Source organism: Bubalus bubalis, chromosome 4 (assembly GCF_019923935.1).
Source record: "Bubalus bubalis isolate 160015118507 breed Murrah chromosome 4, NDDB_SH_1, whole genome shotgun sequence".
NCBI classification, from domain to species: domain Eukaryota; kingdom Metazoa; phylum Chordata; class Mammalia; order Artiodactyla; family Bovidae; genus Bubalus; species Bubalus bubalis.
Window position 1 is genome coordinate 45,626,039 of NC_059160.1, and position 142,452 is coordinate 45,768,490.

General features: G+C 48.5%; 3 protein-coding genes, 1 long non-coding RNA gene and 2 pseudogenes across 21 annotated transcripts; 1 reads left to right on the forward strand and 5 right to left on the reverse strand.

Annotated features, from left to right (window-relative positions):
* The first annotated feature begins 8,350 nt into the window (after positions 1 to 8,350).
* LOC123332127 lies at positions 8,351 to 13,689 on the forward strand (annotated as a pseudogene).
* A 26,886-nt stretch (positions 13,690 to 40,575) lies between these two features.
* Positions 40,576 to 46,294, reverse strand: LOC123332142 (apolipoprotein L2). Its single transcript, XM_044937663.2, is given in 3 exon segments — positions 40,576 to 41,883; positions 44,608 to 44,713; positions 46,024 to 46,294. Coding segments are annotated over 3 exon segments (864 nt in total). The 5' UTR covers positions 46,049 to 46,294; the 3' UTR covers positions 40,576 to 41,150.
* Positions 46,295 to 67,735: 21,441 nt separating this feature from the next.
* On the reverse strand, positions 67,736 to 109,015 carry LOC123332143 (apolipoprotein L3). Of its 16 annotated transcripts, XM_044937667.2 has the most exons (9): positions 90,252 to 90,267; positions 89,887 to 89,990; positions 88,648 to 88,807; positions 88,265 to 88,383; positions 84,273 to 86,128; positions 80,317 to 80,423; positions 79,855 to 80,079; positions 78,426 to 78,546; positions 71,837 to 73,464 (listed from the first exon to the last, which is right to left on the reverse strand). In XM_044937667.2, the coding sequence occupies exons 6-9, from the start codon at positions 80,345 to 80,347 to the stop codon at positions 72,606 to 72,608; spliced, it is 1,236 nt and encodes a 411-aa protein (XP_044793602.2). In that variant the 5' UTR covers positions 80,348 to 80,423; positions 84,273 to 86,128; positions 88,265 to 88,383; positions 88,648 to 88,807; positions 89,887 to 89,990; positions 90,252 to 90,267; the 3' UTR covers positions 71,837 to 72,605. The 16 variants fall into 16 exon arrangements, 15 of the variants coding, with proteins under 15 accessions (XP_045021282.1, XP_044793602.2, XP_044793601.2 ...); XM_045165347.1 differs by lacking the exons at positions 89,887 to 89,990; positions 90,252 to 90,267 and adding an exon at positions 67,736 to 68,197 and having other exon boundaries at positions 73,011 to 73,464; positions 88,648 to 89,879; XR_006640929.1 differs by lacking the exons at positions 89,887 to 89,990; positions 90,252 to 90,267 and adding an exon at positions 67,736 to 68,197 and having other exon boundaries at positions 72,552 to 73,464; positions 88,648 to 89,876.
* LOC123332137 (apolipoprotein L3) lies at positions 94,835 to 108,125 on the reverse strand. Of its 3 annotated transcripts, none has more exons than XM_045165353.1 (5): positions 108,009 to 108,125; positions 100,986 to 101,026; positions 100,683 to 100,791; positions 99,353 to 99,464; positions 94,835 to 97,084 (listed from the first exon to the last, which is right to left on the reverse strand). In XM_045165353.1, the coding sequence occupies exons 3-5, from the start codon at positions 100,711 to 100,713 to the stop codon at positions 96,148 to 96,150; spliced, it is 1,080 nt and encodes a 359-aa protein (XP_045021288.1). In that variant the 5' UTR covers positions 100,714 to 100,791; positions 100,986 to 101,026; positions 108,009 to 108,125; the 3' UTR covers positions 94,835 to 96,147. The 3 variants fall into 3 exon arrangements, with proteins under 3 accessions (XP_045021288.1, XP_045021289.1, XP_045021290.1); XM_045165354.1 differs by lacking the exon at positions 108,009 to 108,125 and adding an exon at positions 107,902 to 107,984; XM_045165355.1 differs by lacking the exons at positions 100,683 to 100,791; positions 100,986 to 101,026; positions 108,009 to 108,125 and adding an exon at positions 97,798 to 97,914.
* A 17,004-nt stretch (positions 109,016 to 126,019) lies between the features above and the next one.
* LOC123332128 lies at positions 126,020 to 128,537 on the reverse strand (annotated as a pseudogene).
* Positions 128,538 to 129,437: 900 nt separating this feature from the next.
* Positions 129,438 to 140,648, reverse strand: LOC123332138. The gene is made up of 3 exons (XR_006548915.2): positions 140,557 to 140,648; positions 135,474 to 135,572; positions 129,438 to 130,885 (listed from the first exon to the last, which is right to left on the reverse strand). It is a non-coding gene; the product is annotated as an uncharacterized LOC123332138 (long non-coding RNA).
* Positions 140,649 to 142,452: the final 1,804 nt, after the last annotated feature.

The following is a 142,452-nucleotide window of genomic DNA, read 5'->3' on the forward strand; positions in this document are numbered from 1 at the left end:
GGCACCAGGAATCCCAGTGTCAAATTCTCAGAAAGCAGAATAGCCTGGGTCCAGGTACTATGTTTCTGGACCAGTAGGTCAGGCTGAAGGATGAGGAAGATGAATGGGTAACAGGGACCCTGAACCCTGGGGATAAAGTCTTAGGTCAACAGGCTCCAGATAGAGTGCTTCCTAGATGCACGTGTGCCCTCTTCTCAGACCAACAGAAAGGACTCTCCTCACCCTGTTCTGGGTCCAAGCACCCCTCACACGACAGTAAGTGCACCGCTCACTTCCCCAGCTGGAGACAAACACGAATCCCCTCCACCTGGTGCAACTCACAGGGATGTCAGTGGTGAAGGGCCCCAGCGCGATGCCAGTGCTTCTCCTGCTTTGTTCAGCCCCTTTCTCAGTACTCTGCATGTGTGTTATATATGTGCAGGCAACAGGGAAGTTCAGTAGGGACCCGACCTCCAGGAATATTGCTCCCCTGATACCAGTCTTCACTGGGATCCCACTCCCTGTTCCTCTTCCCTGCGGGGAAATTCACTCCTGTGGAGCCTGGGCTGGGCCATCGCTGTGACGGCACTGTCACCTGGATCCTCATCGGATCCTCACTGCACCTCTGAGAGCAGGTGGTATCAGCCCCACCGAGAACAGGAGGAAGCTGGGCCCAGGGTCCAGGAACATGGCCACGTCCCCTGCCTGGGCAGGACTGTCCGGGGAGGGGCCTCTGTGTGCTTCCAGCCTCTTTCCTGCATCCAGGTTGAGCTGATTGGTCGGGAGGACACAAGGTGTCCTGTCCCGGGAGGAAGTGAAGCAAGCACGTGGTGTTTCTGTAGCACAGCTGTCCTGGGTCCGGGCCAGTGTACCTGCCTTCCTGGAGCCCAGGTCATGCGGCTCTCTGTCGCCACCTGCTGTCCTGTCCCACGTTGGGAGAGACGGGCAGGGGTCTGTGCCGCACGCACGTGCCCACCACCCAGGACCTGAGTCCCTCCCAGCAGGGCCTCTGGTGTGGTTTCTAGTTTCTCTGCAGGCCCTGGCACTGGGTGGTTTTAAGCTGCTGCTCCCATGTCTCAAAGGTACCTTGCAATTCACAGAGCCGCCTTCACACCAGCTGCACACAACCTCCTGTTGGCTTGTTCCTGGGGCTTAATCCTAGCTAAGCAGTGTTGTGCTAAGTTGCAGGGGTCAGTATTTACACTAAAGCTGCTTCTTTTCAGCAAGTTGTGTTGCTTGCACAGAATATCTACCAAGTGTTTACACTCAGATGAGTGATGAGCTGGGCTGGGCCCCATCTCCCTGTCAGTGACAATCGGTGATAAGAGACTTGTTCTGTCACAGCCCTGCTTCCAAACCACGTGTAGTCCCAGCCGGCCCTCCTGCCTGTGGCTGCACCATGCTCAGCCTCTGCTGCTTAGCTCCTCTGTCTCCTAAGGCTGCTAAACCCACTCTTGACTTACATTACCTGTTAAACATAAAAAATTAGAAAAGCTTTTCTCTATTTACCTAAGGTAAAGCTGTCTGAACTGATGTCCACTGTGACCTTTGATAGAAGTGCACATGGGCAGAGACACCAGATGTAAGATTCTTTCAGGGCTGAGGTTCTGAGTTTGTCTGCAAGTCTAACTCATTACTTCTCCTTTGCTGACTGCAACTTGTTCCCTTCCCAACCCCTTCTCCACTATACCCCCAGGTCCTGCTTTCCCTGTATCTGGAAAAGCCTGCTGATAGTGAAGCAGGACTGACCCTAACTCCAGGCTCCTTGCCCAGCCTTGGCCTTGCTCCAGAGCTCAGTGGTGGGTACTGGTGTGGGGAGTGGTGTGAGGTATGGGGTAAGCATCCAGCCCTCCTCTTCTAGATCAAAGACCTGGACAGCAACCTTTACCCCACTGGCCACAGCAACATCAGCAAGTCAGGCAGGTATCACATGGGAAAGGGGGAGAGAGGGAGGGGCTGGGAAGAAGCCCACGGGGTGGGAGAGTGATTTGCCAAGGGCCTCACACTGTTGGTGGCAGGTCTTCCTTCACAGATCCAGGGTAGGATGTGCTGAGCCAAGAGGGACCTGGCTTGTCAGAGCTGAGCTTGTTTTTTTAAGGGGTCAACAGGGAGGTGGCAATAGCCCAGGGTGGGGCCCTGTAGGTGGGCAGGGCCTGAGTGACTCAGACATGAGGGCTTTCACTTTCCCTTTTGCTTCCTGGTGTATATCTGGGCCCAGAGGGTGTGTGCGGTTTATTGAAGAGATGCACAGCTGGTGGCTGCATCTGCAGAGCTGAGAACAACTGGATCTTGTTCACACTCAGGCAGAGGAAGACTCCTGGGTAAGCAGGGGGTTAAGACTCCGCCTAACTCCCCATCCTCAGGATGAATGTCTGAGAAAAGGATGATTGCCACTAATTGACAGAAGAAGGGAAATGGAAGCTCAGAGAGGTGAGGTCAGGGTCTGAGGCAGCAGGTTAAGCAGGGGCAGAGCCTGGATGTGGAGGCAGGTGAGTCTGAGGGCTTCCTCCCGTCCCCCAGGGCCCCTAAACAGAGCAGAGGGAGGGTGACACCTGCTCAGGTGGGCTCAGCTCAGGATGTGGGCTCCTGAGATGTGACTGGATAACCGAGAAGGAAGGGCATTTGGGGGGTGCTCTAGTCCTTTGGCCTAGAACACACAGAAGAACTATACAAAAAAGTTCTTAATGACCCAGATGTCCATAATGGTGTGGTCACTCACCTAGAGCCAGACATCTTGGAATGTGAAGTCAAGTGGGCCTTAGGAAGCATCACTAGAAACAAAGCTAGTGGAGGTGATGGAATTCCAGCTGAGCTATTTCAAATCCTAAAAGATGATGCTGTCAAAGTGCTGCACTCAGTATGCCAGCAAATTTGGAAAGTTCAGCAGTGGCTACAGGATTGGAAAAGGTCAGTTTTCATTCCAATCAGAAAGAAAGGCAATGTCAAAGACTGTTCAAACTACCACACAATTACACTCATCTCACACACTAGCAAGGTAATGCTCAAAATTCTCCAAGCTAGGCCTCAACAGTATGTGAACAGAGAAAATTCGGATGTCCAAGCTGGATTTAGAAAAGGCAGAGGAACCAGAGATCAAACTGACAACATTCATTGGATCATAGAAAAAGCAAGAGAATTCCAGAAAACATCTACTTCTGCTTCATTGACTACACTAAAGCCTTTGACTGTGTGGATCACAACAAACTGGAAAATTCTTCAAGAGATGGGAATACCAAACCACCTGACCTGCCTCCTGAGAAATCTGTATGCAAGTCAGGAAGCAACAGCTAGATCTGGACATGGAACAACAGACTGGTTCCAAACTGGGAAAGGAGTACATCAAGGCTGTATATTGTCACCCTGCTTATTTAACTTATATGGAGAGTACATCATGAGAAATGCCAGGCTGGATGAAGTACAAGATGGAATCAAGATTACCGGGAGAAATATCAATAACCTTAAATATGCAGATAACACCACCCTTATGGCTGAAAGCAAAGAAGAACTAAAGAACCTCTTGATGAGAGTCAAAGAGGAGAGTGAAAAAGCTGGCTTAAAACTCAATGTTCAAAAAACTAAGATCGTGGCATCCGGCCTCATCACTTCATGGCAAATAGATGGGGAAACAATGGAAACGGTGACAGACTTTAATTTCCTGGGCTCCAAAATCACTGCAGATGGTGACTGCACCCATGAAATTAAAAGACGTTTGCTTCTTGGAAGAAAAGCTATGACCAACATAGACAGCATATTGAAAGGCAGAGACATTACTTTGCCAACAAAGGTCCGTTGAGTCAAAGCTATGGTTTTTCCAGTAGTCATGTATGGCTGTGAGCATTGGACAATAAAGAAGGCTGAGTGCTGAAGAATTGATTCTTTCAAGCGATGGTGCTGGAGAAGACTCTTGAGAGTCCCTTGGACTGCAAGGAGTTCACATCAGTCAATCCTAAAGGAAATCAGTCCTGAATATTTATTGGAAGAACTTATGCTGAAGCTGAAGCTCTAATACTTTGACTACCTGATGCAAAGAACTGACTCATTGGAAAAGACCCTGATGCTAGGAAAGATTGAAGGAGGGAGGAGAAGGGGACAACAGAGGATGAGATGGTTGGATGGTATCACCGACTCGATGGACATGAGTTTGAGCAAGCTCTGGAAGTTAGTGATGAACATGGAAGCCTGGAATGCTGCAGTCCATGGGGTTGCAAAGAGTCAGACAGGACTGAAGGACTGAACTGAACTGAGGAGAGGCCAGGTATGGCATCTTGAGCCCATAGAGTGAATCGGAACCCAGTCTACCATGAACAAGATTTCTGACCTTGGGCAAAACACATAACATCTATGCTTCAGTTTCCTTATCTTCAAACAGGGATACAATAGTACACACCTCAGGGTTATTGGAATAATATACATTATAATTTATAAAATCTTAGAGCAACTGAAGTGTAGAGCAAAATCAGAAACACTTGAGGCTCTCATCAATAGCTGTTGCTATATCAATAAGGATCTTTACTATCATTTCAGTCAGGTCTCAGGAGGGGTAGTTGATAAATGCTCTTTTGCCTTCTAAAAAGGGATTAAACATAATCAACATTTGCTTTCTTTCTTTACCTCCCAGCACATGATATTTACAACCAGAAGCAAAAGAAAACCTCTCAATATAAAGATCTGCTTAAAAAAAAAAAAAAAAGACAACTGAGAACTGACAAGATTGAAGGGATGGCACTCTCCTATATCATGAGTCTAAATATAAATTGGTAGTTTCTTTGCATAACAGCTATTTGTAAGGCCTCCTCAGACAGCCATTTTGCTTTTTTGCATTTCTTTTCTATGGGAATGGTCTTGATCCCTGTCTCCTGTACAATGTCACGAACCTCATTCCATAGTTCATCAGGCACTCTATCTATCAGATCTAGGCCCTTAAATCTATTTCTGACTTCCACTATATAATCATAAGGGATTTGATTTAGGTCATACCTGAATGGTCTAGTGGTTTTCCCTACTTTCTTCAATTTCAGTCTGAATTTGGCAATAAGGAGTTCATGGTCTAAGCCACAGTCAGCCCCTGGTCTTGTTTTTGCTGACTGTATAGAGCTTCTCCATCTTTGGCTGCAAAGAATATAATCAATCTGATTTCAGTGTTGACCATCTGGTGATTTCCATGTATAGAGTCTTCTCTTGTGTTGTTGGAAGAGGGTGTTTGTTATGACCAGTGCATTCTCTTGGCAAAACTCTATTAGTCTTTGCCCTGCTTCATTCTGTATTCCAAGGCCAAATTTGCCTGTTACTTCAGGTGTTTCTTGACTTCCTACTTTTGCATTCCAGTCCCCTATAATGAAAAGGACATCTTTTTTGGGTGTTAGTTCTAAAAGGTCTTGTAGGTCTTCATAGAACCATTCAACTTCAGCTTCTTCAGCGTTACTGGTTGGGGCATAGACTTGGATTACTGTGATATTGAATGGTTTGCCTTGGAAACGAACAGAGATCATTCTGTCATTTTTGAGATTGCATCCAAGTACTGCATTTCAGACTCTTTTGTTGACCATGATGGCCACTCCATTTCTTCTGAGGGATTCCTGCCCGCAGTAGTAGATATAATGGTCATCTGAGTTAAATTCACCCATTCCAGTCCATTTCAGTTCGCTGATTCCTAGAATGTCGACGTTCACTCTTGCCATCTCTTGTTTGACCACTTCCAATTTGCCTTGATTCATGGACCTGACATTCCAGGTTCCTATGCAATATTGCTCTTTACAGCATGGGACCTTGCTTCTATCACCAGTCACATCCACAGCTGGGTATTGTTTTTGCTTTGGCTCCATCCCTTCATTCTTTCTGGAGTTATTTCTCCACTAATCTCCAGTAGCATATTTGGCACCTACTGACCTGGGGAGTTTCTCTTTCAGCATCCTATCATTTTGCCTTTTCATACTGTTCATGGGGTTCTCAAGGCAAGAATACTGAAGTGGTTTGCCATTCCCTTCTCCAGTGGACCACATTCTGTCAGATCTCTCCACCATGACCCGCCCATCTTGGGTTGCCCCACAGGCATGGCTTAGTTTCATTGAGTTAGACAAGGCTGTGGTCCTAGTGTGATTAGATTGACTAGTTTTCTGTGAGTATGGTTTCAGTGTGTTTGCCCTCTGATGCCCTCTTGCAATACCTACCATCTTACTTGGGTTTCTCTTACCTTGGACATGGGGTATCTCTTCACGGCTGCTCCAGCACAGCACAGCCATTGCTCCTTACCTTGGACGAGGGTTTTCTCCTCACTGCTGCCCTTCCTGACCTTCAGTGTGGGATAGTCCTCTAGGCCCTCCTGCACCCGCGCAGCCACGGCTCCTTGGACATGGGGTTGGTCCTCCCGGCCACCGCCCCTGGCCTCAGTCGTGCGGTTGCTCCTCCCCATCGCCGCTCTTGGCCTCGGGCTTAGGGGCATGGGGTAGCTCCTCCCGCCCGTCGCCCCTGGCCTCGGGCTTGGGGTAACTCCTCTCGTCGTCGCCCCTGCCCTCTGTCGTGGGTTGCTCCTCCCGGCCGCCCCCACTGACCTCAGACGTGGGGTAGCTCCTCTGGGCAGTTCCTGCACCGTCCCAGTCTGGTACTCTCGGCCACTGCCCCTGACCTCGGACATGGGGTAACTCCTCTTGGCCACCGCCCTTCGGGCATGGGGTCCTCCCGGCTTCTGCCCCTGACCTCGGACTTGGGGTGGCTCCTCTCGGCCGCACTATGGCGTGCCCGTCGCAGCTGCCTGCACTATGGCGTGCAGTATATGGACTGCAAGGAGATCCAACCAGTCCATTCTGAAGGAGATCAGCCCTGGGATTTCTTTGGAAGGAATGATGCTAAAGCTGAAACTCCAGTACTTTGGCCACCTCATGCGAAGAGTTGACTCATTGGAAAAGACTCTGATGCTGGGAGGGATTGGGGGCAGGAGGAGAAGGGGATGACAGAGGATGAGATGGCTGGATGGCATCACTGACTCGATGGACGTGAGTCTCAGTGAACTCCGGGAGTTGGTGATGGACAGGGAGGCCTGGCGTGCTGCGATTCATGGGGTGGCAAAGTCGGACACGACTGAGCGACTGATCTGATCTGATCTTGCATAACAGTGTGGCTCTAGGTATGAAAATTTTTTACGTGTTGATACCCTCAGACTCAGTCATTCTACTTCCAGAAATAGCTTAAAGAAATATTATCAAATGAAGGCAAACTTTTCTGCAAGAAAGGTGTTCTTTGCACTATTATTTACATAAATAATTAGAAACAGCCTAAAAGTTCAACAGTCAGGGGATGACAGCAGAGAGGACTGGGCACCATCAGGGGTCCTCAGCCACCCAGGGCAGAACTTCAGGGATTGGGTGGGGTCGGAGGGACTTCAGGCCCTTGTGGGATAAAGGCTGTTGCAGAAGCTAGGAGGGCTTGGGCTGTGGGAGCTGCAGCATCAGGAAATTTATCAAAGCAGAGACTGGAGCACAGGGAGCAAGACATCATTTTAGAATGAAAACACTCATTTGTTAATAAACATACCTACGAATAAATATTTTTATATTAAAAAAGGCATAGGGCATAGTCATCACAAATGTGGGATGTAGATCGGAAAGACCAGGCTCTGGCACCAGCACGAAAACTTGGGCTGACCTAATTTTAGGTGAGTCTCAGGAGCCTGCATGTCATAGGCAATGAATCAATATTAGTTATTACCAATTAGTACACACAAGTGTTCCCTCACGTAATTTCCAGAGTATCCCCTCCTATCTGTTCTTCTGTGTCTGGTTTTATTGCCCCTATAACTTCGCAGATGGCTGTCTCCTGTCTGATTACCTTCTCCTTATGCCCCAACAGGAGAGCAGGACTCTAACTCAGGGTGGAGAGAGCAGTGAGAGGATGAGAACTTTCCTTAACTAGTGGCCAGCAGAGCCCAGGGGACAGAGAAGCACGCTGGGCTAAGTCCATGGTGGCACTGGTGGCCGTCCTAGTGGAAGCCGCTGGAGACCAAACCCCTCGCTGCTCCCTGCAGTCACTGCTCTCTCATGACAGAGCCTGCAGTCTGTTTTTCCTTCCCAAGGGTGAAGCCACACCTCCTTCCAGCCTGACGCAGACAAGGAGCTGAAAGGAGATCTCTGAGATCCTGCTACTGCCACGAACCCAGAAGACCTCCGGGACTGCTCAGGTAGTCAGCTGTCGCTTGTTTGGATGGTTCCTACTTACGACCCAGAACTGAGATGCTGCCAACTATCTGAATTAACCTAGAGAAGAATCAAGAATCAGAAGGGAATAGATAAGCATCCTCGCGTCCCATGGAGGCCAAGGGGACTTCCCCAACCCTGGGGTCTGTCCCTAGCGTCCTTTCTGGCCCTCTTCTCTGGGAGCCATGGCCAAGGTGCTCGGTTTCTCCCTCCCAGTCCCCCAGATGCCAGCTCATGACTCAGAAGTGAGGCCAGAACAGCCCACGGCCAGAGGGGACAGCAGAGGAGAGGGAGTCCCCAAGACCAGACAGGGCAGGGAGTGGAGGTCCCACAGCATCCCTGAAGCTTCTCCGGCCCTCTCTCTTGGTCCGAGCCTCCTCATGCTCCCAAACCCTGGGGCATCACCACAGAGGCTGTTTCCTCCAACTCTCGCTCTGCCGCCTGCCTAGCTGCTCTGCAAGGATCAGTGGACCCTGAACTGAACCCCAGTCTGGCCTTTGTCACCTCCCCCTTGTGTGACCTGCAGCACAGTTATCTGACCTCACCTGTAAAATGAGAAGAATATTTCCCTATATTGTTATGAGGATGAAATGTAATGTGCTCTGTGGCCTGGGCCACACAGTAGGTTCTGCCGAGTGTGGAACTGTCCCCTCTACCTAGACTGTGTTAGATGCAGGTGGAAAACTCCCCCTCCCCCAGAATCACCTCTCCCTCCATGCTGTGTCACCACACCCGCCCTGGGATGTCATATATAAGCATGTGCTTACCAGGTCTGTGAAGAAAGCTGAGCGCTGAAGAATTGGTGCTTTTGAAGTATGGAATTGGAGAAGACTCTGGAGAGTCCCTTGGACTGCAAGGAGGTCCAACTAGTCCATCCTAAAGGAGATCAGTCCTGGGTGTTCATTGGAAGGACTGATGTTAAAGCTGAAACTCCATTACTTTGGCCACCTCATACGAAGAGTTGACTCATTGTAAAAGACCCTGATGCTGGGAAGGATTGGGGGCAAGAGGAAAAGGGGATGACAGAGGATGAGATGGCTGGATGGCATCACCGACACGATGGACATGAGTTTGAGTGAACTCCGGGAGTTGGTTTTGGACAGGGAGGCCTGGCGGGCTGTGATTCACGGGATCGCAAAGTGTCAGACATGCCTGAGGAACTGACCTGAACTGAACTGAACTGAACCAGGTATGATACCTCAGGCAGGTACTGGCTCTACTGATCTCAAACACCTCTGCAGATAACTAAGTTCTCTGTCATTTCCCGCACCCACCCACACCCCAGTCAACAAATACACAGATTTAGTGCTCTGGGTTCCCTCCATATGAGACCTGGGTTCTTTTCACTCTTACTAAAACAGGAAAAAGGAAAAAAAAAAAAAATAACAACGCTTCATGCTGCAGGATAGACAGAGAGAGTGAGCTGGTATCTCTTCCTCTTCAAATAAGGACATAAATCTTCTTGGATTTGGGCCCCACACTTATTACCTCATTTCACTGTAATTTCCACCTTAAAGGCCCTATCTTCAAATAGACTCATTGAGGTGGGGGTGAGGCTATGGCTTCAACATATGATTGGGGCGGTTGGACACAGTCCACCCATAACCCCAGGTGAATCCATCAAGAGTACCCCCAGGTGACTGCTGCTCAGGAAGATTAACTTTAACCATTTTATGCTCAGTACCATTTACATTACACCATAATTTCTTCTCATCTTAGTCTTTTATCCAGCTAGGGTAAAAGCTTTTTTGAGGATATCATTGAGTATATCCAGAAGAGAGTAAGCAACGAAAAGCTGCAAGACCTGCTCACTAAGGCAAAACACAGGAGAATTTTGTGACTGAGGCTCGTTTGTCCAGGTAACCTACACGGGTGCATCAGAAATGTTTCCCACATCCCCCCACCTCAGGCTAGCTTCCTCCTGGCAGGCCTCCTCCAGGGGTTAGAGTGGAGCAGAGGGTCCAGGCTGGAGGACTAGTAGGCAGGCTTGGGCAGCAGGACCGGGACTAGAGTGAGGAGAGTGGGCTCCGTGGACACAGAACTGAAGGGGCTGTGACCCTGGCAGAGGTCCCCTGAGTGGGAGGGGGACATTTCTTCCCTCCCTGACGGGATCCCCTCAAGCTGGGCTAGAGGGCCCTGGGTGACTGTGTCTGCACACCCTGCCTGGGACCTGGCTTCTCTCTCCATCTGGGACCCTCTTCTAGTCTACGAGGAGCCGCCCTGACAGTGGAAGGCCGTGTGGCTCAGGGAGCCCTCCAGGGTCACAGTGAGTGGCTGCAATTGTGTGTCATTTGAGGGATTCTGAGGAGCCTCACGCATCCCCACCAAAGAGGAAAACACTTCCTCCACCAGCTGTGCAAGTGCCGGTCTCTTCAGGCTCAGCCGTTCAGATGGGTGTTTCCTCAAGTCTCTTGAGTCTTTAGAGTTTCCACAAAGTTGCACACGGCCTTAGGGTGCAGGTATGTGACGCTGTCGCCAGGTCAGGTGTGAGTTAGGCTGGTGACCCCCGAGAGGTCAGGATGCTGGGCACTGAAGGATGTCAGGATTCCAGTTACGGTTTATTGCAGAGCGGAATTCAGGTGCCATCAGCTCCCAGACAGCGTCTGGGTGGGTTTCACATATGAAGCTTCCATTGTCCTCAGGACGAGTAACTGCCCTGGATTCAGTGTGCGGCAGGGCACACAGAGCACTGCCCCCAGGGGTGCTCACCCTGCTCAAAAACAAATTGTGACGTTTTAAAATGTTCATTTTGCCTGAAATATAACATCAAGTAAGTTGGGGAGCTGTCATAGGATGTGATTTCTAGAAAGCTCTGGGTATGTGTACTCTGTATTTTGCTTATCCGTGCAAGGTCTGCAGTGCTTAATTTGTGCCTCTCTTCATATTGTCATAGTCTTTCTTTTCTGTTAGTTGCCAGTAAGTTAATTCGGAGTTAAAGAATTTAAATGCATGACAACAAAAACCCTTTTGTGATGTTGAATTAAATAGGTCCAGGCCTCTGTCTTTTATTTATTATCGTGATGCTTTATTTGTCTGTTACTGTGATTTCCAAGCTAAAGAATTAAAAACAAACTACTAATACCCTGGCCTGTTGTCTCTGAGTACTCCCAGAGGTCAGACTAATGCCCTAGTGTCCAGCTCCTCTGGAGGGCAGTGCAGATATTACAAGACCCGAAGCCACCATCGTATGTCACTTTGTCAGACTGTCCAGTGGCCAAAGGCCCAGGCAGACAAGCGCACTCCTATCAGCCAGAATATTCCAGGAGCTTAGGGGCCACTTCCCAGCTGCCAACAGCAAAGAGCAGGTTGACTGCTTGTTGAAGGTTTTCTCCCCCAATCCCACTTGTGTTAGTTTCTCTGTGGACTTTCCACCCACAAGTCCTTTGGAAGTGACGCTGTTGACCTGCCTCTGAGGCATCTTTATCAAATACCTCTCAAGACTATCTTAAAATGGCTTTTGCTTGTTTATTTCATGATTGAGTAATGGAGTATCCATGAGGTACAAACATGTGTTTAATGTTGAAAATAATTTACATTTGTAAAATTCTTCCCTTGTGATTTATAATAAAATCTCTGTGGTTTATGCAGAATAGATCCATTGAGCTTATTTTACAGACAAGCAAAGTGTCTTTCTTAATCCCTTGATGTTCCTTGTTACAGGGAAGAAGTGGATGCATTGCATCAATTTCTGAATGAGTTGAAGACAGACTTGGCTATGGAAGACCAAGAGAGATTCCAACAGGACCTGCTAGACAGGGAGAGGTTTTTAAAGGAGTTTCCTCGGTGAAAAAGGAACTGGAAGAGAGCATAAGAAAGCTCTACGCACCTGCAGACAGGGTTGACAAGTCGCACAGGGACTGTACCATCTTCAAGGTAGTAGCCAGCTCTACCGGCACTGTGTCTGGTGCTCTGAACACCCTTGGCCTGGCTCTGGCACCCCTGACAGCAGGGGCCAGGTGGCGCTCTCAAACGCTGGCTTAGGGCTGGGAGCAGCAGCTGCTGTGACTACTGTGTCCACCAGCATCGTGGAACACTTTAGCAGGTCATCAGCAGAAATGGAAGCCAGTGGGCTGTTGTCAACTAGCATCAAAGAAAAGGTGTCTGTGGGAGCTTGATGTCTGTGTGCACTAGGGATCGCTTTTTCTATGGCAAAAGTCTACAAATCCATGAAAGGGGTTAGGAAAAATGTCCATGCTGCAAAGCTGGTGAAAGACAACTCTCAGCAGCCCATGCTAAAAGCTTCACGAGCACTGGGCAAGTCTCTGTCCAAACCAGCAAGGAGGTGAGCGAAGCTTTCAAAGGCATGGCTCTGGCAATGACCAAAAAGGTCCGGATCATTGCTGGAGGCTTTGCAGGAACCTCCCTTCTAGTGGATGTGGGCTTCCTGGTAACAGAGTCAGTGCACTTGCATGAGGGGGTAAAGACAGAGCTGGCTGAGAAGCTGAGGCAGCCGGCCAGGGAGCTGGAGAAGAAGCTGAAGAGGGTCATACAGACGTATGAGAGGCTGAAGTAAGGCCCGACTCCCCCACCCCCAGAGCAGTGCAGGAACCAGGGACACACGTGAGACCAAGGTTGAGAGCACCTTGTTAGAGGGGAAAGGAGGGGAGACAACACTGATGGAGCTGGGTGTTAGGAATCTGGCATTTCTGCAGCTGAGCACAGCAGGGGAGGAATGCATACAGGTGGAAGAGGGGAGAGAGAAGGAAGGAGCCTGGGGCCTAGACTAAGGGAGGAGGGGGACTAGTGAGTGATTGGAGGGGAGAACCACTTATTTTGGACTAAAGAACACATTGGGGACAGAGTTCCCTCGTTGCACAGCAACTAACGATGAGAGGCCTGGAATATGAAAGGCTTTAAAATGGGAGAAAGTCAAAGAGGAACCATAGCCGGGATTCAGGAGAAGCATCTGAGGCTCCTCTATCACCCTCCCCAGGGTTTGCTGTCCCAGCAAGAAGAGTCTCCCCCTGGTGGTGGTCTCTAGCCCTCCTTCTCCAGCATCAATGCACCTTTGATCCCAGCAGGAGTATCTTAGTTAGGCAGTGACTTCTTGATGAAGATGGTGGTGGTGGTGGTGGTGGCAGCGATGACTACTCAGTGGGTGGAACATTTGTCGAGATGCAGGTGATATTTGGGACCAGGATACACTGAGTGACTAATGAAGTTCCTATGAAATTCCAAATGCTTGTGAAACAGAGGTTGATTAAAAAAAAAAAAATTACAAAAGAAAGAAACAATGACACCAGAAGGCAACAACAGAACGCTGTGGTGTGTCAAGGTGATCAACCAGCCTGGGGTGGAGAGAGGCAGCCTCTCAGACCCTCGGTTTCTTCTTCAGCTGTGGGTGGGGCTGGGCAAGACATTTCAGGTTCCTTTGACTCTCCCCACTTTTGTTCTCCAGACTCTGGTTCAGTAAATAGGAGCTGATTCACTGAGGCTTTCTTGCATTGACTGAGGGGCTCAGCTGGGCTCCAGATGCCTGACCTCCTTCCCCAGGAGCCTGTCTCCCAGGATCTCAGGGCGCACATCCTCCATGGCTCCTCCTGCCTGCCCGCTGGGCTCCCATCCAGTCGTTTCCCTCAGACCCTGGAGCCCCCAGGCCCCATGAGATGGATGCCCAGGGGAGCCCATGTCATCTGACTTGGGCTGAGTATGGGGATACTCCTCCTCCAGCCCCGGGGACCAGGATGGACATGGGGCACCCAAGGATGATTGAGAGCAGAGGGCTTGTGTGCAGGTGTAAGAGAGGGTCACCCATAAACAGAGGGGCAGAGAGAAAGCACACGCCTCACCCAAGCTGCCTTCACGTTTCACCAGTATTCCTGCAGGAGCTTCCCCTCTCCTCTTGGCCAGAGCCTGGATCTCAGAGGGTGAAGGTTGAGCTTTGGGACCTTGCTCTTTCTTATCATAAAAGAGAATAATTTGTTTTGCTGGAGGTTCACAGGAATATCATGACCTGACATCAAGAAAAAAGGCTCTGACACCAAGAAGGTTGCAACAACTAACCAGGCCCCTCACTTACCTTTCTCATAAAAGGCCTTTGCTGAGAGCTTCAGGGAGTTTGGGATTTTTAAGGCATGAGCCACCCGTCTCTTTGCATGGCCCTGCAATGAACCTTCTTCGGTTCCAAACTCCAACATTTTGGTATTGTTTGGCCTCACTGTGTGTTGGGAATATGGACTTGCATTCAATAAAACAGGCAGCCCAAAGTATTCTGTTGGAGCTTCAGGTCCCTTGAAGGCAGAGGTGGACGCCAGGCTCACTCCATCCCCAGAGGCAGGACTGAGGGGCTAGGGAGAGTGGGCAGGAAGGAGGGAAGGCCCATACAAGGCCATGCTCTGAGCTGGTCACCCATCTGGGCTTGCACCTGCCACGACCTTCTGAGGAGCCTTCATGGAATGGCCTCAGGCTCCTCCAGGACAGGGAGGAAAGGGGAACATCTGGGTGTTGCTCTCACCTCCATGGGCCTGCTCCATGGGGCACCAACTCTCTGTCTCCATGTGGAGCATGTGAGCACCTAACAGGCTCCCATCCCATGGTGACCCCTGTCTCAGGCATCACCTGTGGTTCTGAGCAACAGAAACTGTGTCTGGCTAAGTGAGCACAGAAGAGGGCCCACTGGAGGGAACCGGGGCAGGTCAGAGAAAGGAAAGAAGCCCCCAAATCTGCACAGTTCAGGAAGGACAGGAAGCAGGTCTGGGCCCCCTCCAGGAGCTCACGGTCTGTCCCCTGAGGCCCCTGCCAGCAGCGGGGCTTAGGTCCTGGCACCTAGAATCTCAGAGTCAAAATCCCAGGACACAGGAGAGCTTGGCTTGGGAGACTGTATTCTTGGACCAATAGGTCAGGCTGAAGGATGAGAAGGATGAATGGGTAATAAGGACCTGGACCCTGAGGGAAAGTCTCAGGTCAAGAGGCTCCAGATTGAGTGCTTCGTGGATGCACACGTGCCCTCTTCCACGACCAACAAAATGACTCTCCTCACCCTGTTCTGGGTCCAAGCACCCCACACAGGACAGTAAGTGCACCACCTTTTCATACGGTTCGGACTGTTCATGTTCGTGGGGTTCTTGCGGGATGAATGTTTTGGCCACCTGATGTGAAGAGGCGAGTCACTGGAAAAGAGCCTGATGCTGGGGAAGGCTGAGGATTGCTGGCAATTCTGGACTCTGTCCTTGGGGTTTTTCAAGCCAGAAGGGAAGCAGACTTATCAGAATTTCAGTCACAGCTGCCTTCAAGGGAAATCCACAAAAAATGACTATCTCATCCTTTGCCCATCATTCAGTCTGTGTTTGACTCTCCTCAAAGTCTTCCTGTTCTGCTTCTCCTGAGCCCTCACATGGCGGTGCTGCACTCTGTACTTTTGTGTTTTGTACTTTGTACCAGGTCTAGAGTGTGTGATTGTTGCCTGCAGGAGAGTCTGCTTGTCAGGAGCTTGTCTGAAATGATTTTTGAGCCTTACTTCTTTCGCTGACTTGTTGTGTGATCTGGAAGAAGTCGCATCCCTGCCTTTGCCTGTTTCCCTATCTACATAATAAAATAATAACTCTGCCCCTCTTCAGAAGAATCACATGATAAAAAAGTAAATGAATTGCAAATGGCCAAGTGCTCTTCTGATAGAATCATACCCTTCACTCCTCCTGTCCTTCCACAGGCTCTCCCAGGTCCAGGGTGCCCCATGACCTCTATCCTAGGGAAGCAGGCCCTTACAGGAAGGGAGAACTTGGACCTTGGTGTTTCAGCCCCCCTCCCACCCCCTTCCCCTTGGACATAAATCAGGATGGTGAAGATCCCAACTTTAGAGTCAGACCTGGGCTTCTACTTTTCTTTATATCTCTGAGATCTCGGATAAGCTGTTTCCCTTTCCTTGATAAGCAAGGCTGCCCTTTGCCTCCCCATTGATGGGGAGACCCTTCTGCTGACACAGTGCTGTTCACAAGCCTTGTGTGGCTCTCTCCCTCTACTTCCACATCTGGCCTGGCAACGCTTGTGCTTCTGCACTTGCTCCTCTGGCTCCTAAGTATGTTAGGTCTCTCCTGACTTTGAACCGCCTTAAAAAAAAAAAACAAAACAAAACTGTTTTTCTAGTTACCTAAAGGAATGTTACCTGAGCCCCCATGTCCACTGCCATCTTTGTGAGAAATGCACGTGGGCAGAGACGTCCACAGGTGAGGTCCTATCTTAGGTGAACTCCCCAGGTCGGTAGGTGCCCAATATGCTACTGGAGATCAGTGGAGAAATAACTCCAGAAAGAATGAAGAAATGGAGCCAAAGAAAAAACAGTACCCAGTTGTAGATGTAACTGGTGATGGAAGTAAAGTCCAACGCTGTAAAGAGCAATATTGCATAGGAGCCTAGAATGTTAGGTCCATGAATCAAGGCAAATTGAAAGTGGCCAAACAAGAGGTGGAAAGAGTGAAAATAGACATTTTAGGAATCAGCGAACTAAAATGGACAGGAATGGGTGAATTTAACTCAGATGACCATTTTATCTACTACTGTGGGCAGGAATCCCTTAGAAGAAATGGAGTAGCCATCATAGTCAGCAAAAGAGTCTGAAATGCAGTACTTGGATGCAGTCTCAAAAACGACAGAGTGATCTCTGTTCGTTTCCAAGGCAAACCATTCAATATCACGGTAATCCAAGGCTATGCCCCGACCAGTAATGCTGAAGAAGCTGAAGTTGAATGGTTCTATGAAGACCGACAAGACCTTATAGAATTAACCCCCCAAAAAGATATCCTTTTCATTATAGGGGACTGGAATGCAAAAGCAGGAAGTCAAGAGATACCTGGAATAACAGGAAAATTTGGCCTTGGAGTACAGAATGAAGCAGGGCAAAGGCTAATAGAATTTTGCCAAGAGAACACACTGGTCATAGCAAACACCCTCTTCCAACAACACAAGAGAAGACTCTACTCATGGACAGCACTAGATAGTTAATACCGAAATAAGATTGATTATATTCTTCGTAGCCAAAGATGGAGAAGCTCTATATAGTCAGCAAAAGCAAGACTGGGAGCTGACTGTGGCTCAGAACATGAACTCCTTATTGCCAAATTCAGACTTAAATTGAAGAAAGTAGGGAAAACCACTAGACCATCTGGTATGACCTAAATCAAATCCCTTACAATTATACAGTGGAAGTGACAAATAGATTCAAGAGATTAGATCTAATAGAGTGCCTGATGAACTATGGACGAAGGTTCATGACACTGTACAGGAGGCAGGGATCATATCATTCCCAAGAAAAAGAAGTGCAAAAAGGCAAAAAGGCTGTCTCAGGAGTCCTTACAAATATCTGTGAATAGAAAAGAAGCGAAAGGCAAAGGAGAAAAGGAAAGATATACCCATTTGAATGCAGAGTTGCAAAGAATAGCAAGGAGAGATAAGAAAGTTTTCCTCAGTGATCAATGCAAAGGAATATAGGGAAAAAATAGAATGGGAAAGACTAGAGATCTCTTCAAGAAAATTAGAGATATCAACGGAACATTTCATGCAAAGAATGGCTCAATAAAGGACAGAAATGGTATGGACCTAACAGAAGCAGAAGATGCTAAGAAGAGGTGGCAAGAATACACAGAAAAACTATACCAAAAAGATCTTCACAACCCAGATAATTACGATGGTGTGATCGCTCACCTAGAGCCAGACATCCTGGAATGTGAAGTCAAGTGGGCCTTAGGAAATATCACTATGAGCAAAGCTAGTAGAGGTGATGGAATTCCAGCTGGGCTATTTCAAATCCTAGAAAATGATGCTGTGAAAGTGCTGCACTCAGTATGCCAGCAAATTGGGAAAACTCAGCAGTGGCCACAGGATTGGAAAAGGTCGGTTTTCATTCCAATCCCTAAGAAAGGCAATGTCAAAGAATGCTCAAACTACCACACAATTGCACTCATCTCACATGCTAGCAAAGTAATGCTTAAAATTCTCCAAGCCACACTTCAACAGTACATGAACTGTGAACTTCCAGATGTTCAAGCTGGATTTAGAAAAGGCAGAGGAACCAGAGATCAAATTGCCAACATCCGTTGGATCATCGAAAAAGCAAGAGAGTTCCAAAAATCATCTACTTCTGCTGTATTGACTATGCCAAGTCTTTGACTGTGTGGATCACAGCAAACTGGAATATTTTTCAAGAGATAGGAATACCAGACCACCTGACCTGCCTCCTGAGAAATCTGTATGTATGTCAAGAAGCAACAGTTAGAACTGGACATGGAGAAACAGACTGGTTCCAAATCGGGAAAGGAGTGCATTGAGTGTCACCGTGCTTATTTAACTTATATGCAGAGGACATCATGAGAAACGCTGGGCTGGATGAAGCACAAGCTGGAATCAAGATTGCCGGGAGAAATATCAATAACCTCAGATATGCAGATGACACCACCCTTATGGCAGAAAGCGAAGAAAAACTAAAGATCCTCTTGATGAAAGTGAAAGTGGAGAGTGAAAAAGTTGGCTTAAAGCTCAACATTCAGAAACTAAGATCATGACATCTGGTCCCATCAGTTCAGTTCAGTCGCTCAGTCGTGTCCAACTTCTTGCGACCCCATGAATCACAGCACTCCAGGCCTCCCTATCCATCACCAACTCCCAGAGTCTACCCAAACCCATGTCCATCGAATCGGTGATGCCATCCAGCCATCTCATCCTCTGTCGTCCGTTTCTCCTCCTGCCCCGAATCCTTCCCAGCATTAGAGTCTTTTCCAATGAGTTAACTCTTTGCATGAGGTGGCCAAAGTATTGGAGTTTCAGCTTCAATATCAGTCCTTCCAATGAACACCCAGGACTGATCTCCTTTAGGATGGACTGGTTGGGTCTTCTTGCAGTCCAAGGGACACTCAAGAGTCTTCTCCAACACCACAGTTCAAAAGCATCAATATCACTTCGTGGCAAATAGATAGGGAAACAATGTAAACAGTGAGATACTTTTTTGAGGGGGCTCCAAAATCACTGCAGATGGTGACTGCAGCCATGAAATTAAAAGACGCTTGCTCCTTGGAAGAAAAGTTATGACCAACTTTGACAGCATATTAAAAAGCAGAGACATTACTTTGCCAGCAAAAGTCTGTCTTGTCAAAGCTATGGTTTTTCCAGTAGTCATGTATGGATGTGAGATTTGGACTATAAAGAAAGGCAAGCGCTGAAGAATTGATGCTTTGAACTGTGGTGCTGGAAAAGACTCTTTAGAGTCCCTTGAACAGCAAGGAGATCCAACCAGTCCATCCTAAAGGAAGTCAGTCCTGTATATTCATTGGAAGTTCTGATGCTGAAGCTGAAGCTCCAATACTTTGGCCACCTGATGCTAAGAGCTGACTCATTGGAAAAGACCCTGATGCTGGGAAAGATTGAAGGTGGGAGGAGAAGGAGATGAGGATTAGGTGGTTGGATGGCATCACCGACTCAATGGACATGAGTTTCAGTAAACTCCGGGAGTTGGTGATGGACAGAGAGGCCTGGTGTGCTGCAGTCCATGGGGTCGGAAAGAGTCAGACATGACTGAGCAACTGAGCTGAGCTGAACTGAGGTTCCTCACAGCTACCAGGGGGCAGCAGTGAAATACAAGGATCAGGCAGTACAAGGTCAAACTGTGGTTTTAATGAGCATTTCTCATTTTTTAATGATCTCTGTTGGTCATTGTGTCTGAATGCCTCTTTGTGCCTTTTGTCTGTCTTTCCCTTAGTTTATCTTTTCCTAATGATTTGAGGAATGCCTTTTATATTTTAGAGATTAATCTTATGTCACTCAGGTGTTAAAAATATCTCCATCTAGTTTGAAATTTGTTTTTTCCTCCTCTCTTTATGGTGGGAAATTCATCTTCTGATTTATTTGTATGTGCTCAAAGGTATTGATCTTGAATAATTTGTGCTTTTCGTGTCTTCAGAAATCCTTGCCCTGCCCCAAGAGCATAGAAATATTATTCTGTATTTTTCTTCTAAAAGTCTTAAAGTTTTGCCTTTCACATTACACCTGTAACTGATTTTTTTTTTTTATGGTGTGAGGTGGGGGTCTGTTTTCATTTTTTTCTTTGGATACTCACCACATGTGTGCTGACCTGCTGGGAAACAGTCTCATGTTGGAGAAACCTAGCCAGGGCAGGCTGGGACACAGGGCTCCAGCAGTGAGCTATGGGAGGAGAGGTATATGTCATCCAAAGTGGTCCTGATGTAATGGTTGTGGAAGCATCTTCCCACCACACACAAAAGCAGGAGGTTTGACCAAGCCAGAGGTGGTCCTTAGGTTAGGCTGCAGGGAGACAGGAGGAGCTGAGTGAAGAGTGGAAGATCCATACAAGAGGAAATATGGTTTCAGTCACCATGGTGACCCCCACAGTGGCCTCTCAGGCACTCAAGATAGTCGGTGAACTGAGCTGCTTTCCAAAGGCAGACAGGAGTCATGCTGGACAATGCCTGGCTTCTGAGCAGAGACCCCAGTCCACTCCTGCCTGCCCCTTCCCCAGTTTAGCACTGGCTGGACTAATAGGCTCTTCATCTTAATAAGGTTCCCACCTTGCCCTGGGCCTGAGCTCACCCATGCAGCTCGGAGCCCCCTGGACCTGGGGCAGGTCAGCTGGGAGAGAAGGATCTAATCACTGAGAAGGGGCTGTTAGAGAAGGCAGGTGTGGGGGAGGGCTCATCACTTCGTACAGAAGGAAGCCTGACCTCCCAGAACTTGAAGGCACAGAACACGGGCTCTGGCCCAGACGCCTCGGCCCTGCGGAACTAACTTCATCTCCGGAAAGTAACAGTGAAAAACGCGCAGTCGTGTCTGACTCTTAGCGACCCCATGGACTGCAGCCCACCAGGCTCCTCGGTCCATGGGATTTTCCAGGCAAGAGTACTGGAGTGGGGTGCCATTGCCTTCTCTGAGTAGAGTAGGTAGGCACTCGCTATTCTTCTTACTCTTTCTGTGCAATTGACACCCCTGCCAGAAACAACAAACAGCCTCTGATGAATTGCTTCATTATCTGTAATTCTTATTGTCCTTCCACCCCTTCCTGCCCACAGCCCAGTGGGAGGCACAGGTGAGGGAAGAATGGGGCTTTGGAAGTCCGGTGACCCCCATTCTCCCCTCAGCTCCACACAAGGTCATCTCAGGATGACCTTGGCCGGGCCCCATCTCCTCCCTGCCCCCAGCCTCCATCTGGAGAGCTAGGACGATGCCGGAGCCGATGACCTCCATAGGTCCGCCTGCTTAAGGATTCTCTGGCTTTCTCTGGTCTATTTTTGCCTGACACCTCTCCTAGGGGCCTGTGGGTCTGAGCTAATTTCCCTGGCTGGCCCTGATCCATGCAGCTCAGGTGGATAGTGCCAAGCTAATGAGGTCAAGGTCATGGGCCAGTTAGCGGCTCTTGGAGGAACCCGTGGCCAGACTGCAGCTGGACTGCAGCTCTCCCGCCAGTCTCTGGGCTCAGGCACAGGGGGAAGTGATGAGAGCTGCTCTGGGGCCCAGTCCAGTTACCTTTTGTGATTGCAGCGCAGTGTCCCCCAGTCATATGACAAAGAAGGGGGTATGTAGGGTAGGTGTGGGGAGAGGACCAGATGGTTTAAAAAAGTGCATTCCCCTGCCTGCAAGCAGGCCACACCTGGTCAAGCCAGGAGGATGAGAACCAGTTTTATTTCTTTAAAGCCAAAGTAAGAGGGTATGCCCACATTCTCTTGGGTCCACCCACAGTGTATCTTTTCTCCCTCTTTCTGAGTCACATCCTTCCCTCCTAACCCAGGGTGAGGTAAAGGAGGGCTTCCTCTTTTATTACCTGTCATAAGGACAAGGGTTGTCTATTTTATTCAGTGCTGCATTTCTAGCACCTAGATGAATGCCTGGCATGCACAGTAGGAGCACAATAAATATTGCTCAAGTGCAGCAACTCACCTGTGTTCAGAGAGGCTGTGGACTGCATTCAAAAGGACCTGGCATTGCCAATGGGTTCTACTTGATAGTTTTCAAATATTTCTATTTCAAAGAGTCTGTGGAAGCTTGATGTTTAGAGAAAAACCCTATGAAGCCTCTAGGAAAAAAAGAATAATTCCTTTTACAGTAGGCCACCTAACTTGAATATTTGGCAAGTTTGAATTTTCTTCTTCCAGGTTTTTCAACTTAGTTCAGTGACTGTTTATTACTAGTTATTATACTATATTATTAATTTTTGAGTTCACCCCATCAGCCAGGCTTTGGGCTAAGCACAAAACAAGTATTGATTTATTTAATTTTCATAACAACTGTGTAAGATGGGTACTGCAGTCATTCCCATTTTACAGATGAGAAAACTGACGAAAACAGAGGTCAAGGAATTTGGTCAAGCTCATGCATATGGTGAATCAAAACTCCAGAACCCATGCTCCTGATCACAACTAGTGCTGGGACTTATTTTGCATGCAAGTATCCATCTACGAGGTACTGGTGATTTAACAATGAATGAGGCCTTTGATAAGTGAGAGGTTAAACAGACAGTGATACATCTACACCGTGGAATATGACTCAGCAACGTAAGGGAAGGGATGGTTGGTACACGCAGCAATCTATGTGACTCTGCAGAGAATTATGCTGAGTGTGAAAAGGCAACCCCCCAACGTTTCATACTGCATGATTCCGTTTATATAACATTCTCAAAAAGACAAAATTATGGACATAAAGAGGAGACTGGGTAATGCCAAAGACTAGGGAGAGGTGGAGTTGACAAAGAAGTAGGCTATGAAAGGGCAACATGAGGGATCCTTGAGGGGATGAAAAGACTGTATCTTGATTCCATCAATATTGATATCCTGGCTGTGATATCGAACAGGAGGCAAAAGAAGCAGTATTTGGTACGATAAAAGATAGCAGCCTTTAGTCCCAAAGTAAAGAACTGGCCGGATGTGTGCTAAATCTTTGTGAGTGTGTGTGTTTGCATATATAGCATTTAAATGTTTATCTGCCAACATTTAAACATTTTGCAAGATGTTACCATTGAGGGAAACTGGGTAAAAGGTACATGGGATCTTCCTCTATTACGTTCTACAGATGCGAAATAGAGTTTCATTTTAAAAAAGAATGAGTGCATTTCTGCCTGCAAGGAGCGCTCCTGTGCAGGAAGTGAGACCTCATACCACATGCCCAGGTAACTTCTGTACATCACAGTGGGGTGACGTGGCGGGCCCGAAAGGGCTTCCAATGCAACGATGGTGGAGCTGAGTTCTCAAGCATCAGCAGTTCAGAGGGGAGAGGAAGGGCGTCCGAGGCAGGCAGGAGAGCATGAACGAGCAGGGCACCTGGGTCTTCTTTTCCCAAAGTTCCCTCTGGGGGCCACATGATCTCAGACCATCCGATTGCAAAAACACATACGGTGGGCTATTTCCCACCTTGTACATACAAATGTGAAGTGATGGACAGAATTATCACCTTAAATTTTTCATTCAGCCTCTGGTGCCTGCTGCCTATTATCCAGTAGAACTCAATCACAGGAGAAAATGAATCCCTTGTCAAACATCACACCAGAGAGCAAGCATCTTTGTTCAGCCTGTCAAGATCAGTTTTCACGTTCAATTTAGTAAAAAGACAGATGTTAATGTTCTTTCTATTAAGAGATAATTTCTTTGTTAAATGCGTGGGTTTCTTTTTTCCTTGATAGGTCTAATTCTACTTTACATGTAATAGCAGCTGAGTGGTGGAAAGAGTGAGGGCTTTGGGGTCAGAGGATCCTGCATTTGAATCTCAATTCTACCACTTACTAGCTATGGTCTTGACCTTCATTCTCCCTGAACCTTTGTCCCTTGATCTCTGCAGTGGACTAATTATACTAAACAGCCCTGCAGTACTGAATCCATAGTGAGGATTAATGAGGAAACATTTGCCAAAGAGCCTAGTATAAGCCCTGACACATAGTAAGCACCCTATAAATGACACTCATTGCTACTAATAATTCTACTTTATGTAGAAATTTAAAAATAGGTACCTTATTTCATGCCAGTCAGAATGGCTGCTATCCAAAAGTCTACAAGCAATAAATGCTGGAGAGGGTGTGGAGAAAAGGGAACCCTCTTACACTGTTGGTGGGAATGCAAACTAGTACAGCCACTATGGAGAACAGTGTGGAGATTCCTTAAAAAACTGGAAATAGAACTGCCATACGACCCAGAAATCCCACTGCTGGGCATACACACCGAGGAAACCAGAAGGAAAAGAGACACGTGTACCCCAATGTTCATCGCAGCACTGTTTATAATAGCCAGGACATGGAAGCAACCTAGATGTCCATCAGCAGACAAATGGATAAGAAAGCTGTGGTACATATACACGATGAAGTACTACTCAGCCATTAAAAAGAATACATTTGAATCAGTTCTAGTGAGGTGGATGAAACTGGAGCCTATTATACAGAGTGAAGTAATCCAGAAAGAAAAACACCAATACAGTATACTAACACACATATATGGAATTTAGAAAGATGGTAACGATAACTCTGTATGCGAGACAGCAAAAGAGACACAGATGTATAGAACAGTCTCTTGGACTCTGTGGGAGAGGGCAAGGGTGGGATGATTTGGGAGAATGGCATTGAAACATGTATAATATCATATGTGAAACAAATTGCCAGACCAGGTTCCATGCATGATACAGGATGTTCCGGGCTGGTGCACTGGGATGACCCAGAGGGATGGTATGGGGAGGGAGGTGGGAGGGGGGTTCAGGATGGGGAACACGAGTACACCGTGGCAGATTCATGTCAATGTATGGCAAAACCAATATAATACTGTAAAGTAATTAGCCTCCAATTAAAATAAATAAATTTATATTAAAAATAATAATAAAATAAAATTCTGAATCAGTAACTATTAAGGATATAAAATAAAAGATGCTTAAATGAGTAAATAAAAATAAAAATAGGTACCTTTTACAGTGCTCTGCAAATAGTACTATATCTCCAGGGTTTTGCTTGTATCAGTCAGGATAGTCAAGGTTATGCTGTAGTAACAAACAACCCATGAATCTCAGTGGTTTACAACAACAACATTTATTTCTTGCTCACACTACATATCCACCGTGGGTCAGGTGCAATTCTGCTCCTGTAGTCTTCTTTCCTGGACCCAGGATAAGGGAGCAGCCAGTTGCTGGCACATCACTGGTGGTCATAGTAGAGGAAAAGGGTCTTCTAACCAAGATTAAATGCTATGTGGCTTAGAAATGACACATACCATTTGCATTCAAAACTCATAGGTCAGGGACTTCCCTGGCAGTTCAGTGGTTAAGACTTTACCTTCCAATGCAGGGGGTGTGGGTTTCATCCCTGATTCAGGGAACTAAGATGGCATATGCCTGGGGGCCCAAAAAACCAAAACATAAAGCAGAAGCAATACTGTAACAAATTCAATAAGACTTTAAAATATGGCCCACATTAAAAAAAAAAATCTCAAAAAAAAACTCATTGGTTAGAACTGGTGATACATTCTCACCGCATCGTAAGTAAGACAGAAAGTAGAATCCTGTCTTGTATCTGAAAGGCAGGGGAGTAATCACAAGAATGTAGCCAACAGCTCTGCTGACAACCACAAAGATTTTGAGAACCACCACCCTGCCCAGAGGGACAGCTGGACATTGGGAAGGAGGCAGGAACCCCGGGGAGAAGGTGGAAATACACAGAGGGGTCCTACTCAGCAGGGGGTGGGGGTGGGGCTGGCGACCTCAAGTCAGTGGGCAGATCTGAGGCCAGAGGAGCTCTGGGTGCCTTTCTCATCTGGACCCGACCCAAACGGAACGTGGCCTGTTGTCATCTCTGGGCAAACCAGCCCACCCTGCTGGGAGGTACGAGTCCCACATGCCCAACATGGATGGTAAATCTGCATGTAACCTACTTCTCTGGCCCTCCAGGACTTCCCTGTGGCTCAGATAGTAGAATCTGCCTGCAACGCAGGAAGCCAGAATTTGATCCCTGGATCGGGAAGATCCCCTGGAGGAGGGCATGGCAACCCCCTCCTGGGAAATCCCATGGACAGAGGAGCCTGGTGGGCTACAGTCCATGGGGTCACAAAGAGTCAGACACGACTGCGCAACTAACACTTCACACCTCACTTTCAGTTGTGGGCAGGACAGTCACAAAGCAGTATTTCTCTGGCTCCACTTCTCCTGTTTTGCTGGGTCCCAGGACCTATCAGATTCTTCTAAGAGTTTAGGGGAGCCCCCAGACAGGGTCTCTTGTGTGCCCGCATCCTGCCCCTGGGGCTCCTTCCCGGTGCCACCCTGGGTCCCTCCCTGCCCTACCTCTCCTGTAACAGCTAATGTCAGAAGCAGCCACTCAGCAGGCTTTGTCCTCCTGGTCCCCTGGGGCTGCAGACAAGCGGCTCCAACAGCAACGATGTTTGTGCCGACAGTGCCACCTCCCGTCCCTTCAGAGGCTGCTGGCAAAGTCTGGTGCTCACAAGGCAGCCCCTGCAGAGGATTCAGCACGAGTCCTGGTGTAGGGAAGCTGGGGTGGCCTGTGGCAGTCCCATCCATTCCCTTTCCAGCCCCCACGAACTGTCTCCCAGATTCCTGATCTCGGGGCTGCTGATCTTAACAGGTGCCAGGCCTCTGCCTTGAAACCTCTAACCACCACTTTCTTCTTCAACCTCCTCCACCCTCGCTCAGTCTTCAAATGTGAGCCCAAATGCCATTTCTTCAGGGAAGACTTCCTTGATTTCTCAAACTAAATGGAGTCCCCCAACATGAGATCTTTCCCCTACATGTTGGATTGGCAGGTAATAATGGAGGAACCAAAAGAAAAGACACCCAGCCACCCAAAAGTATTTCCAGACAGCAAATTCTCCATATTGCTTGTGAGACTTGACACCTTGCTGGTGACAGGCTGCTCACACATCCTTTGCAATCTTCAGGGGAGAGGTGTAGACCTGTCAGACGCATTGGCCTTGGTGAGAAGCCTCTGTGGGTTTCTAGTTTGCCCCCATACCCTAATGCAGTTACATGCACCTGTTGACCTGACCAGCTAGGAAAGGAATCTTCTGTGTTCTCTGTTTACCATGGATGACTCACAGCTTCCCTGGATCAGGGACAGCATCTATTTTCTTGCCAATGGGGAATCTGGTAGAGGCCAGGAAAGGCAAACCCAGTGCTCTGGGGCATGGCAATTTCCCAAGAGGCCCATGGTCTCCCAAAGCTGATTGTCATCCCAGCATTGTTCCTACTATATTTTTAAAAATTTAGGAAACTCAGTAACAATACACACATTCAGGCAACAGTTCAGTTCAGTTCAGTCGTTCAGTCCTGTCCAACTCTTTGCGACCCCATGAATCGCAGCACGTCAGGCCTCCCTGTCCATCACCAACTCCCGGAGTTCACTCAAACTCATGTCCATCAAGTTGGTGATGCCATCCAGCCATCTCATACTCTGTCGTCCCCTTCTCCTCCTGCCCCCAATCCCTCCCAGCATCAGGGTCTTTTCCAATGAGTCAACTCTTCGCATGAGGTGGCCAAAGTACTAGAGTTTCAGCTTTAGCATCATTCCTTCCAAAGAACACCCAGGGCTGATCTCCTTTAGTATAGACTGGTTGGATCTCCTTGCAGTCCAAGGGACTCTCAAGAGTCTTCTCCAACACCACAGCTCAAAAGCATCAATTCTTCGGTGCTCAGCTTTCTTCACAGTCCAACTCTCACATCCATACATGACCACTGGAAAAACCATAGCCTTGACTAGACGCACCTTTGTTGGCAAAGTAATGTCTCTGCTTTTGAATATGCTATCAAGGTTGGCCATAACTTTCCTTCCAAGGAGTAAGCGTCTTTCAATTTCATGTCTGTAATCACCATCTGCAGTGATTTTGGAGCCCCCAAAAATAGTTTGACACTGTTTCCCCATCTATTTGCCATGAAGTGATGGGACCGGATGCCATGATCTTCGTATTCTGAATGTTGAGCTTTAAGCCAACTTTTTCACTCTCCTCTTTCACTTTCATCAAGAAGCTTTTTAGTTCCTCTTCACTTTCTGCCGTAAGGGTGGTATCATCTGCATATCTGAGGTTATTGATATTTCTCCCAGCAATCTTGATTCCAGCTTGTGCTTCTTTCAGCCCAGCGTTTCTCATGATGTACTCTGCATAGAAGTTAAATAAGCAGAGTGACAAATATACAGCCTTGACGTACTCCTTTTCGCATTTGGAACCACTCTGTAGTTCCATGTCCAGGCATAGGTAGGTAAATTAGGTGTGGGCTTCCCTGGTGGCTCAGCGGTAAAGAATCCCCTTGCCAATGCAAGAGATGCAAGTTCGACCCCTGGGTTGGGAAGGTTCCCTGAAGAAGGAAATGGCAACCCACTCCAGTATTCTTGCCTGGGAAATCCCATGGACAGAGGAGCCTGGCGGGCTACAGTCTATGGGGTCACAAAGAGTCAGACACTACTGAGTGACTAAACAGCAACAGGTAAATTAGGGTTCATCCTTACTAGGGAATACTGGTGCCTGGAGGAGAGCATGCATCCCATGGTTGCTGTCTCCTGGGGTCACCTGTCCATGCCCTAGGTGGTCTGGGAACCCATGAGGAGCCTGGGCATCTCTTAGTCACCTCCACCCCTTTACTCTTCAGAGGAATGTTCTTGTGCTTAGTGGCTCAGTCATGTCTGACTCTGCAACCCCATGGACTATAGCCCACCAGGCTCCTCCATCCCTGGGATTTTTTCAGGCAAGTATACTGGAGTGGGTTTTCATGCCCTCCTCCAGGGATCTTCCAGACCCAGAGATCAAACCCATGTTCCCTGTGTCTCCTACATTGCAGGTGGATTCTTTTACCTGCTGAGCCATCGGGGACATGGAAAGAGTAGTTCTGAACCCAGGCTCAGCTATCTTGGATCTGTTACCCAATCTTTCTGTGCCTGTTTCTCCATTTGTCAAATGGGGACAATAATCCTGCTTTCACAGGCCATGTTCCTCCTCCCCCTGTCCCCATGTCCCCAGGATCACTGATCAGTGAGGCCTGGCTGTTATCACCTCTGTAGATCCCAGTCCTCAGTCTGAGATCGTGGGTCACTGAGTTATAACCCCACTCTCTCTCCAGTATCCAAGATACGCCCGAAAGGAAAACTGAGCTCACACAGAGTAAGTCCCTGGGCACCAGGCTCAATGTCAGCCCACCCCTAGGCTGGCCAACACAGAGGACAGTCCAGGTTTAGAACCACTGTTCAGACCCAGTTTCAGTGGGTTCAGATCAGCTGGGGTTGCACAGGCCCTGGCACTTCGTGACTGTGTGACCTTAGTTACTTGTCCACTCTGGGCTCGTTTCCTGCTGCCCCTTTTCCAACCCCAAACCCACTTCATCCCTGGCTCTTGGCTTGCAGCCTGGGATGTAAGAAGTCCTCAGTGACACCATACATGATCTTTGTTGTTTGGGCTTTTTGTTTATTTTTTGCGGTTTTATACTCAAGTAACTCTAGTAGAATGATGTTGGTATAAAGTGGGTTTCCCAGTGCTCAGTGACAACCTAGAGAGGTGGGATTGTATTTAGGTTGGGGTGGGAGGAAGGTTCATGAGGGAGAGGACATGCGTATACCTATGGCTGATTCATGTTGATGTATGGCAGAAACCAACAAAACATTGTAAAGCTATCTTCTAATTAAACATACTTTTTTTTTTTTTAAGAAAAAGGAATAAAGCTTATTTTATACCCAGGGAAAACAATAAAGTGGGTTTACCCAGAACATTCAAGTTTTGAAAGCAATCTGGGGCAAGTTTTCACACGATCAAACAGAAAGACTTGGCAAAAGCTAACGATATGCGGGACATGCCAGACCATCTTTTCCTGTCAACCTGCAGACCTGAGTCGTTCCTGGCTGCTCTCTTCTGTACAAGTTGTGGCTGGTCGAGTAGCTGCAGACACTCTGAGGTTTCTACGACTTAAACTCTTCGGTGAAGCTGTGAGTACAGATTCAGAGGCTGAGTAGTCATTTCCCACTGCATTAAAATGATGGGTTAATCCAGAAGGCTACACCCAGAATCTGATTTTTTTAATTTAAATTTATTTATTTTAATTAGAGGCTAATTACATTACAATATTGTATTGGTTTTGCCATACATCAACATGAATCCGCCACAGGTGTACATGTGTTCCCAATTCTGAACCCCCGCTCCCACCTCCCTCCCCATACCATCCCTCTGATCTGATTTTTATTTTGGAAGAAATAGTCTCCATGAGAAGCAAAACTCACCAGTACTTACATCCAGAAGAAAATAATCAGGAGCCCCAGGACTTAAGGCTGCAAAGCGTTGCTGGGCGGTGATACTAGATACATGTTTTGGTGGAGGTTTAACCAGGGAGGAATATTTATCAGGATTGTTATGATTCTGGTTAGTGTGTGTCTTGCTGTTTCTCACGGTTCCCTTGACCCAGGGTAGGCAAGGCGCGAGCAGGGAAGCTGGAGGAAGACAGGAGCGGTAGGAATGGCAGACATATTTGTTTGAAGCAGCAAGGTAGCTATGCTTTGCTCTAACGGCTGAGAGTAGCAATGACAATGACGACAACTCCACAGAACTCAAGGCGCCTCGACCCGCCTCTCCTCAACTACAAGAGCGTTTCAGGGGGTGCTTACAAGGACCACACCGTGATGTGTGTGCGCAGTGCCACAAGTGATCCCAGCTGCAGGACAAGAGTGGAGTGGGGCGAGAGAGCCTGACTGCCGCCGCCTGGCCAATTGCTCTCTCCCTACAGTGTGCTGCCATGAAATTTCATAGGTTTGGAGGCATCCTTCCCAACCCCTCTTTTGGGAGTTGGTGATGGACAGGGAGGCCTGGCGTGCTGCGATTCATGGGGTCGCAAAGAGTCGGACACGACTGAGCGACTGATCTGATCTGATCTGATTAGCTATGGTGTAGGAATACATGTGGGTGTCAGACCAGAAACAGCTGAACTGATGGTTGTGTCGGATACTGTTTACTGACTGAGTGCATCCAGGTGTTTTCTCATGCCATTTCCTCCACTGGAAACACGTCTGTAACCTGGAAAGATCTAGGTCCTCCTCCAAAGCCCAAAGCAGACAAAGCCTACTTAAAGAAACCTTCCAGAGTCCTCCCCAGAGGGTTCTTCCTGGCCTGTATCCTTCTACCAGATTCTGATGACTAGACTCTGGCTTTCCCAAGTACATCCACGTATCCTCAGTGTCCTGAGCGAGACCTAGGCTTGAGTGGGCAGAGGTGAATTGCGTTCTGAATGAAAGTAGAAATTAAAAAGCAGGGGTTGTCTTTTGGACTCTGTGCAAGAGGGAAAGGGTGGGATGATTTGGGAGAATGGCACTGAAACATGTATAATATCATATGTGAAACGAAACGCCAGTCCAGGTTCAATGCATGATACAGGATGCTCGGGGCTGGTGCACTGGGATGACCCAGAGGGATGGTATGGGGAGGGAGGTGGGAGGGGGGTTCAGGATGGGGAACATGAGTATACCCGTGGCAGATGCATGTTGATGTATGGCAAAACCAATACAATATTGTAAAGTAATTAGCCTCCAATTAAAATAAATAAATTTTAAAAAATAAATAAAGGCAGGATTTGAAAAAAAAAAAAAAGCAGGGGTTGGTGGAGAACGGTGCTCAAATGCACACCGAGGCTCCTGGGAGCCTGTTTATAGGAAACCTGGATTTTTCTGCAGTGGCTTATCCCTGCTTGACCACACATCCTTTTCTCAACAAACAGAGGAAGCTGAGGGAATGGCAAGGATTCAACTCAGAAGGGACCGGAGGAAGGAAAGCAAATCCTGTTTCCTGGCTGGTGATTGTGGAGAGCAGTGATTCACTGTGGAGAGCTTGTGATGCTAAGGTTTTGTTTTTGTTTTTTTTTGGTCACTCTTTGTAGCGTGTAGGATCTTAGTTCCCCGACCGATGATCGAACCCATGCTCCTTGTGCTGGAAGTGCAGACACTTAACCACTGGGTCACCAGAGAAGTTCACTGAGGTCTTTATAAACAGTTACAAATTTAAATTTAAATTTAATTTTACATCCACTCCAGGAGGGAGGTACCCATTTTAGAAATGAAGACATCAAGGCTAAGGGACTTCACTGGACGAGCCACAGGTGGTCCAGTGGCTAAGACTCTGCGCTCGCAGTGCTGGGGGGTCAGGGTTCAATCTTTGGTCAGGGAGCTAGAACCCACACACTGCAACTAAGAGTTCACAGGCCATGGCTAAAAATCCCCCATGCCATAGCAACTAAGACCTAGAGCAGCCAAGTAAATATATAAAAAAAGAAAGAAATCAAGGCTCAGAAGAGAAACAACTTATCTAAGATCTCAGAGATATAAAGAAAAATAGAAGCCCAGGTCTGACTCTAAAGTCCTTTCTTCATCATTCTGATACATGTCCAAGGGGAAGGGGGTGGGAGGGGGGCTGGGACACCAAGGTCCAAGTTCTCCCTCCCTGTAAGGGCCTGCTTCCCTAGGATAGAGGTCATGGGGTACCCTGGACCCTGGAGAGCCTGTGGAAGGACAGGAGGAGCGAAGGGTATGATTCTATCAGAAGAGAACTTGGCCATTTGCAATTCATTTACTTTTTTATCATGTGATTCTTCTGAAGAGGGGCAGAGTTATTATTTTATTATGTAGATAGGGAAACAGGCAAAGGCAGGGATGCGACTTCTTCCAGATCACACAACAAGTCAGCGAAAGAAGTAAGGCTCAAAAATCATTTCAGACAAGCTCCTGACAAGCAGACTCTCCTGCAGGCAACAGCCACACACTCTAGACCTGGTACAAAGTACAAAACACAAAAGTGCAGAGTGCAGAACTGCCACGTGAGGGCTCAGGAGAAGCAGAACAGAAAGACTTTGAGGGGAGTCAATAACCCTGAATATTCATTGGAGGAACTGGTACTGAAGCTGAAGCTCCAATACTTGGTTACCTGTTGCGAAGAACGGACTCACTGGAAAAGACTCTGATGCTGGGAAAGAGTGAAGGCAAGAGGAGAAGGGGGCAACAGAGGATGAGCTGGTTGGATGGCATCATTGACTCAATGGGCTTGAGTTTGAGCAAACTCTGGGAGATACTGAAGGACAGGGAAACCTGGTGTGCTGCAGTTCACGGGGTCGCAAATAGTTGAACACGACTTAGAGATTGAACAATGAACAACAACAAAACATGGATTGAACTATGGGCAGAGGACAAGTTTGTCATTTTTTTTGTGGCTTTCCCTTGAAGGAAGCTGCAGTTCTGGGACAGATAAAAGGGACTGAAACTATGATAGAAAGCCTGCTATTTTTCTGGCCCAAAAGCAACCCCAGAGGACAGAACCCAGAGCAACCAGGACTGTGGGAGGAGAAATGGTGAAAGGAGAGAAAGAAAGGCAAGGCCAAATTCTGTGCACAATTTCTACACCAGTGTCTGATGGATCCTTACCACATAGCATTATACGGACTAAAAGAAGTCTGAGCTAAGATGGTAGTTGCCTCTCATCGCAGACAAGACAGACTTGCAATTTCAGTCTAACCAAGTGAATTGCCTGCTAAAGGGGGAAAATTATTATTGGAGGAATATAATTGGGTTGGCCAAAAAGTTTGTTCAGGTTTTTCCATACCATCCAGGGGAAAAACCCAAGCTAACATTTTAGCCAACCCAATAAAAAAATAGGGCTACCCAGGTGATTCAGTGGTAAAGAATCTTCCTGCCAATATGGGAGTCGCAGGAGACACAGATTCCATCCCTGGGTCGGGAAGATCCCCTGGAGAAGGAAATGGCAACCCACTCCAGTATTCTTGCCTGAGGAATCCCATGGACAAGAGGAGCTGGTGGGCTACAGTCCATGGGGTTTCCAAGAGTAAGACACGACTAAGCAACTGAGCACACACATGCACACACACACTAAAAGAATCCATAGCCTCTTCAAGATAATATTCATAACGTCCAGGATATTTTTAAAAATCACTTGACCCAAAGGAAGGAAAATGTAATCCATTCTCAAAAGAAAAGACTATCAACAGAGGTCAACACTGAATGATCCAGATGTGGGAATTAATAAACAAAAATTTAAAGGCAGTTATTATAACTATGCTTGATGAGATAAAGGAAACTACATGTGTATGAAAAGATAGAAATCTCAACAGAGGAATTGAAAATACCAAAGGACAAAAAAGGAGCAAGAGAAAATTTTAGAACTGAAGTATATGGTATCTGAAATTCTAAAATGAAATGTTTGCACTTAATAACAGAATGGAGATGGCAGAGAAAGAGTGAGTTTAAACATAGATTTTAAAAGAAATTATCCAATCTGAGGAAACAAAAGAAAAAAGTTTAAAAAAAAAAGCCTCATGGACTTGTAGGAAAACACTGAAAGATATAAAGTTAATAGGTAATTGAGGAATTGGGTTCCCAGCTGGAGAGAAGAATGAAAGGAGTGGGGAAAAATATTTGAAGAAATAATGGCTGAAAACGTTTCAAGTTTAGTGAAAGAGCTAAATTTACACATTCAAGAATGGACTTGTGGACACAACTGAGAAAGGAGAGGGTGGGATGGATGAAGAAAGTAGCAGCGACATATTTACACTCTCGTGTGTAAAACTGAAGGAGGAAATGTCAACTCACTCCAGTATTCTTACCTGGAGAATCCCACGGACAGAGGAGCCTGATGGACTACAGGCCATGGGGTTGCACAGAGTCAGACATGACTGAGTGTGCACACACGTGTGTAAAATGTATAACGGGCGGGAAGTTGCTGTATAGCACAGGGAGCCCTGCCTGGGCCTCTGTGAGGACCCTAGAGGAATGCGATAGGAGCAGGGAAATTTGCTCACAAGGGACGGGATATATATATACAGTTAGTGCTGATTCTGGCTGTTGTAAGGCAGAAACCAACAGAACATTGTAAAGCAATTATCCTCCAACTAAAAAAAAAAAATAAATGGAACCATTGGAGATACATTTTACAGAAAAAAACAGAAGAATTTCTGTGAGGGACTTCCCTGGTGGACCGTGGTTAGGGCTGTCTGCTTTTACTGCTGAGGGTGCAGGGTCAATCCCTCATCGGGAACTAAGATCCCAAAAGCGGTGTGGTATGGCTAAAAAAACAGTTGTGTGAACCCCAAAGAATATAAGACAGTCTATATTCCCCAGACAGCCTAACACTTTCAAAATGGGCTCTGTAACAAAGCGGCTGGCAGGCAGACGACGTCTAACCATACATCATGGACTGCCCTTCATCAAAGTTGACTTGGAGCCTAATGAATTTAGCCCTCAGAAGCAATGGCCTGAGATATCACTGAACTGTCCTGAAGGGGACTCAGTGCCATGTCTCCTGGAGAAATATCTTGAACGCTTGAGTTGTGGTCTCATGGAATGTGTCATGCTCTGAATCCACACCCAGTATTTAGTGCATTTGCTCCCATACCCATGTTTTATGGATCTAGGAATTAAGAAGCTAAGACAAGGCAGTACATTTCATGACTACCCATTATAAGCCCATCTCAAAGTTTTTGTTTTCAATGCCCATGACTCTGGAACGTTCTGGACTAGAGGTTTTAGTACTAAAGAGGGTACTACCTCTGTGAAGGCAGAACAGAAAGTTTCGTTGAAATGCCATATCTGATTCCTCATGCTCCTTGATTTGTGGATAACAATGAGGTTATGGGTTGGATGTGGTAATGACCTTGGTTATCAAGAGAGATTTATACGGTTGCTACACAGGAGAGCAGTAGAAACATGAGTAGAACTTCACGGATTCCTTCTACTCATGGGCCTCTTCTAGGAATCCTTCTTGGAAGACCGTGACAGATGATACAGGTTAACAGAAAACTCCACAGTCTTACTGAACTGGAACCAACAAAGGGCTCAGGCTCCATAGGAGTGAATTTTCCTACAGGAAAGAGGAACACTGAGTGGAATCACCCTTAAGAACTGGTATCAAGGGAGCAGCGCTCCTGGAGGCTGGTGTCTACTGCACCTCCCTGTTGCCTGCGCATACATAATATACATGCAGAGTACTGAGAAAGGAGCCCAACGGAGCAGGAGATGCACTGGCATTGCCCTTCACCCCTGACATCCCTGCAAGATGCAGCAGGGGGAGGTGATTCATGTTTATCTCCAGCTGGGGAAGTGAGCGGTGCACTTACTGTTGTGTGTGGGGTGCTTGGACCCAGAACAGGGTGAGGAAAGTCATGTCTGTTGATCCAAGAGGGCACGTGTACATCCAGGAAGCACTACATCTGGAACCTCTTGACCTGAGACTTTCTCTCAAGGGTTCAGGTCCCTATTACACATTCTTCTTCCTCATCCTTCAGCCTGACCTATTGGTCCAAGAATACAGTCCTCTGACCCAAGTTATTCTGTGTCGTGGGAACTTGACACTGGGATTCCAGGTGCTTGGACCTAAGATCCTGCTGGCAGGGGCCTCTGGGGACAGACTGTGAGCTCGTGCAGGGGGACCTGTCCTGCTCCCTCTCCTTCATGAACTGTGTGTGTTTGGGGGCTTCTTTCCATTCTCTGACCTGGCCTACTTCCCTCCAGTGCACCCTCTTCTGTGCTCACTTAGCCAGACTCAGTTTCTCTTGCTCAGACACAGGGATCTAACCTGACACGGGGGTCACTGTGGAATTGCATCAACCACACAATGAGCTCAATGGGATCCAGCTCTAAGGATTCAGAGGATGTGGGGGTGGACACTGAATGGTTGTATCACTCAGTGCCTGAAACCCTGCCCAGGAGAAGTCTGTGCAGGATGGGAATTCTCCAGGAACTGATGAAGAACTGACAAGGAATGAACTCATATTTCTGAAGGTCAGACAGATGCTGGCCATGACTGCTGACATCTTCAGGAAGGAATGGAAGGGCCGATTGAAGCCTCAGGGAAACACGGGCTGAGAGGGAGTCAGAGTCAGAGGCACTGAGGACAGTCTTCCGAGGGAGGTTTGGACAAAAGGGTGGAGAAGGCTCTGCAGCACATAGGGAGGGACTTAGGAGACACCCCGGGATCATTTCCAGGTCCCGGGTCTCTGGTTTCCTTCCCTGGGCTCCAGGCATGGGAGCCTGTTAGGCGCTCACGTGCTCCACATGTGGAAACCCAGAGAGTCGGTGCCCTGTGGAGCAGGCCCGTGGGGTGAGAGCCACACCCAGATGCTCCCCTCTCCTCCCTGGAGAGGAGGAGCCTGAGGCATCCCATGAAGGCTCCTCAGAAGGTCCAGGCAGGTGCAATCCCAGATGGGTGGCCAGGTCAGAGCATGCCTTGGATGGACTTTCCCTCCTCCCCTGACCACTTGCCCCAGCCCTCAGTCCTGTTCTGGGGGTGGAGTGAGCCTGGCCTCCAGCTCTGCCTTCAGGGGACCCCAGGCCCCAGCAGAATAGTTTGGGCTGCATGTTTTATTGAAAGTATGTCCATTTGCCTGACACACAGTGCAGTCAAGCAATACAAGAATGTCAGAGTTTGGAGCAGAAGAGTTTTATTGCAGGGCCATGCAAGCAGACAGGCGGCGCATGTGTTAAAAACCCCAAACTCCCCAAAAGCTCTCAACAAAGCCCTTTTATACAAAAGTGAGGGGGGAGGGCCAGGTTAGTGGCAAACTTCCCAGTGTCAGATTATTGCTGTTGATAGTAGGTCATGATGTTCCTACAAACCTCCAGCAAAGCAAATTCTCTGTTCTGACAAGAAAGGGCAAGGTCCCAAGGCTCAACTTTCACCCTGAGGTTCAGGTCCTAGCTAAGAGGAGGGTTTCCCTGTGAGGGCTGGTTACCCTGCCAGGGACCCTTCCTCTAGCACTTAGTCTAAGCCCTCTCACCAGTACCCAAGCCCTGCTGAAAAGGCAGATCTCAGCCGCTGGTGCCCTTTAGTCCCCAAGCCTGCTCAGCTGTTAACACTGAGGGAGCCAGGCACCCAGCACCGAGCCAGCACTCAGGCTTCTCATTTAACCTGGAGAGATCATTGTATAGGAGCCATAGGAACACGTGTTGCAGCAAATGCCCTTCAGGTTAATCCCTAGCTCCCAACTGTTGCCCTTTAGAGAACAGCCCCCACCATAGAATGGACTTGAAGCCATGCTGTGCAATGTCCTTGCCACTTAACCCTGACCTCTGGCACCTGCTTGGGGTCGACAACTGACCTCAGCTGGCCCAGTTCTTGGAACTTGAATGGAGTGACTGAAGCTGGTTAAAGCTGTCACCTTAATGACAGTGTCCAGTTACTCCAGTTGCTGAGGCCTCTGTGGACTGGGACCCATGGAGACCTCCACCACCTCAGGTCTCAGAGGTGGGGATGGATGAGAGGTTCACTGTCTTCCCAAGGATGGGCCCGGCCAGTGGGCGGCCAAGCGAGGGCTCTGGAGCCCTGCCGGTCACCATCCCCAACCTGTCCCCCACCCTTCAGCTCACCTTCAGGCCTGAGGCTGGAAGGCCTGGAGGGCTGGGGAGAAGGCGGCCATCCCCCTCTTATAACACTCTACTCTGTGAGGACACCGCTGCCAGGCTGACTGTGGGAGGGAGGGCTCTGCGACCACCCACTCCTGGTCTCCTGCCGACAGTCTCCTCCTAACTGTCTCAAGCTAAAGGCTGTGCATCCCCCGGCCCTTTTATGTGGAGGCTTTGGGCGTCTGTGCTCAGAGTCATGGCTGCCAGGGAAGAGCTGGAGGCGGGTGCTGCTAAGGTCGATATTCTTAAGGGTCATTTTAGTCCCCTGTGGGAAATAGATGGGTGGAGGTAGGGCAGTGCCCCAAGGTAAACACAGGAAGATGGTTCTGGAAGTTCCTGCAGGAGTCCTGGTGAAACGTGAAGGCAGCCTGGGTGAGGCGTGTGCTGTCTCTTTCTCCCTTCTGTTTACAGCTGACCCTCTCTCACACCTGCACACAAGCCCTCTGTCCTCAATCACCCTTGGGTGCCCTGTGTCCATCCTTGTCCCCGGGGCTGGAGGAGGAGTATCCCCATGCTCAGCCCAAGTCAGACGACACGGGCTCCCCCCGGTGTCCCATGGGGCTTGGTGGCTCCAGGGTCTGAAGGAAACGACTGGCTGGCAGGCAGGAGGAGCCATGGAGGACGTGCTCCCTGAGACCCTGGGAGACAGGCTCACGGGGAAGGAGCTCAGGCATCCGGAGCCCAGCTGAGCCCGTCGGTCAACACAAGGAAGCCTCAGTGAATCAGCTCATATTTATTGAGCCAGAGTCTAGAGAACACTAGGTGGGGAGAGTCAGACAGACCTGGAATATCTCATCAAGCACCAACCCCATCTGAGGAAGAAATGGATGCTCCAAGAGGCTGTGTCCGTTGGCCCCAGGCTGGTTGACTTCCTTGACTCACTGCAAAGTTCGTGACCTGTTGCTGTCTACTGCTTTCATTTTTCTTCCTTTTTTTCTAATCAACCTCGGTTCCCACGCAACATTTGGAATTTTGTGGGAACTTCACTGGTCTGTTGCTTCTCCCTGGACCCAAAGAGCCCCTGGCAACTTGTCAAATGTCTTATCTACTGTGTTGCCATCATCATCATAGCTGCTGCTTCCATCATTACCACCATCATTATTTAGGAGTCACTGCCTGAAGACCTACATAGATGTTTCTTCAAAGAAGACATACAGGTGACCAACAGGCACATGAACAGATGCTCAACCTCATTAGATATTAGGGAAGTGCAAATCAAAACTACAATAAGGTATCAGCTCACACCAATCAGAGGGAGCATTATCTAAATGTCTACAAATAACCAATGCTGGACAAGATGTATAGACACTGTTGGTGGGAATGTAAATTGGTACAGTCACTATAGAGGACAGTATGGAGGTTTCTTGAAAAACTAAAAATAGAGTTATCATATAATCCAGCAATCCCACTTCAGGGTAAATATCTGGAAAGAGGAAAGCTCAAATTTGAAAAGATATATGCACCCCAATGTCCATAGGACACTATTGACAATAGCCTAGACATGATAGTAACCTAAGTGTCCATCAGCAGAAGAATGGGTAAAGGCAGTGTGGTACCTATGTGCAATAGAATAGTACTCAGCCATAAAAAAGAAGGAAATAATGCCCTTTGTAGCAACACGTATGGATTCAGAGCTGATGATACTAAGGGAAGTAAGTCAGACAAAGACAAATACATGAAATCACTTAATAGTGGAAAGTTAAAAATACTAAGGGAATTCCCTGGCGGTCTTTTGGTTAGGATTCGGTGTTTTCACAACGGTAGCCCAGGTTTATCCCTGGTTGGGAAAACTGAGAGCTCACCAATGGCTTAGCATGGCCAAAAGGAAAAAAAAAAAAAAGAGTTCAAGTGAACTTACTTACAAAACAGAAATACTTACAGAAAACAACCTTATTGTTACCAAAGTGGGGAGGGATAAATTAGTATGGGATTAACTGATGCATACTACTATACATAAAATAAACAACAAGGACCTACTATATACTACAGGGGATAGAATTCAAAATTTTTAACCTATGATGGAAAAAAATTAAAAAGAATATAGATTTTTTAAAAAATACATGTATAACTGAATCACTTTGCTGTATACCTGAAACTAACAGAATATTGCAAATCAACTTTGCTTTAATAAAAAACCAAAAAAGAGTAGTCACTGCCTAATTAAGATAAACCTGCTGGGATCAAAGGTGAGTTGATGCTGGAGAAGGAGGGCTAGAGACCATCACCAGGAAGAAACTCTTCCTGTTGGGGCATCAGACCCTGGGGAGGGCAATAGAGGAGCCCTTACTACTTCTTCTGGACCCCAGCAGTCCTAACTCTTGGGCTTTTTCCATTTTCAACCCTTCTCTATTCCTGGTCTCTCATTGCTTGTTCCCATGCCTCTCCCGTTATTCTGCCCCCAGTGGCTTCTTTAGTCCAAAATAAGTGGTTTCTCCCCACGCCCACACCCCCCAGTTCAGGCTCCTTCCTACTCTCTCTCTATCTATCACCTGTATGCACCCCTCCCCTGCTGTGCTCAGCTACAGAAACACTGAATTCCTAATACTCGGCTCCATCAATTTTATTTTGCAATCTTACCCTCTAGCAAGTTGCCTCTGGGGCTTGGCCACTCACGTGTCCCTGGTCCCTGCAGTGCTCTGGGGTGCCCGAATTGGGGCCTACTTCAGATGCTCATAGATCTGGGTGAGCACCTCCAGATTCATCTCCAGCTTCTGGGCCCGTTTCCTCAGTCTCTCAGCAGACTCTGTCTTTGCCCCACCCTGCAAGTCCTGTGAATATTTCACCAGGGACCATATGTGGAACAGGAGGAACAAACCTGCAGAGACTCCACCATACGTGTGGGCTCCTCTGGTCATTGCAAGAGCCGTGGCTCCAAAAGCTGCCCTCACCAGCTGGGTGCTTTGGCCAGGGACTCACCCAGCTGCTAACTGAGGGTTGCTTTTGGCCATCCTGATGGCATGGATATGCTTCCTAAAATCTTTCACTTCGTAGAGACTTTTTCCACTGGAAATCTTCTGGGCTATGCTGCGGAAATCACGTTGGGCTTCTACTGATGACGTGTTTACGAGTTCCACGATGCTGGTGGACACGCCTGTCACAGCAGCTGCTGCTCCCAGCCCTAATCCAGTGGCTGAGAGTCCCAGACTGATGCCCATTGTAAAGAGTGCCAGAACCAGGCCAAGGATGGTCAGGAAGCCAGATGCAATGCTGGTGGAACTGGCTACCACATTGGAGATGGTGCAGTCCCTGTGTACCTTGTCAACATTGTCTGTGCATTCACGCAACTTTTTTATGCTCTTCTCCAGCTCCCGTTTAATCTGAGGAAACTCTTCTAGACACCTCTTCCTGTCCGGTTGGTCCAGATATTCACGTAGTACAACTGCCTCTTCCCTGTAACAATGAACATCAAAGGATGAAGAAAGACAATTTGCTTGTCTGTAAAATAGGCTCAACAAGATCTACCTTGCATAAAACACAGAGATTATGAATTAAGTGGAAAATTTATTGTATAAATTAAATGGAAATAATTTTGCAAATTAAAAATTTTTTTCAACATTGAACCCATGTTTGGACATTGTTGATGCTCCGTGTACTTATTCAGTCATGGGAAAAATAAGTGAAGGATCTTAGGATACTCTTGACTTCAGAGCGGCATTCGACAAAGACATCTCAGAGGCAGGTCAACACCAACACTTACAAAGAGTTGGTAGAGTAGGAACTCCACAGATAAATTAAGAGAAGCAGGATTAGAGCAGAAAACCTTCATTCAAGGGCCTCAGCATGTGGTGAGGAGTCAACCTATTCTTTGCCTTGGCTACTGGGAAGTGGTTCCTAAGCCCCTAGAATAGTCTGGCTGATATGAGTGTCCTCATCTGCCTGGGCCTTTGGCCACTGGACAGTCTGACAAAGTGACGTAATGGGGCCTTGTGTCACGTGGTATCAGTTCGGACCTGTGGAGGAGCTGGACTCTAGGGCACTTGTCTGACCTCGGGGAGGGGCTGGAGATGACAGGTCACAGTAATTTGTTTTTAAACAAGGTGAGTATCCCTGGTGGGCAGTGCTCTGTGCATCCTGCCACACACTGAATTCAGGACAGTAACTCATCCTGAGGACAATGGAAGCTTCATGTGTGAAACCTGCCCAGACTGCCCTATGGCTGATGGGAACCCGAATCCTGTCCTGTTATAAACTGGAATCATGAAGCTTTCAGTGATCTCTGAGCATCCTTCTAGGGAAAACTCAAACCTGAGGGTGGTTTTTTGGACCCCAGAAATTGACCGTTGGTGTCAAACGTAAGGACAGTCTGGGGAACTGTGCCCTCTAATTTTGCAGACTGGCTACTTCAGTGTATGTAGAATTTTTTTTTTTAAATCAAAACTTAGAGCTAGAAGGACCCTTAATGATTATTTTGCCTGGCATCTGCTCTCCCCCAAGCCTGACAACCTTGGCTTTCACAGAAGGTCACTGGGTCCACCCACTGCCCCAATTGACAGGGAAGCCGGAGATGTGCTCTGAGTCCTGGTTCCCCATGGCTCTCCAGCCCATCTCACTGACTCCTGATCCATCACCCAGCTCCCTGACCTCTCAGGGGTCACCAGCCTGCCACCTTAGCTGTACCTCATCCTGAGAACAATGGAAGTGTGAAACCCGTCCAGACTGTCCTGTGGCTGATGGGAACCTGAATCCCACTGTGCACTAACTGGAACTGGAATTCTGACAACTTGCAGTGCTCAGCACCCCTGGCCTTGCACGTGTCACCAGCCTAACTCACACTTTGCCTGTGACAGCTTCACCTGACTGCACCCCAAGGCATGTGCAACTTTGTGGAACCTCTAAAGAGTCAAGAGACTTTAGGGAACACCCATTTGAATGGCTCAGCCTGAAGAGACCAGCACTTGCACAGCTGGTGGAGGAAGTGTTTTCCTCTTGATGGGGATGTGTGAGGCTCCCCAGAATCCCTCAAATGATACACAATCACAGCCACTCACTGTGACCCTGGAGGGCTCCCTGAGCCACACGGCCTTCCACTGTCAGGGAGGCTCCACATAGACTAGAAGAGGGTCCCTGATGGAGGGAGAAGCCAGGTCCTAGGCAGGATGTGGAGGACACGACCACCACAGGACCCTCCACCCAGGGCCCTCCAGCCCAGCATGAGGGGATCCCATCAGGGAAGAAAGAAATGTCCCCCCTCCCACTCAGGGGACCTCTGCTAGGGACACAGCCCCTTCAGTTTGTGTCCTCGGGGCCCACTCTCCTCACTCTAGTCCTGGCCCTGCTGCCCAAGCCTGCCTACTAGTCCTCCAGCCTGGACTCTCTGCTCCACCTTGACCCTGGGTCTGACCGTGGTCCAGGCCTCCCTGGTCCTTATGATTGTACTTGGTTCTCCACGTCTGACCCTGCAGTTCACCCTGAGGCCATCACCATAGTCCATCAGATTGAACTGCTATTCCCACTGAACACAGGACAGATCTGAGACTCCAAGATAAGCCCAGAGTCCCAGAGCCGGATAGTAGAGCCAGGACCGCACCAGCTCCATCCAGTTCCTCTCCAGCCTGTCTATCTTATCAGCCAGCAGGATCCTGCAGGGTTGATACAATCAACCTAATCAAAGGGCTCAAGTCAAAATCCCTGGGGATGCAAAATGATGTTGATGTCAGGATTTCCTGACTTTTCACAAAGGAAGTTCTACTTGGTTCTCGTCTCCTGGAAGGAGGCCATTGGGCCCTGATTCTTCCCAACAAGGTTATTTTAAAAGTTAATACTAATTTAGCACATACTCTGTGTCAGCCATCATGCAAAGCACTTTGCATGCATGATCTCAGTGTCCTCTCAATAAAACTGAACAGATGAAGAAAGTAATGGCAAGGAGATCAGTAACTTGTCCAAGGCCACGTAACCTGCTCCCTCCTTACAGGTTTCATCTCTTCTTAGTCTGAGGCCATTCACTGGCAGTGAATGACATGGAGGAAACATTCTTCTTGGATTCTTGAGAAGGAACATCCTCAACCCCACCACACCATAGCGTCCTGCCAGGAGGAGGTGTGCCTGCCAGGAGGAAACCAGCCTGGGGCCTGAGGATCTGGGTGACCTTCCTGGTGCACCTGTGCTCTTTACCTGGACAAATTGACCTCAGCCACAAAATTCTCCCAGGCTTTGTCTTGAGCAAGCAGTTGTTGTTGCAGTTTTTCCCTCGCTCTGTTGAGCAAAAATATTCTGAGCGCTAGACAGAAAAAAAGAAAATTGGAGAAATTATGGTGGAAGGTAAATGGTACTGAGGATCAAGTGATTAAAGTTCATCTTTCTGAGCAGCGATGACCTGGGGTACTCTTGGTGGAATCACCTGGGGTTACAGATGGAACTGTTTCCCCGACCCCACCCCTCAATTCATATGTTGAAGCTTTAACCCCCTGGTGACTGTATTTGAAGATAGGGCCTTTAAAGTGGTAATTATGGTAAAATGAGGTCATAAGTATGGGGCCCTAATCCAATAAGACTGGTGTCCTTATTAGAAGAGACACCAGATCTCTCTCTCTCTCCTTCTCTCTTTCCAGCAACATGAAACATTCTTAGTTTTCCTCTTTTTCCTGGGTCTCTGAGGGAGAAAGGAACCTAGGGCTCACATGGAGGGAAGCCAGAACACTAAATCTGTGTATTGATTGGTTGGAGAGGGGGTGGGCAGGGTAATAACTGAGCACCTGGGGATCTGCAGGGATATTTGCGATCAAAAGGACCCGCATGAGGCAATCACTTGGTGAGCAGGTGCTTATCTACGGCAGCGCTGTACAGATGCCCTCACACAGCTGGGGAAGGGGTGATTCTGGGGGAGGGGAGAAATTTCCAGCTGGAACTAACACATTCCAGGTAGAGGGGACAGTACCACACCTAAGCAGACCTACTGTGTGGCAGGCACTGGCCCAAGCCATGAACATACATTATATTTCATCCTCATAACAATAAAGGGATATATTATTCCCATTTTATAGGTGAGATCAGATAACTGTGCTCCAGGTCACACAGGTGGGAGGCAGAAAAGACCAGATGGGGGCTCAGGATCTGCTGACCCTCACAGAGCAGCTGGGTGGGTGGCAGGGAAAGAGCTGGAGGAAAGGTCTCTGCGTTGATGCCCCAGGGTCTGGGAGCAGGAGGAGGCTCAGACCAAGGGAGAGGGCAGGAGAAGCTCCAGGGACCCTGGGGGACCTCCTCTCCCTTCCCCGTCTGGCCTTCGGGACTTCCTCTGCTGTCCCCCTCCCCATGGGCTGTCCTGGCCTCACTTCTGAGTCACTTGCTATAGGGCAGTGGGTGAGGAAGTGAGCACCTTGAAAGTGGCTCCCCAAGGAGAGGACTGGGAAAGAGGATCTGTGGACACACCCCCACTGGGGGAACTTCACGCAGCCCCTCTGGGGGGCTCCAGGATGCATATCCATCCCCTTCTTGGTTCTTGATTCCTCTGTATGTTAACTCTGCCTGGAGCCACCACCCTCAATTCTAGGTCATAAGTAGGAACCATCCAGAGAAGAGGCAGCCGATTACCTGGGGGGTAGATGTTAAAGCTCATGGTGGCAGCAGCAGGGTTTCAGAGATGTCCCTTCAGCTCTTTGTCTGAATCAGGCTTGAAGGAGGTGTGGCTTCACCCTTGGGTATGAGAAAATGGATGGTGGGCTCCATCACCAGTGAGCAGTGGCTGCAGAGAGCAGTGAGGGGCAATGTCTCTGGTGGGTTCCCCTGGGACGGCCACAGCCACCAGTGCCACCAGGGACTTAATCCAGCATGGTTCGCTGTCTCCTGGGCTCTGCTGGCCACTAGTTAAGGAAAGGCAATGGCACCCCACTCCAGTACTCTTGCCTGGAAAATCCACGGACAGAGGAGCCTGGTAGGCTGCAGTCCATGGGGTCACTAAGAGTCGGACACGACTGAGTGAATTCACTTTCACTTTTCACTTTCATGCATTGGAGAAGGAAACGGCAACCCACTCCACTGTTCTTGCCTGGAGAATCCCAGGGACGGCGGAGCCTGGTGGGCTGCCATCTATGGGGTCACACAGAGTCGGACACGACTGAAGCGACTTAGCATAGCATAGCATAGCGCTCATCTCCCACCAGCTCTCTCCAAGTCAGAGTCCTGTTGGGGCACAAGGAAAAGCTAATCAGAGAGGATACAGCCATCTCTGAAGTCACAGGAGCAATAAAATCAAAGACAAGAACAGATAGGAAGGAATACTCTGGAAATTCCATAAGGTTGGGAACATTTTCTTTATTCTTCAGTAATAACTAATACTGATCCAGAGTCTATGACATGCAGGCTCCTGAAATTCACCTGAACTTCAGTTATTCCAAGTTTTCATGCTGGTGCCAGAGCCTGGACTTGAACTAAAGTCTTTCTCATCCAAATCCCAGGTTTGTGATGACTATGCTCTACTCCCTTTAATGTGGGCTTCCCAGGTGACCCAGTGGCAAACAATCTGCCTCCCAGTGCTGAAGACGCAAGAGACTCAGATTGGATACCTGAGTTGAGAACTTAGATCCCCTGGAGGAGGAACTGGAACCCACTCCAGTATTCTTGCCGGGACAGAGGAGCCTGGTGGGCTACAGTCCACAGTTCACAAAAAGGGACGGAGCTCGCACTCCCTTTAATATAGAATTTTGTTTGTGCATAGCTGTTATTTGGCAAGTGACTGTTTTTATTCCCAAATCATATCTTCCTTCCCTGAAGGCTTGAGCCTCTGCCTTGATAAAGTTCCTGCTTTATCAGGAACACAGCTCCCACAGCCCACACCCTCCTTGTTTCTGCAAGAGCCTTTATGCCACAAGGGCCTGGAGTCCACCCAGCCCTGCCCTGGATGCTCTGAACCTGGATGGGGCCAAGTCCTCTCTACTGTCCTCTACTGACTGTTGAACTTTAGCTTGTTTCTAATTCTTCATGTAAATAATAGTGCAAGCAACACTCTTCTTATATAAAACTTTGCTTGCATTTTTCTTTTCTATGTCAGATCTTATTATTCCCAAATTAAATGAAAGGGAATATACTTCCTCAAGGGCAATGAGGTCCTTGTTTCATCTACTCTGATCTCTAATTTTCTTCAGGCTCCTTTCTAGAAAGTTCTGTGTGTGTTTCACTGGGAATGGGACTTAATCTTCACCACTCTCTTAAAGGTTTGTACCTTCATCTTGCTTGATGGAAGGAAAACCCAACTGGCTCACAGGCCCCAGAGAGGGAAAGGAGGCTCTCAAGGAAAAATGACCAAGATGGAGATGGGAGAAACAACAGGGGAGCTAAACCAACAAGAAACAGGAGTCAAGAAAAAAAATTAACGACAAAATGTATTTAAAGACAGACTTCTCCAGTTAGCATTTAGAATGAAATAGCTACCAGTTAACTCCAATCCTTTGTACTGTGTCTATGCTCCTGGAGTTCTCTTTAAGCTGTAATTCTGGAAACTCTGGCTGCAGCACAAGAGATAAATCTCCTAAGAGAGAGATATTATTAAATCCTTTGGTGGTCATTTTTTTCTCAACACAAATGGACAAATTCTTAAGCCCTGTTACCCATTTTGGTTTCCCTGGGGCTCAGTCAGAAAAGAATCCACCTGCAATGAGGGAGACGTGGGTTTGATCCCTGGGTTGGGAAGATCCCCTGGAGGAGGGCATGGTAACCCACTCCAGTATTCTTGCTTGGCAAACCCCCACGGACAGAGGAGCCTGGGGGGGGTGAGGTCCGTGGGGTCTCAAAGAATGGGACCCTGTCTCTTCTCTGCTACTCCTCCTGTCCAGGACCAGCAGGGCACCCTCTGCCCTCCTGGATACAGCCGGGCTAAAATATGAGGCGTCCAGTTCAGTTCAGTTGCTCAGTCGTGTCCGACTCTTTGCAACCCCATAAACTGCAACACGCCAGGCCTCCTTGTCCATCACCAACTCCCGGAGTTCACTCAGACTCATGCCCATAGAGTCGGTGATGCCATCCAGCCATCTCATCCTCTGCCGTCCCCTTCTCCTCCTGCCCCCAATCCCTCCCAGCATCAGGGTCTTTTCCAATGAGTCAACTCTTAGCATGAGGTGGCCAAAGTACTGGAGTTTCAGCTTTAGCATTATTCCTTCCAAAGAACACCCAGGACTTATCTCCTTTAGTATAGACTGGTTGGATCTCCTTGCAGTCCAAGGGACTCTCAAGAGTCTTCTCCAACACCACACTTCAAAAGCATCAATTCTTCAGCACTCAGCTTTCTTCACAGTCCAACTCTCACATCCATACATGACCACTGGAAAAAACATAGCCTTGACTAGACGGACCTTTGTTGGCAAAGTAATGTCTCTGCTTTTCAATATGCTATCTAGGTTGGTCATAAATCTCCTTCCAAGGAGTAAGCACCTTTTAATTTCATGGTTGCAATCACCATCTGCAGTGGTCTTGGAGCCCCAAAAGATAAAGTCTGCCAGTTTCCCCATCTATTTCCCATGGAGTGATGGGACCAGATGCCATGATCTTCGTTTTCTGAATGTTGAGCTTTAAGCCAACTTTTTCACTCTCCACTTTCACTTTCATCAAGAGGCTTTTTAGTTCCTCTTCACTTTCTGCCATAAGGGTGGTGTCATCTGCATATCTGAGGTTATTGATATTTCTCCTGGCAATCTTGATTCCAGCTTGTGTTTCTTCCAGCCCAGCATTTCCATGATGTACTCTGCATATAAGTTAAATAAGCAGGGTGACAATATACAGCCTTGACGTACTCCTTTTCCTATTTGGAACCAGTCTGTTGTTCCATGTCCAGTTCTAACTGTTGCTTCCTGACCTGCATATAGGTTTCTCAAGAGGCAGGTCAGGTGGTCTGGTATTCCCATCTCTTTCAGAATTTTCCACAGTTTATTGTGATCCACACAGTCAAAGGCTTTGGCATAGTCAATAAAGCAGAAATAGATGTTTTTCTGGAACTCTCTTGCTTTTTCCATGATTCAGCGGATGTTGGCAATTTGATCTCTGGTTCCTCTGCCTTTTCTAAAACCAACTTGAACATCAGGAAGTTCACGGTTCACATATTGCTGAGCCTGGCTTGGAGAATTTTGAGCATTACTTTCCTAGCATGCGAGATGAGTGCAATTGTGCAGTAGTTTGAGCATTCTTTGGCATTGTCTTTCTTTGGGATTGGAATGAAAACTGACCTTTTCCAGTCCTGTGGCCACTGCTGAGTTTTCCAAATGTGCTGGCATTTTGAGTGCAGCACTTTCACAGCATCATCTTTCAGGATTTGAAATAGCTCAACTGGAATTCTATCACCTCAATTAGCTTTGTTCGTAGTGATGCTTTCTAAGGCCCACTTGACTTCACATTCCAAGATGTCTGGCTGTAGGTGAGTGATCACACCATCGTGATTATCTGGGTCATGAAGATATTTTTTGTGAAGATCTTTTTTGTACAGTTTTTCTGTGTATTCCTGCCACCTCTTCTTAATATCTTCTGCTTCTGTTAGGTCCATACCATTTGTGTCCTTTATCGAGCCCATCTTTGCATGAAATGTTCCCTTGGTATCTCTAATTTCCTGAAGAGATCTCTAGTCTTTCCCATTCTGTTGTTTTCCTCTATTTCTTTGCATTGATTGCTGAGGAAGGGTTTCTTATCTCTCCTTGCTATTCTTTGGAACTCTGCATTCAAATGCTTATATCTTTCCTTTTCTCCCTTGCTTTTCGCTTCTCTTCTTTTCACAGCTGTTTGTAAGGTCTCCCCAGACAGCTATTTTGCTTTTTTGCATTTCTTTTCCAGGGGGATGGTCTTGATCCCTGTCTCTTGTACAATGTCATGAACCTCTGTCCATAGTTCATCAGGCACTCTATCTATCAGATCTAGTCCCTTAAATCTATTTCTCACTTCCACTGTATAGTCATAAGGGATTTGATTTAGATCATACCTGAATGGTCTAGTGGTTTTCCCTACTTTCTTCAATTTCAGTGTGAATTTGGCAATAAGGAGTTGATGATCTGAGCCACAGTCAGCTCCCGGTCTTGTTTTTGCTGAGCCTTTCCATCTTTGGCTACAAAGAATAAAATCAATCTGATTTTGGTGTTGACCATCTGGTGATGTCCATGAGTAGAGTCTTCTCTTGTGTTGTTGGAAGAGGGTGTTTGCTATGACCAGTGAGTTCTCTTGGCAAAACTCTATTTGTCTTTGCCCTGCTTCATTCCGTACTCCAAGGCCAATTTGCCTGTTACCCCAGGTGTTTCTTGACTTCCTACTTTTGCATTCCAGTCCCCTATAATGAAAAGGACATCTTTTTGGGGTCTTAGTTCTAAAAGGTCTTGTAGGTCTTCATAGAATGGTTCAACTTCAGCTTCTTCAGCATTATTGATTGGGGCATAGCCTTGGATTACTGTGATATTGAGTAGTTTGCCTTGGAAACAAACAGAGATCATCCAAGTACTGCATTTCGGACTCTTTTGTTGACCATGATGGCTACTCCATTTCTTCTATGGGATTCCTGCCCACAGTAGTAGATATAATGGTCATCTGAGTTAAATTCACCCATTCCAGTCCATTTTAGTTCGCAGATTCCTAGAATGTCGATGTTCACTCTTGCCATCTCCTGTTTGACCACTTTCAATTTGCCCTGATCATGGACCTGACATTCCAGGTTCCTATGCAGTATTGCTCTTTACATCATCTGACCTTGCTTCTATTACCAGTCACATCCACAACTGGGTGTTGTTTTTGCTTTGGCTCCATCCCTTCATTCTTTCTGGAGTTATTTCTCCACTGATCACCAACCTAGGGAGTTCCTCTTCAGTATCCTATCATACTGCACCATGGTGGCTGCGCAGGAGCAGGAGGGCCGAGAGGAGCTACTCCAAGTTCAAGGTCAGGAGGAGCTGCCGTGAGGAGATACCCCTCGTCCAAGATAAGGAGCAGCAGTGGTGCCTTGCTGGAGCAGCCATGAAGAGATACCCCACATCCAAGGTAAGAGAAACCCAAGAAAGACAGTAGGTGTTGCAAGAGGGCATCAGAGGGCAGACACACTGAAACCATAATCACAGAAAATTAGTCAGTCTAATCACATGGACCACAGCCTTGTCTAACTCAATGAAACTAAGCCATGCTGTGTGCGGCCACCCAAGACGGGAGGGTCATGGTGGAGAGGTCTGATAGAATGTGGTCCACTGGAGAAGGGAATGGCAAACCACTTCAGTTTTCTTGCCTTGAGAATCCCATGAACAGTATGAAAATATGAGGTGTAGGGACCCCTTACAGGGTCATAAAACAACCAGCTTCTCAAAAACACAGCACAATCCCTGTTTTACCTGCAGTGCAGTAATTCCATATGTTTTCCTTGTCTGTCTGGATGAAAAGCTCTTTCTGACAGACAGTATTATCAGATTTCTGAGTGTATTCCCTTTATAGGCATCCCCTGCTTTCCAAACGATTAGCCTCTGCCAATAAACTATGACGTGAGACCTAGATTGTCTATGCTCTATGCCATTTTGATTTGCGAAATTTTCATAGGAAAATTTCGGTGGCATTTCAGTGTACATTCAGATGGCAGGAAACACCTGTATTTCCTCATGTCTCCTTACTCCAGCTATGATATTATTACATGAGGAGACAAAGAGAGAATTGTGGAAAAACACGGGACTTATCTAAAATCTGATACATGCCTGACCCTTGATTCAGATATTCCAAAGCCTGGGACAGGCTTCTCCAAAGTCCTCCTGTTTCCCAGAAACACCCTTTCCAGGAAGTGGCCTATCAGAGACTAACAGAGAACGCCCCATATTGTAATCCAGGGTCAAGCATGGCTGTGGGGCCCAGCTCCCTCCAGCCTCTTGCTCTCTGTTCCCTTACTGCTGCTGGGGACTTTGAGGGAAGAGAGTGGAGTCATACCCTGACTGCCATGAAGGCTGGTTTGAAGACAAAAGAAAGGGTGTGCTCCTTTTTGACTGAACACTGGAGTGGGTTGCCTTGTCCTTCATCCAGGGATCTTCCTGACCCAGGGATTGAACCCACGTCTCTCATGTCTTCTGCATTCACAGGCGAGTTCTTTACCAAGAGCGCCACCTGGGAAGACCTTGACTGAGAAAAGTAACCATTAAATATGTCCTGCTTGAAAGAGAAGGAGAAAAGGAGAAAGGGGAAGAGGAAGAAAGAAAAAGCTTCTAATCAATCACCAAGTTCCAAAGAGATCTAAATGTAAACCAGAAAGAAAACACTACAAAGGCCCTAGAAAAAAAAAAATGTTAAAAATAAGATTGACTAAGGAAACCTTTCTAGTCAAGACACAAATCCCATAAGCCATAAAGAAAAGTCTGATTTATTTGTCCTCTAAATATTAAAAGATGCAAAAGACACCATAAACCAGGTCAGATTACAAGGAGAGACCAGCAGACACTGTTTCCAATACCTAGAGTCAACAAGGTGAAAATCCACAAGACAGAGCCTAAAATCCACAGAAGACTGAAACCAGTTTTTAAAATTTGAGTAACAGGGACTTCCCTGGTTGTTCAGTGGTTAAATCGCCTTGCAATGTAGGGCACACGAGTTTGCTCTCTAGTCAAGGAACTAAGATCCCACATGCTGCGGAGCAACTCACCCCATTTGTTTCAACTAGGACCTGACACACTAAAAAAAAAAAAAAAAAAAAAGTGTATATATATTAAAAATTTGAGTAAGAAACTGAAGAAACAATTCCAGGGAAGGTGACTTGCCCAGGGTCACACGGCTTTCCATGGGCAGAGTGGAGGCCCACTCTGACTTTCTGACATGGATATGTGAGAGGGAGAACATGGTTTTAGTAACCCAAAAGTTTCCAGCATTGTCCTTGCCTGTAAAACACATAGATCAAAGCCTGTGTCACTCCTGTTACACTGATGTGTTCACAGCTTGACTTTTTGTCTTAAAATTATAAAACCGAGATCATAATATAAAACCGAGGCATTGTGTAACAAGCCCTGCATCTCCCCTCTTGCTCTCCTGTTCCTCTCCTCTCAGGCCTCAGATCCCCCCGCAGGGACTGGCACTGAGCAGGCATTCAAGAGACAAGGTAATGATAAACCTGGATTCCTTGTATCTCAAGAGGAACCCTTTCCTCCATCAGCGGCAGTGCAGCACCTGCGGGCAGCCTCAAGGTGGCCAGGCCACAGCAGGAGAGGCTCTGACTCCTCTTTCCTCCTCCACCCCCTCCGTTTCTTCCAGTTTCCCAAAGGGCTGAGCACCTGCAACATACATCTTCCTTCTGGGGTGTCGGCTCTCGTCTCAGGAGCCCATCTTCCAAGTGGAGCCCACCTGAGCAGGTGTCGCCCTCCCTCTGCACTGTCCAGGGGCCCAGGGGTGGGAGGAAGCTGCCAAGCATACCTGCCTCCACATGCAGGCTCTGCCCCTGCTTAACCTGCTGCCTCGGCCATGACCTCACCTCTCTGTGCTTCCATTCCTTCTTCTGTCAACTAGTGACAATCATCCTTTCTCAGACGGTTGTGAGGATGGGGAGATGGGTGGGGGTCCTACCTCCCTGCTTACCCAGGAATCTTCTCTGGCTGAGTGTGAACAAGATCCAGTTGTTCTCAGCGTTGCAGGTGTAGCCACAAGCTGTGTGTCTCTGCAATAAACCACACATTCTGTGGGTCCAGATAAACCCGGAGAACCGAAAAGGGAAATTGAACACTTTCAATTCTGAGTCACTTGCATCAGATATTCTGCTCACCAGGCCCCACCCTGGGCTTTTCCCACCCTCCCACTGCTCCCCTTAGAGAAACAAGCCCGGTCTTGACATTCTAGGTCATTCTTGGCTCAGTTCATCCTGCTCTGTGCTCCTTGAAAAAAGACCTGCCACCAACACACTATGAAGCCCTTGGCCTCAGCCCACAGGCTTCTTCCCAGCCCCCTCTGCCTTCTCTACCCACCCACACTCACTAGCCTGCTTGCCTTATTCACCTTCATGCCACCAGCATGTGACCCAATCCCAGAAAATGCCACCTGCTCACTGCATACTGGTCATACTTCTGCTGCTGAGTGTCACATCCATGTGGATTCTAGGCACTTACTTACAGAGGACCTTCTGCTAGGGTCACCTGCTGCAACCAGCTGGAAGATCGTGTTCATGCAGCGAAGCCCAAATCTGACATCACATCCTCTGAGAAGCCCTCTAGGACCTTCCCCTGTAGAGTCCACAGTCCCCTGCTCTGCTCCCATGATACTTGGGTGAGGGGCCCAAGGCCACTCCTCTGACACTCTGTCCATGCCCCTCCCGCCCCTTTTGATCAGATCCCTCTTGACTTAGCCCTGCTGGGAGGGATGGAACTAGTGTCTTTGGTCCCAGTAGCCCACAGGAGGAGGCCTGGCCTTGGTGGTCACTGCCATTAGGTAGACGCAGCAGTTCATGGGGAGGGCTGAGAGCACGCTGCCTTTTTCTCCCCTGGCTTATCTCCATCTGACAACTTGATATTTTCTCTCCAAATGGAGGACTTTATCAGAAAACCACTGTCCTGGCGACTCAGAGAAGTCTACAACAGAGAGCTGGCCCTGCCTCCTTTTGGTTCCTGAGCAAAGAGCCTCTGGATGGGGCTGAGCAAGTGCCAGGCACTGTGCACGCACCATCCATGCCTTTCCTGTTGAATCTCACATCAGCTCTAAGGAGTGTTGGCTCTGTTTTACAAAGAAATGGAGAAGAAAAGGTAACTCAGCCTGAGAGTCTTGCAACTCAACTGCTGTTGGACTTTTTCTTTTTTGCCCCCAAGCAGAAGAGGCTGCAATGGGCCTACGCCCTTCACCGAGGCCAGCCTGACCTTCCACTGGGTTGCTTCATCCTAGAAGATATCCCTTGGCCATCATGGTCACCTCCTCCCAGGTTTTGAGGGACAGACAGAAGAGTGATGGGTGTTATTCCATGAGGACCACACACTGCAATTTGGTCTTACAATCACCCATAACAAAGGCCAGGAATTTGATCTGATTTTGCAGATAAGGCAGCCATGGTCCGGGGAGAGGCGGGGGCTTTCTTCAAGCCACTCAGAAAACCATTGTTGTTGGGCAGAAGAATATCAGCAGCTCATGTCCTGCAAACGTCCATCTATCCAAACATCATACTCTCACGCTTTCACCCCAGCACTCAGGGCTCAGGCTGGAAGCACTGACACAGAGGGGTCAAGGGGCAAACGTGCAGCTGCCCCTCCTGCTATCCTGCACAAGCCTGCCCCTAACCCCACAGGAGCTGTCAAGACTTAAGGTTGCCTTCTCCCTGGAGCTTGGGATCCTCTAGGGGCAACCAGCTCTGGGTGTCTCCCCTACAGGAGGGACACAGGGAGGAAAGGCGGTGGCCAGGGGCTTTCCTGGAAGGAAAACCTAAGCACAGTCACCCCTCCCTCCCACTCACTTTAAACCTCTGGCAGAAATCCAGGAAGCAGGGGGCCAGGGAAAGCCACGTGGCCTCCCCGGGGGACACTTGCCAACATGAGGGTGCCCAGGCCCCGCTTCCTCAGTGCCCTCTGCTACAGGAGAGCTGGGGGTCCCGAGCAAGGTGTGGGGGTCCCGGGACTCACTTCCTGGCAGGTAGACCCTGCAGCAGGCCTGGAAGCCAATGATGACGTCCATGATCTTCGGGTCCCACTCCTCCTCCAGGTGGGCCAGCATGCTGGCCTGGAAGAAGACCTTGCTCTGGCCAATGTGGTATAGATTGCTGCAGAGCTCCAGAGCTTCGATCCAGAGAATGAGAGCTGGCTGCTGACCATGGGGCCACCATGGAGCCCTGGAGCAAGGCCAAGGCCGGGGGAGGGGCCAGGAGCGGGGGTTGGCCCTAATGATCAGTGGGCAGCCTCCTCCTGGTGAAGGCAGAGTGGGGGTAGGGGGGTGCCGAGAGGGGGCAGGTAGGGGCCAGCAAGGGGCAGGTAAAGAGTCAGACTTGCAGAGAAATGCAGAAACTCAGCCATGAAGGACCTTAGCTGTGGATGTCTCTGCCCACATGCATTTCTCACAAAGGTGGCAGTGGACATGGAGGCTCAGGTAACATTCCTTTAGGTGACTAGAGAAACAGGATTGCTTTTTTAAAAAGAGGCAGTTCAAAGTCAAGAGTGACCTAACATACTTAGGAGCCAGATGAGCAAAGCGCAGGAGGATAAGCGTTGCCAGGCCTGATGTGGAAGCAGAGGGAGAGAACCACATGAGGCATGTGAACAGCACTGTGTCAAGAGAAGGGTTCCCCATCAACGGGGAGGCAAAGGGCAGCCTTGTTCATCAAAGAAAGGGAAACAGCTTATCCGAGATCTCAGAGATATAAAGAAAAGTAGAAGCCCAGGTCTGACTCTAAAGTTGGGATCTTCACCATCCTGATTTATGTCCAATGGGAAGGGGGTGGGAGGGGGGCTGAAACACCGAGGTCCAAGTTCTCCCTCCCTGTAAGGGCCTGCTTCCCTAGGATAGAGGTCATGGGGTACCCTGGACCCTGGAGAGCCTGTGGAAGGACAGGAGGAGTGAAGGGTATGATTCTATCAGAAGAGCACTTGGCCATTTGCAATTCATTTACTTTTTTATCATGTGATTCTTCTGAAGAGGGGCAGAGTTATTATTTTATTGTGTAGATAGGGAAACAGGCAAAGCCAGGGATGCGACTTCTTCCAGATCACACAACAAGTCAGCGAAAGAAGTAAGGCTCAAAAATCATTTCAGACAAGCTCCTGACAAGCAGACTCTCCTGCAGACAACAATCACACACTCTAGACCTGGTACAAAGTACAAAACACAAAAGTACAGAGTGCAGAACCGCCACGTGAGGGCTCAGGAGAAGCAGAACAGGAAGACTTTGAGGAGAGTCGAACACAGATTGAATGATGGGCAAAGGATGAGATAGTCATTTTTTGTGGATTTCCCTTGAAGGCAGCTGCAGTTCTTGGACGGATAGAAGTGACTGAAATTCTGATAAGTCTGCTACCCTTCTGGCCTGAAAAAACCCCAAGGACAGAGCCCAGAATTGCCAGCAATCCTCAGCCTTCCCCAGCATCAAGCTCTTTTCCAGTGACTCGCCTCTTCACATCAGGTGGCCAAAACATTCATTCCGCAAGAATCCCATGAACATGAACAGTCCGAACCGTATGAAAAGGTGGTGCACTTACTGTCCTGTGTGGGGTGCTTGGACCCAGAACAGGGTGAGGAGAGTCATTTTGTTGGTCGTAGAGGAGGGCACGTGTGCATCCACGAAGCACTCAATCTGGAGCCTCTTGACCTGAGACTTCCCCCCCAGGGTCCAGGTCCTTAATACCCATTCATCCTTCTCATCCTTCAGCCTGACCTATCGGTCCAAGAATACAGTCTCCCAAGCCAAGCTCTCCTGTGTCCTGGGATTTTGACTCTGAGATTCTAGGTGCCAGAACCTAAGCCCCACTGCTGGCAGGGGCCTCAGGAGACAGACCGTGAGCTCCTGGAGGAGGCCCAGACCTGCTTCCTGTCCTTCCTGAACTGTGCAGGTTTGGGGGCTTCTTTCCTTTCTCTGACCTGCCCTGGTTCCCTCCAGTGGGCCCTCTTCTGTGCTCACTTAGCCAGACACAGTTTCTGTTGCTCAGAACCACAGGTGACACCTGAGACAGGGATCACCATGGGATAGGAGCCTGTTAGGTGCTCACATGCTCCACATGGAAACAGAGAGTTGGTGCCCCATGGAGCAGGCCCGTGAGGGTGAGAGCAACACCCAGATGCTCCCCTTTCCTCCCTGGCCTGGAGGAGCCTGAGGCCATTCCATGAAGGCTCCTCAGAAGATCGTGTCAGGTGCAAGCCCAGATGGGTGACCAGCTCAGAGCATGGCCTTGTATGGGCCTTCCCTCCTTCCTGCCCACTCTCCCTAGCCCCTCAGTCCTGCCTCTGGGGATGGAGTGAGCCTGGCGTCCACCTCTGCCTTTGAGGGACCACAGACTCCAGCAGAATACTTTGGGCTGCCTGTTTTATTGAATGCAAGTCCATATTCCCAACACACAGTGAGGCCAAACAATACCAAAATGTTGGAGTTTGGAACCGAAGAAGGCTCATGCCTTAAAAATCCCAAACTCCCTGAAGCTCTCAGCAAAGGCCTTTTATGAGAAAGGTAAGCGAGGGGCCTGGTTAGTTGTTGCAACCTTCTTGGTGTCAGAGCCTTTTTTCTTGATGTCAGGTCATGATATTCCTGTGAACCTCCAGCAAAACAAATTATTCTCTTTTATGATAAGAAAGAGCAAGGTCCCAAAGCTCAGTCTTCACCCTCTGAGGTCCAGGCTCTGGCCAAGAGGAGAGGGGAAGCTCCTGCAGGAGTCCTGGTGAAACATGAAGGCAGCCTGGGTGAGGTGTGTGCTCTCTCTCTGCACCTCTGTTTACAGCTGACCCTCTCTTACACCTGCACACAAGCCCTCTGCTCTCAATCATCCTTGGGTGCCCCATGTCCATCCTGGTCCCAGGGGCTGGAGGAGGAGTATCCCCATACTCAACCCAAGTCAGATGACACGGGCACCCCTGTGCGTCCCATGGGGCCTGGGGGCTCCAGGGTCTGAGGGAAACTACTGGATGGGAGCCCAGCGGGCAGGCAGGAGAAGCCATGGAGGATGTGCGCCCTGAGATCCTGGGAGACAGGCTCCTGGGGAAGGAGGTCAGGCATCTGGAGCCCAGCTGAGCCTCTCAGTCAATGCAAGGAAGCCTCAGTGAATCAGCTCCTATTTATTGACCCAGAGTCTGGAGAACAAAAGATGGGGAGAGACAAAGGAACCTGAAATGTCTTGCCCAGCCCCACCCACAGCTGAAGAAGAAACCGAGGGTCTGAGAGGCTGCCTCTCTTCACCCCAGGCTGGTTGATCACCTTGACACACCACAGCGTTCTGTTGTTGCCTTCTGGTGTCATTGTTTCTTTCTTTTGTAATTTTTTTTTTTTTAATCAACCTCTGTTTCACAAGCATTTGGAATTTCATAGGAACTTCATTAGTCACTCAGTGTATCCTGGTCCCAAATATCACCTGCATCTCGACAAATGTTCCACCCACTGAGTAGTCATCGCTGCCACCACCACCACCACCACCATCTTCATCAAGAAGTCACTGCCTAACTAAGATACTCCTGCTGGGATCAAAGGTGCATTGATGCTGGAGAAGGAGGGCTAGAGACCACCACCAGGGGGAGACTCTTCTTGCTGGGACAGCAAACCCTGGGGAGGGTGATAGAGGAGCCCAGGCTACTTCTCCTGGATCCCGGCTATGGTTCCTCTTTGACTTTCTCCCATTTTAAAGCCTTTCATATTCCTGGCCTCTCGTTGCTAGTTTCCATGCCTCTCTACTCTGCCCCCAATGTGTTCTTTAGTCCAAAATAAGTGGTTTCTCCCTTCCCGTCAATCACTAGTCCCCCTCCTCCTTAGTCTAGGCCCCAGGCTCCTTCCTTCTCTCTCCCCTCTTCCACCTGTATGCATTCCTCCCCTGCTGTGCTCAGCTGCAGAAATGCCAGATTCCTAACACCAGCTCCATCAGTGTTGTCTCCCCTCCTTTCCCCTCTAACAAGGTGCTCTCAACCTTGGTCTCATGTGTGTCCCTGGTTCCTGTACTGCTCTGGGGGTGGGGGGAGTCGGGCCTTACTTCAGCCGCTCATAGGTCTGTATGACCTGCTAAAACTTCTCCTCCAGCTCCTTGGCCGGCTGCCTCAGCTTCTCAGCCAACTCTGTCTTTACCCCCTCATGTAAGTGCACTGACTCTGTTACCAGGAAGCCCACATCCACTAGAAGGGAGATTCCTGCAAAGCTCCCAGCAAAGATCCAGGCCTTTTTGGTCATTGCCAGAGCCATGCCTTTGAAAGCTTCACTCACCTCCTTGCTGGTTTGGACAGAGACTGGCCCAGTGCTTGTGAAGCTTTTAGCATGGGCTACTGAGAGTTTTCTTTCACCAGCTTTGCAGCATGGACATTTTTCCTAACCCCTTTCATGGATTTGTAGACTCAATGGCACCCCACTCCAGTACTTTGCCTGGAAAATCCCATGGATGGAGGAGCCTGGTAGGCTGCAGTCCATGGGGTCGCTAAGAGTTGGACATGACTGAGCGACTTCCCTTTCACTTTTCGTTTTCATGCATTGGAGAAGGAAATGGCAACCCACTCCAGTGTTCTTGCCTAGAAAATCCCAGGGACGGGGGAGCCTGGTGGCTGCTGTCTGTGGGATAACACAGAGTCGGACACAACTGAAGTGACTTAGCAGCAGCAGCAGCCATAGAAAAAGCGGTCCCTAGTGCACAAGACATCGAGCTCCCACAGACACCTTTTCTTTGATGCTAGTTGACAACAGCCCACTGGCTTCCATTTCTGCTGATGACCTACTAAAGTGTTCCACGATGCTGGTGGACACAGTGGTCACAGCAGCTGCTGCTCCCAGCCCTAACCCAATGGTCGAGAGCGCCACCTGGCCCCTGCTGTCAGGGGTGCCAGAGCCAGGCCAAGGGTGTTCAGAGCATCAGACACAGTGCTGGTAGAGCTGGCCACCACCTTGAAGATGGTACAGTCCCTGTGCGACTTGTCAACCCTGTCTGCAGGTGCATAAAGCTTTCTTATGCTCTCTTCCAGCTCCTTTTTCACCGTGGAAACTCCTTTAAAAACCTCTCCCTGTCTAGCAGGTCCTGTTGGAATCTCTCTTGGTCTTCCATAGCCAAGTCTGTCTTCAACTCATTCAGAAATTGACGCAATGCCTCCACTTCTTCCCTGTAACAAGGGACATCAAGGGATTAAGAAAGACACTTTGCTTGTCTGTAAAATAAGCTCAATGGATCTATTCTGCATAAACCAGAGATTTTATTATAAATCACAAGGGAAAATTTTTGCAAATGTAAATTATTTTCAACATTAAACACATGTTTGTACCTCATGGATACTCCATTACTCAATCATGAAATAAACAAGCAAAAGCCATTTTAAGATAGTCTTAAGAGAGGTATTTGATAAAGATGCTCAGAGGCAGGTCAACAGCGTCACTTCCAAAGGACTTGTGGGTGGAAAGTCCACAGAGAAACTAACACAAGTGGGATTGGGGGAGAAAACTTTCATTCAAGGGCCTTGATGTGCAGTGAGGAGTCAACCTGCTCTTTGCCCTTGGCAACTGGGAAGTGGCCCCTAAGCTCCTGGAATATTCTGGCTGATAGGAGTGCACTTGTCTGCCTGGGCCTTTGGCCACTCGACAGTCTGACAAAGTGACATACGATGGTGGCTTCGGGTCATGTAGTATCTGCACTGCCCTCCAGAGGAGCTGGACACTAGGGCATTAGTCTGACCTCTGGGAGTACTCAGAGACAACAGGCCAGGGTATTAGTAATTTGTTTTTAATTTTTTAGCTTGGAAATCACAGTAACAGACAAATAAAGCATCACGATAATAAATAAAAGACAGAGGCCTGGACCTATTTAATTCAACATCACAAAAGGGTTTTTGTTGTCGTGCATTTAAAATTCTTTAACTCCGAATTAACTTACTGGCAACTAACAGAAAAGAAAGACTATGACAATACGAAGAGAGGCACAAATTGAGCACTGCAGACCTTGCACGGATAAGCAAAATACAGAGTACACATATCCAGAGCTTTCTAGAAATCGCATCCTATGACAGCTCCCCAACTTATTTGATGCTATATTTCAGGCAAAATGAACATTTTTTAAAAAGTCACGATTTGTTTTTGAGCAGGGTGAGCACCCCTGGGGGCAGTGCTCTGTGTGCCCTGCGGCACACTGAATCCAGAGCAGTAACTCGTCCTGAGGACAATGGAAGCTTCATGTGTGAAACCCGCCCAGACGCTGTCCAGGAGCTGATGGAACCTGAATTCCGCTCTGCAATAAACCGTAACTGGAATCCTGACATCCTTCAGTGCCCAGCACCCTGACCTCTCGGGGGTCACCAGCCTAACTCACACCTGACCTGGCGACAGCGTCACATACCTGCACCCTAAGGCCGTGTGCAACTTTGTGGAAACTCTAAAGACTCAAGAGACTTGAGGAAACACCCATCTGAATGGCTGAGCCTGAAGAGACCGGCACTTGCACAGCTGGTGGAGGAAGTGTTTTCCTCTTTGGTGGGGATGCCTGAGGCTCCCCAGAATCCCTCAAATGACACACAATTGCAGCCACTCACTGTGACCCTGGAGGGCTCCCTGAGCCACACGGCCTTCCACTGTCAGGGCGGCTCCTTGTAGACTAGAAGAGGGTCCCAGATGGAGAGAGAAGCCAGGTCCCAGGCAGGGTGTGCAGACACAGTCACCCAGGGCCCTCTAGCCCAGCTTGAGGGGATCCCGTCAGGGAGGGAAGAAATGTCCCCCTCCCACTCAGGGGACTTCTGCCAGGGTCACAGCCCCTTCAGTTTGTGTCCTCGGGGCCCACTCTCCTCACTCTAGTCCTGGTCCTGCTGCCTAAGCCTGCCTACTAGTCCTCCAGCCTGGACCCTCTGCTCCACTCTGACCCCTGGAGGAGGCCTGCCAGGAGGAAGCTAGCCTGAGGTGGGGGGATGATGCACTCGTGTAGGTTACCTGGACAAACGGGCCTCAGTCACAAAATTCTCCTAGGTTTTGCCTTAGTGAGCAGGTTTTGCAGCTCTTTGTTGCTTACTCTCTTCTGGATATACTCAGTGGTATCCTCAAAAAAGCTTTTACCCTAGCTGGATAAAAGACTAAGATGAGAAGAAATTATGGTGTAATGTAAATGGTACTGAGCATGAAGTGGTTAAAGTTAATCTTCCTGAGCAGCAGTCACCTGGGAGTACTCTTGATGGATTCACCTGGGGTTATGGGTGGACTGTGTTCAACTGCCCCAATCATATGTTGAAGCCACAGCCTCACCCCCACCTCAATGAGTCTATTTGAAGATAGAGCTTTTAATTGGAAATTACAGTGAAATGAGGTCATAAGTGTGGGGCCCAATCCAGGAAGATTTGTGTCCTTATTTGAAGAGGAAGAGATACCAGCTCACTCTCTCTCTGTCTATCCTGCAGCATGAAGGGTTGTTATTTTTTTTTCTTTTTCCTGTTTTAGTAAGAGTGAAAGGAACCCAGGTCTCATATGGAGGGAACCCAGAGCACTAAATCTGTGTATTTATTGATTGGGGTGTGGGTGGGTGGAGGAAATAATAGAGCACGTGGGTATCTACAGGGGTGTTTGAGATCAGTAGAGCCAGTACCTCCCTGAGGTATCAGACCTGGTAGCACATGCTTATATATGAGATCCCGGGGCGGGTGTGGTGACACAGCATGGAGGGAGAGGTGATTCTGGGGGAGGGGGAGTTTTCCACCTGCATCTAACACAGTCTAGGTAGAGGGGACAGTTCCACACTCGGCAGGACCTACTGTGTGGCCCAGGCCACAGAGCACATTACATTTCATCCTCATAACAATATAGGGAAATATTCTTCTCATTTTACAGGTGAGGTCAGATAACTGTGCTGCAGGTCACACAAAGGGGAGGTGACAAAGGCCAGACTGGGGTTCAGTTCAGGGTCTGCTGATCTTTGCAGAGCAGCTAGGCAGGCGGCAGGGCGAGAGTTGGAGGAAACAGCCTCTGTGGTGATGCCCCAGGGTTTGGGAGCATGCGGAGGCTCGGACCAAGAGAGAGGGCAGGAGAAGCTTCAGGGATACTGCGGGACCTCCACTCCCTGCCCTGTCTGGTCTTGGGGACTCCCTCTGCTGTCCTCTCTGGCCGTGAGCTGTTCTGGCCTCACTTCTGAGTCATGAGCTGGGATCTGGGGGACCACGAGGGAGAAACCGAGCACCTTGGCTGGATGCTTATCCCATACCACACCCCACTCCCCATACCAGCACCCACCACTGAGCTCTGGAGCAAGGCCAAGGCTGGGCGAGGAGCCTGGAGTCAGGGTCAGTCCTGCTGCACTGTGAGCAGGCTTTTCCAGATACAGGGAAAGCAGGACCTGGGGGTATAGTGGAGAAGGGGTTGGGAAGAGGACAAGTTGCGCTCAGCAAAGGGGAAGTAATGAGTTTGACTTGCAGACAAACACAGAACCTCAGCCCTGAAACAATCTTACATCTGGGTGTCTTTGCTCATGTGCACTCTACCAACGGTCGCAGTGGACATCAGGGTTCAGGCAGCTTTACCTTAGGTAAATAGAGAAAAAGCTTTTTTTAAATTTTTTTATGTTTAACAGGTAATGTAAAGTCAAGAGTGGGTTTAGCAGCCTTAGGAGACAGAGGAGCTAAGCAGCAGAGGCTGAGCATGGTGCAGCCACAGGCAGGAGGGCCGGCTGGGACTACACGTGGTTTGGAAGCAGGGCTGTGACAGAACAAGTCTCTCGTCACCGATTGTCACTGACAGGGAGACGGGGCCCAGCCCAGCTCATCACTCATCTGAGTGTAAACACTTGGTAGATATTCTGTGCAAGCAACACAACTTGCTGAAAAGAAGCAGCTTTAGTGTAAATACTGACCCCCGCAACTTAGCACAACACTGCTCAGTTAGGTTTAAGCCCCAGGAACAAGCCAACAGGAGGTTGTGTGCAGCTGGTGTGAAGGCGGCTCTGTGAATTGCAAGGTACCTTTGAGACATGGGAGCAGCAGCTTAAAACCACCCAGTGCCAGGGCCTGCAGAGAAACTAGAAACCACACCAGAGGCCCTGCTGGGAGGGACTCAGGTCCTGGGTGGTGGGCACGTGCGTGTGGCACAGACCCCTGCCCGTCTCTCCCAACGTGGGACAGGGCAGCAGGTGGCGACAGAGAGCCGCATGACCTGGGCTCCAGGAAGGCAGGTACACTGGCCCGGACCCAGGACAGCTGTGCTACAGAAACACCACGTGCTTGCTTCACTTCCTCCCGGGACAGGACACCTTGTGTCCTCCCGACCAATCAGCTCAACCTGGATGCAGGAAAGAGGCTGGAAGCACACAGAGGCCCCTCCCCGGACAGTCCTGCCCAGGCAGGGGACGTGGCCATGTTCCTGGACCCTGGGCCCAGCTTCCTCCTGTTCTCGGTGGGGGTGATACCACCTGCTCTCAGAGGTGCAGTGAGGATCCGATGAGGATCCAGGTGACAGTGCCGTCACAGCGATGGCCCAGCCCAGGCTCCACAGGAGTGAATTTCCCCGCAGGGAAGAGGAACAGGGAGTGGGATCCCAGTGAAGACTGGTATCAGGGGAGCAATATTCCTGGAGATCGGGTCCCTACTGCACCTCCCTGTTGCCTGCACATGTATAACACACATGCAGAGTACTGAGAAAGGGGCTCAACAGAGCAGGAGAAGCACTGGCATCGCACTGGAGCCCTTCACCCCTGACATCCCTGTGAGTTGCACCAGGTGGAGGGGATTCGTGTTTGTCTCCAGCTGGGGAAGTGAGCGGTGCACTTACTGTCATGTGAGGGGTGCTTGGACCCGGAACAGGGTGAGGAGAGTCCTTTCTGTTGGTCTGAGAAGAGGGCACACGTGCATCTAGGAAGCACTCTATCTGGAGCCTGTTGACCTAAGACTTTATCCCCAGGGTTCAGGGTCCCTGTTACCCATTCATCTTCCTCATCCTTCAGCCTGACCTACTGGTCCAAAAACATAGTCCCTGGACCCAAGCTATTTCGTGTCCTGAGAATTTGACACTGGGATTCCTGGTGCCTGGACCTAAGGCCCCTGCTGGCAGGGGCCTCAGGGGACAGACCGTGAGCTCCTGCAGGGGGACCTGTCCTGCTTCCTGTACTTCCTGAACTGTGCGAGTTTGGGGGTTTCTTTCCTTTCTCTGACCTGCCCTGCTTCCCCCAGCACCCTTTTCTGTGCTCACTTAGTCAGACTCACTTTCTGTTGCTCAGAACCACAGGGATCTCACCTGACACAGGGGTCACTGTGGAAATGCATCCACCACACATTGAGCTCAGTGGAGTCCAGCTCTAAGGGTTCAGGGAGACATGGGGGTGGACAATGAATGGATCTGTATCCAGTGCCTGAAACCTGCCCAGAAGTCTGTGCAGGATGGGAATTCTCCAGGAACTGATGAAGAAATGAACTCCTATTTCTGAAAGTCAGGCAGGCGATGGCCATGACTGCTGATGGTTCGATCCCTGAGTTGATCCTTGTCCAGATGCCCTGGAGAAAGAAATGGCAACCCACTCCAGTATTATTTCCTGGAAAGTCCAATGGATGGGAGAGGCTGCAGGCTATGCTCCATAGGGTCACGAAGAATCAGACATGACTGAGCGACTTCACTTTGCTTTTTTTCTTGCTGACATCTTCAGGAAGGAATGGGAGGTCCAGTTGAAGCCTCATGGTAACACTGGATGAGAGGGAGTCAGAGTCAGAGACACTGAGGAAAGTCTTCCAAGGGAGGTTTGGACAAAAGTGCGAGAAGGCTCTGCAGCACGTGGGGAGGAACTGAGGAGTTGTCCTGGGATCATTTCCAGGTCCTGGGTCTCTGGCTTCCTACCCTGGGCTCCAGAAATAGGAGCCTGTTTGGTGCTCACATGCTCCACACATGGAAACACAGAGAGTTGGTGCCCTGTGGAACAGGCCCATGGGGGTGAGAGCCACACCCAGATGCTCCCCTTTCCTCCCTGGAGAGGAAGAGACTGAGGTATCCCATGAAGGCTCCTCAGAATGTCCAGGCAGGTGCAATCCCGGATGGGAGACCAGGTCAGAACATGGCCTTGGATGGATTTTCCCTCCGTCCCTGCTCCCATCCCCCAGCCCCTCAGTCCTGCCCCTAGTGATGGAGTGACACTGGCCTCCAGCTCCACCCTCAGGGGCCCCCAGGCTCTTGCACACTGCTTTGGTCTGCAGTTAAGGTTTGGCATCTGTGCTCAAGTCATGGGCAGCCAGAGAAAAGCTGGAGGCAGGTACTGCAAACATCAATATACGTAAGGGTCATTCTAGCCCTGTGTGGGGAATAGATGAGTGGGTCAGGGCAGTGTCCCAAGGTAAACACAGGAAGGTGGTTCTGGAACCTCCTGCAGGAGCCCTGGTGAAACGTGATGGCAGCCTGGATGAGGTGTGTGCTGTCTCTCTCTCCCCTCTGCTTACAGCTGACCCTCTCTCACACCTGCACTCAAGCCCTCTGCTCTCAATCACGCTTGGGTGCCCTGTGTCCATCCTGGTCCCCCCCGGTGCTGGAAGAGGAGCATCCCCGAGCTCAGCTCAAGTCAGATGACACAGGTATCCCCGGGAATCCCACGGGGCCTGTGGCGATCCAGGGTCTGAGGGAAACGATTGGATGGGAGCCCAGCGGGCAGGCAGGAGGAGCCATGGAGGACGGGCTCCCTGAGACCCAGGGAGACAGGCTCCCGGGGAAGGAGGTCAGGCATCTGGAGCCCAGCTGAGCCCCTCAGTCAATGCAAGGAAGCCTCAGTGAATCAGCTCGTATTTATTGAACCAGAGTTTAGAGAACACAAGGTGGAGAGAACCAGAGCCACCTGAAATATCGTATCCAGCCTCACCCCCAGCTGAAGAAACCGAGGGTCAGAGAGTCGTGTCTGTTGGCCCCAGGCTGGTTCATCTCCTGACACACCGAAAGTTCCTTGACCTGTTTCCGCCTCCTTGTTTCATCCTTCTTTCTTTCTTTCTTTTAATCAACCTCTGTTCCTCCTCCGCATTTGGATTTTCATGAAACGTCACTGGTGTCTCGGTGCACTCTGGCCCCAAAGAGCTCCTGGCAGCGTGTCAGGTGTTCCATGCACTGTGCTGTCACACCGCTGCTGCCACAGCCTCACCACCACTGTCGTCAAGAGCCACTGCCTGAAGGTCTACACAGACCATTCTTCATGCAAACGTCCAGACGGCCAGCGGGTACGTGAAAACACACTCAACGTCACTAGTTATTAGAGAAATGCAATCAAACTACAATAAGTTATCTCCCCTACAGCGATCACAGGGCCATCCCCTACATCTACAATGCTCGGAGGCTGTGGAGAAAAGGGAACCCTCCTACACTGTTGGTGGGAATGTAAATTGGTGCAGCCACTATGGAAGGCCATGTGGAGTTTTCTTAAACAACTAACAATAGAGCTACCTTATGATTTAGCAATCCTACTTCTGGACATATTTCTACAAAAAAATTTAAAGCTCTAATTTGAAAAGATACACATACCCCGATGTTCATAGTAGTACTATTCATAACGGCCAAGACACGATATTAACCTAAATGTCTGTTGACAGATTAATGAGTAAAGCAAATGTGGTACATGTATACACTCCATGAATCCTACTCAGCCATAAAGAAGAATGAAGTAATAGTATCTGTAGCGATATGTATGGATCTACAAATTACTATGCTGAGTGAAGTAAGTCAGATGAAGATAAATATTTGTTATTAACTTACATGTAGAATCCAGAAAATAATACAAATGAACTTACCTACAGAATAGAAACAGACTCATAGACATAGATAATGAACTTTTAAACCAAGTTTTGTGGGGATAGGTGAATTAGGAGATGGGATTAACAGATACACACAGATAAACAAGGGCCTGCCTACTGTACTAGCATAGGAACAGTATTCAATACTTTGTAATAAACTATAATGGAAACGAACAAAAAAGAACATAGACATATACATACTCAGATGCTCTGTCATAGCTGACTCTTTGCAACACCATGAACTGTAACATGCCAGGCTCCACTGTCTATGGGATTTCCCAGACAAGAATATTGGAATGGGGTATCATTTCCTCCTCCAGGAAATCTTCCCTACCCAGGAATCAAAGCTGTGTCTCTTGCTTAGCAGACACATTCCTTACCACCTGAGAAGCCCAGATAAATAAATCGATACCTGTATAACTGAATCATTTTGCTGTATACCTAAAATTAACAGAGTGTTGTAAATCAATTATCCTTCAATAAAACAAACAAACAAAAGAAGTCACTGCCTAAGTAAGACACAGATGACCAGTATACCTTCTACTGCAGGCAGCAATCCCTTAGAAGAAATGGAGTGGCCATTATGATCAACAAAAGAGTCCGAAATGCAGTACTTCGATGCAATCTCAAAAACGACAGAATGATCTCTGTTCGTTTCCAAGGCAAACCATTCAATATCACAGTAATCCAAGTCTATGTCCCAACCAGTAACGCTGAAGAAGCTGAAGTTAAACAGTTCTATGAAGACCTACAAGACCTTTTAAAACTAACACTCAAAAAAGATGTCCTTTTCATCATAGGGGACTGGAATGCAAAAGTAGGAAGTCAAGAAACACCTGGAGTAACAGGCAAATTTGGCCTTGGAATATGGAATGAAGCAGGACAAAGACTAATAGAGTTCTGCCAAGAAAATGCACTGGTCATAGCAAACACCCTCTTCCAACAACACAAGAGAAGACTCTACTCATGGACATCACCAGATGGTCAACACCAAAATCAAATTGATTATATTCTTTGCAGCCAAAGATGGAGAAGCTCTATACAATCAACAAAAACAAGGCCAGGGGCTGACTGTGGCTCAGATCATAAACTCCTTATTGCCAAATTCACACTGAAATTGAATAAAGTAGAGAAAACCACTAGACCATTCAGGTATGACCTAAATCAAATCCCTTATGACTATACAGTGGAAGTGAGAAATAGATTTAAGGGCCTAGATCTGATAGATAGAGTGCCTGATGAACCCTGGTCAGAGGTTCATGACATTGTACATGAAACGGGGATCAAGACCATCCCCATGGAAAAGAAATGCAAAAAAGCAAAATAGCTGTCTGGGGAGGCCTTACAAATATCTGTGAAAAGAAGAGAAGCGAAAAGCAAAGGAGAAAAGGAAAGATATAAGCATCCAAAGAATAGCCAGAAGAAATAAAAAAGCCTTCCTAAGCGATCAATGCAAAGAAATAGAGGAAAACAACAGAATGGGAAAGACAAGAGATCTCTTCAAGAAAATTAGAGATACCAAGGGAACATTTCATGTGAAGAAGGGCTCAATAAAGGACAGATGGTATGGATCTAACAGAAGCAGAAGATATTAAGAAGAGGTGGCAGGAATACACAGAAGACTATACAAAAAAGATCTTCATGACCAAGATAATCACAATGGTGTGATCACTCACCTAGAGCCAGACATCCTGGAATGTGAAGTCAAGTGGGCCTTAGAAAGCATCACTACGAACAAAGCTAGTGGAGGTGATGGCATTCCAGTTGAGCTATTTCAAATCCTGAAAGATGATGCTGTGAAAGTGCTGCACTCAATATGCCAGCACATTTGGAAAACTCAGCAGTGGCCACAGGACTGGAAAAGGTCAGTTTTCATTCCAATCCCAAAGAAAGGCAATGCCAAAGAATGCTCAAACTACCGCACAATTGCACTCATCTCACATGCTAGTAAAGTAATGCTCAAAATTCTCCAAGCCAGGCTTCAGCAATACGTGAACCATAAACTTCCAGAGGTTCAGGCTGGTTTTAGAAAAGGCAGAGGAACCAGAGATCAAATTGCCAACATCTGCTGGATCATGGAAAAGGCAAGAGAGTTCCAGAAAAACATCTATTTCTACTTTATTGACTATGCCAAAGCCTTTAAGTGTGTGGATTACAATAAACTTTGGAAAACTCTGAAAGAGATGGGAATATCAGACCACCTGACCTTCCTCTTTAGAAACCTATATGCAGGTCAGGAAGCAACAGTTAGAACTGGACATGGAACAACAGACTGGTTCCAAATATGAAAAGGAGTACGTCAAGGCTGTATATTGTCACCTTGCTTATTTAACGTCTATGCAGAGTACATCATGAGAAACGCTGGGCTAAAAGAGGCACAAGCTGGAGTCAAGATTGCCGGGAGAAATATCAATAACCTCAGATATGCAGATGACACCACCCTTATGGCAGAAAGTGAAGAGGAACTAAAAAGCCTCTTGATGAAAGTGAAAGTGGAGAGTGAAAAAGTTGGCTTAAAGCTCAACATTCAGAAACTAAGATCATGGAATCTGGTCCCATCACTTCATGGGAAATAGATGAGGAAACAGTGGAAACGGTGTCAGATTTATTTTGGGGGGCTCCAAAATCACTACAGATGGTGACTGCAGCCATGAAATTAAAAGACGCTTACTTCTTGGGAGGAAAATTACGACCAACCTAGATAGCATATTCAAAAGCAGAGACGTTACTTTGCCAACAAAGGTCCGTCTAGTCAAGGCTATGTTTTTCCAGTGGTCATGTATGGATGTGAGAGTTGGACTGGGAAGAAGGCTGAGCACTGAAGAATTGATGCTTTTGACTGTGGTGTTGGAGAAGACTCTTGAGAGTCCCTTGGACTGCAAGGAGATCCAACCAGTCCATTCTGAAGGAGATCAGCCCTGGGATTTCTTTGGAAGAAATGATGCTAAAGCTGAAACTCCAGTACTTTGGCCACCTCATGCGAAGAGTTGACTCATTGGAAAAGACTCTGATGCTGGGAGGGATTGGGGGCAGGAGGAGAAGGGGATGACAGAGGATGAGATGGCTGGATGGCATCACTGACTCGATGGTCGTGAGTCTGAGTGAACTCCGGGAGTTGGTGCTGGATAGGGAGGCCTGGCGTGCTGCAATCCATGGGGTCGCAAAGAGTTGGAACCGAATGAGCGAATGAACTGAACTGAACTGAAGTAAGACATATAACTAGGGCCAAAGGTGAGTTGATGTTGGAGGAGAGGTCTAGAGACCACCACCAGGGGTCTCTTCTTGCTGGGACATCACAGCCTGTGGAGGGCGATAGAGTAGCCCCTGCTACTTCTGGATCCCAACAATCCTAACTGACCTTCTCCCATTTTCAACCCGTTCGTATACCTGGCCTCTCATTGCTAGTTCGCCTGCCTCTCCCTTTATTCTGCCTCCAGTGTCACCTTTAGTCCAAAGTAAGTGGTTTCTGACGGGAGGGGAGTTTGGGGGAGAATGCGTACGTGTATATGAATGGCTGAGTCCCTTTGCTGTTCACCTGAAACTATCACAACATTGTTAATTGTTTAATAATTGGCTATACTCCAATACAAAATAAAACGTTCTTAGTATGAAAAAAAGTGGTTTCTCCCCGCCTCTCATTCTCTGGTCCCCCCTCCTCCCTTAATCCAGGCTCCAGGCCTCTTCCTTCTCTCTCCTCATCTATCACCTACATTCATCCCTTCCCTGCTGTGCTCAACCACAGAAATGCCAAATTCCTAACACCCAGCTTCATTAATGTGGTTTCCCTCTCTTTCCCTCTAACAAAGTACCTCTGCACTTTAGACCCTCACATGTTCCTGGACCCAGCACTGCTCTGGGGGTGGTTAAATCAGGTCCTCCTGCAGACTCTCATAGATCTGGGTGAGCTCCTCCAACTTCCTCTCCAACTCCCATGCCTGCCGCCTCAGGCTTTCAGCTGCTTCTGTCTTTGCACCATCATGCAGGTGCATTGACTCCTTCACCATAAAGCCCACATCCACCAGAAGGAAGACCCCTGCAGTGGCCAAACCCCCGATCCGGGCTCCTTTGGTAATTGTTAAAGCTGTGGCTTTGAAACCTGTCTCTATCTGCTTGATGGCTGGGTATGAGATTCTCCCAGCATTCACGCCTATGTTTGCATTGGCTGCAGAGCCAGGAATGGCTTGGCCTGTCTCTATGGCATGGATGTGTATTTCAATGCACTGTACAGCTTTTGTGACTTTCTCTGTTGTGGGGATGCTCTTGAGTACCTCTAGGAGAACCTTCCATTTCTTCATGAAAGTTGACATCATGCGACTGGCTTCGGTTTCTGCTGATGACCTATTCACATGTTCGATGATACTGGTGGACACACTGGTCACAGTAGCTGCTGCTCCCAGCCCTATCCCAGTGGCCAAGAGCACCACACTGGCCCCCATTGTCACGGGTGCCAGAGCCAGGCCAACGATGGTCAGAATACCAGACACAGCACCGGTGCTATGGACCAACACGTTGGAGATGGTACATCCCTTATGGACCTTCTCAACCTTGTCTGCGAGCTCATGGAACTTGCTTATGCACTCCTCCAGCTGCCATTTCACCCGACGAAACTTATTCAGAAACCTCCTCCTGTCCAGCTGCTCTTTGGAGAGTCTTTCTTTGTCGTCCTCAACCAAGGCTCTTTTCAATTCATTCAGATAATTGTGTAGTTCATCCACATCTTCCCTGTAACGATGAAGGTCAAGGGATTAGAAAGGCAGTTCGCGCCTCTGTAAAATTGACTCCATAATATCTATTCTACATAAATACAGATATATTACTATAAATCATTAGAAAAGAATTTTATAAATGTAAAATTTCCTCTTTCAACCTTAAACACGTTTCATACCTTATAGATGCTCCATCTTGAAATAGCTAAACTTGGAATAGGTAGACGAAAGTCAGCTTAGGATACTGGCAACTTAAGAGAGGTATTGGAGAGAATTCCCAGGTGGTCCAGAGGTTACACATCTGCACTCCCACTGCTGGCCTTGACTCAATCCCTGGTTGGGGAATGAGGATCCCACAGGCCATACAGCTCAGCCAAAGAAAAGGTATGTGGTAAAGACATCTCACAGGTGAGTCAACACCACCACTTTGAAAGAGATTTTGGAGTGGGAACTCCACAGATAAACAAAGACATGTAGGACTGGAGGAGAAAACCTTCATTCAGGGGCTTCAGAGTGTAATGAGAAGTCTCCCTGCCCTTTGCCCTGGCTACCAGGAAGTGGTCCCTAAGCCCCTAGAATTCTGGCTGATAAGAGTGTCCTTGCCTGCCTGGGCCTTTGGTCACTGGTCAGTCTGAGAAGGTGACAAGTGACCCAGGGTCTCTGGGTCTCATGGTATCAGTTCTGTCATCTGGTAGAGCTGGGCACTAGGGCACGAGTCTGACTTCCAGGAGGGGCTGGAGATGACAGGTCAGGGTTGGCTTTTAAGCAAGGGGAGTGTCCCTGATGGGCAGTACTCCGTGCATCTTATCACACACCGAATCCAGGTCACTAATGTGTCCTGAGGACAATGGAAGCTTCGTATGTGAAACCTGCCCAGTCTCTGCCCTGTGGCTGGTGGGAACTTTTATCCTTCCCTGTAGTAAACTGTAGCTGGGATCTTGAAGATTTCAGTGAGTCCTGTCCATTCTATAGGGAATTCTTGAAACTGAGAGTTGCTTTGGGGATCCCCTAAATTTGCCATTGAAGTCAAAGAAAGGGCAGTCCTGGGCACTGTGCCCTAACAATTTGCAGATTGGCTGTCTCTATGACTTAGAATTTTTTAAACCCAAAAACTCGAGGTAGAAGGCACTTATAATCATTTGGTCTGCCATCTGCTGTCTTCTAAGCATTGAGCCATTGACCTTCTCAGCAGAAGGTCACTGGGTCCACCCACTGCCCCAGTTGACAGAAACAGAGAGATGTGCTATGAGCCCTGGTTTCCCTTGGACTCTCCAGCTCACCTCACTGAATCCTGATCTGTCACCCAGCACTCTCAACCGCTCAGGGGGTCACCAACCTAACTCACAATTTACCTGGTGACAGCTTCACTGCCTGCACCTCAAGTCGTGTGCAACTTTGTGGAACCTCTAAAGATTCAAGGAACTTGAAGAAATATCCATCTGAACAGCTGAGCCTGAGGAGACCAGCACTTACACAGCTGGTGGAGGAAGCGTTTTCCTCTTGGGTGGGGATGCGTGAGGCTCCTCAGAATCCCTCAAATGTCACACAATCACAGCCAGTCATTGTGACCCTGGATGGCTCGCTGAGCCACACGGCCTTCCCACTGTCAGGGGGACTCCACCTAGACTAGAAGAGGGTCCCAGATGGAGGGAGAAGCCATGTCCCAGGCAGGGTGTGCAGACACGGTCACCCAGGGCCCTCTAGTCCAGCATGAGGGGAGCCCATCAGGGAGGGAAGAAATTTTTCCCCTTTCCCACTCAGGGGACCTCTGCTAGGGTCACAGTCCCTTCAGTTCTGAGTCTTTAGGGCCCACTCTCTTCACTCTAGTCCTGGTCCTGCTGCCCAAGCCTGCCTACTAGTCCTCCAAACTGGACCCACTGCTCCACCCTGAGCCCTGGGTCTGACCCTGGTGCAGGCCTCCCTGGTCCTTTGGACGAAATAATTGCACTTGGTTCCCCACCTCTGACCCTGCAGTTCACTCTGAGGCCATCACCATAATCCATCAGACTGAATTGCTATTCCCATTGGACACAGGAGGGATCTGAGATTCAAAGTCTTAAGCCCACAGGCCCAGTAGTTGGGCAGGGCTAAATCCAGGATCCCACCAGCTCCTCCAGTTCCTCTCTAGTCTCTCTGCTGTATGGGCCAGGAGGGTTGGTACAGCTCCTAACATGGGGAATAGAAAGACTGTAGGCAGAAGCCCAGGACACAAATGGTGGTGTCACTATTTTCCAACTTGTCCCAAAGGAAATTCTGCTTCGTTTTCCTCACCAGAAAGAAGACCCTTGACCCCTGTTTCTTCCCAACAAGTTTTTTAAATGTTACTATTGATTGAGTAACATTTCTTCCAACAACACAAGAGAAGACTCTACACATGGATGTCACCAGATGGTCAAAACCAAAATCAGATTGATTATATTCTTTGCAGCCAAAGATGGAGAAGCTCTATACAGTCAACAAATACAAGACCAGGAGCTGACTGTGGCTCAGATCATGAAATCTGTATTGCCAAATTCACACTGAAATTGAAGAAAGTAGGGAAAACGACTAGACCATTCAGGTATGACCTAAATCAAATCCCTTATGATTACACAGTGGAAGTGAGAAATAGATTTAAGGGCCTAGATCTGTTAGATAGAGTGCCTGATGAACTATGGAATGAGGTTCATGACATTGGACAGGAGACAGGGATCATGACCATCCCCATGGAAAAGAAATGCAAACAACCAAAATGGCTGCCTGGGGAGGCCTTACAAATAGCTGTGAAAAGAAGAGAAGTGAAAGGCAAAGGAGAAAAGGAAAGATATAAGCATCTGAATGCAGAGTTCCAAAGAATAGCAAGAAGAGATAAGAAAGACTTCCTAAGTGATCAATGCAAAGAAATAGAGGAAAACAACAGAATGGCAAAGACTGGAGATCTCTTCAAGAAAATTAGAGATAGCAAGGGAACATTTCATGCAAAGATGGGCTCGATAAAGGACACAAATGGTATGGACCTAACAGAAGCAGAAGATATTAAGAAGAGGTGACAAGAATACACAGAAGAACTGTACAAAAAAGATCTTCACGACCAAGATAATCACGATGGTGTGATCACTCACCTACAGCCAGATACCCTGGAATGTGAAGTCAAGTGGGCCTTAGAAAGCATCACTACGAACAAAGCTAGTGGAAGGTGATGGAATTCCAGTTGAGCTATTCCAAATCCTGAAAGATGATGCTGTGAAAGTGCTGCACTCAATATGCCAGCACATTTGGAAAACTCAGCAGTGGCCACAGGACTGGAAAAGGTCAGTTTTCATTCCAATCCCAAAGAAAGACAATGCCAAAGAATGCTCAAACTACCGCACAATTGCACTCATCTCACACGCTAGTAAAGAAATGCCCAAAATTCTCCAGCCAGGCTTCAGCAATACATGAACCGTGAACTTCCTGATGTTCAAGCTGGTTTTAGAAAAGGTAGAGGAACCAGAGATCAAATTGCCAACATCTGCTGGATCATTGAAAAAGCAAGAGAGTTCCAGAAAAACATCTATTTCTGCTTTATTGACTATGCCAAAGCCTTTGACTGTGTGGATCACAAGAAACTGTGGGAAATTCTGAAAGAGATGGGAATACCAGACCACCTGACCTGCCTCTTGAGAAATCTGTATGCAGGTCAGGAAGCAACAATTAGAACTGGACATGGAACAACAGACTGGTTCCAAATAGGAAAGGAGTACGTCAAGGCTGTATATTGTCACCCTGCTTATTTAACATCTATGCAGAGTACATCATGAAAAATGCTAGGCTGGAAGAAGCACAGGCTGGAATCAAGATTGCCGGGAGAAATATCAAGAGCCTCAGATATGCACATGACACCACCCTTATGGCAGAAAGTGAAGAGGAACTAAAAAACCTCTTGGTGAAAGTGGAGAGTGAAAAAGTTGGCTTAAAGCTCAACATTCAGAAAACGAAGATCATGACATCCGGTCCCATCACTTCATGGAAATAGATGGAGAAACAGTGGAAACAGTGTCAGACTTTATTTTTCTGGGCTCCAAAATCACTGCAGATGGTGACTGCAGCCATAAAATTAAAAGACGCTTACTCCTTGGAAGGAAAGTTATGACCAACCTAGATAGCATATTCAAAAGCAGAGACATTACTTTGCCAACAAAGGTCTGTCTAGTCAAGGCTATGGTTTTTCCAGCGGTCATGTATGGATGTGAGAGTTGGACTGTAAAGAAAGCTGAGTGCCGAAGAATTGATGCTTTTGAAGTGTGGTGTTGGAGAAGACTCTTGAGAGTCCCTTGGACTGCAAGGAGATCCAACCAGTCCATTCTGAAGGAGATCAGCCCTGGGATTTCTTTGGAAGGACTGATACTAAAGCTGAAACTCCAGTACTTTGGCCACTTCATACGAAGAGTTGACTCATTGGAAAAGACTCTGATGCTGGGAGGGATTGGGGGCAGGAGGAGAAGGGGATGACAGAGGATGAGATGGCTGGATGGCATCACTGGCTTGATGGACGTGAGTCTGAGTGAACTCCGGGAGTTGGTGATGGACAGGGAGGCCTGGCATGCTGTGATTCATGGGGTCGCAAAGAGTCAGACACGACTGAGTGACTGAACTGAACTGATCTGAATTGATTGAGTACTTACTCTGTGTCAGTCATTATGGGAAGCACTTTACATGCATGATCTCAGTGTCCTCACAATAACAATGAAAAGATGAAGAAACTAAAGCAGAAAGTAGTTCAGTAACTTGTCCAAGGTCACATAACCTGCCCCTTCCTTGCAGGTTTCATCTCTTCTCAACCCACGATCATTCACTGTCAGCAAATGACATGGAGGAAACATTCCTGATGGGATCTTGTGAAGGAACATCCTTGACCCCAACAATAGGGTCCTGCGTGGAGGAGGTGTTACTCCAGGAGAAAGCTAGCCTGGTGCTGGGGGACGTGGGTGACCTTCCTGGTGCACCTGTGCAGGTTACCTGGACAAACTGGCCTCAGCCTTAATTCTCTCCAGGAATTCATTCAGCAGGAGTAGCAGTGTCTCTCTGCTCAGTATGTCCCAGAGGCACTCAACAACATCCTCAAAAAAGATCTCAATATCTGGATGAAAGGAAAGGGAATAAGATTAGATGAATTAGTGGTGGGACATAAATGTTAGAGTATAAAATAGTTAAAATTCCTCTTGCTGAGCAGAGTCACCTGGGATGCTCTTGGTGAGGTCACCTAGGGTTATGGATGGACTGTCCCCCCTCCCCCCGCCATTTGTGTTGAAGAGTTAACCCCCTGGTGACCTTTCTGAAGATAGGGCTTGTAAGGAGGTTAGGTGAAATGAGATCCTATGTGGGATTCCCAGGTAAATTGAGGTCATAAGTGGGATTCCCAGGGAATTCTAGTGGTAAAGAACCTGCCCAACAACTTGGGAGATGTAAGAGAGGCAGGTTTGATCCCTGAGTCAAGAAGATCCCTTGAAGGAGGGCATGGCAAGCCACTCCATATTCTTGTTTGGAGAATCCCACAGATAGAGGAGGCTGGCAGGCTGCAGTCCATGCGGTTGCAAAGAGTTGGACATGACTGAGCAACTGAACACACACACACAAAGAGAAGAGAGAGCAAGTGTGATTTGTTAGTTACCACTTCCAGAATAGACGGGCAGCACCCTATAAATGAATGCTTTCATGTTTGGGCAGTGAAACAATTGAATACTCACGTTAAATGGGATAAAGAATGTAATGACTACAAATAGCCTCAGATCACTCCTCAATGAGTTATCAAAATCCCTGAGTGATTTCAGAGATCTGGAGGTTATGGAATTGTAGGTAAGATATTGGTGGCCAGGCTATATATATGTGTGTGGGTGGGACTTGATATCAAATGTGTATCTTGGTAAATCCATACAAAGAGGCATTATCCTTATCTCACAGAAGAGGCAAGTGAAACTCAGACAGGAGAATGGACAGCCCAAGGCCACAGAGCTGAAAGCTCTGAGGTTGAATCCAAGGTCAACAGTTAGACAGTTCTTGGACATGACTTTGAATTCTCCTTACATTTAAAATTCCTGTGATTTGTTCATTCTACTCTATAGCACACAAGGGGGATTCTTTGTGACTCATTTTTGGTGGTGAGCATGCACTAGCATATATAGAAGTAGAAATATAATGCTGTAATCATGAAACTTAGAAAACATTACAAACTCATGTTACCTAATTTTAAAAAAGACTTTAGGATCACATGCCATTGAGCAAAACTACCATGTGAGAGGATTCCTGCTTCTGACCACAGACTCTAGGATGGGCAGGGGAGGGGATCCACCAGGTGGAGGAGGGGTGGAGCCAGATGTGATCCTCACCCCTCCCCTCCAGGTGGGAGGCGGCAAAGGCCAGACTGGGGTTCAGAGCAAGGTCCACTGACCCTTGCAGAGCGGCTGGGATGGTGGCTGGGAAGAGCCAGAGGAAACAGCTTCTGTGGTGATGCCCCAGGGTCTGGGAGCAGGAGGAGGCTTGGGCCAAGGGAGAGAGCAGGAGAAGTCCAATGATGCTGGAGGACCTCCTCTCCCAGGCCTGCCTGGCCTTGGGGACTGCCATCTGTGGTCCATGCTCCGAGTGTGCTCTCCAGGCCACCGTACTAAGTCACTTGCTGGGTGTTGGGAGAGGCAGGAAGTCAGCACCTTGGTCATGGCTCCCTGAGGAGAGGGCCGGGAAGGAGGCTGTGGGCAGACCCCAGGGTGAGAGGAATCTCCTGGTCTATTGGAAGCTCAAGGATGCTTATCCATCCTCTTCATGGTTCTTGATTCCTCTGTAGTTTAACTCAGCCTGGAAACACCTCCCTCAATTCTGGGTCACAAGTAGGAACCTTCCAGAGAGAGCTGACTACCTGAGCAGTATCCGAAGTTTTCTGAGCTCATGGTGGCAGCAGGGGGTCTCAGGGATCTCCCTTCAGCTTCTTGTCTGCGTCAGGCTGGAAGGAGGTGTGACCTCACCCTTGGGGAGAAAAAACAGACTGTGAGCTCCACTGTGAGGGGCAGAGGCTGCAGGGAGCAAGGAGGGACAAGTTCTCTGGTGGGTTCCCCCGAGACGGCCACCAGTGCCCCAGGAACTTAGCCCAGTGTGACTCTCTGTTCCTGGGCTCTGCTGGTTGTTAGTTAAGAAAAGTCATTCACCTCCTATAGCTCCTTCCAAGCCAAGTCAGAGTCCTGCTCTCCTGTTGGGGCACAAGGGGAAGGAAATCAGACAGGAGACAGCCATCTGCGAAGTTATAGGAACAGTAAAACCAGAGACTAGAAGAACAGATAGGAGGTGAATACTCTGGAAATGAGGTGAGGTTGGGACACCTGTGTTTTTGAATTGATAATAACTAATATTAATGACAACATTGATCCAGTGTCCTTGACCTGCAGGCTCCTGAAACTCACTCAGACTTAGCTGAGTCCAAATTGTCACGCTGGTGCCAGAGTCTGGACTAGACCCTGAGTCTTTCTGATGCAAATCACATGTGTGTGATGACTATGCTCTACTCCTTATATATACAAAAAGATTTATTTGTGGATATATGTTCATTGGTAAATGACTCTTCCTTCCAAAATGATGTCTTGTTCCATATCAAGTCTCTCCTTGATAAAGTTCCTGGTGATACGGCTCGCATAGCCCAGGTCTTCCTTGCTTCTGCAAGAGCCTTTTTCCCCACAAGGGCCTGGAGTCCCACCAGCCCTGCCCCAATTCCTGTATCCCTGCTCTCAGTGGCTGAGACCCCTGCAGCTGTTCTGTCCTCCTTGCTTTCCCCTCCTGAATATTGGACTTGATGGAGTTTCTAATCCTTTATGTAAATAATAGTGCAAAGAATATTCTCCTTGTGTAAAACTTCACCTACATCTGAGACTGTATCCTTAAGCTATATCTAGAAGTAGAATTAAGATCAGATGACATCAACACCTAAAAAATTTCCATACCTAGAGCCACCATGCTATGCAAAGAAACTGTAGCAATTTATGTTCGCACTTATAATATATGAGGGTGTCCATCCTTTCAGATATACCCATTCTCAGTGGTCTTTCTTTAAAAAAATTCAGATCTTTATAATTAAATCATTTATTTTGGCTCTGCATGTGATTATCTTGCCATGGGAGATGAGGAAGGAAAGCAAGTGTTGATGATGTTTAGCTACTCTTTTTAAGAAAGCAAAAGAGCTTCTATCAACTACTCCTCCTGAGACTTGACTGAAATGATGGTAAAGGTATATATAGGTATAATACCATCTACTGATAAGAGTGCCTGGTTTCTGTGGTGTAGTGGTTATCACGTTCACCTAACACGCAAAAGGTCCCCAGTTCAAAAACAAGTGGAAACAGCTTCACTTGGGCTTCCCTTGTGGCTCAGTTGGTAAAGAATCCACCTGCCATTCAGGAGACGTGGGTTCTATCCCTGGGTTGGGAAGATCCCCTGGAGAAGGGAACGGCTACCCACTCCAGTATTCTGGCCTGGAGAATTCCATGGACTGTGTAATCCAAGGGATCACCAAGAGTCGGACATGACTGAGCAACTTTCACTTTCACTGATAAGAGCAACTGGTGTTTGTGATCGTTGCTCTGCATTGGTATCGGCTCTGAAACTTTACCAATGGTACCTCATATGTTCTTCCATTAGCTTTTGAGATGTGTACCATTGTATCCTCATTTACAAATAAGGAAGCTGACACATAGATGTTAGCTGACTTACCTAAGGTCAGAAGGCTTGCCCTTGGTACACTGGTTCCACCCCACTCATGAGCTCAAGAACCCATAGTCTGCCTCTCCTCCCTCTGCTGCTAATAAAAACAAGCATGGGAGCAACAGGAGAGCAGAGTCTTTAACAAATGTCTGAAGACTCACTGGATGGAGAAGTGATAACTGAGTAAAGAGGAGTGCAGTAGAGGGAGAGAAACAGGGAGCGTTCACAGGAGAGAAGAACGGTCTGCTGGGCAGAGCCCCAGAGGGAGCAAGATGAGAGGGAGGCCGAGGGGAGAGCAGGGGACAAGCCCACCTCTTCCACATCCCATCCATATTCACAGCAGCCTTCACCCTTCACCAGACTTTTAGAAAGTTACTCAAAATGAGATGCAGGAAAAAAAAAAATAGATTACATGTATGTTTAATTATGGAGGAAAGTAAAGGATACCCACAAGAGAGGTAGACGTGGGATCCAGGAGTCAGGAACATCAACCCCGTGGGAAGGGAATCCTAGGATCCCAGCTGGGCATGCAGCAGACCTAGAGAGAAACCTGTCCAGAATGGGATAAGAAGTCCAGAGTCTGTGGGGACAGGAGACTCGGTATCACATGAGGCACCGATGGAAAGAAATGGAGGAAATGCTGAAGATAAACAGTGAAAGGGGTGTAAATGAAGCCAATTAGAAACATTAGGAATAACTAAAGCTCAGGAGGAGAAGGGGACGACAGAGGATGAGATGGTTGGATGGCATCACCGACTCAAAGGACATGAGTTTGGGTAGGCTCTGGGAGCTGGTGATGGACAGGGAGTCCTGGCGTGCTACAGTTCTTGGGGTCGCAAAGAGTCAGACATGACTGAGTGACTGAACTGAACTGAAGTGAACTGCTGAAAAGCATGTGCAGCTATATGGTACAAGTTAGCTCTTAAAAAATGTATTATAATATCACAAAAAAATGTAAATACTTTTGTTTGATTTTTTAAAAATCTAAAATAAATATATCTATGTCCAAGTCCTTTGGAGACTGTTTTAAAAGTGAAGTAATATTAATATATATAATATGATATAACTCATAGGTGTATTATAACTCACAGGTGTATTAACTCACAGGTTTATTAGTGATTCAAAAATCTTAGTTTTATTTCATTTATAGTCTTTATAAAATAACCTTTATCTTAATAAAATAACCTTTATCTTTTAAAAGGAAACAGGGTATTTAAATATGTGAAGTAAATGTACTTGTTAATATAAAAATTAAACTACAGTTCTAGAACTTGGGAGCCGAAGCACTGAAGGGAGGAGAAGCATTAATATCTCAGTTTACAAAGCTGGGAATCAAGAAATAGTAGGTCCAGTCGAGAGCATAAGAAACGAAGATGTAAATAAAGTGCTTACAAGTACAAAGCTTCGTAACAGAGGATATACAATTAGTGGAATAATGATAAAAGGCGAAGAAGGGGAAAGGTATAATAGAAAGTATAATAATAAATGAAATCCTTATTTTTCCTAATAAGAAGTAAATCAGATCAGTTCAGATCAGATCAGATCAGTTGTTCAGTCGTGTCTGACTCTGCGACCCCATGAATCGCAGCACGCCAGGCCTCCCTGTCCCTCACCAACTTCCTGAGTTCACCCAGACTCATGTCCATCGAGTCAGTGATGCCATCCAGCCATCTCATCCTCTGTCATCCCCTTCTCCTCCTGCCCCCAATCCCTCCCAGCATGAGTCTTTTCCAATGAGTCAACTCTTCGCATGAGGAGGCCAAAGTACTGGAGTTTCAGCTTTAGCATCATTTCTTCCAAAGAAATCCCAGGGCTGATCTCCTTCAGAATGGACTGGTTGGATCTCCTTGCAGTCCAAGGGACTCTCAAGAGTCTTCTCCAACACCACAGTCAAAAGCATCAATTCTTCGGCACTCAGCCTTCTTCATAGTCCAACTCTCACATCCATACATGACCACAGGAAAAACCATAGCCTTGACTAGACGAAGCTTTGTTGGCAAAGTAATGTCTCTGCTTTTGAATATGCTATCTAGGTTGGTCATAACTTTCCTTCCAAGGAGTAAGCATCTAAGAAGTAAATAAATACTATCAAATTTAAGTCAAGAAAAAGCAAAATGCAATACTTACCACTTATTAGCTATTGTGGTTGATGACTTTCCACTTTACACCAGGCACCTTCCCAATTGCTTGGTATGAATTCACTTCCTTTTAGTTCTCACAATGATCCTATAAGAAGGGAAACTGAAGCTCGGAGAGGTGAAGCAATTAACTCAAAGCACACAGCTAGTGCTAGAGCCAGACTCCAAGTCCAGGTTCCTGTCTCCTGGGCACACATTCTCACACTATTGCAGCTCCCAATGTAATAATATCATTTAAAGACATTGATTAACTATCTAAAGAAGAAGGTTTTCCTTGGCAAGGAATGAGCAGAATGCTCTGTACAAATTGATGTGTTCTAACCATATGCACTTTTAGGACTGGATTGTTTTAACTCTAAAACAGCAGAAGTCACTTTATAGCAGTCAGTAACCCACAGGAATGGGGTGGTTTCTAGTGCCACCACCTTAAAGATGATGGAAGAAGCTGAATTAAATGCCAACAAGAAATGTGTGCCTCCTGCTGTGACAACTGTCAGTTAGGAGACATGTCATGTTGATGAAACGTAGTTCTCTAGAAAAGGAGGCATGAAAACAGGGTTAAACCAGAATAATGAGAGTGAACTGTGCTGTGTCTGGCAGCATCTTGCCCACCCACATGTGCAGCCATGGGCTTCCATCCACTCAAAGGAAGGAAGACCCTTGCAGGGGAGGTGAATTCCAGAGACTGGCATCTGGGCTCCTGCAAAGACAAGGATGCTCTTGAAGATGATCAGAGAAGTGGTCATAAGGGAGCACCCACATATACTAATAACAATAAAAGAGAATGATTGCTATGAATGTTTCATTGAGACAGGCTGAGTCTGTGAAAGGCCATGAGTTCATAATAATATTCAAAGGAGAGAACTTTAGAAAAGTGTGGCCAAAAAGAGAGAGACAAAGGTTAAAAACAATGCTAGTGGTTATGCAGGAGACGCAAGATGAAAGAGACATGGGATCGATGCCTGGGCAGGGAGGATCCCCTGGAGAAAGAAATGCTTGTCCACTCCAGTATCTTGCCTGGGAAATCTCATGGACAGAGGAGCTGGGAGGGCTATAGTCCATGAGGCTGCAAAGAGTTGGACACACCTGAGCTGGTATCTTTCTTTTGTTTCTATGGTGCAATGAAGAGTAAATGAAATGGGAAATATTTTGTTGTTAATTGAATTTAATAATAAGAGGAGTCTTGAAGTCTATGGGTATGTTCCTTTCTGTTTATTCACACGAATGTTTATAAAGGATTGAGAAAGAAAGAACCCCTGACATCTGGAGGCTGGCCTGGTGTCACAACAGGGTGCTGCTCTTCTCCCGTTGGATGTAAAGGCTCTCACAGAACTCCAGCCTCACACAGGGTCACCCTGAGAGCAGGAGCGAAGGAGACAGCAAACACCCATCACTGCGCCCCCCAACACCACGCCCCCTCGCCTGGCTGAAAAGCAGGACTGCTCCTTCTTACCAATCACACCTTCAGCCTCGCTCTGCTCTCCCCTCTCCATAGATGAGGTACTGAGAGCCCGTTGGTAGTGCTGCCTCCCATTCTCTGCAGCTCCCAATCTAGAGCAGCCCCATTTCCTTAGAGCTTCCCCTAAATACCCTCACCAAGCTCCAAGCCTAGAATCTTTCTTTCTGCACCTTCCTCTGCGATGTTCACAGCTCTCCCTCAAGAAGAGTAACCATCACCTCGTTTTTAGGGAGTGTGTCTGGTGGCGAAGGCTGGAGGCACCGTCATGTGGATGGGAGAGAAGTCACAAAAGCAGGCCCTCCTTTAAGTAGATGGAAGAGGAGAGCTGGCGGGCTCCCTGCCCCTTTTCTGCCCCAAAGCTGCAGGACTCCAGGAGCCAGGTCAGCCTATTGAAATCATGAAACATGAGAACAGAGTCAAGTAGAAAGAAGAGGAGGCTCAGGCAGAAAGGCTGACTCCTGGATGATGACAAACAATTGTAAATGCGTTGAACACTGGACTCATCCTTCCGTCCTTCCCTCCCATTCTTGGCCTCTTCCTGACCCTCGTGTGGGGCCTCAGATGGGTGTGGATGCTGATAGTGCTTCCAATGCTGGATTCCTATCCAGGGCTTCCTCCTCTGTTAGCCTCTGATTGGTCCCTTTCAGAAGGCTGTTGGTGGGAGATGGGAGGGCCCTGGAGAAGCCTGGCCCTGCCCAGCTGCATGGCCAGTCATGCATCCCTCCCCTCCTCGTGGGCAGACAGATTCTCCCCAACCATCTCCCTCCTGTGCCTGCAGTCACCCTCCCTGGGAAGGGAAAGGGGCGTTAAGAAAGTCCCTGGCCGAGCACCCGGACCCGCCCGACTGCCCCAGCTCCTGTCTTCCTCACACTCTCTGTCTCCACAGGGCCTGCTGCACGAGACTGGCACCTCACTTGGCACAAGCTGCCCCTCCCCACGACATGTGCTTCCCCACTGGCCTCTCCGCGTGATGGGGTTCTTGTCCCTGGAGGTCCAGCTCCAAGCCTCCCTCTGCCACCTTCCCCCAGTTGCTCTCCAGCTTCTCTTGAAGGCTGCACTTTCCTGGTCGTGGTCCCTTTGTGCTCAGTTTCTCCAGGTCTGAGAACCTTCCCGCATCATCAGGGGCCCTGTCTCTGCTGCTCCTCCAGTCCAGGGCCTCTGGGCACCCTCCACCCTCCTGGGCACAGCCTGTTCAAAATATGAGGGGTGGGACCCCTTATGGGGACATGAAACAAGCAGCTTCTCGATGACACAGCACAACCCCAGTTCACCTGTTAAATTAGAAAGATAGAGAGGGGAGAAGGGGAGAGAGAGGAAGAGAATGGAGAAGAAACTAAAGATCCTAATCAATCAATCTTTCAAAAGGATCCAACGTACACCAGAGAGAAAAAACTGAAGGGGCTGAAGGAAGCATTAAAAAGAACATTGATTTGAGAAAGCCTTTCTAAATATACACATTCCACAAGTTATAATGGAAATTCTGACCTACAGGACTCTTAGAAATAAAAATTGCCAAGGATCCCATAAACCAGGTCAGAAAAAACATCTGCATCCACAGGGAAAAGTGGAAATCAGCTTTTAAAAACTTAGTAAGAGAATAGAACAAACAATTCCACAGGAGGTAGCTTGCCCAGGGTCACACAGTTCTCTGTGGGGAGAGAGGAGGCCAAGACCACACCTTTGCACATGGGTACGAGGGTCAGTGGGAATGTGGTTTTAATACCCCAACATTTCTAGGGTTGTCTCTGCCGGTAAAAAACATAGATGTAAGCTCATGCCCCTCCTGTTACACTGTAGAGTTTGGCTTTTTATTTTAACATTGCAACACCAGGATGTATGTGGACTTTGTGCAGTGAGCCCTTCTCACTTCTTCCAGCAGCACCACCTTCCCCACACAGGACCTCCAATCACCCACATCCTGAGCAGAGGGCCTGACAAACACAGGAAGCCAACGCCCTTCGACACCCCGCTTGGTGTCCTGTCCCTCTCCAGGCCGCAGTGTCCCCCAGGGCCTGGCACTGAACTTGGCTTTCAGAGGTAGGGTTTTTCAACAAACCTTGATTCCTTGTAACTGAAAAAAATCCCCTTTCTCCCATCAGCCCCAGCCTAGCACCCTGGGGACAGCTTCAAGATGGCCAGGCCATAGAAGCGCAGGCTCTGACTCCCCTGTCCTCCTCCACCCACTCTGCTGCCTCCAATTTCCCAAAGTACTAAGCACACCCAACACCCGCCTTCCTTCTGGGGTCGATGCTCATGTCTCAGGAGTCCACATCCTGAGCTGAACCCACCTGAGCAGCTGTGGCCCTCCCTCTGCTCTGTTTAGGGGCCCTTGGCTGGGAGGAAGCCCTCAGACACACCTGCCTCCACATCCAGGCTCTGCCCCTGCTTAACCTGCTGCCTCGGCCATGACCTCGCCTCTCTGAGATTCCAGTTTTCATCTTCTGTCAACTAGTGACATCATCCTTTCTCAGACATTCATCCTGAGGATGGGGAGATGGGCAGGGTCCCTCCCCTCTGCTTACCCAGGGGTTTTCCTCTGGCTGAGTGTGAACAAGATCCAGACGTTCTCAGCTGTGCAGATGCAGCCGCCAGCTGTGCATCTCTGCAATGACCACACACACCCTCTGTGCCTAGATATACTCTGGGAAGCAACAGTGAAAGCAAAACCCTCACTTGTTAGTGGTTCAAGTCAAACAAACACCCTGCCCACCAGACCTGCCCTGGGACTATTTCCACCTCCTTAGAGAAAGAAGCCCAGTCCTGAAATTCCACGTCCTTCTTGACACAGTCCACTGAGTCTCAGGCTCCATGAAGGAAGACTTGCCACCAACACACCATGAGTCCCTTGGCAAATCACTCCCCACCCTCTGATTCCATCTTCTCACCCCTCCAACCCCACACTCACCAGCCTGCCTGCCTCGTTCACCTTCTTGCCACCAGCATGAGGTACAATCCTGGGACAGCCCAGCTGCTCAGTGCATACTGGTCACACTCTGCTGCTGAGCGCCACATCCAGGTGGCTTCTAGGATTCACTCACACTTCTAGGTTCTTCTGCCAGGGACACCTGCTGCATCCAACCGGGAGAAATGCTTTCTGCAAAGCCCAAATCGGGCATCACCTCCTCTGAGAAGGCCTCTGTGACCTCACCTGTAGAGGCCACAGTTTCCTATTCTGCTCCCATGGTACCTAGAAGAGGGGCCTAAGGCCACCCCTTAGCCACTCTGTCCATGACCTTCCCCCCATCCCTTTTGATCAGATCCCTCTAGACTTAGCCCTGCTGGCAGGGACAGAACTAGTGCCTTTAGTCCCAATGACCCACATGAGGAGGCCCAGCCTTGGTGGTACTGCCATAAGGTGGATGCAGAAGTTCGTGGGAAGGGCTGAGAGCACGCTGCCCTTTTCTACCTTGGCTTATCTCCACCCAACAACAGATTTTTTTTTCTCTCCAAATGGAAGACTTTTATCAGAAAACCAGTGTCCTGGCGACTCAGGGAAGTCTGCAATGGAGCGCTGGCCCTGTCTCCGTTTGGTTCCTGAGTAAAGAGCCTCTGTAGACGGGGGCAGAGCATGTGGCAGGTGCTGTGCTCGCACCGTCCACACCTTTCCTGTTGAATCTCACTCAGCTCTAGGAGTGCAGGCTCCGTTTCACAGATGAAGAAATGTAGGTCAAGTTCCCACAGTCTGAGAGCCCTGCAGCTGGACTGCTGGTAAACTTCTCGGTTTGCCTCAAGCAGAAGTGGCTGCAGTGGACCTGGATGCACCATGGAGGCCCGCCTGCCCTTCCCTCAGGGCTGCTTCACCCCAGGAAATGTCCCTGGGCCATTATGGTCCCCTCCCCCCAGGTTTTGAGGGAGTGACAGGAGATTATTCCATGAGGATAGCCAACCATAGTTTGTTTTTAAAGCCACTGTTATGTATCTGATGTGTTTTGCAGGTAAGGGAGCTGAGAGGAGGGGAGAGGTGGGGGTGCTCTTCCAGGAACTCAGGGACTTGTGTTTGGTGGGAGAGTGTCAGCAACTCACATCCTGCAAACATCCATTTGACATTCTGTCCCAGTGCTCAGAGCTCAGGCCAGGACACAAGCCCCAGAGCCCAGACACAGAGGAGTCAAGGGGCAAACGGGCAGCTGCCCTGCCCACTGACCTGCACAAGTCTGCCTCTGACTCCACAGGAGCTGCTGGAGCTCGAGGATGCCTCTTCCCCAGAGCTCGGGGTCCTCTGGGGACAGCCAGATCTAGGTGTCACCCCTACAGAAGGGACACAGGGAGAAACAGTGGGAGGCAGGAGCTTTCCTGGAGGGAAAATCCAAGCACAGTCATCCCTCCCGCCAGCTTACTTTAAACCTCAGGCAGAAATTCAGGGGCAGGGAAAGCCTTGTGGGCCTCCCCGGGGGAAAACTGCCAGCATGAGGGTGCCCAGGCCCCACTTCCTAAGTGCCCTCCACCACAGGCTAGCTAGGGACTCCAAGCCAGGATCAGGCTGGGTGGGCTGGGTGTCCCAGGACTCACTTCCCGGCCAGGTAGCCCCTGCATCAGGCCTGGAAGCCAATGATGACATCGGTGATCTTCAGGTCCCGCTCCTCCTCCAGGTTGGCTAGCACGCTAGCCTGGAAGAAAACCTTGCTCTGGCCTATGCAGTACAGGTTGCTCTCGATCTCCAGGACCTTGATGTAGAAGAGGAGAGCTGGCCGCTGATCACATGCCACCCCATCCACCACGGAGTCCTAGAGAAAGACCAAGGCCCTGGATCGGTCTTAACGCTCTGCGCACAGACTTCTCCTGGTGCAGGGAAAGCGCGGTGGAGGGACACCAGGAAGGGGGCACGTGGGGGCCAGCACGGGACAGGTAAGGAGTCAGACTTACAGAGAAACACAGAACCTGGGCCCTGAAGGGATTTACCTGCTGACATCTCTGCCCCGTGCATTACTAACAAAGGTGGCAGTGGATATCGGGGCTATGGTACATTACCCTAGGTAATGAGAGAAAGAGTGTTTCTTTAAACAGGTAGTATAAAGTCTAGAGGGGCTTCAACATACTTAGAAACCTCAGGAGCGAAGCAGGGGAAGCCAAGACAGGGGGGCCAGGTGCAGGATGGCGTGCAAGGGCCACAAGTGGCTTGGGACCAGTGCTGTGACAGGGCAAGTCTCTCATCAACAACTGTCATTGATGAAGAGGCTGGGCCCAGACTGGGTGTAACCCAGCGTCCAAGTGTAACCAATTGTTAGCTACTCTGTGCAAGCAACACAATTTGCTGAGAAGAACCAGCTTTCATCTAAACCAGGACCTCCACAGACTGAGGACATCCCTGTTCAATTAGGTCCACACCCTGGGATCCAGCCTTGGGGGCTGTGCACCAGGTGGTGTGAACATGCGCTCATAGGTGGCCTTGGCCACACCTCGATGGCGAAGTCAGCCTGCAGGGACACCCGGGGCCGGGAGCGGTGGGGGGATGGGTCAGATACAGGGAGCCTTTAAGCACTCATTCCCTTTATCCCAACAATGTCATCTGCAGGGCCCACCCCCAGAAAAACAGCCTCAAAGATGAGGGGGAAACTTCATACACAAATAAGTTCACTGCAGTGTCATTTAAACGGAAGGAAGTTGCAAGAGCCTAAATTCCAACAATATGGTCAGAGCGAACTTAGACATTTGCAAAGTGTTAGCCACTCCGTACTCTTGCCTGGAAAACCCCATAGATGGAGGAGCCTGGTAGGCTGCAGTCCGTGGGGTGGCGAAGAGTCGGACACGACTGAGCGACTTCACTTTCACTTTTCACTTTCATGCATTGGAGAAGGAAATGGCAACCCACTCCAGTATTCTTGCCTGGAGAATCCCAGGGATGGGGAGCCTGGCAGGCTGCCGTCTGTGGGGTCGCACAGAGTCGGACACGACTGAAGCGACTTAGCAGCAGCAACAGCAGCAGTCATTCAGTTGTGTTCAAGTCTTTGTGAAGCCATGGACTGTAGCTCGCAAGATTCCTCTGTCCATGAAATTCTCCAGGCAAGAATCCAGGAGTGGGTTGCCATTCCCTTCTCCAGGAAGTCTTCCTGACCCAGGGATATGAACTCGGGTCTCCCACATTGCAAGCAGATTCATTAGGGTCAGGCTACCAGGCAAAGACCTTTTTAAAATATAGGGATGAACTGAAGTATGTACAGAAGAAACGACAAGATTTTTGAGGTTTGCTTCTAAAAACATAGCTGCACTGTAGGGAGATGGCCAATAACCTTACTGGGCGAACTATTTCACTTCTCTATGTTTTACCCCATTTTCTGAATCTGAACCGTTAGTTGTAGTGTTTTCATAATGAAATATACAGCTTCTTTAATTATCAGGTTAAAGAATGGTTGGGCATAACACGTCTGCTGTCTTTCAAAAACAATGTCCCTATCTTTGGAGGGAGGGCTCTGCCCAGACTCAGCGGTCATCACCGGTATGAGGTCCAGGACAGCACCCTTTGAAAAAGAACAACTTAATATGACCTTCCAGGCATTTTTGAGAGATGGGAGCAGGATCTTAAAGATGCCCAGCACCAAGGCATGAGAGAAACATGAAATTGTCCACAGAGGCTCTGCCTGGAGGCACTCAGCCCCTGGGTGGCAGGCACATGTTTGCAGCATACATCGCTGCCCACCTCTCCCCACAGGGGACAGGACAGCAGGTGGGGACAGACAGCTGCATGGTCTGGGCTCCCAGAGGGGTGCGTACTCTGCACTGGGCCCAGGATGAGCTGTGTAACAGAAACACCACATGCTTGCTTCACTTCCTCCTGGAACAGAACACCCTGCGTTCTCCCGACCAATCAGCTCAACATGGATCAGGGAGAAGGCTCAAGGCACCAAGAAGGCCCACCCAGGATGGCCCTCCCCAGGCAGGGGCCTCAGCCACTCTCCTGGTCCCTGGGCCCTGCTTCCTCCTGCTCTCCATTGGGGTGACAAGCGCCTGCTCTCAGAGGTGCAGTGAGGTCCTGATTAGGACCCAGGTGACAGTGCTGACACAGCGATGGCCCAGCCCAGGCTGCACAGGGGAGAATTTCCCGCAGGAGAGAGGAACAGGGAGTGGGATCCCAGTGAAGACTGGTATCAGGAGAGCAATGTTCCTGGGGGCCGGGGTTTCACTGCACCTCCCTGTTGCCTGCACATATATGATATACATGCAGAAGACTGAGAAAGGAGCCCGATGGACCAGGACATGCTCTGGCATTGCACTGGGGCCCTTCACCCTTGACATCACTGCAAGATGCAGCAGGTGGAGGGGATTCGTGTTTGTCTCCAGCTGGGGAAGTGGGCGGTGCACTTACTGTCATGTGTGGGGTGATTGGACCCAGAACAGCGTGAGGAGAGTCATGTCTGTTGGTCTGGGAAGAGGGCACGTGTGCATCCAGGAAGCACTCAATCTGGAGCCTCTCTACCTGAGACTTTCCCCCAGGGTTCAGGTCCCCATTACTCATTCATCTTCCCCATCCTTCAGCCTGACCTATTGGTCCAAGAATATAGTCCTCAGACCCAAGCTCCTCTGTCTCCTGGGAACCTGACACTGAGATGCCAGGGCCTTGGACCTAAGCTCCCTGCTGGAAGGGGCCTCTGGGGATAGACTGTGAGCTCCTGCAGGGGGACCTGCCCTACTTTCTGTCCTTTCTGAATTGTGCAAGTTTGGGGGCTTCTTTCCATCCTCTGACCTGGCCTGCATCCCTCCAGTGCACGCTCTTCTGTGCTCAGTTAGCCAAACTCAGTTTCTGTATTCAGAACCACAGGGGTCTCACCTGACACAGGGGTCACTGTGGAATTGCATCATCTGCACATTGAGCTGAATGGGGTCCAGCTCTAAGGGTTCATGGGGACGTGGGGATGGACACTGAATGCTTCTGTATCCAGTGCCTGGAACCCTGCCCAGGAGAAGTCTGTGCAGGATTTGAATTCCCCAGGAACTTACAAAGAATTAAAGAAGGAATGAAACTCATGATTCGGGGATCAGACAGATGCTGGCCATGACTGCTGACATCTTCAGGAAGGAATGGAAGGGCCGATTGAAGTCTCAGGGAAACACAGGCTGAGAGGGAGTCAGAGGCACTGAGGAAAGTCTTCTGAGGGAGATTTGGACAAAAGTGTGGAGAAGGCTCTGCAGCACGTGGGGATGGACTTAGGAGACGTCCTGGAATCATTTCCAGGTTCCAGGTCTCTGGCTTCCTGCCCTGGGCTCCAGGTTTGGGAGCCAGTTAGGAGCTCACATGCTCCACACATGGAAACACAGAGAGTTGGTGCCCCATGGAGCAGGCCCGTGGAGGTAAGAGCAACACCCAGATGCTCCCCTTTCCTCCCTGGAGACGAGGAGCATGAGGCATCCCATGAAGGCTCCTCAGAAGATCCAGGCAGGTGCAATCCCAGATGGGTGACCAGATCAGAACATGGCCTTGGATGGACTTTCACTTCCTTCCTGCCCACTTTACACAGCCCTCAGTCCTGCCCCTGGTGATGGAGTGGGCCTGGCAACCATCTCTGCCCTTGGGAGACCACAGGCTCCAGCAAGCTAGGCTGCAGGGAGGCTTTCAGCATCTGTGCTCAGAGTCATGGGCAGCCGTGGAGGAGGTGAAGTAGGTAGGGCTAAGATAATATTCTTAAAGTCATTCTAGCCCCGGTGGGGAATAGACAGGTGAGGCGGGGCACTGCCCCAAGGTAGACATAAGAAGACCGTTCTGGAAGCTCGTGCAGGAGTCCTGGCGAAACGTGAAGGCAGCCTGGGAGAGGCGTGTGCTGTCTCTCCCTGCCCCTCTGTTTACGGCTGACCCCCAACTCACACCTGCACACAAGCCCTCTGCTCTCAGTCACCCTCAGGTGCCCCGTGTCCATCCTGGTCCCCGGGGCTGGAGGAGGAGCATCCCCGTGCTCAGCCCAAGTCAGACGACACGGGCTCCCCCGGGCGTCCCATTGGGCCTGGGTGTTCCAGGGTCTGAGGGAAACGACTGGCTGGGAGCCCAGTGGGCAGGGAGGAGGAGCCATGGAGGACGTGCTCCCTGAGACTCTGCGAGACAGGCTCACGGGGAAGGACCTCAGGCATCTGGACCCAGGTGAGCCCATCAGTCAACACAAGGAAGCCTCAGTGAATCAGTGCTATTTATTGAAATAAAGTCTAGAGAACACAAGGTGAGGAGATCCGGTGTTAGTCGTCAGTTGGGTCAGGCTCTTCTTGACCTTATGGACTGTAGCCTGCCAGACTCTTTTCTCCATGGACTATTTCCAGGCAAAAATATTGGAGTGGATTGCCATTTCCTTCTCCAGGGATCTTCCCAACCCAGGAATCGAACACACGTCTCCTGTATTGGCAGGGGGATTCTTTACCACTGAGTCACCTGGGAAGCCCGTGGAAAAACATGGAGTTTCCTTAAAAAACTAAATATAGAGTTATCGTATGAGTCAGCACTTCTGGAAACGACAAAAGCTCTAATTCAAAAAGTAACACGCACTCCAATGTTCATAGCAGCACTATTTATAATAGCATGGAAGCAACCTAAGTGTCCATCAACAGAGAAAAAAGATGCGAAATAACTGGAATAGTACCCAGCCATAAGAGAATAAAATAATGCTGTTTTCAGCTGCTTGGATTGACATAGAGATTATTATAAATGAATTAAATCAGTCAGAGCAAGACAAATATTATATGATCTCAATTATATGTTGAATCCAAAAAGGAGCACAAATGAACTTATCTACAAAACAGAAACAGACTCACAGACAAAGAAAACAAACTTTTGGTACAAAATAGGAAAGGAAAGAAAGGGTAAATAGGAATATGTGATTAACAGGTACACATCACCCTACATAAAATAGATGAACAATAAGGATTTACTGTATAGCACACAAAACCGCATGTATAATCAATACATTTGGCTGTACAGCAGAAACCCACACAACACTGTAAGTCAACTACACTTCGAAAAAAACAAACAAACAAAAGAAGTCCCTGCCTAATTAATAAAAACCTGCTGGAATCAAAGGTGAGCTGATGCTGGAGTCATAGGGCTAGAGAACACTACCAGGGGAAGACTCTTCTCGCTGGGACATCACACCCTGAGGAGGGCGATAGAGGAGCCCTGGCTACTTCTCCTGGATCCCAACACTCCTCACTCTGACTTTCTCTCATTTTCAACCCTTTTGTATTCCTGGCCTTCCACAGCTAGTTCCACCTGCCTTTGCCTTTATTCTACCCCCAGTGTGTTCTTTAGTCCAAAATAAGTGGTTTATCTCCTCCCCTCACTCTTTAGCCCCCCTTCTCCCTTAGTCCTAGCTCCAGGCTCTTACTTTGCCCTCATCTGCCTCCTGCATCCATCCCTCCCTTGCTGTGCTCAGCTCCAGAAATGCCAAATTCCTAATACCCAGGACCATCAATGCTGTCTCCCTCCTTTAATCCTCTAACAAGCTGCCTCTGAGACACCCAGAAAATGTTCCAGGTCCTGCACTCCTCTGGGGTTGATGGAATCGAGCCCTCCTGCCAGATTCTCATGGATCTCAGTGACAAACTCCAGTGTGCTTTCCAACTCCTGGGCCTTCTGCCTCAGCTTTTCAGCTGACTCTGCCTTTGCTCCATCATGTAAATGTATTGACTCTTTGACCAGGAAGCCCACATCTATCACAAGGCCAATACTTGACATGACTATGCCAGCGATACGGGCTCCTTTGGCCATTGTAAAAGCCATGCCGCCAAAAGTTTTTGGCACCTGAAAGCTGCCACGAATGAAGGTTTTCCCATTGGTTATGAAGAACTTGACTTGGGCTGTTAAGGCAGGGCTGCCTTTGATCACCTTGATGAATTGGCCGATATTCCCAATGATTTTTAGGAAATAGATGAATAATTTCTTTGCAAGATTAATATGAACTTTCCTTTCATTGAGTATATCCTCGATTACCTTCCATCTCTCCCTGTGACGGGACAGCAGTTGAATGGTTTCGGTTTCTGCTGACGACGTGTTTACTTTTTCCACGATAATGGTGGACACATTGGTCACAGTAGCCGCTATGCCCAGCCCTAACCCAGTGGCGAAGAGAGGCAGAGTGGCCCCCATTGTCAGAGGTGCCAGAGCCAGGCCAACGATGCTCAGGATGCCAGACACAGCGCCAGTGGAGTGGGCCACCACATTGGAAATCGTGCAGTCCTTGTGTACCTTGTCAACGTTGTCTGCAAAAGCATGGATCTTTTCTGTGGCTTTCTTCAGGTCCTGTTTCATCACAGCAATCTCCTCCAAAAGCCTCTTTCCATCCAGCTGGTCTTGTTGGAGTGTGTCTGGGTCATTTACACTCAAGTTTGTTTTCAGCCTGTTCAGATACTCATATACTGCATTTGCCTCCTCCCTGTAATAATGAAGGTCAAGGAATTAAGACAGTTTGTTTGTCTGTAAAAACAGGCTGGGAAGGTTGTATTCTGTTTTATTGGAGCAGAAAACCCTTCACTCGTGGACCTTAGTGTGTAGTGAGGAGCCAATCTGCTCCTAGCCCTAGATTCTGGGAAGTCGTCTCTAAGCCCCTAGAATATTCTGGCTGATAGGAGTGTCCTCATCTCCTTGGGCCTTTGGCCACTGGACAAACAGAAAAGGTGACTTTCGTGATGGGGCCTCTGGGTCACGTGGTATCAGTTCTGACCTCTGGAGGAGCTGGACTCCAGGGCATTAGTCTGACTGCCGGGAAGAGCTGGAGACCACAAGTTAGGATAGTTTGTTTTTAAGTGGGTGAGATTCCCTGGCAGACAGAGCCCTGTGTGTCCTGCCACACACTGAATCCAAGGCTGGAAAGCATCCTGAGGACACGGAAGCTTTGTGTGTGGAACCCGCCTAGACTTGCCCCGTGGCTGAAACTGCATCCTTTCCCGTAATAAACCATAACCGGGATGACGACATCTTCAGTGAGCTCGGAGAATCCTTCTAGGGAATTCTCAAACCCGATGGTGATTATGGGAACCCCCTAACGTGCTACTGGTGTTAAATGTAAGGACAGTCCTGGGGACTGTGTGCTCAGATTTTGCAGGTTGGCTAACTCTGCATACTTATAAAAAAAAAAAACAAACCCACCAAAAGTCAGAGGTAGAAGGCACCTTAAAGATCATTTTGCCTGGCATCTGCTCTCTTCCAAGGCTTGTGCCCTTGATCTTTCCATTGAATAGTCACTGGGTCCATCCACTTCCCCACCTGACAGGGAAGCAGGAGATGTGCTGTGAGCCCTGGTTCCCTGGGACTCTCCAGCTCACCTCACTGACTCCTGACCCATCACCCAGCATCCTTGGCCTCTCGGATGTTGCATGTCAGCTGGTAAGCGTGCCTGCACCCCAAGGCCATGTGCACCTTTATAGACCCTCTCCAAGACTCGAGAGACTCGAGGAATCACGCATCTGAATTGTTAGTCCTGAAGAGACCGACACTTGCACAGCTGGTGGTGGAACTGTTCTCCTCCTCAGTGGGGATGCATGAGGCTCCTCAGAATCCCTCAAATGACACGCAATCGCAGCCACTCACTGTGACCCTGGAGGGCTCACTGAGCCACACTGCTTTCCCACTGTCAGGGCCGCTCCACGTGGACTAGAAGAGGGTCCCAGATGGAGAGAGAACCCAGGTCCCAGGCAGGGTGTGGAGGACATGACCACCCAGGGCCCTCTAGCCCACATGAGGGGATCCCATCAGGGAAGAAAGAAATGTCCCCCCTCCCACTCCCGGAACCTCTGCTAGGGTCACAGACCCTTCACTTCTGTGTCCTCGGGGCCCACTCTCCTCACTCTAGTTCTGGTCCTGTTGCCCAACCCTGCCTACTCGTCCTCCAATCTGGACCCTCTGCTCTACCCTGACCCTGGGTCTCACCCTGGTCTAGGCCTCCCTGGGCCTTTGGACGAGATGATTGCATTTGCTTCCCCACCTCTGACCTGCAGTTCATCTGAGGCCATCACCATAGTCTATCAGATAGAATTGCTATTCCCACTGGACACACAGATCTGGGGCTCCAAGACATAAGCCCAGAGCCCCACAGCTGGGCAGGACTAGAGCCAGGACCCCACCAGCTCCACCCAGTTCCTCTCTCGCCTCTCTGTCATATGGACCAGCTGGATCTTGCAGGGTTGGTACAGTTCCTAAGTCGGGGAAGACTCTAGTCAGAATCCCCGGCAACACAAAAGGATGTTGGAAGGATTTACTGACTTGATCAAAAGTGAGCCCTGCTTTGTCCTCCTCTCTAGGAAAAAGATCTTTGGCCCCTATCTCTTCCCAAGAAGTTTTTTTTAAAGTTAATATTAATTGAGCACCTACTCTGTGTCAGCCATCATGCAAAGCACCTTGCATGCATGATCTCAGTTGTCTGCACAATAAAACTGAACAGATGAAGAAACTAAGGCAGAGAGTAGTTCAGTCACACGTCCAAGGTCACATAACCTGCCCCTGTAGCAGGTTTCATCTCTTCACCACACGAGGCCATTCACTGCCACCAAATGCCATAAAGGAAACACTGCTATTGGGATCTTGAGAAGGAACATCCTTGACTCCAACTACAGGATGCTGCCTGGAGGAGGTGTCCCTGCCAGGAGGAACCTAGCCTGGGGCAGAGGGATCTGAGTCACATTCTTGGTAAACCCATGCATGTTACCTGGGTATATTGGCCTTAACCACAAATATCTTCCAGTTTCGGAGTAAGACCGTCAGTTTCTTTTCTGTGACCTGGGAATGTTCAACAACAACTTGAAAAACAGTTTCACTCTCTAGGTGAAAAAAAAAAAAGAATAAAATTAGAAGAATTTGTGGTGGAATATAAATGGCATTCAGTAGCTTGCTCCTTGGAAGAAAAAGTTATGACCAACCTAGATAGCATATTCAAAAGCTGAGATATTACTTTGCCAACAAAGGTCTGTCTAGTCAAAGCCATGGTTTTCCAGTAGTCATATATGGACGTGAGAGTTGGACTATAAAGAAAGCTGAGCACCAAAGAATTGATGCTTTTGAACTATAGTATTGGAGAAGACTCTTGAGAGTCCCTTGGACAGCAAGGAGATCCAACCAGTCCATCCTAAAGGAAATCAGTCCTGATTATTCACTGGAAGTGTTGATGCTGAGGCTGAAACTCCAATGCTTTGGCTACCTGATGCGAAGTACTGACTCATTTGAAAAGACCCTAACGGTGGGAAAGATTGAAGGCGGGAGGAGAAGGGGAAAACAGAGGATGAGATGGACATGAGTTTGAGTAAACTCTGTGAGTTGGTGATGGACAGTGAGGCCTGACATGCTACAGTCCATGGGTTGCAAAGATTGGACACGACTGAGCGCCTGAACTGAACTGAACTGAAAGGGTTTAAGGTCCATCTTCCTGACCAAAGGTCCCTGGTATTATGGGTGGAACATATGTGTCCCCTCTGCCCCAGTTCATATGTTAAAGCTCTGACCACCCCTCCCTGAGGACTGAGGTGGCACAGTCCTGACCTGAGTTCAATTCAGGGTCCCCTAACCCTTGTGGAGTGGCTGAGGTGGAGGGGGTGGCAGGGCGAGAACTGAAGGAAACAGCCTCTGTGGTGACACCCCAGGGTCTGGGAGCACAAGGAGGCTTGGAGCAAGGGAGAGGGCAGGAGAAGCTCCAGGGATGTTGTGGGACCTCCCCTCCTTCTCCCGCCTGACCTTGGGGATCCCTATCAGCTGTCCCCCTCACCGCGGGCTGTCTTGGCCTCACTTCTGAGTCCCTTGCTGGATGGCAGTGGAGGAGGAAGTAGACACCGTGCTCTGGTGCCCTGAGGAGAGGGCTGGGATTGAGGCTGTACGGATAGAACCTCGAACACAGGGGGCTCCCCTGGCCTCTCTGGAGGACTCCGGAATGCTTAGCCACCCCCTTCTTGGTTTTTGATTCCTTTGTGGGTTGTCTCAGCCTGGAGGCACCACCCTCAATTCTGGATCACAAGTGGAAACCAGCCAGACAAGAGACAGCTGACTACCTGAGCAGTAAAAGAGGTCTATCGAGACCATGATGGCAGCAGCAGGGTCTCGGGGATGTCCCTTCGGCTCACCGGTCCAAGTCAGGCTGGAAGGAGGTGTGGCTTCACCCTTGGGGAAGAGAAAACAGACTGCAGGCTAGATCACGGGCTAGATCACGAGTGACCAGCGGCTGCAGGGAACAGCGAGGGGGAGGCCTCTGGTGGGTTCCCCTGGGACGGCCACCAATGCCATCAGGGACTTGACCCTCTGCGTTTCCCTGTCCCCTGGGCTCTGCTGGCTGTTAGTAAAGAAAAGTCACTCACCTCCTACAGCTCCTTCCAAGCTGAGTCAGAGTCCTGCTCTCCTGTTGGGGCACAGGGAGAAGGTAATCAGACAGGAGACAGCCATCTGTGAGGTTATAGGAGCAGTAAAACCAGAGACAGAACACATAGAAAGGAGCATAGAAAGGAATACTCTGGGAACTATGTGAGGTCGGGACACCTGTGTCACTAATTGGTAGTAACTACTATTGATTCAGTGTCTGTGATGTGCAGGCTCCTGAAACTCACCTAAACATGGGTCAGCCCAAGACTCCATGCTGGTGCAGAGTCTGGACTTGAACCCAAGTCTTTCTGATTCAAATAGCAGGTTAATGATAACTATGCTGTACTCTCAACAATATACAAACATACTTACCTGGGGATATATGTTAATTGGTAAATGACTCTTTTTATTCCAAAATGATGTCTTGCTCCCTGTGCCTGAATCTCTGCCTTGATAAAGTTTCTGGTGCTGCAGCTCCCACAGCCCACATCCTCCTTCCTTCTGCACGAGCTTTTCTCCCACAGACCCCTCCCTGCAGCCCTGCCCTGGGCAGCTGAGGACCTGGATGGTGCCCAGTCCTCTCTGCGGTCCTCCCCTGACTGTGGCACTTTGGGGTGTTTCTAATTGTCTGTGTAAATAATAGTGTAAAGAACACTCTTCTTGTATGAAACTTTGCCTGTACTTGAGACTGTGTCCTTAAGCTGTTTCTGGAAGTAGAATGATTTGGTCAGGGCTCTAAACATTTTAAATATTTTCATACCTAGAGTCACTCTGTTGTGCCAAAAAATTGCACCAATTGATTACAGTTATATTCATATATGACGGTGTCAATTCTTTTAATCTTGCCAATTCTCAGAAGTTTCTACTTCAAAACAGATCTTTATTGAGAGACAATTTTTTAATTCTGTTTGGGATTACATTGTCTTGGTAGATGATGGAAGAAAGCAAATGTTGATTACATTCAGCAGTATTGTAAGAAGACAAAAGTGCATTTATCAGCTCCTCCTCTGAGACCTGGCTGAAATGATAGGAAACGTGCTTACATTTGTAATAATGGCTACTGATAGGAGGCGTCTCTGTGCTTGTGGTCTTCGTTCTGTACGGATAGTTGATCTAAGACTTCACTGAATATAATTTGGATTATTCCAGTAACCCCTGAGATATGTACACCAACTCCCCTCCTGTTTTCATAGATGTTATGTGACTTGCCCAAGGTCAGAAATCTTGTCCATGACAGACTAGGTTTCAACCCACTTACTGGGCTCAAGAGCCCATATCTCGCCTCTCAGTGCTCTGCTGCTAATATAAAGCCAGGAATGTGGGCAACAGGAGCCCAGAGTCTTCAGCAATAGTTTGAAGACTGAGTGGATGAAGAAGTGACTGCTGAATAAAGAGGAGTGGAGGAAAGAAATGGAGAGAAGGTGTACAGGCTAGAGGAATGCTTGCTTAGAGCAAAATGAGAGTGACACAGAAGGAGAAAGCAGGGGATAGTCCCAGCAACCCACATCCCATCACATATTCACCCAACTCCACACCAGACGGAGGAATATCTTAATTCAGAGACTCCAGAAAAAATATTTCTGTATTCTGGAATTTAGGGGTCCTCAGGCAAGCACTCTACAGGGCAGCTTACCAGTCAACTCTACTCCCTCTTAAATATGAATGGGTCATCCAGGATTAGATACATGGAAACGATGACAATGTGGAAAAGATGACTTAGACTAACAGATGAGAAATGACACCAGAAGAGATGGTTGGACAATTCTGAAGGAAGAAAATAATTTTTAAAACTTGAACCCAGGTCGTTAAGTCAATTAGAAAGGATTTTTATTCATAAAATGAGATGCACTGAGAAGTGGGAAAAATTGAAACAGACAAAAAAAAATCTTGGAAATTAATAAGTGTTTACCAAATAAGTCTAAAAAAGATTGGAAAAGAAGGTCAAAAAAAGCTTCTAGAAATTCTTTTAAAATGACAGAAGAAATGGAGCTAAATGGAGAATAGAAACGCTGCTATTCACAATCGTTCCTTGGCAAGTTACTTGAGAGTGAGATGCAAAGGGAAAGAAATGTGTGTGTGTGTGTGTGTGTGTGTGTGTGTGTGATGATGCAAAGGATAACCAAGAGAAAGAAAGATTCCTGAATGTGATCCAGGAATCAGGAACATCAACCCAGAGAGAAGGGAATCCAAGGATCACAGCTGGGCACATGGCAGATCTAGAGAGAAACCAGTTCAGAATGGGGTAAAAAGTCCAGAGTCTGTGGGGACAGGGGACTCGGTATCGTATGAGGCACTTGTGCAAAGAAATGGAGGAAATTTGAAGATAGACAGTGCAAGGGGTGAAAACAAAGGCAATTCGAAACATCAGAAAAAACTGAAGCTATGCCAAAATGTATGTGCAAATACATAGTATTAATACAAGTTACTCAAGAGAAAATATTTAAAACATCACAAAAATGTAAATTCTCTTCTTTGACTTTTAACTTTTAGAGCAAAGCATTTAAATATGAGAGCTTAATTTATTTGCTGTCAATCAATATAAACATTAAATCACACTTCTAGAAGTTGGGAGCTGAAGCACTGAAGGGAGAAAGAGAAGGTCTCATTTTACACAGTGGGGAATCAAGAAACACCAGTTGAACCTGAGGGCCTAAGAAACAATGGCACAAATAAAGTGCATATAACCACAAAGTTTTCTAAGAGAAGATGTAAGATTAGTGATATAATGATATTAGGAGAAAATAGGGACGGATATAAGAAAAAGTATAAGAATAACTGAAAACATTATCTTCCCTGGTAAGAAGTAAGTAAAGAGTATCAGACTTTTTAAATTAGGAAAAGAAAAATATGATACTTAATGTTTATTAGCTATTGTGGTTGACGACTTCCCACTTTGCACCAGACAGCATTCTAAGTGCTTCTCAAGCATTCACTTATTTTTACTTCTCTCAATGACCCTGTAAGTAAGGATGTTATCTAAGGATATTGCTTAATTAACTAAAGAAAAAGCAAACAACTGAAAGTGATTTTTACTACGAACGGTGTGCAGAACCCTCTGTATAAACGGATTTGTTTTCAACATATGCATTTAGCATTTTGGATGTTTTTAATTTTATAAAAGCAGAAGTCACTTCATAGTAGTTAGTAACCCATGAGAATGGGTTGATTTCTGGCGCCACCACATAAACTGGTGGAAGCAATTGGATTGAGAGACAATAAGAAGTAAGCCGACACCCGATGTGACAACTGTCAGGGCGGCAGACATGTGTGTGATGATGAAGCCAAGCTCTCAGGAAAAGAGGGATGACCATACACGTGAACCGGGACAATCACAGTTCCCTGTGGCCTTAAACAGATCCATCATCTAGCAGCACCTTGCCCACAAACACGTGCACCCATGGGCTTCTGCCCACTCAAAGGAAGCGAGACTCCTTGAAGGGGAGGTCCGTTCCACAGGTCGGCATCTATATCCACAGGTTGGCAACTATACACCCCCAAAGGCAAAGATTCTCTCGGAAATGTTCAGAGCAGCATTTAGAAGGGGCACCCACATAAAATGAGCTTCCCTGGTGGCTCAGATGGTAAAGAATCTGCTTGCAGTGTGAGAGACCTGGGTTCGAGCCCTGGGAAGATCCCCTGGAGAAGGAATGGCTACCCACTCCAGTATTCCGGTCTAGAGAATTCCATGGACAGAGGAGTCAGGCTCCTCTGACAGGCCATGGGATCACAAAGAGTCAGACCCGACTGAGCAACTTTAATGTAACTCACATATAATAATGCTGCTGATGATGGAAAGTGAATACTATGATCATGTTTCATTGGGCCAAGTTGAGTCTGAGAAAGGCCATGAGTTCATAACAATTCAATGAGAAGAGTTTATATCAAGTGTGGCTAAGAAGGGAGACATAAAGCTTACAAAAGGTAGCTATGCTGCAAAGAGGAGTAAGTGTACTGGGAAATATTTCACTGTTTATTGAATTTAATAATAAGAGGAGTCTTAAAATCAATGGATATATTCCCTTTTGTCTATTTACGTGACCATTATAAAGGACTGAGAAGGAAAGAATACCCCTGACATCCCAAGGCTGGCCTGGTATCACAATAGGGTGATGCTCTTCTCCCGTTGGATGTAAAGGCTCTCACAGAACTCCAGCCTCACACAGGGTCACCCTGAGAGCAGGCGCGAAGGAGACAGCAAACACCCATCACTGCGTCCCATCAACACCACACCCCCTCCCTTGGATGAAAAGTATGACTGCTCCTTCTTTACCAGTCACACCTTTATGCTCACTCTGGTCTCCCCTCTCCAAAGATGAGTTACCAAGACTCCCATTGATAGAAGTGCCCCTCATTTTCTGTGTCACCTAAGCTAGAGTGGACCCATTTCCTTAGTGAGTGAGAGAAAGTCTCTCAGTCATGTTCAACTCTTTGCAACCCCACGGACTATAGAGTCCATGGCATTCTCTAGGCCAGAGTACTGCAGTGGGTAGCCTTTCCCTTCTCCAGGGAATCTTTCCAACCCAGGAATCAAACTGGGGTCTCCTGCATTGCAGGCAGATTCTTTACCAACTGATTTATCAGGGAAGCCCCCATTTCCTTACAGCCTCCCCCAAATCCCCTCACCTGAGCTCCCATCCTAGAATCTTTCTATCACCTTCTCTCTGTGATGCCTGGGGTTGTCCTTCAGGAAGAGTAACTTGTTCACTATGGAGTGTGCCTGATGGTGGAGGCTGGAGGCACTGTTTATGTGCATGGGAGAGAATTCACACAGGCAGGTCTACCTTGAAGCAGGTGGGAGAAGAGAGCTGGCTGGTCCTGCGCCACCCTCTCTGCCTGGAAGCTGCATGACCCAGGAGCCAGGGCAGCCAAATGACATCATGAAACACGAGGACCAAGAGCCAAGGCAGAGAGAAGAGGAGGGCTTGGGCAGAAAGGGCTGGATCCTGGGTGATGCCAAAACTTTGTAAATGCATCTGAACCCTCGACCTCATCCTTCCATCCTTCCCTCCCATTCTTGGCCTGGTCCTGACCCTTGTCTGGGGCCTCAGATGGGTGTGGATGCTGATAGTGCTTCCTCTGCTGGATTCCTATCCAGGGCTTCCTCCTCTGTGAGCCTCTGATTGGTCCCTTTCTGGAAAGGCTGTTGGTGGAGAGGGGAGGACCCTGGAGAAGCCTGTCCCTGCCCAGCTGCATGGCCAGTCATGCATCCCTTCCCTCCTCGTGGGCAGACAGATTCTCCCCAACCATCTCCCTCCTATGCCTGCAGTCACCCTCCCTGGGAAGGGAAAGGGGCGTTAAGAAAGTCCCTAGCCGAGCACCCGGACCCTCCCGATTCCCCAGCTCCTGTCTTCCTCATATTCTCTGTATCCACAGGGCCTGCTGCTCGAGCCTGACACCTGACTTGGCACAGGCTGCCCCTCCCACGACATGCTCTTCCCCACTGGCCTCACCGCCTGATGGGGTACTTGTCCCTGGCAGCCCAGCTCCAAGCCTCCCTCTGCCACCTTCCCCCAGTTGCTCTCCAGCTCCTCTTGAAGGCCGCACTTTCCTGGTCATGGTCCCTTTTTGCTCAGTTTCTCCAGGTCTGAGAACCCTCCCGCATCATCAGAGGCCCTGTCTCTTCTCTGCTGCTCCTCCTGTCCAGGGCCTCTGGACACCCTCCTCCCTCCTGGGCGCAGCCTGGCCAAAATATGAGGGGTGGGACCCCTTATGGGGACATGAAACAAGCAGCCTCTCGGTGACACAGCACAACCCCAGTTCCCCCTGTTAAAATTAGAAAGGGAGGGAGGGGAGAAGGGGAGAAAGAGGAAGAGAATGGAGAAGAAACTAAAGATCCTAATCAATCAATCTTTCAAATGGATCCAACGTGCACCAGAGAGAAGAAACTGAAGGGACTGAAGGAAGCATTAAAAATAACATTGATTTGAGAAAACCTTTCTAAATACACACATTCCACAAGATATAATGGAAATTCTGACCTACTGAACTCTTGGAAATTAATATTGCCAAGGATCCCATAAACCAGGTCAGAAAAAACATCTGCACCCACAGAGAAAATGGAAATCAGCTTTAAAAAACTTAGTAAGAGAATAGAACAAACAATTCCCCAGAAGGGAGCTTGCCCAGAGTCACATAGCTCGCTGTGGGCAGAGAGGAGGCCAAGTCCAGGCCTTTGGACATGGGTGCAAGGGCAGGGTGGGAATGTGGTTTTAATTCCCCAACGTTTCTAGGGTTGTCTCTGCCGGTAAAAAACATAGATCTAAGCTCATGCCCCTCCTGTTATACTGATGTGTGTAGAGTTCGGCTTTTTATCTTAACATTGCAACAGCGGGATGTATGTGGACCTTGTGCAGTGAGCCCTTCTCACATCTTCCAGCAGCGCCACCTTCCCCACACAGGACCTCCCATCACCCACATCCTGAGCAGAGGGCCTGGCAAACACAGGAAGCCAACGCCCTTTGACTCCCCACTTGGTTTCCTGTCTATTTCCAGGCCGCAATGTCCCCCAGGGCCTGGCACTGAGCCTGGCTCTCAGAGGCAAGGTTTTTCAACAAACCTTGATTCCTTGTAACTGAAAAAAATCCCCTTTCCCCCATCAGCCCCAGCCTAGCACCCTGGGGACAGCTTTAAGGTGGCCAGGCCATAGGAGGGGAGGCGCTGACTCCCCTGTCCTCCTCTACCCTCTCTGCTTCCTCCAATTTCCCAAAGTACTAAGCACACCCAACACCCACCTTCCTTCTGGGGTCGCCGCTCATGTCTCAGGAGTCCACACCCTGAGCTGAGCCCACCTGAGCAGCTGTGGCCCTCCCTCTGCTCTGTTTAGGGGCCCTCGGCTGGGAGGAAGTCCTCAGACACACCTGCCTCCACATCCAGGCTCTGCCCCTGCTTAACCTGCTGCCTCGGCCATGACCTCACCTCTCTGCGCTTCCAGTTTCCATCTTCTGTCAACTAGTGACATCATCGTTTCTCAGACATTCATCCTGAGGATGGGGAGATGGGCAGGGTCCCTCCCCTCTGCTTACCCATGGGCTTTCCTCTGGCTGAGTGTGAACAAGATCCAGACGTTCTCAGCTGTGCAGATGCAGCCGCCAGCTGTGCATCTCTGCAATGACCATACACACCCTCTGTGCCTAGATATACTCTGGGAAGCAAAAGTGAAAGCAAAACCCTCACTTGTTAGTGGTTCAAGTCAAACAAACACCCTGCCCACCAGGCCCCGCCCTGGGACTATTTCCACCTCCTTAGAGAAAGAAGCCCAGTCCTGACATTCCACATCCTTCTTGACACAGTCCACTCGGTCTCAGGTCCATGAACAAAGACCTGCCACCAACACACCGTGAGTCCCTTGGCAAATCACTCCCCACCCTCTGATTCCATCTTCTCACCCCTCCAACCCCACACTCACCAGCCTGCCTGCCTCGTTCACCTTCGTGCCACCAGCATGAGGTACAGTCCTGGAACAGCCCAGCTGCTCAGTGCATACTGCTCACACTCTGCTGCTGAGGGCCAGGTCCAGGTGGCTTCTAGGATTCACTCACACTTCTAGGTTCTTCTGCCAGGGAAACCTGCTGCATCCAACTGGGAGAAATGCTTTCTGCAAAGCCCAAATCTGGCACCACCTCCTCTGAGAAGCCCTCCGTGACCTCGCCTTAGAGTCCACTGTTTCCTGTTTTCCTCCCATGGTACCTAGAAGAGGGGCCTAAGGCCACCCCTCAGACACTCTGTCCATGCGCTTCCCCCCATCCCTTTTGATCAGATCCCTCTAGACTTAGCCCTGCTGGCAGAGACGGAACTAGTGCATTTAGTCCACATGAGGAGGCCCAGCCTTGGTGGTCACTGCCATAAGGTGGATGCAGAAGTTCGTGGGAAGGGCTGAGAGCACGCTGCCTTTTTCTATCTCGGCTTATCTCCACCTGACAACAGATTTTTTTCTCTCCAAATGGAGAACTTTTATCAGAAAACCAGTGTCCTGGCGACTCAGAGAGGTCTGCAATGGAGAGCTGGCCCTGTCTCCCTTTGGTTTCTGAGCAAAGATCCTCTGTGGACGGGGGCTGAACGTGTGGCAGGCGCTGTGATCGCACCGTCCACGCCTTTCCTGTTGAATCTCACTCAGCTCTAGGAACGCTGGCTCCGTTTCACAGATGAAGAAATGCAGGTCAAGTTCCCATAGTCTGAGAGTCCTGCAGCTGGACTGCTGGTGAACTTCTCGGTTTGCCTCAAGCAGAAGTGACTGCAATGGACCTGGATGCCCCATGGAGGCCCGCCTGCCCTTCCCTCAGGGCTGCTTCACCCCTGGAAATGTCCCTGGGCCATTATGGTCCCCACCCCTCGGGTTTTGAGGGAGGGACAGGAGATTATTCCATGAGGATAGCCAACCATAGTTTGTTCTTAAAGCCAACTGTTATGTATCTGATGTGTTTTGCAGATAAGGGAGCTGAGAGGAGGGGAGACGTGGGCACTTTGTTCCAGCAACTCAGGTATTTGTGTTTGGTGGGAGAATGTCAGCAGCCCACATCCTGCAAACGTTCATTTGATACCCTTTTCCCAGAGCTCAGGGCTCAGGCCAGGACACAAGCCCCAGAGCCCAGACACAGAGGAGTCAAGGGGCAAACGGGCAGCTGCCCTGCCCACTGACCTGCACAAGTCTGCCTCTGACCCCACAGGAACTGCTGGAACTCAAAGATGCCTCTTTCCCAGAGCTCGGGGTCCTCTGGGGACAGCCAGATCTGGGTGTCTCATCTACAGAAGGGACACAGGGAGGAAGAGTGGGAGGCAGGGGTTTTTCTGTAGGGAAAATCGGAGCACAGTCACCCCTCCCACCTGCTCACTTTAAACCTCAGGCAGAAATCCAGGAAGCAGGGGCACGGGAAAGCCATGTGGGCCTCCCTGGGGAACACCTGCCTGGGTGAGGGCGGCCAGGCCCTGCTTCCTCAGTGCCTCCACACAGGACAGCTGGGGGCCCTGAGCTGGTGGTGGGCGTCCCAGGACTCACTTCCCGGCCAGGTAGCCCCTGCATCAGGCCTGGAAGCCGATGATGACGTCAGTGATCTTCAGGTCCCGCTCCTCCTCCAGGTGGGCTAGCACAGTATCCCAAAGAAAACCTTGCTCTGGCCCATGTGGTACACATTGCTCTCGATCTCCAGGACCTTGATGTAGAAGAGGAGAGCTGGCCGCTGACCACATGCCGCCCCATCCACCACGGAGTCCTAGAGAAAGACCAAGGCCCTGGATCGGTCTTAACGCTCTGCGCACAGACTTCTCCTGCTTCTCCTGGTGCAGGGAAAGCGGGGTGGAGGGATGCCAGGAAGGGGGCACGTGGGGGCCAGCATGGGACAGGTAAGGAGTCAGACTTGCAGAGAAACACAGAACCTGGGCCCTGAAGGGATTTTACCTGCTGGCATCTCTGTCCCCGTGCATTTCTAACAAAGGTGGCAGTGGATATCGGGGCTCTGGTACATTACCCTAGGTAATTAGAGAAAGAGTGTTTCTTTAAACAGGTAAAGTCTAGAGGGGCTTCGACATACTTAGGAACCTAAGGAACGAAGCAGGGAAAGCCAAGAAATTGGGGCCAGGTGCAGGATGGGCACAAGGGCCACAAGTGACTTGGTAGCAGCTCTGTGACAGGGCAAGACTCTCATCAACAACTGTCATTGACGAGGAGGCTGGGCCCAGACTGGGTGTAACCCAGCATCCGAGTGTAACCAATTGTTAGATACTCTGTGCAAGCAACACAATTTGCTGAGAAGAACCAGCTTTCGTCTAAGCCAGGACCTCCACAGACTGAGGACACCCCCGTTCAATTAGGTCCATGCCCTGGGATCCAGCCACTGGAGACTGTGCGCCAGGTGGTGTGAACATGCGCTCATAGGTGGCCTTGGCCACACCTCAATGGCGAAGTCAGCCTGCAGGGACACCTGGGGCCGGGGGCGGTGGTGGGGGATGGGTCAGACACAGGGAGCCTTTAAGCGCTCATTCCCTTTACCCCAACAATGTCACCTGCAGGGCCTACCCCCAGAAAAACAGCCTCAAAGATGAGGGGGAAACTTCATACACAAATATGTTCACTGCAGTGTTATTTAAAGGAAGGAAGTTGCAAGAGCCTAAATTCCAACAATATGGGCAGAGCGAACTTAGGCATTTGCGATGTGTTAGTCATTCAGTTGTGTTCAAGTCTTTGTGAAGCCATGGACTGTAGCTCGCCAGACTCTTCTGTCCATGAAATTTCCAGGCAAGAATCCTGGAGTGGGTTGCCATTCGCTTCTCCAGGAAGTCTTCCCGACCCAGGGATATGAACTCGGGTCTCCCGCATTGCGGGCAGATTCTTTGGGGTCTGGCCACCAGGCAAGTCAAGTGAAGTCGCTCAGTCGTGTCCGACTCTTTGCGACCCCATGGACTGTAGCCTACCAGGCTCCTCCGTCCATGAGATTCTCCAGGCAAGAATACTAGAGTGGGTTGCCATCTCCTTCTCCAGGGGATCTTCCCAACCCAGGGACCGAACCCGGGTCTCCCGCATTGGAGGCAGATGCTTTAACCTCTGAGCCACCAGGAAAGTTACCAGGCAGAGACCTTTTTAAAATACAGGGATGAACAGAAGTATGTACATTAGAAATGACAAGATTTTTGAGGTTTGCTTCTAAAAACATAGCTGCACTGTAGGGAGATGCCCAATAATCTTACTGGGGGAATTATTTTACCTCTCTAGGTTTTACCCCAGAGAAGGCAATGGCACCCCATTCCAGTACTCTTGCCTGGAAAATTCCATGGACAGAGGAGCCTGGTGGGCTGCAGTCCATGGGGTCGCTAAGAGTCGGACACGACTGAGTGACTTCACTTTCCCTTTTCACTTTCCTGCATTGGAGAAGGAAATGGCAACCCACTTCATTATTCTTGCCTGGAGAATCCCAGGATCGGCGGAGCCTGGTGGGCTGCTGTCTATGGGGTCGCACAGAGTCAGACACGACTGAAGTGGCTTAGCAGGTTTTACCCCATTTTCTGAATCTGAACCGTTAGTTGTAGTGTTTTCATAATGAAATATACAGCTTCTTTAATTATCAGGTTAAAGAATGGTTGGGCATAACACGTCTGCTGTCTTTCAAAAACAATGTCCCTATCTTTGGAGGGAGGGCTCTGCCCAGACTCAGCGGTCATCACCGGTATGAGGTCCAGGACAGCACCCTTTGAAAAAGAACAACTTAATGTGACCTTCCAGGCATTTTTGAGAGATGGGAGCAGGATCTTAAAGATGCCCAGCACTAAGGCATGAGAGAAACATGAAATTGTCCACAGAGGATCTGCCCGGAGGCACTCAGGTCCTGGGTGGCGGACACATACGTGCCGCACACATCCCTGCCCACCTCTCCCCACGGGGGACAGGACAGCAGGTGGGGACAGACAGCTGCATGGTCTGGGCTCCCAGTGGGGTGGGTACTCTGCACTGGACCCAGGATAAGCTGTGTTACAGAAACACCACATGCTTGCTTCACTTCTTCCTGGAACAGAACACCCTGCGTTCTCCCGACCAATCAGCTCAACATGGATCAGGGAGGAGGATCAAGGCACCCAGTAGGCCCACCCAGGATGGCCCTCCCCAGGCAGGGGCCTCAGCCACTCTCCTGGTCCCTGGGCCCTGCTTCCTCCTGCTCTCCATTGGGGTGACAAGCACCTGCTCTCAGAGGTGCAGTGAGGTCCTGATTAGGACCCAGGTGACAGCGCTGACACAGCGATGGCCCAGCCCGGGCTGCACAGGGGAGAATTTCCCGCAGGAGAGAGGAACAGGGAGTGGGATCCCAGTGAAGACTGGTATCAGGAGAGCAATGTTCCTGGGGCCGGGGTCTCACTGCACCTCCCTGTTGCCTGCACATATATGATATACATGCAGAAGACTGAGAAAGGAGCCCGAAGGACCAGGAGATGCTCTGGCATCGCGCTGGGGCCCTTCACGCATGACATCACTGCAAGATGCAGCAGGTGGAGGGGATTCGTATTAGTCTGCAGCTGGGGAAGTGGGCGGTGCACTTACTGTCATGTGTGGGGTGCTTGGACCCAGAAGAGTGAGGAGAGTCATGTCTGTTGGTCTGGGAAGAGGGCACGTGTGCATCCAGGAAGCACTCAATCTGGAGCCTCTCTACCTGAGACTTTCCCCCAGGGTTCGGGTCCCTGTTACTTATTCATCCTCCTCATCCTTCAGCCTGAACTATTAGTCCAAGGATACTGTCCCCAGGCCCAAGTTATTCTGTCTCTTGGGAACTTGACATTGACATTCCAGGTGTTTGGACCTAAGCCCCCTGCTGACGGGACCTCCGGGGACAGACTGTGGGATTCTGGAGCGGGACATGTCCTGCTTCCTGTCCTCCCTGAGCTGTGCACTTTTCGGACTTCTTTCTATGCTCTGACCTGGACTTCTTCCCTCTCAGTGTACGCTCTTCTGTGCTCACTTAGCCAGATGCAGTTTCTGTTGCTCAGAACTACAAGGATCTCACCTGACACGGGTCACCATGGAATTGCCTCAGCTGCACGTTGAGCTCAATGAAGTCCAGCTCTAAGGGTTCGGGGGGACATGGGGTGGACACAGGATGGTTCTGTACCCAGTGCCTGAAACCCTGCCCAGAGAAGTCTGTGCAGGATGGGAATTCTCCAGGAACTGATGAAGAACCGATGAAGGAATGAACTCACATTTCTGAAGGTCAGGCAGGCGATGGCCATGACTGCTGACATCTTCAAGAAGGAATGAGAGGACCGGTTGAAGCCTCAGGATAACATGGGCTGAGAGGGAGTCCGAGGCCGTGAGGACATTCTTCCGAGGGAGGTTTGGACAAAAGTGTGGAGAAAGCTCTGCAGCACGTGGGGAGGGACTTAGGAGATGTCCTGGGATCATTTCCAGGTCCCAGGTCTCTGGCTTCCTGCCCTGGGCTCCAGGCATGGGAAACTGTTAGGTGCTCACATGCTCCACACGTGGAAACTCAGAGAGTCGGTGCCCATGTGGAGCAGGCCCATGGGGGTGACAGCCACACCCAGATGCTCCCCTCTCCTCCCTGGAGAGGAGGAGCCTGAGGCATCCCATGAAGACTCCTCAGAAGGTCCAGGCAGGTGCAATCCCAGATGGGTGGCCAGGTCAGAACATGGCCTTGGATGGACTTTCCCTCCTCCCTGCCCACTTCCCCAAGCCACTCAGTCCAGCTCCTGGGTATGGAGTGAGCCTGGCATCCAGCTCTGCCCTAGGAAGGTCCACAGGCTCCAGCAGGCTAGGCTGCAGCGAGGCTTTGAGCGTCTGTGCTCAGAGTCATAGGCAGCTGTGGAGGAGAGGAAGCAGGTAGAGCTAAGATCAATATTCTTAAGAGTCATTCTAGCCCCATGTGGCGAATAGACAGGTGAGGCAGAGCAGTGCCCCAAGGTAAACACAGGAAGACCATTCTGGAGGTTCCTACAGAAGTCCTGGTGAAACGTGAAGGCAGCCTGGGTGAGGCGTGTGCTCTCTCTCTGCCCCTCTGTTTACGGCTGACCCCCCTCCTCACACCTGCACACAAGCCCTCTGCTCTCAATCACCCTCGGGTGCCCCATGTCCATCCTTGTCCCTGGGGCTGGAGTAGGAATATCCCCGTGCTCAGCCCAAGTCAGACGACATGGGCTCCCTCTGGTGTCCCATGGGGTCTGCGGGGCTCCAGGGTCTGAGGGAAGCAACTTTATGGGAGCCCAGCGGGCAGGCAGGAGGAGCCATGGAGGACATGCTTCCTGAGACCCTGGGAGATGGGCTCATGGGGAAGGAGGTCAGGTACCCGGAGCCCAGCTGAGCTCATCAATCAATGCAAGGAAGCCTCAGTCAATCAGTTCATATTTATTGAACTAAAGTCTGTAGAACACAATGTGGACAGAAGCAGATGGTCCTAGAATATCTTGTTCTGCTTCATCCCCAACTGAGGAGGAAACTGAGGGTCAGAGAGGCCTTGTCTGTTGACCCCAGGCTGGTTGATCTCCTTGACACACCGCATAGTTCCTTGACCTGTTGATGCCTTCTGCTTCATCTTTCTTTCTCTTTTTCCCAAATCAATCTCTGTTCCTACACAACACTGGGAATTTCACGGGAACGTCGCTGGTCTCGGTGCAGCCTGAACTCAAAGGGCGCCTGGATGCGTGTCAGATGCTCCGTCCCCTGAGTCGTCGTCACCGCTGCCGCCACCACCACCACCACTGTCGTCAAGAAGCCGCTGCCTGAAGTTCCACACAGACCATCCTTCAGGGAAGATACACAGCTGGCTAGCCAGCACATGCAAAGAGGCTGAACACTGCTAATTATTCATTCAGTTCAGTTCAGGCGCTCAGTCGTGTCCGACTCTTCGCGACCCCATGGACCACAGCACGCCAGGCCTCCCTGTCCATCACCAACTCCCGAGTCCACTCAAACTCATCTCCATTGAGTCAGTGATGCCATCCAGCCATCTCATCCTCTGTGTATGCTAATCAAAACTACAATAAGAGATCACCCCCTACCAATCACAAGGGCCATCAAGTAAAAGTCTACAGACAGTCAATATTGGAGACGAAGTGGAGAAAAGGCAAGCCTTCTACACTGTTGCCTGGAATGTAAATTGGTGTGGCTGTTATGGAAAACAGTAAAGAAGTTCCTTAAAAACTAAAAATCAAGCTATCAGGTGATCCAGCGATCCCACTTCAGGGCATATATTTGGGGAAAAAAAAGTTCCAATACGAAAAGATACATGCGCCCCATGTTCATAGCAGCACTATTTACAATAGGCAAGACATGGAAGCAACCTAAATGTCCATCAACAGATGAAGGGATAAAGACAATGTGGTACCTACAAACAATGGAATATGACTCAGCCATAAAAAGAATGAAACAATGCCTTTTGTAGTAACATGTATGGATCTAGAGGTGAACATGCTAAGTGAAGTCTGGCAGAAAAGACAGATACATAATATCACTTATACAGAGAATCTAAGAAACAGTCTAGGTGGTTCCCTGGTGCTCTGGTGGTTCGCATTTAGTGGTTTTGCTGCTATGGCCACGTTTATCCACATCGGGCATCCTGAGATCCCACAAACTGCTTGGCATGGCCAAAAGAAAAGAGTCCAAATGAACTTATGAACAAACCAAAACAGACTCATAGTCATAGGAAACATAACTTGTTGTTACTAAAGAGAGACAGGGGTAAACTAGGAGTGTGGGATTAACAGATGCACACTACCATACATAAAATAGATTAAAAAAACAAGGACTTTATGTATAACACAGGGAATAATAGTCAGTATCTTATCATAATCTGTAATGAAAAAAATTTAAAAGAATATAGATATATACATAGATTATGTATAATTGAATCACTTCGATGTTCACCTGAACTAACAGAATATTGTGATCAACTATACTTCAATTAAAGAAACAAGCAGACAAAAGAAGTCACAGCCTAATTAAGATAAAATGCTGGGATCAAAGGCGAGTTGTTGGAGAAGTCGGGCTAGAGGCCACCACCAGGGGGAGACTCTTCTTGCTGGGGCAACAGACCCCGGGAAGGGCGATAGAGCAGCCCCTGCTACTTCTCCTGGATCCCAACGATCCTGCCTCTCTGACTATCCCCCATGTTCAGCCCTTTTGTCTTTCTGTGTCTCATTGCTAGTTCCCCTGCCTCTCCCTGTATTCTGTACCCAGTGTCATCTTTAGTTCAAAGTAAGTGGTTTCTGAGCAAGGCGTTCTTATCTCTCCTTGCTATTCTTTGGAACTCTGCATTCAGATGCTTATATCTTTCCTTTTCTTCTTTGCTTTTTGCTTCTCTTCTTTTCACAGCTATTTGTAAGGCCTCCCCAGACAGCCAAGGATTGATAAGAAAGCCTTCCTCAGCAATCAATGCAAAGAAATAAAGGAGAACAACAGAATGGGAAAGACTAGAGATCTCGTCAAGAAAATTAGAGATACCAAGGAAACATTTCAGGCAAAGATGGGCTCGATAAAGGACTGAAATGGTATGGACCTAACAGAAGCAGTAGGTATTAAGAAGAGATGGCACCAATACACAGAACTGTACAAAAAAGATCTTCATGACCAAGATAATCACGATGGTGTGATCACTCACCTAGAGCCAGACATCCTGGAATGTGAAGTCAAGTGGGCCTTAGAAAGCATCACTATAAACAAAGCTAGTGGAGGTGATGGAATTCCAGTTGAGCTATTCCAAATCCTGGAAGATGATGCTGTGAAAGTGCTGCACTCAATATGCCAGCAAATTTGGAAAACTCAGCAGTGGCCACAGGACTGGAAAATGTTGATTTTCATTCCAATCCCAAAGAAAGGCAATGCCAAAGAATGCCCAAACTACCCTCACAATTGTACTCATTTCATATGCTAGTAAAGTAATGCTCAAAATTCTCCAAGCCAGGCTTCAGTAATACGTGAACTGTGAACTTCCAGATGTTCAAGCTGGTTTTAGAAAAGGCAGAGGAACCAGAGGTCAAATTGCCAATATCTGCTGGATCATCAAAAAAGGAAGAGAGTTCCAGAAAAACATCTATTTCTGCTTTATTGACTATGCCAAAGCCTTTGACTGTGTGGATCACAATAAACTGTGGAAAATTCTGAAAGAGATGGGAATACCAGACCACCTGACCTGACTCTTGAGAAACCTATATGCAGGTCAGGAAGCAACAGTTAGAACTGGACGTAGAACAACAAACTGGTTCCAAATAGGAAAAGGAGTGTGTCAAGGCTGTATATTGTCACCTTGCTTATTTAACTATATGCAGAGTACATCATGAGAAATGCTGGGCTGGAAGAAGCAGAAGCTGGAATCAAGACTGCCGGGAGAAATATCAATAACCTCAGATATGCAGATGACACCACCCTTATGGCAGAAAGTGAAGAGAACTAAAAAGCCTCTTGATGAAAGTGAAGGAGGAGAGTGAAAAAGTTGGCTTAAAGCTCAACATTCAGAAAATGAAGATCATGGCATCTGGTCCCATCACTTTTGGGAAGTAGATGGGGAAACAGTGGAAACAGTGTCAGACTTTATTTCTGGGGGCTCCAAAACCACTGCAGATGGTGACTGCAGCCACGAAATTAAAGACACTTACTCCTTGGAAGGAAAGTTATGACCAACCTAGATAGCATATTCAAAAGCAGAGACATTGCTTTGCCAACAAAGGTCCATCTAGTCAAGGCTATGGTTTTTCCAGTAGTCATGTATGGATGTGAGAGTTGGACTGTGAAGAAAGCTGAGTGCCGAAGAATTGATGCTTTTGAACTGTGGTGTTGGAGAAGACTCTTGAGAGTCCCTTGGACTGCAAGGAGATCCAACCAGTCCATTCTAAAGGAGATCAGCCCTGGGTGTTCTTTGGAAGGACTGATGCTAAAGCTGAAACTCCAGTACTTTGGCCACCTCATGCGAAGAGTTGACTCACTGGAAAAGACTGATGCTGGGAGGGATTGGGGGCAGGAGGAGAAGGGGACGACAGAGGATGAGATTGCTGAATGGCATCACCGACTTGATGGACATGGGTTTGGGTGAACTCCAGGAGTTGGTGATAGACAGGGAGGCCTGGCCTGCTGCAATGGGGTTACAAAGAGTCAGATATGACTGAGCGACTGAACTGAACTGACTGAAGTGGTTTCTGTTGGGAAGGGAGTTAGGGGGAAAATGGATACATGTATGTGTATGGCTGAGTCCCTTCACTGTTCACCTGAAACTCTCACAGCACTGTTAATCAACTAATCCTCAATACAAATAGAAAGTTCATAGTGTGAAAAAAGTGCCCTCCACTACAGGATAGCTAGGGACCCTGAGTGAGGATCAGGCTGGGTGAGGTAGGTGTCCCGGGACTCACCTCCTGTCCAGGTAGCCCCTGAAGCAGGCCTGGGAGCCGATGATGACGTCCGTGATCTTCAGGTCCTGCTCTTCCTCCAGGTGCGCCAGCACGCCAGCCTCGAAGAAGACCTTGCTCTGGCGCATGCAGTACAGGTTGCTCTCGAGCTCCAGGGCTTTGATCCAGAGGAGGAGAGCCTACTGCTGACCACGGGGCACCCCATCCACCACAGAGCCGTGGAGCAAGGCCAAGGCCAGGGAAAGGGCCTGGAGCCTGGGTTGGCCCTGCTGCTCTGTGGGCAGCCTCCTCCTGGTGCAGGGAGAGTGGGGCTGTGGGGATGCAGGAGAGGGCAGGTGGGGGTTAGCACGGGACAGGTAATGAGTGAAAGCTGCAGAGAAATACAGAACCTCGGCCCTGTAGGGACCTTACCTGCTGGAGTCTGTGCCCACGTGCATTTCTAACAAAGGTTGCAGTAGATAGTGGGACTTAGGAGGCATTACCTTAGGTAACTAGGGAAACAGCGTCCTTGTTTGTTTATTAGTCGTCCCTGGGTCTTCACTGCTGTGGGGACAGGGGCTGCTTTCTCTAGTTGCAGCGAGTGCGCTACTCTTGGTTGAGTACATGGGCTTCTCATTGCAGTGGCTTCTCTTTTTTCAGAGCACGGGCTCTAGGGAGCGGGCTCAGTGGTTGCTGTGCACGGGCTTAGTTGCTCCCAGCATGTCGGATCTTCCCGGACCAAGGATCAAACCCGTGTCCCCTGCATTGGCAGGCAGCTTCTTTACCACTGGACCACCAGGGAAGTCCCAAAACGTTTCTTTTGAAAAAGGTACTTTAAAGTCAAGCCTGGTTTCAACGTCCTTCAGAAGCGCAGGGGCTAAGCAGGGGTGGCTGAGCAGTGTGGGGCCTGTGCAGGGTGACGGGCAACACCACAGGTGGCTTGAGAGCCTCACTGGGACAGTGCAAGGTGCTCCTCACCAATTGTCCTTGTCACAGAGGCTGGGTCCAGACCAGCTCCACAGGCATCTGAGTGTAACCAGTTGTTAGATGTTCTGTGTCAGCAGCACAACTTCCTGAGAAAACCGGTATATTTTAAGTATGGACCTCTGCAGACTCAAAACACCCCTGTTCTCTTCGGTCTAAGCCCTGGGAACAAGGCTGCTGGAGGCTGTGTGCCGCTTGGTATGAGGGCAGCTCTGTGAACTTCAAGGCATTTGTGAGAACTAGGAGCAGCAGCTTAAAACAAGCAAACTCAGGGCCAAGCAAGGAACTAGAAGCCTCCAAAACAGGCCCTGCCAGAAGGGACTCAGGTCCTGGGTGGCGGGACAGACCTGTGCCCATCTCTCCACAAATGGGGAAGCACAGCAAGTGGCGACAGATAGCCCCGTGGCCTGGGCTCCAAGGAGGTGGGTCGACTACCCGGGGCCCAGGATGAGCTGTGTTACAGAAACACCACATGCTTGCTTCACTTCCTCCTGAAACAGGACACCCTGCATCCTCCTGACCAATCAGCTCAACATGGATCCAGGGAAGAGGTTCCAGGCACCCGGAGGCCCCACCCAGGGTGGCCCTTCCGGGGTGGGGGCTGTGGCCACATTCTTGGACCTTGGGCCCAGCTTCCTCCTGTTCTCCTTTGGGGTGACAAACACGTGGTCTCTGAGGGTTTGGGGGCTTCTTTCCATTCTCTGACCTGGTCTGCATCCCTCCAGTGCATGGTCTTCTGTGCTCACTTAGCCAAACTCAGTTTCTGTTGCTCAGAACCACAGGGATCTCACCTGACACAGGTGTCACTATGGAATTGTATCATCTGCACATTGAGCTGAATGGGGTCCAGTACTAAGGGTTCAGGATGACGTGGGGATGGACACTGAATGGTTCTGTATCCAGTGCCTGGAACCCTGCCCAGGAGAAGTCTGTGCAGGATTAGGATTTCCGAGGAACTTACAAAGAATTAAAGAAGGAATGAAACTCATGATTGGGGATCAGACAGATGCTGGCAATGACTGCTGACATCTTCAGGAAGGAATGGAAGAGCTGATTGAAGCCTCAGGGAAACACTGGCTAAGAGGGAGCCTGAGGCACTGAGGAAAGTCTTCTGAGGGAGGTTTGGACAAAAGTGTGCAGAGGGCCTTACAGCACGTGGGAGGGACTTAGGAGACGTCCTGGGATCATTTCCAGGTCCAGGGTCTCTGGCTTCCTGCCTTGGGCTCCAGGCGTGGGAGCCAGTTAGGTGCTCACATGCTCCACACATGGAAACACAGAGAGTAGGTGCCCTGTGGAGCAGGCCCATGGGGGCAAGAGCCACACCATGATGCTCCCCTCTCCTTCCGGGAGAGGAGGAGCCTGAGGCACCCCATGAAGGCTCCTCAGAAGGTCCAGGCAGGTGCAATCCCAGATGGGTGACCAAGTCAGAACATGGCCTTGGATGGACTTTCCCTCCATGCCTGCTCCCATCCCACAGCCCCTCAGTCCTGCTCCTGAAGATCGAGTGAGCCTGGCCTCCAGCTCTGCCCTCAGAGGACCCCGCTACTGCACACTGCTTTGGTCTGCAATTAGGCTTCAGCATCTGTGCTCAGAGTCACGGGTAGCCATGGAGGAGGTGAAAGCAGTTGCGTTAAGGTTGATTTTCTTATGGGTCATTCTAGCCTGAGCGGGGAATAGATGAGTGAGGCAGGGCAGTCCCCGAATGTAAACACAGGAAGGAAGTTCTGGAAGCTCCTGCAGGAGTCCTGGTGAAACGTGAAGGCAGCCTGGGCAAGTATGTTGCTGTCTCTCTCTCCCCTCTGTTTACGGCTGACCCTCTCTCACACCTGCACACAACCCCTCTGCTCTCAATCACATTTGGGTGTCCATTCTGCTCCCCGGTGCTGGAGGAGGAGCATTCCAGTGCTCAGCCCATGTCCCCCAGACAACCCACGAAGCCTGCAGGGCTCTAGGATATTAGGGAAATGATTGGATGGGAGCCCAGCGGGCAGGCAGGAGGAGCCATGGAGGACGTGCTCCCTGAGACCCTGGGAGACAGGCTCACGGGGAAGGAGGTCAGGCATCTGGAGCCCAGCTGAGCCCCTCAGTCAATGCAAGGAAGCCTCAGTGAATCAGCTCGTATTTATTGAACCAGAGTCTAGAGAACACAAGGTGGAGAGAACCAGAACCACCTGAAATATCTTATCCAGCCTCACCCCCAGCTGAAGAAGAAACCGAGGGTCAGAGAGTCGTGTCTGTTGGCCCCAGGCTGTTTCATCTCCTGACACACCGAAAGTTCCTTGACCTGTTTCTGCCTCCTTGTTTCATCCTTCTTTCTTCTTTCTTTTAATCAACCTCTGTTCCTCCTCCGCATTTGGATTTTCATGAAACGTCACTGGTGTCTCGGTGCACTCTGGCCCCAAAGAGCTCCTGGCAGCGTGTCAGGTGTTCCACCCACTGTGCTGTCACACCGCTGCTGCCACAGCCTCACCACCACTGTCGTCAAGAGCCACTGCCTGAAGGTCTACACAGACCATTCTCCATGCAGACGTCCAGACGGCCAGCGGGTACGTGGAAACACACTCAGCGTCACTAGTTATTAGAGAAATGCAATCAAACTACAATAAGTTATCTCCCCTACAGCGATCACAGGGCCATCCCCTACATCTACAATGCTCGGAGGCTGTGGAGAAAAGGGAACCCTCCTACACTGTTGGCGGGAATGTAAATTGGTGCAGCCACTATGGAAGGCCATGTGGAGTTTTCTTAAACAACTAACAATAGAGCTACCTTATGATTTAGCAATCCCACTTCTGGACATATTTCTACAAAAAAATTAAAGCTCTAATTTGAAAAGATACACATACCCTGATGTTCATAGCAGAACTATTCATAACAGCCAAGACATGATATTAATCTAAATGTCTGTTGACAGATTAATGAGTAAAGCAAATGTGGTACATGTATACACTCCATGGAATCCTACTCAGCCATAAAGAAGAATGAAGTAATAGTATCTGTAGCTATATGTAAGGATCTAGAGATAACAATACTGAGTGAAGTAAGTCAGACAAAGACAAATATGTGTTATTAATATATGTAGAATGCAGAACATAATAGAAATGAACTTGCTTACAGAATAGAAACAGACTCATAGACATAGATAATGAACTTTTAAAACAAGTTTTGTGGCAATAGGTAAATTAGGAGATGGAATTATCTAAATTAGGTAAATGGGAGATACACACCAGATAAACAAGGGCCTGCCTACTGTACTAGCATAGGAACAGTATTCAATACTTTGTAATAAACTGTAATGGAAATGAACAAAAAAGAACATAGACATATACATACTCAGATGCTCTGTCATGTCTGACTCTGCAACACCATGGACTGTAACACGCCAGGCTCCACTGTCTATGGGATTTCCCAGACAAGAATATTGGAGTGGGGTATCATTTCCTCCTCCAGGAAATCTTCCATACTCAGGAATCAAACCTGTGTCTCTTGCTTAGCAGACATATTCTTTACCACCTGGGAAACCCAGATAAATAAATCGATACCTGTATAACTAAATCACTTTGCTGTATATCTGAAATTAACAGAATGTTGTGAATCAATTATCCTTCAATAAAACAAACAAACAAAAGAAGTCACTGCCCTAGTAAGACACAGATGACCAGTATATATACAGCTGCAGGCAGCAATCCCTTAGAAGAAATGGAGTAGCCATCATGGTCAACAAAAGAGTCCAAAATGCAGTACTTGGATGCAATCTCAAGAACGACAGAATGATCTCTGTTCATTTCCAAGGCAAACCATTCAATATCAGGGTAATCCTACTCTATGCCCCAACCAGTAATGCTGAAGAAGCTGAAGTGGAATGGTTTTATGAAGACCTACAAGACCTTTTAGAACTAACACCCAAAAAAGATGTCCTTTTCATCATAGGGGACTGGAATGCAAAAGTAGGAAGTCAAGAAACACCTGGAGTAACAGGCAAATTTGGCCTTGGAATATGGAATGAAGCAGGACAAAGACTAATAGAGTTCTGCCAAGAAAATGCACTGGTCATAGCAAACACCCTCTTCCAACAACACAAGAGAAGACTCTACACATGGACATCACCAGATGGTCAACACCGAAATCAGATTGATTATATTCTTTGCAGCCAAAGATGGAGAAGCTCTATACAGTCAACAAAAACAAGACCAGGGGCTGATTGTGGCTCAGATCATGAACTTCTTATTGCCAAATTCAGACTGAAATTGAAGAAAGTAGGGAAAACCACCAAACCATTCAAATATGACCTAAGTCAAATCCCTTATGATTATACAGTGGAAGTGAGAAATAGATTTAACGGACAAGATCTGATAGAGTGCCTGATGAACTATGGTCGGAGGTTCATGGAAAAGACCATCCCCATGGAAAAGAAATGCAAAAAACCAAAATGTCTGTCTGAGGAGGCCTTACAAGGAGCTGTGAAAAGAAGAGAAGTGAAAAGCAAAGGAGAAAAGGAAAGATATAAGCATCTGAATGCAGAGTTCCAAAGAATAGCAAGAAGAGATAAGAAAGCCTTCCTCAGCGATCAATGCAAAGAAATACAGGAAAACAACAGAATGGGAAAGACTAGAGATCTCTTCAAGAAAATTAGAGATACCAAGGGAACATTTCATGCGAAGATGGGCTGATAAAGGGCAGATGGTATGGAACTAACAGAAGAAGAAGATATTAAGAAGAGGAGGCAGGAATGCACAGAAGAACTATACAAAAAACATCTTCATGACCAAGATAATCACAATGGTGTTATCACTCACCTAGAGCCAGACATCCTGGAATGTGAAGTCAAGTGGGCCTTAGAAATCATCTCTACGAACAAAGCTAGTGGAGGTGATGGAATTCCAGTTGAGCTATTTCAAATCCTGGAAGATGATGCTGTGAAAGTGCTGCACTCAATATGCCAGCACATTTGGAAAACTCAGCAGTGGCCACAGGACTGGAAAAGGTCAGTTTTCATTCCTATCCCAAAGAAAGGCAATGCCAAAGAATGCTCAAACTACCCACACAATTGCACTCATCTCACATGCTGGTAAACTAATGCTCAAAATTCTCCAAGCTAGGCTTCAGCAATATGTGAACCGTGAACTTCCACATGATCAAGCTGGTTTTAGAAAAGGCAGAGGAGCCAGAGATCAAATTGCCAACATCTGCTGGATCATGGAAAAAGCAAGAGAGTTCCAGAAAAACATCTATTTCTGCTTTATTGACTATGCCAAAGCCTTTGACTGTGTGGATCACAATAAACTGTGGAGAATTCTTCAAGAGATGGGAATACCAGACCACCTGATCTGCCTCTTGAGAAACCTATATGCAGGTCAGGAAGCAACAGTTAGAACTGGACATGGAACAACAGACTGGTTCGAAATAGGAAAAGGAGTACGTCAAGGTTTTATATTGTCACCCTGCTTATTTAACTTATATGCAGAGTACATCATGAGAAATGCTGGACTGGAAGAGGCACAAGCTGGAGTCAAGATTGCTGCGAGAAATATCAAAAACCTCAGATATGCAGATGACACCACCCTTATGGCAGAAAGTGAAGAGGAACTCAAAAGCCTCTTGATGAAAGCGAAAGAGTAGAGTGAAAAAGTTGGCTTAAAGCTCAACATTCAGAAAATGAGGATCATGACATCTGGTCCCATCATTTCATGGGAAATAAATGGGCAAACAGTGTCAGACTTTATATTTTTGGGCTCCAAAATCACTGCAGATGGTGACTGCAGCCATGAAATTAAAAGACACTTACTCCTTGGAAGGAAAGTTATGACCAACCTAGATAGCATATTGAAAAGCAGAGACATTACTTTGCCAAGAAAGGTCCATCCAGTCAAAGCTATGGTTTTTCCAGTGGTCATATATGGATGTGAGACTTGGACTGTGAAGAAAGCTGAGCACTGAAGATTTGATGTTTTTGAAGTGTGGTGTTGGAGAAGACTCTTGAGAGTCACTTGGACTGCAAGGAGATCCAACCAGTCCTTTCTGAAGGAGATCAGCCCTGGGATTTCTTTGGAAGGAATGATGCTAAAGCTGAAACTCCAGTACTTTGGACACCTCATGCAAAGAGTTGACTCATTGGAAAAGACTCTGATGCTGGGAGGGATTGGGGGCAGGAAAAGAAGGGGGTGACAGAGGATGAGATAGCTGGATGGCATTACTGACTCGATGGACATGAGTCTGAGTGAACTCCGGGAGTTGGTGCTGGACAAGGAGGCTTGGCCTGCTGCGATCCATGGGGTCGCAAAGAGTCAGACACAACTGACCAACTGAACTGAACTGAGCTGAAGTAAGACAAATCAGCTAGAGCCAAAGGTGAGTTGATGTTGGAGGAGAGGTCTAGAGACCACCACCAGGGGAAGACTCTTCTTGCTGGGACATCACAGCCTGTGGAGGGTGATAGAGGAGCCCCTGCTACTTCTGGATCCCAACAATCCTAACTGACGTTCTCCCATTTCCAATCCGTTCGTATACCTGGCCTCTCATTGCTAGTTCCCCTGCCTCTCCCTTTATTCTGCTTCCAGTGTCATCTTTAGTCCAAAGTAAGTGGTTTCTGATGGGAGGGGAGTTTTGGGGAGAATGGGTACGTGTATATGAATGGCTGAGTCCCTTTGGTATTCCCCTGAAACTATCACAACATTGTTAATCGGCTATACTCCAATACAAAATAAAATGTTCTTAGTATGAAAAAAAGTGGTTTCTCCCTGCCTCTCATTCTCTGGTTCCCCCTCCTCTCTTAATCCCGCCTCCAGGCCACTTCCTTCTATCTCCTCATCTTTCACCTACATCCATCCCTTCCTTGCTTTGCTCAACCAGAGAAATGCCGAAAACCTAACACCGAGCTTCATTAATGTGGTCTCCCTCTCTTTCCTTCGAACAAGGTACCTGTGCACTTTAGACCCTCACATGTCCCTGGACCTCGCACTGCTCTGGGGGTGGTTAAATCAGGTCCTCCTGCAGACTCTCATAGATCTGGATGAACTCCTCCAACTTCCTCTCCAGCTCCCATGCCCACTGCCTCAGGCTTTCGGCTGCTTCTGTCTTTGCACCATCGTGCAAGTGCATTGACGCCTTCACCAGGAAGCCCACATCCACCAGAAGGAACAGCCCTGCAGTGGCCAAACCTGCAATCTGGGCTCTTTTGCTAATTGTTAAAGCTGCGGCTTTGAAACCTGCCTCTATATACTGGATGGCTGGGCCCGAGATTCTCCCAGGGCTCATGTAGATGCTTGCATTGGCCGCAGAGCCAGGGTCGGCACTGCCTGTCTCCATGGCATGGATGTGCATTTCAATGCACTGTACAGCTTTTGTGACTTTCTCTGTTGTGGGGATGCTCTTGAGTACCTCTAGGAGAACCTTCCTTCTCTTGATGAGAGTTGACATCATGTGACTGGCTTCGGTTTCTGCTGATGACCTCTTCACACGTTCGATGATACTGGTGGACACACTGGTCACACCAGCTGCTGCTCCCAGCCCTATCCCAGTGGCCAAGAGCACCACACTGGCCCCCATTGTCACGGGTGCCAGAGCCACCCAACGATGGTCAGAATACCGGACACAGCACCGGTGCTGTGGGCCATCATGTTGGAGATGGTGCATCCCTTATGGACCATCTCAGCCTTGTCTGCGAGCTCATGGAACTTGCCTATGAACTCCTCCAGCTGCTGTTTCACCCGAGGAAACTTATTCAGAAACCTCCTCCTGTCCAGCTGCTCTTTGGGGAGTCTTTCTTGGTCTTCCTCAACCAAGACTCATTTCAATTCGTTCAGATATTTGTGTATTTCATCTGCATCTTCCCTGTAATGATGAAGGTCAAGGGATTAGAAAGGCAGTTTGCTTGTCTGTAAAATTGGCTCCATAATATCTATTCTGCATAAATACAGATATGTTACTATAAATCATTAGAAAAGAATTTTATAAATGTAAAAATTTTCTCTTTCAACCTTAAACACCTTTCATACTTTATAGATGCTCCATTTTTAAATAGCTAAACTTAGATAAGTAAACGAGGTCACCTTAGGATACTGGCAACTTAAGAGAGGTATTTGAGAGAATTCCCAGGTGGTCCGGAGGTTTCAACTCTGCACTCCCACTGCTGGCCTTGACTCAATCCCTGGTTGGGGAATGAGGATCCCATAGGCCATATGGCTCAGCCAAAGAAAAAGTATGTGGTAAAGACGTCTCACAGGTGGGTCAATACCACCACTTTGAAAGAGTTTTTGGAGTGGGAACTCCACAGATAAACAAAGACATGTAGGACTGGAGGAGAAAACCTGCATTCAAAGGCCTCAGTGTGTAGTGAGAAGTCTCCTTGCCCTTTGCCCTTGGCTACTGGGAAGTGGTCCCTAAGCCCCTAGAATTCTGGCTGATAGGAGTGTCCTTGCCTGCCTGGGCCTTTGGTCACTGGTCAATCTGATAAGGTGATGAGTGACCCAAGGTCTCTGGGTCCCATGGTATCAGTTCTGCCATCTGGTAGAGCTGGACACTGGGGCACGAGTCTGACTTCCAGGAGGGGCTGGAGATGACAGGTCAGGGTAATTTGGCTTTTAAGCAAGGTGAGTGTCCCTGATGAGCAGTACTCCATGCTTCTTATCACACACCGAATCCACTTCAGTAATGTGTCCTGAGGACAATGGAAGCTTTGTATGTGAAACCTGCCCAGTCTCTATCCTGTGGCTGGTGGGAACTTTTAAATGCTACTATTAATTGAGTCCTTACTCTGTGTCAGTCATTATGGGAAGCACTTTACGTGCATGATCTCAGTGTCCTCACAGTAAAAATGAAAAGATGAAGAAACTAAAGCAGAGAGTAGTTCAGTAACTTGTCCAAGGTCACATAACCTGTGCCTTCCTTGCAACTTTCATCTCTTCTCAACCCACGATCATTCACTGTCAGCAAATGACATGGAGGAAACATTCCTGATGGGATCTTGAGAAGGAACACCCCTGGCCCCAACAGTAGGGTCCTGCCTGGAGTAGGCATTACTCCAGGAGGAAGCTAGCCTGGTGCTGGGGGACGTGGGTGACCTTCCTGGTGCACCTGTGCCGGTTACCTGGACAAACTGGCCTCAGCCTTAATTCTCTCCAGGAATTCATTCAACAGGAGTAGCAGTTCCTCTCTGCTCAGTATGTCCCAGAGACATTCAACGACCTCCTCAAAAAGATCTCAATATATAGATGAAAGAAAAGGGAATAAGATTAGAAGAATTAGTGGTGGGAAATAAATGTTATTGAGTATAAAATAGTTAAAATTCATCTTTCTGAGCAGCAGTCACCTGGGGTGCTCTTGGTGAGGTCACCTAGAGTTATGGATGGACTGTCCCTCCTCCACCCCCCAATTTGTGTTGAAGAGTTAACCCCCTGGTGACCTTTCTGAAGATAGGGCTTGTAAGGAGGTTAGGTGAAATGAGGTCCTACGTGGGATTCCCAGTTAAATTGAGGGCATAGGTGGGATTCCCTGGGAGTTCTAGTAATAAAGAACCTGCCCGCCAATGCGGGAGATGTAAGAGAGGCAGGTTTGATCCCTGAGTCAGGAAGATCCCTTGAAGGAGGGCATGGCAAGCCACTCCAATATTCTTGTTTGGAGAATCCCACGGATAGAGGAGGCTGGCAGGCTGCAGTCCATGCGGTTGCAAACAGTTGGACATGACTGAGCAACTGAACACACATATACAAAGAGAAGAGAGAGCAAGTGTGATTTGTTAGTTGCCCCTTCCAGAATAGATGGGCAGCGCCCTATAAATGAATGCTTTCATGTTTGGGTAGTGAGACAATTGAATACTCACGTTAAATGGGATAAAGAATGTAATGACTACAAAGAGCCTCAGATCACTACAGGGTAAGACTACTCCTCAATGACTTATCAAAATCCCTGAGTGATTTCAGAGATCTGGAGGTTATGGAATTGTAGGTAAGATGTTGGTGGCCAGGCTATATATGTGTGTATGGGCTGGGACTTGATATCAAATGTGTTTCTTGGTAATTCCACACAAAGAGGCATTATCCTTATCTCACAGAAGAGGCAAGTGAAACTCAGACAGGACAATGGGCAGCCCAAGGCCACAGAGCTGAAAGCTCTGAGGTTGAATCCAAGGTCAAGTGTCAGACATTTCTTGGACAAGACTTTGATTCCTCCTTCCATTTAAAACTCTTGTGATTTGCTCATTCTACTCTATAGCACACAGTGGGGATTCTTTGCAACTCATTTTTGGTGGTGAGCATGCAGTAGCATATATAGAAGTAGAAATATAATATTGTACACATGAAACTTAGAAAACATTACAAACTCATGTTACCTAATTTTTAAAAAGACTTTAGGACCCCATGCCATTGAGTAAAACTACCATGTGAGAGGATTCCTGCTTCTGACCACAGACTGTAGGATGGGCAGGGGAGGGGATCCACCAGGTGGAGGAGGGGTGGAGCCAGATGTGATCCTCATCACCCCTCCCCTCCAGGTGGGAGGCAGCAAAGGCCAGACTGGGGTTCAGAGCAGGGTCCACTGACCCTTGCAGAGAGGCTGGGCTGGTGGCTGGGAAGAGCTGGAGGAAACAGCTTCTGTGGTGATGCCCCAGGTCTGGGAGCAGGAGGAGGCTTGGACCAAGGGAGAGAGCAGGAGAAGTCCAATGATGCTGGAGGACCTCCTCTCCCAGGCCTGCCTGGCCTTGGGGACTGCCATCTGCTGTCCATGCTCCGCGTGTGCTCTCCCGGCCACTGTACTGAGTCACTTGCTGGGTGGTGGGAGAGGCAGGAAGTCAGCACCTTGGTCATGGCTCCCTGAGGAGAGGGCCGGGAAGGAGGCTGTGGGCAGACGCCAAGGTGAGGGGAATCTCCTGGTCTCTCTTGGAAGCTCAAGGATGCCTATCCATTCTCTTCATGGTTCTTGATTCCTCTGTAGTTTAACTCAGCCTGGAAATACCACCTTCAATTCTGGGTCACAAGTAGGAACCTTCCAGAGAAGATAGAGCTGACTACCTGAGCAGTGTCCGAAGTTTTCTGAGCTCATGGTGGCAGCAGGGGCTCTCAGAGATCTCCCTTCAGCTCCTTGTCAGCATCAGGCTGGAAGGAGGTGTAACCTCACCCTTGGGAAGAGAAAACACACTGTGAGCTCCACTGTGAGGAGCAGCGGCTGCAGGGAGCAGCGAGGGACAAGTTCTCTAGTGGGTTCCCCCGGGACGGCCACCAGTGCCTCCAGGAACTTAGCCCAGTGCGGTTCTCTGTCTCCTGGGCTCTGCTGGTTGTTAGTTAAGAAAAGTCATTCACCTCCTACGGCTCCTTCCAACCAAGTCAGAGTCCTGCTCTCCTGTTGGGGCACAAGGAGAAGGTAATGAGACAGGAGACAGCCATCTGCGAAGTTATAGGAACAATAAAGCCAGAGACTAGAAGAACAGATAGGAGGTGAATACTCTGGAAATGAGGTGAGGTTGGGACACCTGTGTTTTTGAATTGGTAGTAACTAATATTAATAACATTGATCCAGTGTCCTTAACATGCAGGCTCCTGAAACTCACTCAGACTTAGCTGAGTCCAAATTGTCACGCTGGTGCCAGAGTCTGGACTAGACCCTGAGTCTTCTGATGCAAATCACATGTGTGTGATGACTATGCTCTACTCCCTATATATACAAAAAGATTTATTCGTGGATATATGTTCATTGGTAAATGACTCTTCCTTCCAAAATGATGTCTTGCTCCCTATCAAGTCTCTCCTTGATAAAGTTCCTGGTGATACGGCTCCCATAGCCCAGGTCTTCCTTGCTTCTGCAAGAGCCTTTTTCCCCACAAGGGCCTGGAGTCCCACCAGCCCTGCCCCAATTCCTGTATCCCTGCTCTGAGTGACTGAGACCCCTGCAGCTGTTCTGTCCTCCTTGCTTTCCCCTCCTGAATATTGGACTTGATGGAGTTTCTAATCCTTTATGTAAATAATAGTGCAAAGAATATTCTCCTTGTGTAAAACTTCACCTACATCTGAGACTGTATCCTTAAGCTATATCTAGAAGTAGAATTAAGATCAGATGGCATCAACACCTAAAAAATTTCCATACCTGGAGCCACCATGCCATGCAAAGAAACTGTAGCAATTTATGTTCACACTTATAATATATGAGGGTGTCCATCCTTTCAGATATACCCATTCTCAGTGGTCCTTCTTTTAAAAAATTCAGATCTTTATAATTAAATCATTTATTTTGGTTCTGCATGTGATTACCTTGCCATGGGAGATGAGGAAGGAAAGCAAGTGTTGATGATGTTTAGCTACTCTTTTTAAGAAAGCAAAAGAGCTTCTATCAACTACTCCTCCTGAGACTTGACTGAAATGATGGTAAAGGTATATATAGGTATAATACCATCTACCGATAAGAGTGCATGGTTTCCATAGTGTAGTGGTTATCATGTTCACCTAACATGCAAAAGGTCCCCGGTTCAGAATCGAGTGGAAACAGTTTCACTTGGGCTTCCCTTGTGGCTCAGTTGCTAAAGAATCCACCTGCCATATAGGAGACGTGGGTTCTATCCCTGGGTTGGGAAGATCCCCTGGAGAAGGGAACGGCTACCCACTCCAGTATTCTGGCCTGGAGAATTCCATGGACTGTGTAATCCAAGGGATCATGAAGAGTCGGACATGACTGACCAACTTTCACTTTGCTCTGCATTATTATTTGCTGTAAAACTTTACCAATGAAAACTCATATTTCATTTCATTAACCTTTGAGATATGCACATTTATCAGTATTTACAGATAAGGAAGCTGACTCACAGATGTTACCTGACTTGCCCAAGGTCAGAGGTCTTGCCCTTGGTAGACTGGATTCCACCCCACTCACTGGGCTCATCCCACTCACCATAGCCTCCCTCTTCTCCCTCTGCTGCTAAGAAAAACAAGCATGGGAGCAATAGGAGACCAGAGTCTTTCACAAATATTTGAAGACTCACTGGACGGAGAAGTGATAGCTGAGTAAAGAGAAGTACAGTAGAGGGAGAGAAACAGAGAGCGTGTTCACAGGAGAGAATGGTCTCCTGGGCAGAGCCCCAGAGAGAGCAAGATGAGAAGGAGGCCAAGGGGAGAGGAGGGGACAAGCCCACCACCCCCACGTCCCATCCCACATTCACAGCAGCCTTCACCCTGCAGCAGACTTTTAGAAAGTTACTTGAAAATGAGATGCAGGAAAAAAAAAAATAGATGATGTATTTGTTTAATTATGGAGGAAGGTAAAGAATATCCACGAGAGATAGATATGGGATCCAGGAGTCAGGAACATCAACCCCATGGGAACGGAATCCAAGGATCCCAGTTGGGCGCGCAGCAGACCTAGAGAGAAACCAGTCCAGAATGGGATAAGAAGTCCAGAGACTGTGGGGACAGGGGACTCGGTATCACATGAGGCACCGTTGGAAAGAAATGGAGGAAATGCTGAAGATAAACCATGCAAGGGGTGAAAATGAAGCCAGTTAAAAACATCAGGAAAAACGAAAGCTCAGGAGGAGAAGGGGATGACAGAGGATGAGATGGTTGGATGGCATCACCGACTCAAAGGACATGAGTTTGGGTAGGCTCTGGAAGTTGGTGATGGACAGGGAGTCCTGTCGTGCTGCAGTTCATGGGGTTGCAAAGAGTTGGACACAACTGAGCAACTGAACTGAACTGAAGTGAACTGCTGAGAAGCATGTAAAGCTATATGGTACAAGTTAGCTCTTAAAAAATGTATTAAAATATCACCAAAAAATGTAAACTCTTTTGTTTGATTAAAAAAAATCTTAAGTAAATATATCTATGTCCAAGTCCTTTGGAGACTGTTTTAAAACTGAAGTAATATTAATATGTATAATATGATATAACTCACAGGTGTATTATAACTCACAGGTGTATTAACTCACAGGTTTATTAGTGATTCAAAAATCTTAGTTTTATTTCATTTATAGTCATTATAAAATAACCTTTATCTGGAAAAGGTCAGTTTTCATTCCAATCCCAAAGAAAGGCAATGCCAAAGAATGCTCAAACTACTGCACAATTGCACTCATCTCACACGCTAGTAAAGTAATGCTCAAAATTCACCAGGCCAGGCTTCAGCAATATGTGAACCGTGAACTTCCTGATGTTCAAGCTGGTTTTAGAAAAGGCAGAGGAACCAGAGATCAAATTGCCAACATCCACTGGATTATGGAAAAAGCAAGAGAGTTCCAGAAAAACATCTATTTCTGCTTTCTTGACTATGCCAAAACCTTTGACTGTGTGGATCACAAGAAACTGTGGAGAATTCTGAAAGTGATGGGAATACCAGACCACCTGATCTGCCTCTTGAGAAATTTGTATGCAGGTCAGGAAGCAACAGTTAGAACTGGACATGGAACAACAGACTAGTTCCAAATAGGAAAAGGAGTATGTCAAGGCTGTATATTGTCACCCTGTTTATTTAACTTATATGTAAAGTACATAATGAGAAACGCTAGACTGAAAGAAACACAAGCTGGAATCAAAATTGCCGGGAGAAATATCAAAAACCTCAGATATGCAGATGACACCACCCTTATGGCAGAAAGTGAAGAGGAACTAAAAAGCCTATTGATGAAAGTGAAAGTGGAGAGTGAAAATTTTGGCTTAAAGCTCAACATTCAGAAAACGAAGATCATGGCATCCGGTCCCACCACTTTATGAGAAATAGATGGGGAAACAGTGTCAGACTTTATTTTCTGGGTTCCAAAATCACTGCAGATGGTGACTGCAGCCATGAAATTAAAAGACGCTTACTCCTTGGAAGGAAAGTTATGACCAACCTAGATAGCATAGTCAAAAGCAGAGACATTACTTTGCCAACAAAGGTCCGTCTAGTCAAGGCTATGGTTTTTCCTGTGGTCATGTTTGGATGTGAGAGTTAGACTGTGAAGAAGGCTGAGAGCCGAAGAATTGATGCTTTTGAACTGTGGTGTTGGAGAAGACTCTTGAGAGTCCCTTGGACTGCAAGGAGATCCAACCAGTCCATTCTGAAGGAGATCAGCCCTGGGATTTCTTTGGAAGGAATGATGCTAAAGCTGAAACTCCAGTACTCTGGCCACCTCATGGGAAGAGTTGACTCTTTGGAAAAGACTCTGATGCTGGGAGGGATTGGGGAAGGAGGAGAGGGGACGACAGAGGATGAGATGGCTGGATGGCATCACTGACTCTGTGGACTTGAGTCTGAGTGAACTCCGGGAGTTGGTGCTGGACCGGGAGGCCTGGCGTGCTGTGATTCATGGGGTCACAAGGAGTCAGACACAACTGAGCGACTGAACTGATCTGATCTGATCTTAATAAAATAACCTTTATCTTTTAAAATGAAACAGTTTAAATATGTGAACTAAATGTACTTGTTAATATAAAAATCAAAATACACTTCTAGAACTTGGGAGCCAAAGTACTGAAGGGAGGAGGATTAATATCTCCGTTTACAAAGCTGGGAATCAAGAAATAGTAGATCCAGTCGAGAGCATAAGAAACAAAGATGTAAATAAAGTGCTTACAAGTACAAAGCTTCATAACAGAGGATATGCAATTAGTGGAATAATGATATAAGGGGAAGAAGGGGAAAGGTATAATGAAAGTATAAAAATAAATGAAATCCTTATTTTCCTAATAAGAAGTAAATAAATGCTATCAAATTTAAGTCAAGAAAAACCAAAATGCAATACTTACCACTTATTGGCTGTTGTGGTTGATGACTTCCCACTTTGCACCAGGAACCTTCCCAACTGCTTGGTATGAATTCACTTCCTTTTAGTCCTCACAATGATCCTATAAGAAAGGAAACTGAAGCTCAGAGAGGTGAAGCAATGTACTCAAAGCACACAGCTAGTGCTAGAGCCAGACTCCAAGTCCAGGTTCCTGTCTCCTGGGCACACATTCTCACACTATTGCAGCTCCCAATGTAGTAATATCATTGAAAGACATTGATTAACTATCTAAAGAAGAAGGTTTTCCTTGGGAAGGAATGAGAAGAACCCTCTGTACAAACTGATCTGTTCTAACCATATGCACTTTTAGGACTGGATTGTTTTAACTCTAAGACAGCAGCAGTCACTTTATAGCAGTCAGTAACCCAAAGAATGGGGTGGTTTCTAGTGCCACCACCTTAAAGATGATGGAAGAAGCTGAATTAAATGCCAACAAGAAATGTGTGCCTCCTGCTGTGACAACTGTCAGTTAGGAGACATGTCATGTTGATGAAACGTAGTTCTCTAGAAAAGTAGGCATGAAAACAGGGTTAAACCAGAATAATGAGAGTGAACTGTGACCTTAAAGAAAAATTGTCTGGCAGCATCTTGCCCACCCACATGTACACCCATGGACTTCCATCCACTCAAAGGAAGGAAGACCCCTTGCAGGGGAGGTGAATTCCAGAGACAGCATCTCTGCTGCTGCAAAGACAAAGATGCTCTTGAAGATGATCAGAGAAGTGGTCATTAGGGGGCACCCACATATACTAATAACAATAAAAGATGATTGCTATGAATGTTTCAATGAGACAGGGTAAGTCTGTGAAAGGCCATGAGTTCATAATAATATTCAAAGGAGAGGACTTTAGAAAAGTGTGGCCAAAAAGAGAGAGAGAAAGGATAAAAAGAATGCTAGTGGTTATGCAGGAGATGCAAGATAAAGAGACATGGATCGATGCCTGGGCAGGGAAGATCCCCTGGAAAAAGAAACGCTTGTCCACTCCAGTATTCTTGCCTGGGAAATCTCATGGACAGAGGAGCTGGGAGGGCTACAATCCATGAGGCTGCAAAGAGTTGGACACAACTGAGCTGGTATCTTTCTTTTGTTTCTATGGTGCAAAGAAGAGTAAATGAAATGGGAAATATTTTGTTGTTAATTGAATTTAATAATAAGAGGAGTCTTGAAGTCTATAGGTATTTTCCTTTGTTTGTTTACACGAATGTTTATAAAGGATTGAGAAAGAAAGAACCCCTGACATCTGGAGGCTGGCCTGGTGTCACAACAGGGTGCTGCTCTTCTCCCATTGGATGTAAAGGCTCTCACAGAACTCCAGCCTCACACAGGGTCACCCTGAGAGCAGGAGCAAAGGAGATAGCAAACACCCGTCACTGCACCCCCCAACACCACGCCCCCTCGCCTGGCTGAAAAGAGGGACTGCTCCTTCTTACCAATCACACCTTCAGCCTCGGTCTGCTCTCCCCTCTCCATAGATGAGGTACTGAGAGCCCGTTGGTAGTGCTGCCTCCCATTCTCTGCAGCTCCCAATCTAGAGCAGCCCCATTTCCTTAGAGCTTCCCCTAAATACCCTCACCAAGCTCCAAGCCTAGAATCTTTCTTTCTGCACCTTCCTCTGAGATGTTCACAGCTCTCCCTCAGGAAGCATAACCATTAGCTTGTTTTTAAGGAGTGTGCCTGGTGGTGAAGGCTGGAGGCACCATTGCCGGGAGCCAGCATGAGGAACTCCACCCGTGGCAAATGTCATGAGGAAGGAGGCTCGGCATACGCAAAGGTGGGATCGAGCCTCAGGAGTCCCCCTGGAAATTCTCGAGCATCTACCCCCAAAACTAGAGTCTGCCTACTTTACCGCTTTGTGCTCTCACCTACACCTCTGACTTTACGAGGGGCTGTCCCCCACCACTTCTCTTGGAGAAGGAGTTAACTTAGAGCTCCAGTTAATAAAAATTCCTGGGCGTGACAAGAGTGTTTCAACCTACAAACTCCTCTGAAGGTTCTCTAGCCTGCCTGTCAGGCCTGTCCGACCACATGTGATTGTTCACAGCCTCCCAACCGTGAGAGGCATGAGATGTTCTAAACTTTCTAAATACAGATTCCTTTGAGCAGTTAGATTATTAGTATAGTATAGTGGGTTGATTAGAAATTATATTGGTGAAGGGTTTTCATTTATTGGGCCAATGTTTGCTGCTAAGTTTCTATATCCCTTATTTACTGTGTCCCTGGGAGTGTATTGATTAATATAATTGGTGTATAGAAATGTAGTAGTAGCTTTAATGTTTGTAACCTTGGACCCTTGAGTTAATTCTTTTCTTGTTATAGCCCATCACACCTTTGTCCTATAGGAATGCAACTTTATCTAATGCTTTTGGAGGGTGGTGCCTGACTTTAGAATAATCACCTTTAGAGAAAAATAAGTTTTCTGAAGAAAGGGTCATAAAATGTTAATAGGCCTCCTGGCCAGAAGATGATGTAAATCACCTAAACTTTTGCATATGATAAGTTTGCAGGAAGAAAGCCAGGCTTCCATAAGAATCAAGGACTGCTGACCTTGCATGACTCTACCCTTCCCCCATTATCCTCTATGCACAACTTAAGGTATAAAAACTACTTTGGAAAATAAAGTGCGGGTCTTACTCACCAAAGCTCGGTCTCCCCATGTTGTTCTTTCTCTCACCTTCTGGCTGAATTCCCATCTGGAGCGTGGAGGCTCACCAAGCCTACTAATAATGCCTGGGCTTCTAAGATCTGACTGAGGAAGCCTTAGTGCCTCCTCTCCTCTCCGAACCTTTTTTGGTTCTCCGTGTAAAGCAAGTTATTCAGCCTCTTTTCTTCACTGAATTTCTTCGCTGAGTTATCCCTATTAACCACTCTTTATATCTTAATTCTATCGTATCCTGATCACTGAAGCCATCTCCCCTTCGAATTCCCTGGATCCACCAGGGCTGGACTCTGGCACAGCATCATGTGGGTGGAAGAGAATTCACAAAGGCAGGCCCTCCTTCAAGTATATGGAAGAGGAGAGCTGGCTGGTGCCCTGCCTCCTCCTCTGCCCCAAAGCTGCAGGACCCCAGGAGCCAGGTCAGCCTATTGAAATCATGAAACATGAGAACAGAGTCAAGTCAGAAAGAAGAGGAGGGCTCAGACAGAGGGCCAGCTCCTGGATAACGACAAACAATTGTAAATGCGTTGAACACTGGACTCATACTTCCGTCCTTCCCTCCCATTCTTGGCCTGGTCCTGACCCTTGTCTGGGGCCTCAGCTAGGTGTGGATGCTGATAGTGCTTCCTCTTCTGGATTCCTATCCAGGGCTTCCTCCTCTGTGAGCCTCTGATTGGTCCCTTTCTGGAAAGGCTGTTGGTGGGAGAGGGGAGGACCCTGGAGAAGCCTGGCCCTGCCCAGCTGCATGGCCAGTCATGCATCCCTTCCCTCCTCGTGGGCAGACAGATTCTCACCAACCATCTCCCTCCTGTGCCTGCAGTCACCCTCCCTGGGAAGGGAAAGGGGTGCTAAGAAAGCCCCTGGCCGAGCACCCGGACCCTCCCGACTGCCCCAGCTCCTGTCTTCCTCACACTCTCTGTCTCCACAGGGCCTGCTGCTCGAGACTGACACCTCATTGGCACAGGCTGCCCTCCCCACGACACGTGCTTCCCCACTGGCCTCACCACGTGACGGGTTGCTTGTCCCTGGAGGCCCACCCCAAGCCTCCCTGTCACCTTCCCCAGTTGCTCTCCAGCTCCTCTTGAAGGCCACACTTTCCTGGTGTAGTCCATTTTTGCTCAGTTTCTCCAGGTCTGAGAACCCTTCCCGCATCATCAGGGGCCCTGTTCTTCTCTGGCTCCTCCTGTCCAGGGCTCTGGGCACCCTCCATCCTCCTTGGCACAGCCTGGCTAAAATATGAGGGGTGGGACCCCTTATGGGGACATGAAACTACCAGCTTCTCGATGACACAGCACAACCCCAGTTCCCCTGTTAAAATTAGAAATGGAAGGAGAGGAGGAGGGGAGAAGGGGGGAGAGAGGAAGAGAATGGAGAAGAAACTAAAGATCCTAATCAATCAATCTTTCAAAAGGATCCAACGTACACCAGAGATAAAAAAAACTCAAGGGACTGAAAGAAACTCAGCAGTGGCCACAAGTCTGCAAAAGACCAGTTTTCATTCCAGTCAGAAAGAAAGGCAATGCCAAAGAATGCTCAAACTACCACACAATTGCACTCATCTCACATGCTAGCAAAGCGATGTTCAAAGTTCTCCAAGCCAGGCTTCAACAGTATGTGAACCATGAACTCCCAGATGCTCAAGTTGGTTTTAGAAAAGGCTATTATACTGATGTCTGTAGAGTTTGGCTTTTTATCTTAATATTGCACCACCGGGATGTATATGGACCTTGTGCAGTGAGCCCTTCTCACTTCTTCCAGCAGGGCCACCTTCCCCACACAGGACCACCCATCACCCACATCCTGAGCAGAGGGCCTGGCAAACACAGGAAGCCAATGCCCTTCGACTCCCCGCTTGGTGTCCTGCCCGTCTCCAGGCCACAGTGTCCCCAGGGCCTGGCACTGAGCCTGGCACTCAGAGTCAGGGTTTTTCAACAAACCTTGATTCCTTGTATCTGAAAAAAAATCCCCTTTTCTCCATCAGCCCTAGCCTAGCACCCTCGGGACAGCTTCAAGGTGGCCAGGTCATAGGAGGAGAGGCTCTGACTCCTTGTCCTCCTCCACCCCATCTGCTTTCTTTAATTTCCTAAATGGCTGAGTACCCGGAGTATACATCTTCTTTCTGGGGTCTCTGATCATGTCTCAGAAGTCCACATCCTGAGCTGAGCCCACCTGAGCAGGTGTGGCCCTCCCTCTGCTCTGTTTAGGGTCCCTCGGCTGGTAGGAAGCCCTCAGACACACCCGCCTTCACATCCAGGCTCTGCCCCTGCTTAACCTGCTGACCTCACCTCTCTGAGCTTCCATTCTTCTTCTGTCAGTTAGTGACAATCATCCTTTTCTCAGACAGTCATCCTGAGGGTGGGTAGATGGGATGGGCGGGGACTTACCCACCTGCTTACTCAGGAACCTTCTTCTGTCCAAGTGTGAACAAGATCCAGTTCACATCTGTGCAGATGCAACCACGACCTATGCATCTCTGCAATGACCACATACACCCTCTGGGCCCAGATATACTCTAGGAAGCAAAAGTGAAAATCAAAACCCTTATTTCTGAGTTCCTGAGTCAAATAAACATCCTGCCCATCAGGCTGTACCCTGGGCTATTCCCCCTCCTGCTGACATCCTAGAGAAACAAGTCCAGTCCTGACATTCCACGTCCTTCTTGACTCAGTCCACCCTGCCTCGGGCTCCTTGAAGGAAGACCTGCCACCAACACAGCGTGAGACCCTTGGCAAATCACTCCTCCATAATTCCATCTTCTCACCCACCAACCCCACACTCACCAGCCGGCCTGCCTCGTTCACCTTTGTGCCACCAGCACGTGGTACTGTCCAGAACACACAAGTTGCTCAGTGCATACTGTTCACACTCTGCTGTGGAGGGCCATGTTCATGTGGCTTCCAGAATTGGCTCACACAGGTTCTTCTGCCAGGGACACCTGCTGCACCCAACTGGGACAAATCTTTCTGCAAAGCCCGAATCTGGCATCACCTCCTCTGAGAAGCTCTCCGTGACCTCGCCTGCAGAGCCCACTGTTTCCTGCTCTGCGCCCATGGTACCTGGAAGAGGGGCCTCACGTCACCCCTCAGCCACTCTAAGCCCCACCTCCACCCCTTATGATCAGATCCCTCTGGATTTAGCCCTGCTGGCAGGGATGGAACTCACGCCTTTAGTCCCGGGGGCCCACAGGAGGAGGCCCAGCCTTGGTGGTCACTGCCATAAGGTGGATGCAGAAGTTCGTGGGAAGGGCTGAGAGCACGCTGCCCTGTGCTACCTCGGATTATCTCCATCTGACAACAGATTTTTTTCTCTCCAAATGGAGGACTTTTATCAGAAAACCAGTGTCCTGGCAACTCAGAGACATCTGCAACGGAGAGCTGGCCCTGTCTCCTGCTTGGGTTCCTGAGCAAAGAGCCTCTGTGGACGGGGCTGAGCAAGTGCCAGGTGCTGTGCTCGCACTGTCCATGCCTTTCTGTTGAATCTCACATCAGCTCTAGGAGTGCTGGCTCCGTTTCACAGATGAAGAAATGGAGGTCGAGTTCCCACAGTCTGAGAGTTCTGCATCAGGACTACTGGTGAACATCTCGGTTTGCCTCAAGCAGAAGAGACGCAGTGGCCCTGGATGCCCCATGGAGGCCCACCTGCACCCCCTCAGGGCTGCTTCACCCCAGGAAATGCCCCTAGGCCATTATGGTCCCCTCCATCCAGGTTTGAGGGAGGGACAGGAGATTATTCCATGAGGATAGCCAACCATAGTTTTCTTAAAGCCAACTGTTATGTATCTGTTGCATTTTGCAGGTAAGGGAGCTGAGAGGAGGGGAGAGGTGGGGATGTTCTTCTAGGAACTCAGGGACTTGTGTTTGGTGGGAGAGTGTCAGCAGCTCACATCCTGCAAACATCCATTTGACATTCTGTCCCCAGTGCTCACAGCTCAGGCCAGAACACACCCCCCAGAGCCCAGACACAGGGGAGTCAAGGGGCAAACAGGCCGCTTCCCTGCCCACTGACCTGCACAAGCCGCTCCTGAGCTTGCAGGAGCTGCCGGACTCAAGGATGCCTCCTTTCCAGAGCTTGGGGTCTCTGGGGACAGCCAGCTCTGGGTGTCACCCCTACAGAAGGGATACAGGGAGGAACAGTGGGAGGCAGGAGCTTTCCTGGAGGGAAAATCCAAGCACAGTCATCCCTACCACCTGCTTACTTTAAACCTCAGGCAGAAACTGAGGGGCAGGGAAAGCCATGTGGACCTCCCCGGGGGAAAACTGCCAGCATGAGGGTGCCCAGGCCCCA

What these genes read in the sequence shown, in the direction of transcription:
- LOC123332143 (XM_045165339.1), bottom strand. Translation starts at nt 80,347, where the DNA reads ATGAGCTCAGAAAACTTCGGATACTGCTCAG. An exon ending in AAACTTCGGATACTGCTCAG is followed by an intron (nt 80,080 to 80,316) that starts GTAGTCAGCTCT and finishes CCCAACACCCAG; the next exon opens with CAAGTGACTTAGTACGGTGG. An exon ending in GCTGAGGCCAGTTTGTCCAG is followed by an intron (nt 73,465 to 78,425) that starts GTAACCTGCACA and finishes TCATCGTTACAG; the next exon opens with GGAAGATGTGGATGAACTAC.
- LOC123332137 (XM_045165353.1), bottom strand. Translation starts at nt 100,713, where the DNA reads ATGGTCTCGATAGACCTCTTTTACTGCTCAG. An exon ending in AGACCTCTTTTACTGCTCAG is followed by an intron (nt 99,465 to 100,682) that starts GTAGTCAGCTGT and finishes TTTTTCACCTAG; the next exon opens with AGAGTGAAACTGTTTTTCAA. An exon ending in GTTAAGGCCAATATACCCAG is followed by an intron (nt 97,085 to 99,352) that starts GTAACATGCATG and finishes TCATTATTACAG; the next exon opens with GGAGGAGGCAAATGCAGTAT.